The sequence below is a fragment of the Pezoporus flaviventris genome, unplaced genomic scaffold (assembly GCF_033815535.1).
Source record: "Pezoporus flaviventris isolate CSIRO_AGI_PZ_B2104156 unplaced genomic scaffold, CSIRO_AGI_Pfla_v1 ptg000083l, whole genome shotgun sequence".
NCBI classification, from domain to species: domain Eukaryota; kingdom Metazoa; phylum Chordata; class Aves; order Psittaciformes; family Psittacidae; genus Pezoporus; species Pezoporus flaviventris.
Window position 1 is genome coordinate 9,179,335 of NW_026892631.1, and position 109,588 is coordinate 9,288,922.

The 109,588-nt window shown below is 47.2% G+C and overlaps 2 protein-coding genes across 13 annotated transcripts; one reads left to right on the forward strand and one right to left on the reverse strand.

Annotated features, from left to right (window-relative positions):
* Positions 1-2,062: 2,062 nt before the first annotated feature.
* ACSS1 (acyl-CoA synthetase short chain family member 1) lies at positions 2,063-25,103 on the reverse strand. Its single transcript, XM_061475159.1, has 15 exons — positions 24,791-25,103; positions 23,201-23,297; positions 19,003-19,202; positions 17,031-17,206; positions 14,519-14,671; positions 12,651-12,798; positions 12,225-12,362; positions 11,151-11,243; positions 9,234-9,346; positions 8,262-8,388; positions 7,466-7,593; positions 5,931-5,994; positions 4,768-4,886; positions 4,102-4,328; positions 2,063-4,060 (listed from the first exon to the last, which is right to left on the reverse strand). The coding sequence occupies exons 1-14, from the start codon at positions 25,101-25,103 to the stop codon at positions 4,155-4,157; spliced, it is 2,043 nt and encodes a 680-aa protein (XP_061331143.1). The 3' UTR covers positions 2,063-4,060; positions 4,102-4,154.
* A 2,877-nt stretch (positions 25,104-27,980) lies between these two features.
* Positions 27,981-105,086, forward strand: TTBK1 (tau tubulin kinase 1). Of its 12 annotated transcripts, none has more exons than XM_061475137.1 (18): positions 28,515-28,950; positions 32,557-32,828; positions 33,392-33,485; positions 34,302-34,446; positions 38,687-38,845; positions 45,898-46,045; positions 54,861-54,934; positions 55,432-55,572; positions 56,776-56,880; positions 66,389-66,454; positions 67,847-67,939; positions 68,356-68,481; positions 69,427-69,581; positions 70,529-70,748; positions 74,244-74,419; positions 76,891-77,449; positions 99,796-101,390; positions 102,441-105,086. In XM_061475137.1, the coding sequence occupies exons 4-18, from the start codon at positions 34,381-34,383 to the stop codon at positions 102,868-102,870; spliced, it is 4,113 nt and encodes a 1,370-aa protein (XP_061331121.1). In that variant the 5' UTR covers positions 28,515-28,950; positions 32,557-32,828; positions 33,392-33,485; positions 34,302-34,380; the 3' UTR covers positions 102,871-105,086. The 12 variants fall into 12 exon arrangements, with proteins under 12 accessions (XP_061331133.1, XP_061331130.1, XP_061331121.1 ...); XM_061475138.1 differs by lacking the exon at positions 33,392-33,485 and adding an exon at positions 33,553-33,654 and having other exon boundaries at positions 28,515-28,892; XM_061475145.1 differs by lacking the exon at positions 34,302-34,446.
* Positions 105,087-109,588: the final 4,502 nt, after the last annotated feature.

A 109,588-nucleotide genomic window follows, 5' to 3' on the forward strand; every position in this document is an offset into this window, starting at 1 on the left:
TCCCTGAGTGCCCGTGCCAAGATCAGCCCCGGGGCTTTGGGAACACTGCAGAACGCTTCCAGCACGTGAAACTCGAGTGCAGCTCAAGAGACAAGGGCTGGAACAGGGACTGGCCCAGCTGCCAAGGACTGGGAAAGGTTATTTGGCATCATGCCTAGGAAAAAAAACAACACGTGGGTTTTCCAGAGAAGAGCTGTGGCTGGGACGGGTGGGAACGGCTTTGCTCTCTGCTGGGTTGAATTCAGGCAACAGCAGCTGCAGGAGAGCTTAGCAGCGCTGTTCCTGCACACCCATCCCGCCCCAGGCCCTGGCAGTAGTATTCCACATGAGGCTGCTGTCGTTACTAGGGGTGCAGAGGCTGAGGCACACGGGAGTAAATTGGCATCCCAAAGGTCTAATAGGTAGAAAAAGAAATGCAGTTGAGTCTTCCTGCATGCCCGGTGCAGGATGAGCACTGACAAGCACCGCGTTTCCATTTAACAGCCACAGGGATACACACCAGAGGAACAGAAGCAAGGGCATGAAAGCTGCTGTGGTACATCACTCACCCCCAATGGTTGTAGGCTGGTAATTTGGCACAACTGTCACCATTTCTACCCCAGATGATGGTTACATCCCCAAATCCTTCCATCCACAACAAAGCAAGGCTAGGCTGTCTGCCATGAAATTTCATGCAGCCAGAAGGCAGGTCCCTGTCCAGAATTGTCTGTTCCAAGCTCAAAAAATTAAATAAATCTTTTCCTGCTTAGTTTAAAACCAGAAACCCATTGCTGGAATCAGTGTCTGTAGCTTTAACTGGACACAGACAGCTGCTAAATATAATTGTGTTAGGCTGCAAAACAGCTTCCATTTTACAAGTAAATTCTCAATTAATGAGGGCAGCTGCAGTAACAAACACAAAGTGAGGATATGGGCACCTGCCTTTCTCTCCAGGCTTTTCCATGACTTGTCAGACACTCTCCAGGAGCGGCATTGGAAGCTTTCCAGAAGCTTTAGCCAGAGGTAACAGGAGAAATGGCTAATGAGGGTGTTCAGTGTCCATCCCTGCGTTACAAGCAGGGTGCTGCTCACTTGGCACACAATCTTCCTCACTGCTTCATTGACAAGGCACACTGCAGAGGATGTGTTCCTGGCGCTTCAAGTGATCCATGGCACCTGGAAACAAATTTCCTCTCATCCGCTCAGCTACAGAACAGCTAGATGCTCACTTTCTACACCATGCTGTCTCTGGTGTTCCCCACACACATCCCATTTTCACTCCTTTTCTACCAGTACCTGCTCTGTATAAGACAAGGAGATATATAGCTGAACCACCCATATTATAGGTTGGAAAAGACTGTGAAGCTCATCAAGTCCAACCATTCCCAGCACTGCCAAGGCCACCACTAACCCATGGCACTGAGGGCCTCATCTACATGGTGTGTGAACACTTCCAGGGACAGTGATTCCAGCACTGCCCTGGGCAGCCTGTTCCAATGCCTGACTGCCCTTTGGGGAAGGAATTGTTCCCGATATCCAGCCTAAACCTCCCCTGGTGCAGCTTGAGGCTGTTTCCTCTTGTCCTATCCCTTGTGCCTTGGGAGCAGAGGCCAGCCCCCTCCTGGCTCCATCCTCCTTTCAGGCAGTTGTCGAGAGCAGTAAGGTCCCCCTTGAGCCTTCTCTTCTCCAGACTAACCCCCCCCCCCCCCCCCCAGTTCCCTCAGCCATTCCTGATCAGACTTATCAGCTAACAGTAATTAATTGTTCCCACTAATTGTTCCCCCTTTGCATCAGAGGAAAATTAGTGAAGAGCAGTGGGACCTCAGAGACATGCAGCTTATTGATATGCAAACACTACTTCAACTTTGAGCTGCTACGCAGCGGAAGTTTTCTGGTAGTAGCTCACTTCCTGTGAGCTACTGTTCAGAGCAAAGCAAAACAACAGTCTGGTCCACAAGATGACTCATCCTGACCTCAGTCTCCTTTGGCAGACTAAAATAATCAGGCAAAAGCAAGACCAAAGAACTGAGAAAGTGCCAGACCCTTTGAGGCATGGAAGGCCAGACACCTACAAGACAAAGCCAACCCATCACACAAAGAAAGGTGTTTCCTTTAATGAAAATACAAATACAGAGATCATTGAAGAAACTGGTTTTGGTCAAGGACAATAAATGTGTTTAAAGCATGATTACAAATTAATCAAATTAAAGGCTTAACTTTAGATCGTGCAACACACCCCTCATCTCTAGAAAGATGGACTTCCCCCTTCTAAAACCTCACCACCCCTCTCCCCATCCTACCAGATCACCTAGCTATTTCCTTCCTGCCTCCAGTTAGGTGTACAGATTGTCTTTCCAGTACACAGTCCCCCTGGAAAAGGCAGTGCTGCTCCACTTAAACCCAGCAATAAGTTGACCCTGGAAAAATAGGGCAAAACCTGGCAATTCTAACTATTACTATGAGGTCAAAACACAGCTCCATGAAGCTAAGCAGACTGTCACCTGAGAAAGACAGAGGCAGGACTGCAAAGTTTGGAGTGACCCCAGCCACAGTGTGGCATGCTCCATGGCCCCCTCCAGCCACTCCAAACCCCTCAGCCAGCTTAAATCATATTAAGCAGTGGCAGAAGTCTCAAAGATATCCATCATCTACAGGCTTCTCCATGACCTCCAGTAGCTTACTAGAGGACAGGAGACCTACTAGCAAATTCTTCTGAACAGCTCAAATATAAGGAGTACTTCAATCAAAATGTGTCCATCATAAAATGAATCCAGAAATAAACCACTTAATATATTAGCTGCAATTTTGAAAGTATATGAAAGGCAAAGGTTATTGTTCCCTGCTATTCTGAGGTTGCTGGTCTGGAATGCTATCGCTTTCTAAGGCATCTAAGAGGCACTTCTTTCTTGTGGATTGTGCAGTTTGTGGCTTCCCACAAGGCACTTGATTCTTTGGAAGATCAGCATGGCAGCATGCTGATTACTGAAACAATAAGCATTAACTCATAACTTCTGAGAGGAGAACCAGCCTACCTCCAAACTGGGTTCTTGTCTTTGTTGAAGCAGAAATCACACAGCCTGACAAGTCACAGTGAACTCTCCAGCACACCTTGCGGCGTCAAATCTCTCTCAAGCACTTCAGTACTTGTTTCCCAATGCTTCAAAGCAAACATTGTCCCTTTTCACAGTGACTTAAAGAAACAAAGGCACCTACACCAACTGGCAACAAAGATCTCCCAGTTGCAGACCACCAATCCTTATATGCAGAAGTGAACCACAGTGGACAACATCAATCCAGTTGTCATCACCAATGAGGAAGAGTCACTTTAAAAGCCAAGTTAGTGATCTCAGTTTCTCAAAGCAGAATAAAACCATGTGGAACTAGAACCTTCCTGTGCAACTGGTAATGCACTGAGGACATTTAGGGAGTCCAGCAGCAGACTTAGTGGCTCAGTTTTGCAGCAGGAAGTGCTAGTGCTGGGTTGGCTAGGTGGGACATAAAAGGACACAGGCTCACCGTCTCTGGCCTGTCCCAAGACATAGAGTGGTAGGAACGAATTCTTACGAGCAAAGCAGGATGAGGTATTCGAACAACTGGGTAAATACAAGAAAGAATGATCAGACTAGCCAGGTCCTTCTCATTTCCCTAACAGCACAGGTGAAACATCTACTAGAATACCCAGCATTGCTGAAAAGGCACCACAGCTGCAGTGAGATACAGCTACTTGGACTCAGGTGTCACAGCTGAAAGAAAAGCTGAAGTAGTGCATTTCAGGGCTTCTTTTAAACCAGCAAAAGTATTGTATAAAAACATTTCACTGTAAAGTAACTTTAAAATGAGAAACATGAACGTCTGCATCTTGCTTCAGCTAGTATTAAATCAGTTCATAGCTAATGGAAACCACCAGTGGCTGCTCTGTGGCAGCCCTAAAAGCAATGAGGGGGAGGTCAACCACAGAGTGCTCCTAGCTCTGTGCATCTCAGCATCCATTTTGGGGGGAGTGGAAAATCCTGTTCCCCTGGGAGGAATGGGGTTTATAAAAAAATAAAAATAGAAAACAAGAGAGAACTATGTCATTTGCCTTGTGTCGTGGTTTAAACCCAGTCAGGTAACCCAGGACACCTTGTCATCTGAAACCTTCCACGTTTCCAGAGGAGAGATTCCAGAGCTGCCTGTTACAAGGAGTTCTTCTCTTTGTATTTCTGGTAAGCATCCAGTATCTCCTTTATAACAGTTGGATCATCAAGTGTGGTGACATCTCCTATGTTGCTTGACTGCTCAGTGACTACTTTCCTCAGCAGCCTTCTCATGATCTTCCCTGATCGGGTTTTAGGAAGACGTTTCACCACCTGCAGAGAAGGGAAAGAACCTGGGTCCTGCTGGAAATCACAAGAAAGATTGCCTGAACTGTCCTAAGCCTGTGCCAGAGTTCTTGCCAAGCACAGTGCTTTCAACACTATCCGTACATGCTATTTAAAGAGTTGTTTAGCACAAATGGAACAGTCTCATGGTAGCCCTAAAGCAGGCTCTTGTAACAGCCCCACCAAAAAGCAGCTGTAATATTCCAGCCACCCTCTGGGTCACTGCTGATGCTCAGGCATGGAGGAAGAGCACATGCAGACCACTGCATCTGCCCTACCCTGCCTAGGGATCCCTCCAGCTACTTCTGGTTTTCTGCTTCTTCTTCTCACCAGAGAGAGACCACAGCAGCATTGCAGGCAGGAAGGTGAGGCTTGCTCAGTACAACCGTTCCTGCTCCTGGTACCAGAGTTACAGTCTCCCACTTACCAGAATGTGGTCAGGCACAGCATATTTTGCTATCTTAGAAGCCACTATGGTTTTGAGCTCTTCTTTGATGCGGTCTGTATTGTCTGTCTGTTCCTTTAGCACTATGAAAGCAAAGGCACCTGGAAGACAAACAAGCAGAAGCCACATAGCTCATATTAGATCCTGGCTGGTAAGACCAGGGATGCTCATTTGAATGCCAAGGCAGGTTTCAAATCACCTCTATGCACAATCTAGGGACTGCCAAGAAAACCACAGATCCTGTTTAGAAAAGGGAGTCAGTCTCCAGTCTTCAAATGATTTCCCAGCCTTGTCTTGGCATCTGTGACAGAGACAACTCAACATAAATGACTGAAGTGTCATTGTGATCAAAAGCTGGCCAACACCAATCACTAAGGGACATCTCTGAGCACGATCCTTTTAAAGGAAGCTCTATCACATACATAAGCAGCATGTGTGAAAACAGTTTAGGGAGTAATCGTAGAATAGTTAGGGTTGGAAAGGACCTTAAGATCATCTCGTTCCAACCCCCCTGCCATGGGCAGGGACACCTCACACTAAACCATTTCACCCAAGGCTCTGTCCAACCTGGCCTTGAACACCACCAGGGATGGAGCATTCACAACTTCCTTGGGCAACCCATTCCAGTGCCTCACCACCCTTACAGTAAAGGACTTCCTCCTTATATCCAATCTAAACTTCCCCTGTTTAAGTTTGAACCCATTACCCCTTGTCCTACCACAACAGTACCTAATGAAGAGTCCCTCCCCAGCATCCCTACAGGCCCAATTCAGATACTGGAAGGCTGCTATGAGATCTCCACACAGCCTTCTCTTCTCCAGGCTGAACAGCCCCAACTTTCTCAGCCTGTCTTCATACAGGAGGTGCTCCTTTGGGCTTGTTCCAACAGTTCCATGTCCTTTTTATATTAAGGACACTACAACTGTACACAATACAGTTGAGGTCTCACGAGAGAGACATAAGTCCACCTTAGGAACATGCAGTTAGTTTCACTGCTGGCTTTGCCTCTTGTGGCTGCAATGCTAGGCAACCTAAGGATAACTGCCCTCCCATTCCCTAGGCACCTCTTTAACACACAGCTCAGGTTAGAAACTAAGGAAAGTAGTATCCATAGGTGTCACATCAGGACACTGCTTTTCACATACCTTCACCCTTGATCTTGTGTGGATACCCAATCACAGCTGTCTCAGGGACCTCAGGGTGATCAGCCTTCACAAGAAGGGAAACAAAAATACACAGAGCATAACAACTGCTTCAAGCCTTGCAGAGTTTGCTCTAGGAGCAGAGCACCTTGCCCTGTCTCACCCTCCCCTCAGCAGATCCTGCTGGAAGCACAACAGGAAACCTGCACGCTACCTTCCTGCTCTGTGGTCAGCTGGTGGCCACAGCCGTGGCCACATCTCCAGGATGTCCCTGCTTTTAAACGTACAAATATGCACTTCTACACACACTGCTAAGCCCGCTGCACACCAACCTGAACCTGCACCAGCTGAAAACCGGCTTTCTCTTCCTCTGCCTATGCTCTTGTGTGTGCATGGCCTTGGTCCCAGGTGGTGACTGACTAAGGCTAAATCACAAGCAAAACCAGTTCTGCATTGCTCTGTGCCACAGGGAGCTGTTGCCAACAGAGCAGAAGCAAAGCTGCCAACATCACAGTCCACATTTGGCCAATGTTTGTAAGTGCCCAATGCACACCAGGAGGCAGAAACAGGCTTCCTCACCTCCCCACAAGGGAGAAGGGTTGTTTTGCCAAATGCACATTTTTATTATTATGCTACACAAGAGTGATTTATTCTGTCACACTTCAGAGTTTAATTTCATATTCTCTGCAGCAAGGAGGCAGTTTGGGTGTACAGACTGGAAGAAATCACAAATCTGAATCCCACACCAAAGACTGGATTATGCTATCCTAAATTAAATATGAAAGAAAACATCATAGAGCAATCTAAGCATATAAATGTATTTGTACATACACATACACAAACATAAATAGAGTGGGAGATGGATCCTACACCTCCAGTCAGAAACCCACAGAGACACAAAATGACAGAGAAAGGATACTGTGTAACATGCAAACAGAGCTTGGGCTTTATCGGGTGTTACATTTAAGTGCCATTTGCAGGCAAGGCACATAATACAGGAATAAATATTCAGGTCAAGCTTTGAAGATAAATGCTCTGAGGACTTTTTGTTTTCAATCCCCTGAGCTAATATTATTTTCTCTCGAAATGACAGGCTGGCTTTGCAGCTGACATGAACTGAGGTTACTTCATACACTGCTGAGTTCTCAGCCATTACTCAGCTAGTTCAAACAAGCAAGAATCACAGATATGGGAACGAGAGGCTGGTTGTTAGCAGAGGGGAAGGAACAAACAGGAGAGACAAGCCCTTACAGAGACTCCACCAGCATCCAAAATGACAGCTGCAACAGGAGATCACTGAGAGGAAGCACAACCCTGACAGTCTGACTGCAATGACTGCCAATGGCGTAACTCCACTCTAACTTCCCCAGTCGCTGTTGCCTTTTGCTATTCATGATGCATCAAGCTATGTGTATGCAGGGGTAAAGGTCAGAAGGCAAGAGACCCTGTGCTTGTTTCAATTCATCAGCTTCTTTGAAAGGACCACCTTGCCCCACAGATATGTCCTGTGAAGATACCTCTACCTGCTTGGAACTTACCATTGCATCTTCTATCTCAGCCGTCCCGAGCCTGTGTCCACTGATGTTGATGACATCATCCATGCGCCCTGTTATCTGGTAATAGCCTTTCTCGGTCCTATAAGCACCATCCCCTGTGAAGTAGTAACCTACAGCAAAGACACAGTGCTGCTCAGCAGCAGGAAGTGTGCCAGCCTGGTACTTTGGGCTCCAGGACACAGAACAGGCTGTGCTCTAGGATGGCCAGTGGCTTAGGTGGACCAGGCAGCTCGTGGGGCCTCCTAAGCTACACACACCGTTTCCCACCTCCCCAGCCTTTATCTGCTCTGCCTGGCCTGCGCTGGTTCCTAATAAGCACGTGAGCAGCATGAGCTCAGATCTCTGCCAAGATGGATGAAATCAAATGGGGCAGCTCTGCTCTGGAGACAGGCTGAGAGAGCTGGGCTTGTTCAGCCTGGAGAAGTCTCTGTGAAGAACTTAGAGCAGCTTCCAGTGCCTGAAGGGGCCAACAAGAAAGCTGGAGAGGGGCTTTTGACAAGGGCCTAATATTGGCAAATCTGGGGACAGAAGTGGCCTCAAAGAAAAGGTATTTGGATTAAAAATTAAATTTACATTTTCTAAGAAAGAAAAAAAAAAATCCCTTTAGACAGCTGGAAAGGTCAACACTAGCTCAGACCATCAGTGCAGGCTTGGAGCATGGGACACACAGCCCCAAGGAGCCCAGATCTGACTGGTGCACAAACATCAAGTGCTGCTGCAAACATTCAGTGTGCTTATAACTGGAGTGCAAACTGCCTTCCCCTGGCACTCCCCTTACCTGGGTAGGCTTTGAAATAGGCATCAACAAACCGCTGATGATCTCCATAGATTGTTCTTGCCATGCCAGGCCACGGATGGGCAATGCAGAGCGCACCGGACACGTCATTGCCCTCAATAACCTTTCCCTGCAGGTTCAAGCACAGGAAAGATGATCAGGTAAAGCAAACAGGAATAGTGAGGGCTTCTGTGTCATCAATCTTGCAAGAGCCACCCTGCTGCTCACAGAGCCACAGTCGAGAATATTAATCCACCCATGGAGCTACTATGGCACTGTCTGTATCATGCCTTCCTCACCCCTTGAGGCCAGCAGTGCAGCAGATCAGACTAAAAGAGAAGCGAGTCCTGTGATTCTCTGGAGGGCAATACCAGCAAAGATGTGCCAAGCAGCCAGAAGATGCCTGGACCCCTGCTTTCCACTTCTGTTAACTGCGACATTCCCTTACCAAAATGTATATGAGGGAGATTATATGTCTTGATGTTTAAGAGAGCACTGGAATGCAGATGGAGCTTTACAGACCAGCACCAGGTTTGTCACAGACTGCAGGGCCTCATGCCTTGCAGTTTCCTTGGAAAACTCCACCAGTCCTGCTGGCTGCTCCAGTCTTGCCATGCCACTGGGTATTGCACACACTGGTGCAACTGTTCAGCTCCCTAGTTCCCAGGAGCTGTGTGTCTTCTGACCTTTCTCATACATGAAAGCAGCAGCAGTTAATCAGGAGCAGTATAAGACCAAAAAGTGGTACTGAAAATGCAAATACTCCTCCAGAGATTTGCAGACAGTTTGCAGAGCCCTGTTGGCAATCCACATGGACATCTGAGATATGCTCAATACATAAATTGTTCATCCATTCTACCATTTTAATGGAGGAGCAAACATCCTCCTGGATGCTGTTCCTCTGCCATCAGAAAGGTGATTGAGGCAGAAGCCCACAGCAGCTTCTTTTGGGCACCCAGCACAACCTCAACTCACATTCTCATCCATCAGCACGGGTACAATCCCAAAGAAAGGTCTCATGGCCATAGCTGGAACGATCTCAGCTTGCTCTTCTGAAGGCCGTGGGGCAATGCAGATGCCACCAGTTTCTGGAAGAATAATGAAAAACAAAGTATGTGGGGCCCATCTAGTGCTGGATGAAAGCAAATGACAACTCTTCTTAGTTAAAGAATAGATTAGTAAAGCCACCTCAGCAGAAGAAGCCACTGGGAAGGAATTACACAACACCAAGTAGCACAGCCATCTAAAAGCACCATGGAACTGCTAAACTAAGAGCTCTTCATGAGCTGGGACAGCACTCACCAGACTGCTTTCCTATCCCAGATGTGATTTTACAGGGAAACTATAAGCATGACAGGCTGAGAGAGCTGGGCTTATTCAGCCTCAGAAGAGAAGCTCCAGGGAGACCTTAGAGCAGCTCCCAGTGCCTAAAGGGGCCAACAAGAAAGCTGGAGAGGTGCTTTTGACATGGGCCTGTAGGGACAGGACAAGGGGGAATGGCTTTAACCCGACAGAGGGGAGATTGAGATGAAACATTAGTAAGAAATTCTTCCCTGTGAGGGTGGTGAGGCCCTGGCACAGGGTGCCCAGAGAAGCTGTGGCTGCCCCATCCCTGGCAGTGTTCAGGGCCAGGTTGGATGTGGCTTGGAGCAACCTGCTCTAGTGGAAGGTGTCCCTGCCTGTGGCAGGGGGTTGGAATTGGATGAGCTTTAATGTCCCTTCCAACCCAAACCGGTCTGGGATTCTATGGTTCATGTCAAGGGATTTATCTCCCAGTGCTGTTTTTACAGCTATCTCAGGTTACAACGCATTCAGGAGTCTAAATTACTTTTATTACAGAAGATGAGATTAACCAACGGCTAACAGGCAGGGAGAGCTTATCTTCTATTTAAAACTGAACCATTTAATTATCCTTTTTCCATTCCTGCTGGGATGAACATTAAATCAGATTCCAACCTTAATAAGATCTTTTCTATTCTAAACTAATTCACAAACACAAGACAGAAACAAAAACATAGGTGCATTAGGCTTTTAAAAATATGGCTCCATAAATCACAGTCATAGAATCACAGACTGGTTTGGCTTGGAAGCACGTAAGGAGGTGAAGTCACAATCCAGAGGGAGCTGCAGGGTGGCAAGAGGGATTTAAAGATTATTTGCAAGGTAAAGACCAATTGTAAACTGGGCCAGCTGGGAGAAGCATATTACCAAAACAGAAACACACTCTTTTTGGGGGGCATCAAAGCTCCAAGGCCCAAGCAGCTACAGCACAGTACTTCACTCCTGGGAAAAGCTGCTCCCAGGCAGCCCTGCTGGTTGACAACCCCTGTCCCCTACCCCCTGATGCAGAGCCAACAAAGCCTCCCCTCACTCCTTCCCAACCCATTAGAGCCATTGCATCAGGTCCCTTTGACTACACAGCTTAGTTTTCCACCCTCCCCTGACCATTCCCAAGCTGGGAAACAAAGCACACCTAAGTGGGGATTGGGGCTTCATGGTGCTGCAAGTGCATTTGCATGATAAGACCACATCAACGTCAGTACGTCTGGAGAAATAATTGAAAACAAGGTTTCCAATTCAAGCTGCCCACTCGCAGCTTTGCTCAGAAATTCAGTCTCTGCCTCCTGTTTCTAGAACCCATTGAGATCTCCCAGCATTCAACATATCAAAGAGCATTTACAGGGGAGAAGAAAAAAATCATTACTATTGCTTTCGTATGTTTCTACATTGCTATTATGTGCTGAAACTTCCCAGAGACCTTCAAAAGCTGATCAAAAAGCTGGTAGAGTTTTGACAGACTTGTTGGATCAAACTGAAATGTATTAATCCTTCTGCACCCACCAGCAAACTGCAAGAGGTCGGGACCTTCCATGTCCCAAGGATGCCATTTACCTGTCTGCCACCACGTGTCCACGAGGGTGCAGCGTCCTTCTCCCACCACATGGTAGAACCAGTGCCAAGCTTCGTTGTTGATGGGCTCTCCCACTAGATCAAAATGAGTAAGGAAGCAGCCTGAGGCTTCAGCTTGCACACCACATTCTCCCCTGTGGTGTGCAAGCTGATCATGATCTTTAAGAACAATGCTTAAAGAAGCTTAAAGAAGATGCTCTGAGAGCCGAAGCACCTCTGTTATGGAGGCAGGCTGGAGAGCTGGGCTTGTTCAGTCTGGAGAAGGCTCCAGGGACACCATGGAGCAGCTCCCAGTGCCTAAAGGGGCCGATAAGAAAGCTGGAGAGGGGCTTTTGACAAGGGCCTGTAGGGACAGGACAAGGGGGAATGGCTTTAACCTGACAGAGGGGAGACTGAAATGAGACATTAGGAAGAAATTCTTCCCTGTGAGGGTGGTGAGGCCCTGGCACAGGGTGCCCAGAGAAGCTGTGGCTGCCCCATCACTGTGGATGGGCATCCTGTTGGAGTAACCTCCTGCAGTGGAAGGTGTCCCTGCCCATGGCAGGGGGTTAGAACTGGATGAGCTTTAAGGTCCCTTCCAACACAAACCAGTTTTACAGCTTTTGTCTGGGATGGCACAGGATTGCAGTGGGCTCATGTAATTGAGGTCTGATTTTTTCCAAAATGGAACCAACAAATACCTCTGAAAGTAACTGATCAATGCAGGTCATGTATAAGAACCTCTAGAATCCTCGATAATGCAGGAAAATTCTGCTTGGGTCACCTATGCCAGTTAAATGCAGTGACATTATTTCCCCCTGGATAAATCATTTTAGCAAAGAGTGCTAAAGAGAGATCCTGCAAACTAAGCTAGGAAACAGGCAATCACAGTAAGGTTGAACAGCTCCAACTTCAGCTTGTTCTCCTTCTGCTGAGAAGATACCTGAAAAGTCAGACAGTGAGCCTTCTTTATCTTCTGTTTCAAATCACATCCCATGTGGTCAGCTGAGCATCTCTGGTACCTTCATTTAAGCAGCTAGAACCACTTGTCTTTTGTAGATGAAGCATGCCCCCTACCTGATCCCAAGGTCTTCAAGGACGATCTGTCATATTTCTTCACCCACTCTTCTCCATAATTCAGCAGCAAACGAATAGCCGTGGGTGCCCCATAAAACTGATTAATTTTCAGTCTTTCCACCATTTCCCAGTAACGACCTGCAAAAAACACAAACAGGCTTTTTATGTGTCTAGCACTGCAACTGCCCAGCAGGAAGGTTAATAGCCAAAGCTAAAGCTGTGACTACTGTGAGTCCAGAGCAAAACCAATGGCAACTTGTCTTTTTTCTTTTCACCTGGATGCAAAGATGTTCCTCAATGTCTTAGACACGTGTTCCAAGGAAATGGAGCTTACCTCCCCTACACAGGCAGGTCACACTGGGCAGGTTTCTAGATCTCTGTCACACCGCCATGTCTAGCCAAGCCTTTACCCCCCCACTTCCTCACCTGGGTCAGGGTACACTGGAGTGCTTTCAAACAGGACAGAGGTGGCTCCATTGCAGAGTGGTCCATATACAACATAGCTATGTCCTGTGATCCAGCCAATGTCAGCCACACAGCCAAAAACATCGCCTTGCTGGTAGTCAAATACATACTGCAAAGATAAATGTAAGGCCAGCTGACTTCCTGTTGGCAGGCACAAAGAGTTTAAAGGTGCTGGACTGGACATCCAAGTGGGAGCAAGCGAGCACACAGGGCAAGTGGAGCCAGGCACGTAGGACACAGCAGCACAAGGGCTAGCCCGAGGTGAGGAAGCAAGTCAGAGGGACAAGTACCAGGGCTTCCAGGCTCCTGATTGCTTTTGCAAACATAAAGGGAGCACAGCTGTACCAGCAGCTCCTCAGATTGGAGCAACAAAATGGCAACCAAAGCCTAGAGCCCTGGATACCAAAGGTTGCCTACTCCAAGCGGTACACATGGGAGAGCTGACTCTGAACTGCAGGGAAGCTGCAGGCCTTGGAGGCTCAAACCCCTCACCAATATCAAGAGCTTGGTGGAGAGGTGGAGAAACTTGCATGAGAAAGCTGGAGGAACTGAGAGGAACCTGTGAAATGTTTTCTGAGAAATGTTCTTAGCTGCTCAACTTCTCTATCAGTGTTTTGCTTTCCACATGCTGCCTGCTACCCTGCTCATCAAAATCAGGATAACTATCTTGGAGAACACATTATCTTGTCTTTGTTATGGAAAATGCTTCCCATAAATCTAACTCCTCTCCCTTATGGCAAAGAGGCCCTGACTCATAAGGCAGAGTCAGCTTTAGGTTTTAAATGAAAGAAAGTGGATCAGAACCAAAAGAAAACCCAATGAGTGTGTAAAGACCCATAGGCCATGCAAATCGCCTGATCCCTCTACCTAGGAGAGACAGTTCTCACTTTACTTTGGCAAGTGCCTTTCCCTCTCAGGCTCTGAAGCCCCTGTAAAGGGACTGAGCTGCACACAGTGCCTCCCTGCACCTCTGCACTGGGTTCACATCTACCTTCAGGACTAAGAAAGAAAGATGCCTTGGAGATTAGTCTGTCACTTAGCAAAGCTGACATAACAAATAGCCCTCAGGCAGAGAAGGCTGACACTTGCACATTCAGATCTAAAAACTCCATTCTGTCAGTCTAAAGAAAGCAAACCTCTGCCTGAGGCGTGGGTGATGACAAACAGGGTGATACCACCACAGCCAGATGGAAATCTTTCTGTTCTCTCCACCTTTCACTGTTACCTTTTCACACACAGAGCTCAGAACAGGAGCTTCAAGAAGCAGTGCCTTGACTTTTTCTTTTCTATGAGAAAGGGGGTTAAAACATTTAGCCTGCATCACACAGAAAAGCAGTGCAAAGGCACAGCCACAGAGCATGAACGTAACTGTTGATCTTCAGACAACAAGTGCTAAACAAAGAGGTTGGTTTGAGTCCAGATCCTTTCTGAACTAAAAAAAGCCAGCACCCCACTGCAAAATACTACAGTACTATCCACAGTACCAATGCCAGTAAGATACATATCTGCATCTCCTCACCTGCATCACTTTAATGTCTGCTGGCTGGCGACACTAGCACACTTTAAATGCAAAAGTAGCAGCACTGTGGTTTCCTTCCTTTCATAACTCAAGCTCTTATTTGCAGAGCATGACATTCCCCAGGAACAAATCCTGAAGATTAATTACACCTTTTCAGCCATTTTTCAGTTTGTTGAGACCCAATAAGCCAGCTGGGCAGCGAATACAAAATACAGCCAACCTCAGCAGTCCAATGCCCTCTCGTTAGTACTGTCAGAAGACAAATGGAAGTAAGCAAATCCACCTTTCCCAGAGGGTGCAGCTGACTTACCTTGTGCGTGAGAGCAGCATAGAGCAGGTATCCAGCCTGGGAGTGAACAATTCCTTTGGGTTTCCCAGTGCTGCCTGAGGTATACAGCATGAAAAGCATGTCTTCACTGTCCATGCTCTCTGGAGCACATACAGAAGCTGCCTTGGCCATCTCCTAAGGGAAAAAAAAGGTGGCAATAACAGAAAGACTTTGCTTAAATGTGTCCAGAGGAGGCCACAGGGCAGGAGCACCTTTGCTATGTGGAAAGGCTGCGAGAGCTGGGCTTATTCAGCCTAGAGAAGAGAAGGCTCTGGGGAAACCTTAGGGCAGCTCTCAGTGCCTAAAGAAGCTGACATGAAAGCTGGAGAGGGGCTTTGGCTTTGAGCAACCTGGTCTAACAGAAGATGTCCCATGCTTACAGCTGAAGTATTGATTAGCACCATCCAGACTCATAGAATCCCAGACTGGTTTGGGTTGGAAGGGACCTTAAAGCTCACCCAGTTCCAACCCCCTGCCACAGGCAGGGACACCTTCCACTGGACAAGGTTTCTCCAAGCCCTATTCAACCTGGCCTTGAACACTGCCAGGGATGGGGCAGCCACAGCTTCTCTGGGCACCCTGTGCCAGGGCCTCAGCACCCTCACAGGGAAGAATTTCTTCCTAATGTCTCATCTCAATCTCCCCTCTGTCAGGTTAAAGCCATTCCCCCTTGTCCTGTCCCTACAGGCCCTTGTCAGAAGCCCCTCTCCAGATTTCTTGTTGGCCCATTTAGGCACTGTAAGCTGCCCTAAGGTCTCCCCGGAGCCTTCTCTAAGAACAACCCAGCTTCAATTCTCCAACCTCAGTGAGATTGAACAATATTCTTATCCACATACAAACTTGGAATTATCACTTTGTGTTCCAGATGCTCAACACATGACTGTAATACAAACCCAGCTGGCTTTCTTCTCTCAGCTCTGTCCTGTCCTAGATGAATTCCTGCAAGGGTTACAAGGTGGCTCTTTGAAGGAATTTCTAGGTAGTGCCTTATTACAAGTATACACTGTAAACATGCCTCACTTACAAGTGAAGACTACCAATAGCAGGTCCAGTTGTTTAAAAGTGCCTGACAAATAAAGCTTAATGAAAAATGAAGAGCTGACAGGGTCAGATGCAATTCTTAGTCTCTGAATTATAGCACTCCTGCCCATTTCAGGTATTACATTGTGACATTTCAGCAGGGCTAGTTTGGGCTGACTTGCCAGTTTTTGAAACTAAGATGGAGTTCTCTTATTGCTCAATTACAACATAAGCTTCAATTTTGCAATAAGCCATTGCACAAGAACTGAAAGCACCACTGCTCTAAAGATCAGGAACATCAGAAATAATAGCATTAATGGTTTCATTCTTGTGATGTTTCAGGCCCTACAACTAACAGTGGGCTCAGCTCAGCTCCTGGATCACCAAAGCACCTCAGACTGCTTGCAGCCCAAGGAAAATCATTGGAATATGCTTTGTGGAGTAAGAAGCAACACAAATTCTGAATAAAACCTGCCTTCTCTAGTGTTTAACTTACCCTAGTAGCTGCTCCTGTCTCATGTGACCAGCACATGGACTCCTGAGTACGCATCATGCAAGCAGATGAGTGATTTCCAGGCATCATTACAGTGGTTTCTGTTTACTGCTGCCAGCAAACTGATAAAACTACTTCTGCCTTAGGCTGCAGTCCCGTGTGTACCAGCTAAACACATTACAATGATTGCTGTTTTCTCCCCCAGGAAGCACAGGTTCTAAATATTCCCCAGCCATGACTGTCCTTCCATCACGGGGTAACCACCACACATCCACAGGCTATCTTAAGCCTCTCCAGGAGCCTGATTATTTCTGCACTGCCTTCAACAGTGCATATGACAAACCCTTACAGAGCGTCCAAACACAATATAACAGCAGCAGCAATTGTATCAGTGCACTGTGGGTCTCAGGAAACACTCCTTCCTTAAATCTCAGCACTCTTTGCAAGATTACCCAAATGGAGCAGCACACCCCATCCCCATGGTAAGATGAATCAGGCATAGACTGAGCTGCTTCAAATCACAATCCTAGAAGGCAGTAGGTACAGGCAATCTGTTAGAGGATGGAGATCCAGATGCCATAAAGGGGCATCTCCTTTTCATCTGCACAACACTGGTCCAAAAGGCACAGACGGAGAGAAAAATGACCTAGCCAACACTCAGACCTAAAAGGAGTTATCCAGAGTGCCAGTGGGTGTCTGCAGAGCAAGGTGACTGCAGGGATGTGCAGATGCCGTCACTGCGACACACCTGTATCCATTAGCCCATCAGGGTACTGTGGCAGCGTGGGAAGAGCACCACAAACTGAAAACCTGCTCCAGAGGCAGCATAAGGGCCAGTCATCACTGGCAGGTCTGGTGTGGATACACCAGCTGGTCCCTACTATTATTAGTGCATCATATTTCTCTCCCCCAACACAGTAAACAACACACACTTCAAGAAACACCAGGAGAAACAGGCAAGGTTTACCAACACCAACATACCTCATCAAGTGGAATATCATGGTCACCCATCTGGACTTTGTTATCTGTCCTCTGAGCCACAAAGACATGTTTGATGTTTGGACAGTTCTTCACAGCTTCATCCACAGTCATCTTCAGCTCTATGATCCGTCCTCCCCTGATGCCCTGGTTGTAGGTGATAACTGCTTTGCATCCAGCTAAAGAGAGAGAAAGAATTAGCAGACACACCAGCCTGCCTACCAGGCTCATATGTGCACCCAGCTCTCATTATTTTTGGGGATGATGTATAGGACAACATGTGCGACAAGCACCTGGAAATTCTACCTGTTAAAACCAGTCAGTCACTGACAAAAAACACTTTAAAACTTGAGACCTGGGTCTGCTCCAGCTGTAACACTTTTGACAGCTGCTAGTCCAATCTTCCTAAACACTTCAATGGTAACTGTTATACGCTGTCCTCACCAGTCCACTCCAGTGCAGACATGCAGAGCAGTTTCTTCCCAATTACTTCTTATAGTGAATACTGACTGTTGCTTTAGCCTAACAGCTCACACACTGAAACCAGGGCAAGACTTCCTATGACCTTAGTGAACAAGCACCTTTGCCCCTTGTTCATCCTCTCTCTGGGGCTCCAGAGACCTGCTGGAGTGAGTCCAGAGGAGGCCACAGAGATGCTCCAAGGGCTGGAGCAGTTCTGCTCTGCAGACAGGCTGAGAGAGCTGAGCTGGTTCAGCTGTGAAAAGAGAAGGCTCCTTAATGGGAGATGTTAGAGCAGCTTACAGTGCCTAAAGGGGCTACAAGAAAGCTGGAGAGGGGCTTTTGACAAGGGCCTGTAGGGACAGGACAAGGGGAATGGCTTTAACCTGACAGAGGGGAGATTGAGATGAGACATTAGGAAGAAATTCTTCCCTGTGAGGGTGCTGAGGCGCTGGCACAGGGTGCCCAGAGAAGCTGTGGCTGCCCCATCCCTGGCAGTGTTCAAGGCCAGGTTGGATCTGGCTTGGAGTAACTTGCTCTAGTGGAAGGTGTCCCTGCCTGTGGCAGGGGGTTGGAACTGGATGAGCTTTAAGGGCCCTTCCAACCCAAACCAGTCTGGGATTCTATGATAAATGTCCATTGCAAACTGAAGAGCACCAAACTCAGCGGCCTCTCAGAGGCATTTCCCTGCTCAGAGGCACCTGTAGCCTTCTAAAAGTCATACGGATCTTGAGGGGAAACCTTCTGGAAGTCAGAGCACACAGCAGCGCTCTTGCAGAGCGCTTCCTATTGAGTCACACTACATTACTGCAAGAACTGTGGCTGCAGAGAAAGAGCTCTTTAGCCCATTGCCTCCAAACAAGAGGCCTAAAGTGAGGGAGAACTAAAACATGTACTTGCTTTCTATACCTTACTTCTACCAAAACAGGGAAAGAAAGCATGAAAATTGCTGTAAGACTCATTAAGTCGCACTACCCATAAAGAAACTGATGCGACTGCTAGAACATGAGCTACTTGCTATTTTGTTCTTCTGCTGGTATATTTAGTATTGCTTTTTAGCTAATCACCCTGCAAGTGCTTTGGGCTAAGAACAGCTCTGCCTGTAGATACAAAAGCTAACAGAGCAGGGGGCAGGCTGCCAACACTCCCAGTGCTACACATAAATCGCAGTGCCAGTCGAGGCTGCGCAATTTGCACTGTGCAGGAATATCAAAGGAATACTGCAATTTCACTGTGAAAGAACAAATTAGGCCCCATTCCTAAGATCTGTTTTTCCCTCCAACTTCGCTCCTGTCTGGCAGTAACCCAGCACAGACTGAATGTTAAGCAACTTATAAAGTATTTTAAGGCCAGAAGATGCTGCCACTGCCACTAAGGAAAAGGCTTTGCAAGGGAGGACATACTGTCCCACCAGCTGAGAATGAACCTCTTCTCTTTCTGCTAAGAAAACATGGAACTGGGGTATGTTCTGGAGCACTGTCCAGTGGGGTTTGCTCCCAGGTCTGCATCTACTTACAGTCCATGATCCTCCCGGCCAGGGAATCCGCGCTGAATCCAGCGAAGACCACGGTGTGGACGGCACCAATCCTGGCACAAGCCAGCATGGCTGCCACTGCCAAGGGGGACACAGACATATAGATGGCCACTCTGTCCCCTTTCTGTATCCCATATTTCTTCAGGGTGTTCGCAAGACGGCAGGTCAGGTCCAGGAGTTCCCTGTGGCATGGAAGCAATGCTGTCATGTTAATGCACAACCTGATTCACGCCAGGGAGCAAAAAAAGGATGAACTTGAACTGAGTGCGGGTCACGAGGCCCTCTGGATCCTGTCATCTCAGCTTTGGCATCTTAAAGAAGCTGCTTCTGCCATCAGGGAGAGAAGAAAAGTGGTGCAGAGAGCCACGCTGGCTGCAGAAGGGTAAGTCAGGCTCTGGTGTAGGTAAAGCAGCCAGCAAGTCAGTGGCTGTCCTGCTGCCTCCAGGAGTCAATTTAGTCCATTTAGCCATCCTTGCTGACTTTTTCACCTACAAGGATCAGTCAAAAGCTACTGGAAACTCCTGTGGGATAAACATGAGATGAAATGGAAGCACTGTCCCACAGCTCGCAGCACTTTTTATGTTGGGGAACTGTTGGAAGTGTTTTACAACCAGTAGCTTCTTTTTAAAGCACAAGGGTAACAAACACATTTCACAGACTGGTTTGGGTTGGAAGGGACCTTAAAGCTCACCCAGTTCCAGCCCCCTGCCATGGGCAGGGACACCTTCCACTAGACCAGGTTGCTCCAAGCTCCATCCAACCTGGCATTGAACACTGCCAGGGATGAGGCAGCCACAGGTTCTCTGGGCACCCTGTGCCAGGGCATCAGCACATCCCTCTTGTGTTGTTGACCCAGAGCTGGACACAGAACTGAAGGGGGGGGTCTCACCAGCACAAAGTAGAGGGGGAGAATCCCCTCCCTTGACCTGCTGGTCACGCTCTGGGGATGCAGCCCAGGACATGGATTGGAACAGCAACTGTAAACCCCATCATCAACACACAGCGTTTCTCTGATGTGCGTCAGGGATGCCTGGCAGGAACATTGTCCCTAGAAGCCTGATGCTAATCTTTTCCCGCAGCAAGACAGCCTGCAGCTTTCTAAACACAGGAAGCCAGCTCCTTGTACATCAAAAAACATCAGAAAGCAGCCTATTGCAAAGTGTTTCTAGACTTTTTCCTAATACCTTCAATGCTATATATGAGCTCTGGCAGCGCCTGCTTAGGAGGCTCAGCACAAGCCAAGGTCTCTGATGTCTCTGCTGGATTGAGTATTTCTGGCAGCGACCAGTTTATTTCCTGGAACCATCATTTGGATGAGGCTGAAATGATTTGAAAATTCAGGTCAAATGTCCCAAACAGGTTAGTGGAGGAAAAAACAACACAACAGAAAAAAAAAAAACAAACCAAACAGATTTGGGCCTCTCTCAGGCCAACACCCTCCCATCTCACCTCCTAGCTGTTGCTCTACATGAATCACTGTGAGTAGCAGAGTTCAAAGGCTGCCTCTGCACCTTGTGGTCACAGAGTTATGGGCGCTGCCTTTGAAACGTCTGATTGAGAATAGCTGAAAAATATAAAGCTCACCATGAGGGTTTTTGGTTGAAGATCATCCAGCCTTCCTGCTGACATCCTAATCCCGATACAAGGAAAACCCTCTGTGCTCTTTTTCAGGGGAGAAGGTGAAGAGTCCTTGAGCTGCCTTGGATGGGGGAAAGCTGAAAGCCTGGGCAAGATTTAGGTGCAACTTCAGCTTAGGAAGCAAACACTGGGAAGAGGAAAAAGAGTTTGCTGCCAATGAGAAACACCTTCCGCATTGCACAGCCTGGTAAGAACCCGCATGGCTCCTGGCTGAGGTCTTCACTGTGATCTCTAACACAGTTTCAATGACTTCCTCTCAGGCTGAGGAACTACCACCCCTTGGCTTGTCAAAGGCATAGCTGCGATGTGGTTAACGAAGATGTCCAACTGCTTCTCTCCCACCCACCTAGGAGCCCTGTGGAAAGCTACTGAGGAGCCTAATTTCTGGCCCTTCAGCTTCTGTTTTCCTCCTTGTGTTTTGCATTTTGAACATTCCCTCTGCCTGCAACATTTCTGGCACCGGAGGGAGATCCTTCATAAATTAAAGCCCTTCCACTGAGACCCAGCCTGCAACCCTTTCCAAAAGGGGTTAGCTAACGTGTTCTGCTGCCCACTTCACACAGCTCCCTTTGGCAGTATCCATAGGATCTTGCAGTGCTCGGAAACACTGCCTCACAGGTAGCTAACTTGTAGAGACCATGCTAAACAAGGGAACACCAGAGAGAATAAACAGCCCCATGTCAGACAGGGGGAGGTCTGGCATAGCTTGAGCTGCTGTCTAACATTCCTTGTTGCTGAGTTTACAGAGGCTGCAACCCAGCACATCCAGCCACCAACCCCTCCTGCTTACACAAGGCACTCGGTAATAGAGTTCCCTTTAAACCCAGGCTCAGCAAGGCTTCGGGGGATTCCTCTGGAAGATTTCAAAGCTCCTGGGCCCTGACAACACGCACAAAGCAAGACAAAGCACTCCCAGCTGAGTTGGATCCTTCTGCCAGTAAATCCAGCTGGCTGTTCACTGCAGCACACTCCTGGGGCTTAACTGCTGCTTCACCACTGCCTACCAATGACTTCATGGTGGTTTGGCCTCTGGAGAGCCAGACCTCTTGATAACAGATTGGCATGATCTGTCCCCACTTGCTGACTGCAGCCACTAAGTCCCAGGAGAGCTGCAAGCCCTGTTTTCACAGAAGCAGTAAAAAACTCGTCTCCTGCGTTCCCATGCAAAAGTGGATGTAATTGGAAGCTTAGCTGCATTTCTACTTGATACAAACAAAACCCAGAGGCAGAGTAAACACAAACGGAGCTTTTTTCCCCCGAAGGCTGAGCTGCATCAGCTGGAGAGACAGGAGGAAACTCAGCAGTGAAAAAGATGATCACGACTGAGCTTGTGATGCAGCAATTGCCACTCAAGCAAAACTGAAATGTTTCACTCCTGGCTTCGTGTACCCTTGCCAATAAGAAGATGTTCAGAATTCTCTCCTAGAACAGAGCACTTGAACCCAGCTGCATTAACACAACCCACCTTGCAGACAAGCAGGTATAGGGATGTAGGCTGACCAGTAGCACAGCCCCACCAGCCCTTCACCCACTGTGAGCAGGCAGTTAGTGTGGAGCAGCAGAGGCAAATGGGGGTTCTTATTTCCCCCATGGATGAGCAAGCTGGGACAGCACTTTCCAATGGCACTGTCTTGCCAGTGCATAGATGAGGTCCCACTGACTGAAGCTTTCTCCTTCCTCAGGGAGGAGGATGCCTGTTCCAGCCCTTTTCCTGCACAGCCACCCGCTTCCTCTGCGGTGATGGGAATGGGGCCAGCACTCAGCTGTTTTCTCCCCAGAGGAGAAGGGGGAGTGCCCATGCCAGCAGCCAGGTCCTTCCTCGTGCCACCCGGGCCTTATCTATAGGGACAAACAGCTCACAGCAGCAAGCTTTGCAAAGGAGATAATGCAAACCAACAGTCCCTTGTACCTCTCTGAACATAAGCCCTGGACACCTCCCAGCCCAGGTCCATAAGGCAGTGGCCAAAAGAAAGTCTTTACCTTCTTAGCACTTGACTTTAAAGCTGTTGTCCCATTAACAGCACATACAGATCCTAAGGAAGGAGCACATCTGTGGCAGATACCAGAGTCTGGGTCCTCTACAGAGCTAGATACCAAGACTTCCTGTGTCTCCTCTGCTTTCTAATCCAGCAGATCAAACATTTGGCTCCCTAAAACACACACTGAGGAACGTACAAGTCTGGGAAACCTTTGACTAGAGAAACAGATGATGTAAATCGCATTTTGGCAGGCATGGCTGTCTCCTGAGGGAGGGCACATAGCAGGAAGAAGATAAATATCCTTGAAAGCTGCCATATTCTAACAAATCCTACAACCTATAGCAGCAATTACAAGTCAGCATCATGCAGAGCAGCCTCAAGGTTACTCTAAACTGCACTGAGGATGGGAAAGAGAAACAAGATGATGCCAGATCTCAATCAGAGCCACAGCACTGGGGCTGCATGTCCAATGCTGTATCCTGCAAGAAAGCGGAGTTTGACACAGGTCTCTTCTCCCCACCCCACCACCAAGCATCATGAAGCCCCATAAGAAGGTGCCATACCTGTAGGTGACATACACTGCAGTGCCAGGCTCATCTCTCTCCCAGATCAAAGCTACTCTGTTGGGGGACTTTTCGACATGCTGATCCAAGCAATTTACTGTAAGAAAACAGAGGTTTAAACAAAGCCTGGTCATATGCAATGTGCTCTGTAAACTTAGCTTGGTCAAGCCTAACAGCAAGCTACCCTAAGATGAAACATAACCTGTTAGCTAGCTAACTACACACTCAAGTTATGGAAGTGATAACATTTGGAGCACTGGTAAAACTCTCCTTTGCCATACCTGTAGTATGCCAATACTACAAATACTAAACTGGTGTTCAGCTGCCTTAGGGATGGCCTCCTGATGAGGGGCCTCAGCTGATTCAGCTCAGCTTAGTTCCACCACTTAAGCTGAAACCAGCCCAAACCTCTCCACTGCTCTCAGCAGCACAAAGACAAGACACTCTTGATGGTTTGTGCTCCCCAGAGCAGCTCTGCACTCCATCAATCCGACAGGCTCTCCTCTTCAGCTCATCTCATTGGAATTTTCTTATTAAAGCTCAGGTGAAACATTCTAATTCCAGGGTATAACAGAAGAGCTGAAAATACCGAAACTTTTAGGATCTAGGGTAAGCTCACAGACGTCTACACGTTACCAGGCACTTGGGAAAAGTGAACATGGCTCCAGCTGTGTCCTACACCCCCTAAAACTTCAAGGTATAAAATTACATTCCGAGGGTAAGAGAAGCCCGAATGGACTTAGGGAGAGAGAGCAAAAACCTGCCTGCATGTCCAGTAGCAGCTTGCCTGAAGGTTAGAGGTTAAAGTCTTAACTCCAAGCCCAAACCATGCTCACTCCTTATGTTCTTCCAAGTTACCCTGTTTCAATAGGCAACTATTGAAAACCAGTCATGCATGTGGCTGCATAACTCAAAGAAAAAGCCCCTAACAACAAGTGCTGAGTTTCAGATTGTGTTTCCTGGAAATGTAATACTGCAGGGGAAGGATTTTGTTGTTTTTACCCAGATAAATAAAGTGCAATAAAACCCTGCGTGAGTTTAAGTAACCTGCAGCTTGGGAGTCAGCTGAGGCTGGTCTGTGGTCACAGCTGATTTATGTAACCACACAAAGAGTGTGAATGAGCAGTCCCTCAGAATTCAACATATTTCATTACAAGAACAACTGTCAAACTCAACAATGTGAAAAGCTCCCTTCAGCTGATGAAAGTCTTCATTTTTTCAGCAGCAATACTATAAAAATAAAGGAGATAAAGACATTTCTGAGGCCATGTTAATACAAAGCTCATCCAGTTCCAACCCCCTGCTACGGGCTAGGACACTTACGGGACATTAACAATCAGACCAGGTTGCTCCAAGCCCCTGCGTCCAACCTGGCCTTGAGCACTGCCAGGGATGGGGCAGCCACAGCTTCTGTGGGCACCCTGAGCCAGCGCCTCGCACGCTGCCGGGTCATGAGGAGCTTCTCACTGACCAACACCCCAAGCGCTTCTCAGGGCTGCTCCATCCATTCCCCACCCAGCCCGCGTTCGTGCTGGGACTGCCCCGTCCCCGGCTCCGCGGACCCCCCGGAGCCCCCCGCCGGGGCCTTACCGGAGACGTTGAGGCGGCCGCCGAGGAACCAGCGCACGGCAGCGGGCGGTCCGGCACCGCGGGCTGTGTGGAACGGGCGGTCCCAGCGCAGCGCGTCCCGCGCCACCTCTGCCCAGAACGCGGTGGGGTCCCGGGCCGCCCGCTCCTGCCAGACCCGGTACCCGCCTGGCGCCAGCGCCCCGGCACCGCCGCTGTCACCGCTACAGCAGCGCCGGGCAGCGACCGCGGCAGGGACATGAACGGAGACCCGTCCCGGTAGGACCGGGCGGCGAAGAGCGCGCAGCACCCGCACTCCGGCCGCCGCCAGCGCCATGGGCACGGCCCTGACCGCGGCCCCGGCACCGCCCCGGCACGGACCGCCTGCAGGGAGGGGCTGCACCGGCGGGGCGGCTCCGGGAGCTCCCACCCATCCACGGACCCGAGACAGCACCGAACCAGCACGGGAGCAGAAGAGACAGCCCCGGGCGCATCCCGCACCCCTGGGCGCATCCCGCACCAAGAGGCAGCCCCGGGAGCATCCCGCACCCCTGGGCGCATCCCGCACCAAGAGACAGCCCCGGGCGCATCCCGCACCAAGAGACAGCCCCGGGAGCATCCCGCACCCCTGGGCGCATCCCGCACCAAAAGACAGCCCCGGGAGCATCCCGCACCCCTGGGCACATCCCGCACCAAGAGACAGCCCCGGGAGCATCCCGCACCCCTGGGCGCATCCCGCACCAAGAGACAGCCCCGGGCGCATCCCGCACCAAGAGACAGCCCCGGGAGCATCCCGCACCCCTGGGCGCATCCCGCACCAAGAGGCAGCCCCGGGAGCATCCCGCACCCCTGGGCGCATCCCGCACCAAAAGACAGCCCCGGGAGCATCCCGCACCCCTGGGCGCATCCCGCACCAAGAGACAGCCCCGGGAGCATCCCGCACCCCTGGGCGCATCCCGCACCAAGAGACAGCCCTGGGAAGACCCTGTACTCAGAGACAACCCTGAACATATGTGGAACATTCCATACGCAGGGACACCCCTGCATTGACAGGGTCCCAGGAGCACCCTGCATCCCAAGAGAGATGCCTGCGCCTTCACAGGCCATGCGCTGCTGCAGCACTCACACGGGTACATTCCAACCCCAGAGACACCTACCCAAAGGCAGCCAGCCCTGTGTACACACAGCCCTGGACATGCGCTAGGATACTAACAACACAGTCAGCACAGCAGTAGCACGGGCCTCAAACATGCCCAACCCTCGTGCACAGATAGTGGTTGTGCACCTGGGTATATGCCAAGCATATTGTGCCCCCATGCACTGCCACATCATACCCCTGTACCCGCTCTGCTCCAAACGGGGCAAGTCTCTCTAAGTGGACACACATACACGTTTTGCTTGGCAGCCCTGCGAGCATCCTCATTACCACAACGTGGAGCTCCTGGCTTTGGTATCACAGAATCACAGGGATGTGGAGCTGTTGGAGTGAGTCCAGAGTCCACTGAGATGCTCCGAGGGCTGGAGCAGCTCTGCTCTGGAGACAGGCTGAGAGAGCTTCCAGTGCCTAAGGGGGTGACAAGAAATCTGGAGAGGGGCTTTTGACAAGGGTCTGTGGGGACAGGACAAGGAGGAATGGGTTTAACCTGACAGAGGGGAGAGTGAGATGAGACATTAGGAAGAAATTCTTCCCTGTGAGGGTGCTGAGGCCCTGGCACAGGGTGCCCAGAGAAGCTGTGGCTGCCCCATCCCTGGCAGTGTTCAAGGCCAGGTTGGACACAGGGGCTTCAAGCAACCTGGTCTAGTGGAAGGTGTCCCTGCCTGTGGCAGGGGCTGCAACTGGATGAGCTTTAAGGTCCCTTCCAGCCCAAACCGGTCTGTGACTCTTATGATTCTACAACTCACTTGCATGAGACATTTCTGCATGTGGTGCAGTTTTGGTAGTGCCGGTGCAGTGCCCAGCTGTGGCTGCTGTGCCTGTTCCCAACCCTGGCAGGGTAGGATGGAGACTGTGCTGGTCTTGTCAGTGCAGTGTCCGGCCCAGTGCTGCTGGTCCCAGTGCAACGTCCAGGTCAGACTATGCTGGTGCTGGCACTTACAGTGCAGTGTAGGGCACTAGACCCTTGCTGGCAGTGCCGGAGCTGGTCCTGGTCCCAGAGCACTAGAACACAAAACCGCAGACCAGTAGTTCTGGGGGTACCTCTGCTGCCAGTCCCAGTGCCATGCAATGCCCAGCCCCAGGCTCATGTGCTGACTCTGGCGCTGGTCCCATCAGTGCAGTGCCCAGCTCCACACTGTGACAGTCCCAGGCTCTGTGGAACAGTCCTGGTGAGGCAGTCCCAGGACAAGGAGTGCTGCTCCCAGTCAAAAGCACTGGTCCCAATCCTCAGACCGTGCTGTGCCCAGCTGCAAACTGGTGATGCCAGTGCAGGTCCCGACCGCTCAGAGATGAGCCTTGCACCAGTCCCCGTACTGGCAGTGCCAGTGGTCATGCTGCCAGTGCCGGTTCCAGTCCCGGTGCCAGGGAGGTGCTCAGCATCCCGTGTCCCGGCAGCTGCAGCGCCCAGCCCCGTGTGCGGTGCCCGGTGGCGGCTGCCGGTGGCTGCGGGGCGGTCCCGGGGCGGTCCCGTTGGGCGGGGGCGGCCCGCGGGTGATGTCAGGCTGATGCTGTCGGTGCGGCGCGCGGTGCATTGTGGGCAAATCCCGCCGCCCGCCGCGGCTCCAAGGGGGAGGATGCGCCCGGGGTCGTCCCGCCCCACAGCCGCAGCCGCAGCGCGCCGGGCCGGCGGCACCGAGCCCGGCGAGCCGCACTGAGGGGCGCGGGGCATGCGCTGCCCACGCCGGCCGCAGCGGGAGGCGCCGGCGGCGGCGGCGGGGCCAGGTGAGCCGGGGCCGCGGAGGCCGCTGCGATCATTGCCGCCGGGGGGGGGGGGGGGGGCAGTCCCGGTGGCGGCTTGAGAGCTGCGGGGGCCACGGGCCGCACCGGGCCGGGCCGGGCCGAGCCTCTGCAGGTCTGCGCGCGGGGCACTGTGGGAGATGTAGTTCGTCGCCCCTCCCGCTGCCGGCTACGTAAGGGGAAGTGTCCGGAGCGCAGGACTCGGGTTCCCAGCATGCCCGCGGGGCTGGGCGGGCTCGGAGCGGAGTGACGAGCGAGCTCCGCCAATAAGAAAGCGGGACGGGGTAGGGCGAACCATCTGCCGAGAGGGGCGGCGGGGGGGCGGCGTGCCGGCAGCTGCAGTGCAGGGGCGGACGCGGCCACCTCCTCGGCGGGGGGAGGCGGGGCGGCCGGAGGTGAGGGGCAGGGTGCCGGGGGACCCGGGGTGGCGGCGGCGGCGGCTTCTCTCCCCTTCCTCTCCTTCCTCCCCGTGACCTCCGCCTCCTGCCCGGGGTTGCTGCGGGCCAGCGGCTGCCGCGGCTCAGGGCGAGGCGCGGGGGGTGCCCGCCGGGGGCGGGGCGGGGCGGGCGGTGTCCTCGCAGGGGTGCAGGCGGCGGCATTGCCGTGTGTTGCCGCGGGCCGCCTGAGCGGTGGCGTCCAGGTCCTTCACACCTTGAGAGTCCCCACCGAGGTGGGAATGGCCCCGCCGGGTGGTTCCCCGGTGCCAGGGTGCGGGCTGAGGTGCGAAGGCGGCCGGCGGCCCTGCTGCCGGCAGGGGCCTGCGGGTACAGGTGAGGTGAACGCCTGGAGGGTGAGGGTCGGGGTGATGGGTCGAGCATCCCTCCGGGTGTCACCGAGTTAACTGAATACTGCAAAACTTCACGGGGCTTTTGGGGTGGGAACGTTTCCATTGTGTTATTTTGGGACCACTCCTCAGTGCTCATGATTTAAGGGGCTGGGAGTTTCTCCTTGTTGAGCTTTCGCGGGTGGGTGGTTTTACTCTGGCGCGTGTTGAGGAGGCTGCTTCAGGTCTCCTGCCATTGTGTCTTTATTGCTCACGGTGTCCTAAGTTTGCGCTGGGGAATGTGACTGTAGTCGTTCTGCTTTCCCTGCACACCAGGAGAGGAGGTATCCAGTAACCTGGGTCTGACCCACTGAGAGCTTTCAAGATGAACACGGTGACCTTGAAGTGCATCTTGTATTTACCGAGGAACCAGTGCGCTGTGTGAAGCGGTGGAGTGACATTGCCACTCTGTCAGTGTTGCTGAACTCCTTGCATGCCAAGTTCAAGACTCCCTGTGTGTGTTTTGAGGTGTGGAGATTTCAGTGGCTGTTTGTATCATGTTTCTGAGCGGTCCAGCCCAGCTGTATAGTAAAATCTGTCTTTTATGTTGTTGAATTTCCTTAGGCTTGCAAGGAGGAAATGTAGACAGTTTGATAGAAGGACAGGCTTCCTAACTTACCAGTGCACATGGATTTCTTTATATTCCTGTACTGCCACTGAAAATGCTGCCTGTTAGCAGCAAACTTCTCAGTGAGTCACAATAGATGTGTTCAACCTCAGAACTTCTTTGTAGGAGGGAAATTTCACCCCATGTGAAATTGTATGTGAGGCAGGGTGTGCAAATGCTTCCCCACACTAATGCGTACAGGTGCTGTATTCAGGGGCTCTGATTGATGCAGTGTGTGTCAGTACTGCCTCACCTGTAGCTGCTCACCACATTTCAGTGTATCTCTCAGTGTAAGAGGGGTAGGTGAGGAATTTGGTGTTACTTTGGGGGCTTTTTTCCCTTTGTGTGCCAGTGATCATCCAGCTCACGACATTCTTATGGCAATCTATGTGTGATCAGAAGCTTGAGCTATGATGCTCAGGAGTGATGTATGTGGTGTCCGCTGCTGTGACTTTTGTGTTCTGTGTGATTTGGCATGCTCTAGCCTAACCTCCTTCTTCCAGGAACGAGCAGAATTATTCTTCTCCAGCTGGCAAAGAAAAACACTGTAATTACCATTCCCTTGTAGGCCTCTGGCGTTAGGAAATCTGTTTCACCTTCTCCCCAGGGTTGATGCTAATGAAGTGACATTCACATGTGGATATCCTTCTCCTTACCTCTCCATCTCAACCCCAGCATTTGGTGGCAAATGCAAGTGTATCTCTACAGTGCAACACGCAGCATGGGTCTCTGCTCTGGTGAAGTTGATGCTCTTTTTCCAAAGCAGAAGTGAGTCAGGAAGTCCTGAGTGACATGCAGGACCACCACCACAGTGCCCACACGCAGCCTGTGTCTAACACTGTTGAGACCCATGACAGTTATCCCCCAAAATACAGGAAACAATTCAGCAATAGCAGTATGACTTGGAGCTCAGTGTTTCAAGTGGCTTTTACTCACATTGACTTTTCTGTTTCTTGGAGACCGGCAGATACATTAGTGTATTAGACCTGATGGGGGGGGGGGGGGGAGAAAAAAATGCCACAGTAGCTTTATTCATCACTCAAAATCCCTTTTGGTCATACCCACCTCCACACTCTTTTCCATTAAGTCTTCTTTACTACTCAAGAGCTGTTCACATGGGAAATGGTCTTTTTTAGTAATTGAGAAGGAAGATGTTGACAGCGTGATGGACTGTAGAGGTAATGAGATACGATGTACTTGGAAAACCTTTCCTTTGGGTGTCAAACCATGTCATCTTTAATTTGGTGAACAATATGAAAGGGACAGACTGCAGCTTTTGGGCTGGCTCCAGCTGTAGAGGCACAATGGGAAGCAAAGATAATGCCAGTGGGTGCTGATTGCCTCTTCTGTGAAGAAATGGGGCAGTCCAGCCTCAAGAAAGAGATCCAGTGTCAGCTGTGGCAGATGGAAGCAGATTCCTTGCTGCCTGTGTGACAGTAAATGTTGGGAGGCTCATGGTCATCCTGGAGGCTGTATTGTAGAAAATGTGGTGGGTTACCAGTTGGTTATGAAAAGATTGCAAAAGGGATAAGGAGACATTGATGTCTAGTGAAAAAGGTTTGATGATAGGATTATAAACCAAACTGCTCAGGCCTAAGCCCTGTATTGCTCTGGTCCTTTTCTCCCAGTGACCAAGAGATGATGCTTAAGGAAAGGCTCAGAGGACACGTACAACATGCTTGCTCTAGTTATACCTTTTGTGGTGTTGCAGTCTGCGGTTTGTCAGTCTCTTTATTTGTTATCCTGAATAATCTTGTATGTACATAAGGTGTGTTACCCCACTGGTAATAGCGCTCTGTTGTGAAACGTAGCTGTGCATTTGTGTGTGTTTTCCTCTCTTGTAGCCAGTTATTAGTTTTAGGGAATCACAGAATCATCTATGTTGGAAAGGACTTTCAAGCTCATCCAGTCCAACTGTTCCCCAGCACTGCCAAGGCCACCACTAACCCATGGCACTGAAGGCCTCATCTACACAGTTTGTGAACACTTCCAGGGACAGTGATTCCAGCACTGCCCCAGGTGGCCTGCTCCAATGCCTGACTGCCCTTTGGGGAAGGAATTGTTCCCAATATCCAGCCTGAACCTCCCCTGGTGCAGCTTGAGGCCGTTTCCTCTTGTCCCATCCCTTGTTCCTTGGCAGCAGAGACCAGCCCCCTCCTGGCTCCATCCCCCTTTCAGGCAGTAGCAGAGAGTGATAAGGTCCCCCGGGAGCCTTCTCTTCTCCCACCCCAGGTCCCTCAGCTGTTCCTCATCACACTTGTGCCCAGACCCTTCACCAGCTCCATTGCTTCTCTTGTAGTGAGAGGCCCAGAACTGACCACAGGATTTGAAGTGCAGCCTCACCAGTGTCTAGTACAGGGGGATGATCACGGCCGTAGCCCTACTGGCCACGCTGGTGCTGAAACAGGCCAGGATGCTCTTGGCGTTCTTGGCTACCAGGGCACAATATGGCTTATGTTCAGTTGGCCTGCACGTGAGCCAACAGCTGAAATGGATCTGAAGTACTGCTCCTTCACTGTCCTGGCACTTGTGTTTGACTGACCCTATGATGAACCAATTGAAGGGGCTCTAAGCCAAGGAAATAACCTTATTTATTAGGAAGAGGAATGGTTTTTCCACTGGTAAAGTCACTGAACTGCCTTGTGGTGGAATCCTGCCTGCAGAAGCTCAGGGTTTGCAGGAGAGAGGGGAACTGTTGCTCTTCATTGAAGGTAGTGTTTTATGTTGGCTAACCAGGCACCTGAAGCTGTGGATTGAGGGTCAACTTTATGTAGGCTTTATAGAGGAGGGGATGTAGGTAATGTGATGTAATGCTTCCACTGATTCTCGGCTTCAGTTCATTAGCATCCAGTCACCCAAAAATGTGACTTTTGGGTTTGGGTTTTTTGTCATTGTTTGCCATAATGTTTGCCTGTTAACTTAGTAGAGGTCAAGCTGGACATGACATTAGGGGGATATCCTGGTGCTGAATTTTGTGCTTGGATCAAAACTTGGAGCAATTCAATCAGGGAGACTGATGGAAGGTAATAGACTTTGCTGTCAGTCTCTCCTCCCTGTTTCCTTAGCTTTATTGCTGAGATGTAGTTGGAGAGGATTAGGATCACACGAACTGTCAGGAGTGATGAAATTGTGTTTGGGGGGGTTGGCTTGTTTTGTTTAAGTCCTGTGCTGTTACTTGTATGTCACTGTGCAGGCATTCAGTTGGCTGTGCAACCAGATAGCCGTAATAGCTCTTTCAGAGTGCATCTGTTACCGTATTTAATATATTTTGTGGATGTTCTGTGTTAGCAGAGAATCTGGACCTGTCTGTCTGGCTTGCAGCTTTTATTGAGGGTGTTTGGTTGGTTTGGTTTGGTTGTTCTTCCCAGTCATGGCTACGTCACTCTTTAATGGTCACAAACCTTTCAAAGGTGAGAACCAGTCCCTGTACCTTGCAACCTCACCTTTAGATGTTTTGTTTTTTACAGAAATGAAAGGCTGTGAATAGCAAATCCAGAATTTCTAAGGCTGATGATTCCCTTGCATGCCTATGAGAAGAATATCTCCTAGAGGAGACTTTAAGCTGCAGCTGCTAGGAGCTGAGCCTGCTCCCTAAGCAGGGCTGGCTACAGCAGAGGCAGGCAATGAAGGAGGAGATGTGTCTTCAAGGAACGATTCAGAACCTTGCAAGCTCCTGCTGTCAGACCTGCCCTAACACTCTATGACTTGTTTTTCATTGCTGTTTCAAGTTCAGCAGGAGGTATGGTGTATTCCAGGGCTGAGGGGCTGGTTTAGTCCATTGCACTGTATTTTTTTCTAACCAACTTGTTTTCTGTACTGTCATATGCATTTTTACCCTAATAACAGAATGCTAATGCATGGTACAACTTCTTTATACAAAGATTTAAGGGGTGTTTTTTGATTCTTTTAATGGGAGAGATTTCATTTTCGTAATTGGTGTTGTGTGTTGGAAGCAAATGACATTTGTAAAACAGCGAGGGATGCCGAGTGTGTGCAGTTAATGCTGCCATTAGCTGAACCCCAGTTCTGCTGATGTTCGGTTGCACTTGAAAACTCCACTGGTTTTCTTTCTTCCTTTGAAGCACTCTCAATCCTACTTGCTATAGTCTCCTCTTATACCCCACCCCATCTATTTCATTTTGCCTAAATGTCAGAAAAGTTCATGTTGGGAACAGCTAAGTTACGCTTAAATTCTATTTACAAGTGGTTTTTTGTTTGTTCCTCCCATGCATGTATTGGGCAGGGGGATTGATCTCATTTTTAGACTGCACTTTACTGGGGCTACTTCTTTTGTATTTGCAGATGTCCAGCTTTGTAGTTTACATCAGCTTTCTAAAACACCACTGGGATCTGCTGTTAAGGTGGATCCTGTGTTCATGGAGGGGAATTTGATCAGGTAAAGAGAATCATGGGCTACAGCAGTCTAAATAAACTTCACTTGTTCTAATTGTTCTAATTTGTAGGCTTCCAGAGGTGAGGATGTGTCCTGAAATAAAGTGGGATATTGCAGTTCCTCCACAGTGAGATTAAGACACTTAAGATAATCCAGGACCTTTAGTAAGATGGTGAGACAGACCTTCATAGCCTTGTTCTGTTGTTTAATAACCATCCTGCCTCTTGAGTTTTCAACTTGATGTTTGTTTGGCTGTCTTTTGAGCGCTGCCACTGCCGTCTGTTGGGGCTGAAGTAAGCTAACATAGGAAAGATCTCATATAGATGTTAGGAATTTCCACAGGGAATGCTCCATTTTTTTCCAAGTTTCATTTGAAGAGTGCTATGATCCTGTTAAATTAGGAAATAATTTTTTTTCCAATAAAGCTGTTTAAAATGTTGCTTGCATGAAGGAGAACATCATAACGTAGGGAACTGGGTTGTGTATGTGAGACTTCTTGATTGATTGTTTTTTGATCTCTGACCTCCTTGAAGGGGTAAAAGAGACATATCTATTATATACACACAGTCCTCTGAAAGTAACTGATAAAAACGCAAGTCTGGCAATATTGAATCATATCACAGGTCCATCTAGGCCAGTATCCTGTCCTAAGCTGGCCAAGAGTGGGTATCTAGGGTAGAGAATAAGAGTAGGGAAAGCACATAAAATGACTCTGCAGAATGCTTTTGCCACCTTCAGTTATTTGTGAATTGAAGCTTCCTAAGCTAAACATGGAATATTTGTATGTATGTTAATGGATTTTTCTATTATTATTTTTAGTGAATTTGTGAAGTCACTTTTTGAATCTATGTAAGCTTTTAGCATCTGCAGTGAAGAATTCTTCAGCTTAACAACTTGTATGAAGTTACTTTTGCTTGGTCTGGTTTGTCTCCTGATGAACACACGTGTGAACAAGCCATTTGATGTAAGAATCTGCCACACTAACTGCAACCTCAGGCCTTGCACTGAAATTCCTGCAGGCTTTCCTCTTAAGTTTGTTACGGTTGCCTATCCAGGTCATGCTTCTCTGCCCGGCCTTGATTTTCATATTGGCTAAATCATAGAATCCCAGACTGGTTTGGGTTGGAAGGGACCTTAAAGCTCATCCAGTTCCAACCCCTGCCACAGGCAGGGACGTCTTCCACTAGACGAGGTTGCTCCAAGCTCCTGTGTCCAACCTGGCCTTGAACACTGCCAGGGATGGGGCAGCCACAGCTTCTCTGGGCACCCTGTGCCGGCGCCTCCGCATCCTCACAGGGAAGAATTTCTTCCTAATGTCTCATCTCAATCTCCCCTCTGTCAGGTTAAAGCTATTCCCCCTTGTCCTGTCCCTACAGGCCCTTGTCAAAAGCCCTTTTTGAGGTTTCTTCTAGGCTCCTGTAGGTATTAGAAGACTGTTATATGGTCTCCCCAGAGCCTTCTCCAGGCTATAGTGCATCAGGTTTTTGTAAGGTGCCTTAAAAATAAGGAGACCATTTACCTGTGGGTGCTATTGACTGAAACTACCTTGATGCGACACAGAAGGAGGAGCTAGTAGGCCAACGTGTCAGAGTTCATAGTGGAGATTATTAACCTGTTTAAGCATGGGGGGGTTTAGATTTCTTTTCTTTTTCAAGGTCAAAACTAAATATATAAAACTCTAAAGATTCTCCAGTATGGGCTGGAAGAGATGGCAGTATGCAGGAGCTCATTTCACACTTCTTCATGCTGAGGTTGGCCAAGAGATGGGATTTGGTCCTGTTGTCACTGTTTCTTTCTCACAGCTGCTTTCATTTCTGCTTCAATTCCTATTCCTAGGAAGTCAGTTTTAGTCTCTTAGGATTGCTCAGCTCTTGCCTGTTTTCATGGTACAGTCATTTCTTGACATCCTGTACATTTCCTACAGGAGAGGACAGCCTGAAAGTTCTTCTCTTCTTGGTCACTATCTTCAAAATGATGCATCTTTACATGTTTATGGTCTGTACATTTTAAAGCCAAGAGTGATGCAGATACGTCGAAGCTCATAAGCTTGGTCAGCCTTTGAATTGGGAGCAGCTTTACTGACTCCTTCCATCTCTTCTCCAGTTAACTTTAACATCAGTTAATATTTAACATGCATAAATTATGGTCTTTGCTGTGTGTTGGAGAGGAGGTGATAGTGCTTCACCTTTCCCGCACTGACCATTCTTCCCCACCTTCCTTCTGTAGCTACATTAGCCAATCCAGCTCTAGCAGGGGACTAGCTGCAGGCTTTGATGTTAGTCAGATGATATTGACACTGTATTTTATTGATTTAGAAAGTATTACAGTAATGCATAAGTTAAAAGCATAATTTAAACGTGCTGTTTATTCTGCACAAAGTAATTTCATCCTTTTTGCCCTCAGGAAAAAACTTTTGATATGTTAACACTGCTTTGTGCTGCTACTGTGATCTAAAGCAGCTTGAAATATGTCTCAAGCTGTAATTCAATTGCCTATTGGCAATTGGCTGGTTTGTTTTCACTCTGGCTATACCAGCGCATATCCATAAGCTTATGCATGTAATTCCCTATTGCCAAATGGCTGCAGTTAATGGGAGTGCCAAGGAGGATTTTGATCTGTTCCAAAGGCAGTGAAAATGTGACTCCTTTAAATAACAAACCCATTCTGTACTTTGTACACATGTATTGTAACACTGATAAAGGAACATGGAATAGTGCATCAGGGAAAGCAGCTCTAGCTTGGATAGTGCTCACAGACTTTCATGGTGTGTTTCTCCTCTGAAGTGACTCCTTAGGATTACTGTGCACCAGCAGTCACTAGACTGAAGTCATAGAATCAAAATAGTTAGAGTTGGAAAGGACCTAAGATCATCCAGTTCCAACCTGCATCCATGGGCAGGGTCACCTCCCACTAAACCATGTCACCGAAGGCTCTGTTCAACCTGGCCTTGAACACTGCCAGGGGTGGAGCATTTACCACTTCTCTGGGCAGCCTGTGCCAGTGCCTCACCACACTCACACTTGAGAACTTCTTCCTTATATCTAACCTGAACTTCCCCTGTTTAAGTTTAAACGCATTGCCCCTTGTCCTATTGCTAGTGTCCCTGATGAAGAGAATCACTAATGTGTACCTTGTGCATCATACATACTTCTGGGTGTTCTGCTTCAAAATGGAAAAATCATGGCAGATTTCTTCTGGAAAACTCCTAGACTTCTTTATATCTGTTTGCTGCTACTACCACTCCACATCCTGGATCTCAAGCTGCCTTTGTATCCCTTGCAGTCCAGAGCCTGCGTTGAGCTGTACTTGTCTTCATGAAGTGATGCCAAAAGACTTGGAAGAATAGGGATGCGATACATGCCTCTGTATCAGTGTGTTAACACTGAGGGCTTGGGACAGGCTGTAAATGACTTTTCTTTAAGTAATGGGAAAAAAAGCTATCCTTAAAAGACATTTCGACAGGGGTTCTCTCTCCTGTGCAGTCTGCAGGGAGCTGCACAGCATATGCAAAACTCACTGGTAGCTTAGGGATGCTCAGTTCAGGCATTCTGGTGAGCATAAAGTAGCCTGGGCATGACATTAGGCTTGCTCCTTAGGAGGAAGAAGCACCAACATTGTTGCCAGACACAGCAGGTACTTTCTCATTGGAGAGCTTTGCAGTTTCTTCCTTCAGTACCTGGAGACTGAAAGGGTTGCTACAGGTGCAGAACTCTTTCTATGAGAATTGAGAGTGCTTTGCAGCACTTTTCTTCTGGATTTCTGTACTATTTATTTTCTTCTTCTTTCTCTTCTATCATTTTGATTGTCCTTTAGCAGATGTCAGATTATTTGAGCATTTCTCAGCAGCCCTCTTACTGCATTCGTCTGCTACTCCTTTATTCCATGTAGTTACCTTCTATATCTAGAATGAAATCATCTTTTGTGAACATCTTTTGAGAAGATCTCTCTGAGACAACGTTTGATCATCCTCCGTCTTGCGCTTCTGATGTACTTCTGTCTGCTGCTTCCTTGTGCACGCTACGTGCTGGTCACTTTCTATCCTTCTTTCTCAGCCCTTTTATTGCTAGGGAATGAGCACTTGCTTTGAGCTCCTAATTCACTGGTGAATTGTTCCTTTTTTCGGGGCCTGAAGAAGTGTAGTAGTTGAATGACCAGCTCTAATCTTCTTTTTTGTCTAAGTTGGCATTTATGCTGTGAATCTGATTTAAGTCTGCAGTCAGTGCTACAGTAATATGCATTTTTATGAAGGAAAATATTTCATACTGGAGGGGGGGGAGGACAGGACAACAGAACTGCCAGGAAAGCTTAATAAAGGGTCCGTTCTTAAAAGATCTGGCCTACTTCTAAAGTCAGAAGAATACCTTACAGGAAGAGATGAAATGCATTGGGAAGATCTTATTAGTCCTGTTTCAATTCGGTCTCTTCCAGGAAAGTGGAGCTAGCGTGTAGCTGAAAGTCATTTTTGTAGAAGAATTATAACCAAAAAACCCTCAAAACAAAATTAATTTGCAGCATAAGCTGCCTGGAGCTCCCTCTCAAAGCAGGGAAAAGGGGTGAGAGGTAGAACACAAACCCATAGGAACAAGATATAGCTCTGTATTTTAACTTGATCCATTTTAGCATTGTGTGTATGCTCTGAGGAAGACTAATTCATAATGGCTGAAGCCCTTTCTAACCATCCCTGTCTTCTTTGCTTGGCTCTTCATCACAGTGAGACTGTCTGTAATCCTTGCTCTGTAAAGGCCCTTCTATCCTGTTCAGATGCTTTTAGGCTTATTGAATGTAATACCTGGCAAACCTTTCTGATTTGTGTTGGATGTCGTCCAGTGGAAACCATAAAAAGTGCCTATGCAGCAGCTGCTCTGTGAAGCAAGACCTTTTTGCCTGGTAACAATAACAGCTCTTGCAGCATTTGGCATTAGATTCTCTCTGACTTGTTGGCTGTGAGGCCCAAGAGCACTGGAGTCCTGCATGGTATGGTCGGTAATTGTCACCCTTTTAGTTTGTGCTGCTGACTTGAAGCATGGTTGTGTCTGCCCAGTTTATGCATGGAGTGAGCTCAGGTGTTTGCAAGGTGAGTTTGCCTTCTTTCCCTAAGAGGCTGGATCTGATCATGTGCAAAACATGTGGAAGTGTAGTATGTGCTTCTGCAGTGACCTGTACTAATGTTATCATTCATTCCCTCTGCCCCTTTCTTCCCCCAGATAAATGGCTCATTTAAATTGGGAGCTACTAAAATACTCTCTGGCTGGCAAATGCAGTGCCTAGCAGCAGTCATCAAGGACGAACCAAACATGAGTGGAGGAGGGGAACAGGTCGACATTCTTCCGGCCAATTACGTGGTCAAAGATCGCTGGAAAGTGGTGAGTAGCTCCAGCTTCATGCTTCCTTTGGTGGCCCAAACAGATCTTCTCTGACTGTAGTAGGGTAGAAGCTCGTCTAGTTAATGCTGGTCTTCGGGAAGTGACGGAGGAGGGGTATGGTGGTCAAGAAGATGGTTAATAGTGCTCTAGTGGTTTTTTAGGCTGTCTGAGAAGTCTAAACCTGCTGAGGGTTTTTAGGTGGGATTGAGCTCTTGCAGCAGGCTGAGTCATCTTTGATTAAGAAACTTGGATTTTGAGTTACTGTGGCAAAGACGACTACAGGCATGCCTATAAGTAAGTTGCATTACAATAAAATAATCGAAAAGCAAATGTTTAAGGTTGGAATGTCACCTACTTCAGAAGTCAGGGACAATTTCTGCGTCAGTTTATTAGGCCACTTTTTGGAAGATCATCACCACATGTTGAGAGTCTTAGTTCTTCAATGGGAGAGTTGTTTCATCTGTTGTGCAAGCTGGATGGGGTACACTGAATTGGCAGCCATTTCATCTTTTATGTATTCATTGTATGGCTCCAGATCTCACAATCCACTTAAATTCATTATGTGAGTTTGCCATTTAAACTCAATTCTGTTTCTTACTGCTGTAGTATGTGTCGGATATATGTATATTAGGGGGGTTTATTCATGCTTTTACCAGGTGACACAAGAGAGAACTATTAGCTTGCTTTTACAGCTAGGATTTTAAATTGAGTTAGGTCTTGATTTTTGTTATTTCTTACAGACTGCTTAATATTTATGACCAGAGCACAACCACACTAGACATCATAAGCATCTAAGCGTCATGCTCATTACTCCTATAGATTGGACCTGCCTGTCTTGCCTTAGGCACCAAGCAGATGAGTATGTGATTAATGATGGCTTGTGAGCAGAGGCTTGAGCAGCTTGACCAGAGTCATGCAAGAATGCTGTGGAAGAGACATGGGGAAAATCTCATCCTCTGGGCATGTTTCATTGCGACCAAATTTGTTTAGAGGATGAAGTGCCTCTTATGCATAAGGCTTTCTCTTTAGTCCTAAAGTGAGGTCTTGTGGGATGGAAGGGAAGTAGCATTACATTATCACCTCAGTTAAAGAAACTGGAATATCACACGTGAAAGGATCATTTACCTTTATACTTCTTTACATTCTGCATGTGTTTTGTGAATTTTTTTGTCTTCTGGCTTTAAAAGCTTTGCTTTTAAAAAGCTGAAAACACTGTAAATCCCGTGTGTGCCATCGTGTCCATATTTAGCTTGGGTTACCAGCAGTGTCTGAATCATTAAACTCCCAGCAGACATCTTGCTAGTTTGGACTAAGTGATTTGTAGTAGTAGCACTAAGACATTTCTTTGTGCTAACTAGCTGTGGTGCAGCTCTGCAGTGAGCTGTGAAGAGCAGAGGACTAGAGAGACTCAGGCCTTTGAACTCGCTTCACTTCCAGGCTGCGGGTGTTATTTTCAACAGCCCACTTCAGACAACTTATTATCTTTTTGTTAGACTCGCCTTGAGTCTGTATCTCTTTGGTGCCCTGGACAGTTCCACCCAGCTCTGTTCTTGTTACTCCCCCATTGCCTCCCTCTCTTCTTTGTTTCTTAGAAACCGCCGAACTCTTGGAAGCACCAAAACCTCAAAATAAAGCCAAAAATAGGCTCAGTTATGGTCATAGGGGAACATTTCAAACTACTTTTGTTTGGTAGAGGCACTAACTGGGGGATTTGGTGACTTCTCTGCTGCATGAATCTGTGACTGGGGAATGGTAGAAGCTGTATGCACTGATTCTGCCTTAGAAAATACAGAAGTGTGCAGATGTATTGTCAAAACCAGCTACCTCTAACTGGAGAAATCCCCTCAAAGGGAAGAATTTCCTCCTAATGTCTAATCTCAATCTCCCCTCTGTCAGGTTAAAGCTATCCCTCCTTGTCCTTTCCCTACAGGCCCTTGTCAAAAGCCCCTCTCTAGATTTCTTGTCACCCCTTTAGGCACTGGAAACTGCTCTGAAGTGTCCCCGAAGCCTTCTCTTCTCCAGGCTGAACCAGCCCAGCTCTCTCAGCCTGACTCCAGAGCAGAGGTGCTGCAGCCCTCAGAGGATCTCTGTGGCCTCCTCTGAACTCACTCCAACAGCTCCATGTCCCTCTTATGTTGTTGCCCTACAGCTGGACACAGAACTGCAGGGTGGGGGGGTGTCACCAGAGCAGAGGGGGAGAATCCCCTCCCTTGACCTGCTGGTCACACTCTGGGGATGCAGCCCAGCACATGGTTGATTTCTGCTGTAAGCACACAGAATTTGTCAAAGGGCACTTGCACTTTATCATAGACCTTTCTGAATCTAATCCATAGCATGCAAGCTGGACAGTACAAGCTTTGCTGTGAGTGATGGCTCCTGATCAAGCAGGTGTGTGGCAGTTACGTGATGCTGGGGTTCAGCTGCCAGCAGGTTTCTTGTGTAATTTGTCTTCCCATTGTGACTGTCTCTGGCTGGGCATCTGCTTGGACCTTGTAGTTCTTAGTGCTGGCATGCTTCCAGTATTGAGCCAATTTCTAATGTCAGATTGATGTAATGTATTCCTTGAATTCCTTTCCTCCTCTTCTCCTAGATGCTGCCTGACAAAGCTTTGACAAATGAAGATGGTAGTTCTCTGCAGTTAGCCTGTTTGTAGTTCATTTTCCTGCCACTCCAAGTCAGTAAAGTTTGGCTGTCTGACAGCAATGATGTTTTTGTCCTTGCTTTTGGAAAAAAACATGAACAGGAAATGCTTATTCTTTTATTGGACCTGACGTATTCTTTTGAATCATCATTCTTTACTTGCAAATATGTTTGGTGCTTTGATTGGATGAAATTTGGGGAGTCCTGGAACCATGTGGCTTTTGTTGAGACTTTAGAAGGTGAATTGATCCACCCATGCTCTGAATGATGTAAACTGCTTTGTTCAGGAGAGGGAACAAAGTCAAACTTCTCTTGTGCTTGCTTTGAACTAGGTATAGATGCCAAGGCTGAATGCATGTATCTCCATTTTTCACCTAAATGCTTTGCACTGGGGACTCATAACTAAGATTTATTAGTAAGAGAGTCGGCAGCTCCTGCTCTGAGCTTTGAAATCCAACTGGTGACCCTTGTACACATGTATGCTCTGTTGTCAGGTGCCAAACTATGCTTTGGTTTCTTCCAGGTTGCTGAGGTTCTTCAGCTAAATGTTTAGCTACCCTTCTCCTTCTGTTTGCTTTAAAAACCTTTCTAGAAGCCCCACAAACTTTTTTGGACTCTTCACCTTACCTTGGTCACAAAGACCACTTATGGTTCCAAGAGGGAACTTGTGACAAGGAAGGTGCTTGGTCAGTCTTGGGGCCTGGTTTGGTCTCACTCTGTGAAGAACTGCTTTAAGTGGTCTTTGGCAGGTCTTCAGATGATTTAGAATGTGGCTGATTGACTTCTCAGTTCATGCCTGTTGTATGCAAGTTAGCTTTCCCTTGAGATCAGTGTGACTCCAGTCCTCCTAAGCAAGCTGGGTGGACTGTGGAGAGTTTGGTGGTGAATGTAGGTCCATTCTTCTTCACCTCTTGTTAAGTGAGGTGAGGCCTTGATCAAGTTTCCTATGATTTCTGGATCAAGTAACTCATTGAGGTGGGCTGTGGGAATTGCAGTGACTATACAAGTGCTCCCAAAAGGCCACTGTTTGACCTGATCAGTGTTTGAAGTTTGTGGTGCTAGCCCTGACCCTGGCTCAGTTCACCACAGGCCACTGGCTCTGTGTCCTGGAGTGTTTTCCTGGAAAGGTTTAGCATTAATATTCCTGGAAGGCAGACTTTGGCTAGAGCAGTGGTGTCTTACATGCTTGTTGAGTAAAAGATTAAATTTGGAATTCAGTTCTATTTTTGGTTGCTTGAAGTGGGGGGTGTTGCCTTGGTTTTCTGAACTGTCCCTCTGAGATAACTGATTTCTGTTCAGTGGGAAGGCTGCGTGTTAGGGTTTTGTTGGTTTGGGTTTTAATACACTCTGGAGGATCAGGCTGCAAAGTCTTTTGAGGATAAATCCAAAATATTTCAGGATACTTACAGGAGAATTAGAAAGGAGCCATCTGTGTCCTCTGTAGCTACTGATGCATCCAGGGGGGCTTTGGGGAATGGCTTCCCTCATCAGGACATGGCTGGGTTTGTATCAGTAGTCCCAAGAGACAGTCCAGTGTGTTGGGTTCCTGGAAGCCCCTAGTTGGAGACTGCCACACTGAGGGGTCGAGTAGAATGGCTTTTCTGTAACAGTTTACTCCAACATGGCATGAAACCTCTTAACATACGGGAGAAGCACTGCAAGGAGCTGTGTGGTCGTGTGGCTGTTAGTGGGATGCTGAAAGAACTCTCATGTCTGAGATGCAAGTTACTTACTTTTAGTTGTCTATGTGCAGGCCCTGTGTTTTATCAGATGAATGTTTCACTTGACTCCACAGGCTGTGATGGAAACCTGGACACTCAGCTGATGTGCAGGCTTATGCAGTTAAGTAGAATGAATCCTGCTGGTGTTGTCAGCCTGTATCCCAGTCTTAACAGTAAATTAACTGGTGGAAGGTAGGAAGCCGTGTGAGAAGAGAATTTTCCTAGAGGAGTGAGGCTACTGGCTCATTATTATGAGTTAGATGATTCTTGTTAGATGTTTCCTTCTCTTTCTTGACTTTGTGTTTAAGGGTTTCATTACTCATTTACTTTCTTGGGTGGTATATGCCCATCTCTCCTTTGTGTCCAGCAGAAGGCTGTGCTGAGTTCACCTTAGACAGTGAACTCCCAGAGTACATGAGCAATGAGTGGTAAGCCCCTGACTTCAGCCAAGACCTGGACTTGCAAGGTATCTTGCTGTGCAACAAAGAAAGGGCTTTTGATGTTGCTGAAAATTCAAGGAGAACGGCAATGCTGGTGGTAATGATGAATAGGACCATCTGGTGTGCTGGGAAAAGTATGCCAGAGAGTAATTTCCATAAGAGGGTGTGAAAGGATGTGAGGAAGGAGAGGCAGCTGGAGGGCTCTTGGGCAGTGAGGTGCATCCGTTGGCTGGAATGTGTGTATTCAGCAGAAGCTCTGATCTTGCTCTCATTAGCAACCCAGCAAGATGTTTTGGTCGCCTCTTTCTTTTCCATCCCTGCTCTGCTGTGTTACATTTATTACTATTGACTTCTCCTTGATCTGTTACCATTTTCCCACTGAGACTTTTTTTAAGTCTTCCTCAAAGTTCTTCTAGATCCCAACTATTCTGCCTTCTGCAGCTTTTTGTGTCCTTTTCCTTTTCCCTTCTGTGTCACTCATACCTCTGGCAACAGAAGATCTTGTGTGCTGAGTGCTGAGGTATTAGCTGGCATGTTGTTGCTATGCTGAATGCAGCATTGTTTTGCTAGGGAGATTTGTGATAGCCATTTCAGTGTAAATTTCCAAGTAGAAGTAGGGCTGCACTGTAATGACTTACGAATAATATGTGGTGACCCAGTTATTGGACTGTTTACTGCATGAATATTCCTGTTTAGCCTACTGCAAGGTTGTGAGGAAACATACCGAGCTAAAGGAGAAGGATGACCCTGCACAGCGCCTTTTAAAGGGTTATTGAGAAATAGCTTTAGAGATGATAGGTTGTTCATGCCTGCGTCGTGCAGAGCTGATCTTCTTGACCTGGGAGCCTGAAAAGCAAATGGCTTTGGTCACCTTAAGAAGAAGAAAACCCTGCCCTTGAAAGGCAGGGCCTTTTGTTCAGCAAACAGGGGAGATGCACACGGCAAGCCTTCTGTGGTACCGAAAACACTAAAATGTCATTTAAACCTCATTAAATGTTGTCAAAGATACATGTTTGACTATCTGCCTGATTTAAACTTCTTTTCTTCTTCAGGTGTTAGTGCTGTTTTGCAAAGGGGCAGTGCTGAGCAGTTGTTAACAGAGGGAACACAACATGCTGAAAGGAAGGGGTGCAGCTATGTTCAGTGACAAAGTGCTAATCAGATCAAAGGAGCCCTGATCTAGCTCTGCTGTAAACCTGAATTTGTTCCCGAGCAGCATAGTATGCTTTAAATATATCTAAGAGAAACAAATATAAAATGCTTTTCCTGGTGTAGACGTTGACACTTGCAGCGTGTTGGGAGTCTGCCGTATACATGCATATGTGGAACTATATGTGCATGTGCTGTCAAGTCTCTGCAAAAAGAGAATCAAGGAATCACCTTCCAGGAAAGGCAGAGAATCCCAGCTTGCTCTCTGGAGGGGTGGCTGCTCTAGAACAGGCAGAGGACCTACCTCTAGTAGGTGCCTATCAAATATGCTGGGACTTAGACATCTTTAGCTTTGAGTTAGTTTGTCAATTGAAATGGTTTTGATTTCTGTGTAGTGAGACCCTTCCATTGTGAAACAGTCTTTAAATCAGCTCAGAGACATAAAGGGCATTATTTGCTGCAGTTTAAGGTTTTTAAAAAGAGAATGAGAAACAATGGAGATGTATTTGTGGCTTATACATGACTTGAGGTAGTGCATTGGGTGGTTTGTAGTTCTCTGGAATGTGGCAATGCAATACTCTCAATAACAGAGCAGGTCAAGCATCTTGTCAGATATTCCAGTGGATGTTTGGTTCTATATTTAAAATCCTGTGAATGAGATGTAAACTGCATTTAACTTACTTCTTGAAAGCATTAGTTCCAACACCATGGTTGTGTTCTACTGCAGAGATGTGTTTGCTGAGAGGGAATGACAGTTTTTATCTGCCAAGGTCTGAATAGGGGTGCTACCATCTCCTTTAAGGGTCTTGCCTTGAATTTTGGCAAGAGCATTATTGGGGTGTTATCATTTGCTTGTAAATGTATCACATGTCATCACTTGCTAGGCTTATTCTTTGTTGTTACAGCAAAGAATTTATACATAGCACAGTCAAGTGGGTAGCTGGAATTTTGCCTAGGTTTGCGGTGAAGGGATTCAGGCACAGCACAGACTGGGATCTGAGTTTGTTCTCCCCGTGCAGTAACGGAGCTAGTGACTGGCTCTGTGAGAGCCAGTTTGATGTCTCTCATGTGCATCATAGCGAACCTCTTTGTCCTTTTCTAGTTGAAGAAGATTGGTGGCGGTGGCTTTGGGGAGATCTACGAGGCGATGGATCTGCTGACCCGTGAGAATGTGGCCTTGAAGGTGGAATCAGCCCAGCAGCCCAAGCAAGTTCTCAAGATGGAAGTGGCCGTCCTGAAAAAGCTGCAAGGTAAAGCAGAAAACTCCTCAGAAGTGCTAAAGGTCACTGTGCATGTTGACAATTAGAATCAGAAGTCGCAGATGTTAATGATTTTTCTCTTCGGCTTCCACCTATATGTTGTGCTACATTAAGTCCTTCAGCTCAGAAAGTTATTACATTCTGCAGAACATCCAGCTGCTCTCTGTAGTGAGATCCAACTACGGGGAGTATTTTTGTCTGCCAGGCTATAGGAACAATGGGGAGACTCAAACTGCACTTGTGGAACGCTGGTCTGTGCAGTCTAGTGATGCTGATGAGGTGGTAAGGACTAGAGCAAGCAACGTGTGATGGAAAAATGAGAGTAACTGATTACCTCCCAGGGCACCAGGACAGTGTTTGTGGCTGTAGCACTGGGAGAATGACAGAGTATCCAAGTGGAATGGTTGACTGCCTAGTAGAGGGGTGCAAGTGGATAACATGAAGTACAGGGAAGCTGGCATTTAGTTGATTTTTTTTGTCTACCTGACTTCTGAAGGAGGATGTGAAGTAATTTTAGGTCTTTTAGTTTTTGTGGGGGGGGTTGAATTATGTGAATTTAAATTATATGACTGTTCTTAAGTTTCCCTAACACAGCCTTCTATCAGTTTGGATGTGGAAGTCAGCCCTGGGAGCATCAGTTTCTGTAGCTGAACCTGGCAAAGCTTATAAGCAGGTTTCAAACTGACTGGGAAGCAGCAAAATGAGAGTCTGCCTTGACTTGTGTCCAACCCTGCTTCCACTTAGCAATCACACTGAAGGGAGACTTGCTTTATGCCAGATGCTGTTTGCTTGGATGAAACCATAAATAAGGCTAAAAGTTGAAACTTCCTATGCAGACCTTTAAAGTCTTCACACAGTTACTCTCAGCGAGCTGGTAGAACAGTGTGAAGGAAGCCAGCCACTATCCTTAAGGCATTTGCAATGCTCATGAGCTACAGTTTAACGCCAAAGGGTACAGCAGGTCTTGCTGCAGTTGTTCCTGGCTGAAGGAACGTTGAGGGGGCTTTTACTAAAAACTGATCACTAGAGGAGGATGTAAACCAGGAATTCCCAAATCCATCTTTGAGGAACAGAGAACTGATCTTTGCTAAAGCGCATTTTGCATGGATTTCCTTGTGATGGCAAGGGCAGCTCTTGACAGGTATAGTTACATATTCTAGTATATGCCTTTGAAGGGATGTTCCTTTTTTGCAGGCTTCCTGTTTTGGATGAGGAAACACCTTCCCATGCATTATTATCCTTATCACCAGGGCTTATCCTTTAGAGATAGTGCTGTGGACCTGTGTCCGTTTCTATACTTCTGCCCTTGTATGAAACCCCCAGGGATCTGGTTGAATTAGAGGGTGAGATTGTTTCAGGTCTTGTGAAACGGGTTACTCAATGGTTGTGGCAGATTGCCTCTAGCTAAGAGTCAGTGAATTATTCTTGAAGGTCAGATGACTTCCCACAGTTCAGCCCTGCTAAGAGGAGGACTGGTAAGGCCTTTCTGAATACACTGGATTGTAATAAATGCAGCTGAGCTGGTAAAGAGAATTGAAACAAAGGAGAAATCAACCCATATCATTAGGAGGCAGCTTGATCTGTGACAGGCCTGGAGACACAGAGCTCTCAGAACAGCAGAGAAGGTGGCAAGGCAGAGATTTTGACTTTTGAGTTTGGTTGTGCACTTGGAAATGCTCTGAATTGAGTGAGGGTGTGACTGGGTAAAACAGCAGATCATTAGAACACCAAGAGTCAATGCTGCCATGCTGGCTGGTGTCACTGTGTGGTACACCTGCAGCAGGCAATGCTTGAACAGCATGTCACCAAATCAGAGCTGTGATGCCCCATCCTTGGCAGTGTTCAAGGCCAGGCTGGATGGGGCTTGGAGCAAGCTGGTCTAGTGGAAGGTGTCCCTGCCTGTGGCAGGGGGTTGGAACTGGATGAGCTTCAGAGTCCCTTCTAACCTAAACCAGTCTGGGATTCTATGAACTAGCATCAGAAAATGCATGATGAGTTGACTAATACGCATGTTTTGCCATCAGTGTTTATGTCTGAAAAACTGAGAATATCAAATGCTTCAGAAAACACCCACCAGTGTACACTGTGTGATCCTGGGCACTGGGGAGAGGGAGCAGTGGCGTGTGGCAATAGTGAAGTCCCTTGGCAAAGCAGTTAGCAAATATTAAGGGACAGGAAAGACAGAAGCAGCAGAATTGGCTCTGCATCAACTATACTGCATCTGAGAACAACAGATTACTTCAGCCATGTTTTTACAAATCAAGCTGTTCTGCGAAGAATTCAGCTTTTTTGGTTCAAGGTTAATCCCCAAATGCCTTCCTGAAATAAACGCTGGAGTTAAAATAAGAAATTGGGTTAAGAGAGTTGGGAATCATGTATTGTGTATGTTTTCACAGTGAGCTGATGCAAAGAGGTAAAAAACATTCCAGAAAGGGAGAGACTGACTTTACAAACAGCTGGATGGAGGAGGTTGGTGTTACCATAGGTTATGTGTTTGGTTCATGTTTTCCGGGTGAAAAACAATGGAACAGTGTTGTCTAAAATTCCTCTCTACTTTTATGTTTGAATTGAACATTGCAGTCCTCTTAAATAGTACAGCTGCATTGTTTTCTATTTAGATGCCACACCAACATTAAAGGACTCACGAGCTACTGCTTCTCAGAGCTTGTGATCAGGATCTTGCAAGTTGCTAGAGCTTCACAGAGTTTGAGATAAAGCAGGCTGACCATTAGCCCATATTGCAGACCTGCATCAGGACCTGATTTGGGTGCAGCCTGATCTCTCAGTGCAGTAGTTCTTTATTGGTTTGGACTGCAGGCTGTTGCCAACAGTGAGACTTTCTAGGACACTTCCTGGAATAGTCACATAATGAACACAGCCGCAGGTCTCTCACAGTGTCCTTTCTGAGCTGGCCGTCACAGAATCATAGAGTACCAGATTGAATCATAGTCCATGCAGAACAACTGGGGAACTAATCAGTTAATGATTCTTCTAGAGATTCTCTGTACCTTCTAATAACCACTGTGTGGAGTTTTCCACTGTGAGGGTGGTCCAGCGCTGGCACAAGTTGCTGAGAGAGGTTGGGTAGTCTCCATCCTTGGAGATCTTCAAAACCCAACTGGATGCTGACCTGGAAAACCCTCTGTGCTGTCTGTGCTTGAAGTGGGGGTGTGTGGACTAGATGATCTAAAGAGGTCCCTTCCAACATCAATGGTTCTGTGATATTTGTGCTTGGTGTGTGCAAGATCACTGCCACTTCAGTGTCCCTCAGCTGCCCTGCAGAGCTGTTCTGTTCTGCTCTTACTTGGTTTGATTGTTTTAGCTGCATAGTGCTTTTTCTTTGTTTGGATATTAATGCCTTTGCCAAAGGCAGAGTTCTTTCTGACTTGTATAGTTACTTCAAAGGATCGTAGATCATCTTCTGACCAACCTTCCAAACCTTTATACTGTCTTGGGGCTGGGAAACACCAGCAATGGTGCCCTTTTAGGCTTTGGGTGAAACGTGATGGAGAAGTCAGCTTAGAGTTTCTTGTTCAAGAAGGTGACAAGCTGAAGCTCTCGGTCTGCCTGTTGTTACACATTTACCCAAAAAGTTTCTACCAGATTTCTGTCCTTTTTTTGCCTTCTGTGGACTATTTTAGTCCTTGGCACTGTTGAACCAAAGCCATTTTCTCAGTGTGCGTTGGTTATCTTGCTTGGGGAACAGTGAAATCGCATTCTCTTTTTGGTACCATTAGGAATGTTGACCTTAGTATCACATTGTGTGTTATTGTCTTTGATGGTCAGGAGGCCTGCAGCCTCAACAGTGCCTGGTTTTACCCATGTCATCATTGTAGATGGCATCCTTCATGATGCATGGGGTCCTTCGTGATGCATAAGGTCTCTTGCATGAGGAGTCACCATTTGAAAGCAAGTCTGTATTTCTAGATCCCCACCCTTTGATGCACGCAGGCAACCCCACCTTGTAGAACCAGTGGCCACTATAGATTATGACCTTAGAACTCTTTTTACTTCAGATACACCATAGGTTTCCCTACTGTCTGCTGTAGGTGAAGTTCTCTGCTGTTTATCAATACCAGCCTGAGCAGCTCTTTTGTCCTGACTACTGGAGTTGCTCACCACTTCTTTCAGGCTTGCTTATCTCTGGCTTATCTGTCCCTTCCATGGATGAAGGAGTAAGCAGGACTAACCTTACCTGTAGGGTCAGGAACTTTCCCTTCCTTGAAGAAGGCTGCTGTGCAGTCTGAGCTGCTGGGTGTCATGGAGAGTCCAAGGAACCACATCAGAGAGTAGACTCTGCTGCAGTAATATATAGTAATATATATTTATCTCTAAAATTTTCCATAAGTAACAAGTAATATGGAAATGATGAATGAAAAATTCATAGCATACAGGGAGAAGAAATGTGTGTATGTGGTTGGCAAGTATAAGGGTAATAAATCTAAGTAACGCTATAAAAAAAGATGGTAAGAAACATTACCATGTAGACAGCTAATAGAGAATTACCCTACTAGGGACAAATAACAAATTCAGAAAGCATTTCAGGGATAGTTTGGCACATCTGCCCAGGGAAATTCTGCATGAATACAGCTCCTCTGTCAGAAGAATACTATTTTAGTGCCAAGCCCTCACTTTATTACCTTAATCACTACTGTAAAATTATCTTGAAGTGAGATAATTGTGTATGATTGTACCATTTGCACATCATCTTAACCTACTGGGCTTTTCTACTTTGCAGTCAGGCATTTTGAAACCAAGCTAAGCTGCATTGGCAGAATACTTGCAGATACAGCAGGGATCCAGCAGAGAAGGTGGCTGCTTTAGTTGTATCTGCAAGTGTTTTGCTGTGTAGACAAGCCTTTTGGCCACATGTGTTAAAGAGCAAGTGGAAATAAGATCTGCATGGCTGAGTGAATTAGCAGTTTATCCAGAGAGCAAGAAGGGCCTTTGCAAGGTTTTATCTGCTTGACCCTTTTAAGCTCTGTCTACATTAGTGAGCAGTGTAGTACCAGCAGATAAGTGGATAGAAGCACTTGCTCAGACCACTGCATCTCTAGCATATATAGCTTGGGGATTTTACTCTATAAACAACATGTGTTTGGGGGGATTTTGCTTTGGGTTAGCTTTAATCTGGTTTCTCTTGTCTAAGGGGCCAGTTGTTAATTTGGACTGTCTCCTTTAGGGTTTGGGGACTCTTTGGTGTGTATGTGGAGCTGAGCTCCTGGGTCTGTTTGCTGAGGAAAGTTAACATGACCCAAAGGCACTCGGTGAACAGCACATGGTAATTGCAGTGATGTACAGCAGTATGGAGGCTTGCTTTAAAAACTTACTGCCATTATAAACCAGGAGTCTGGGTCTCCCATTCTTTGGAATCATGGGGAGAAAAGAATGGGATGGTTTGCTGTCACTGAACACATGGAAGAGTCCTGTCACCTCTAGAAGCACAGATGTTTTCTTTATCTTCAATACTTGTCTAACCCTTTGGAATACAGACAGATGGAAACCTGCCTGCTTTCTATGTGACTTTTTGTCCCCCACCTTGGATTTGCTGTGGAGGAGCATTCAGGAGGCAGAGGAGCATCTGTGAAATACTGTCCGGACTCTGTTTCCCACTTCCGAGGTCTTTGAGTTTAATCAAAACACAATGGCTCTGTTAGAACAGCTCTGCCACAGCTTTTGAGGTCCTTGGCATGGGCTCTCTCAGCATCAGTTTGCCTTTCCAGTGGCAGCCTTAGTTGTACAAATAGTAATCCAGTATCCCTGATTAAATCCGGTGGGTTATTTGCTCCACCTTTGCTCCACCTTTATGGGCTGCTGCAGAGAGGGATGTGGAAACCATCTGCACATGTGAAACCAGGTACTGTGTCTGCTCTAGGTGCTCACCTGGGGCTGTGTGATGCCCAGCAGCAAATGCTTGAATTCAGAAATATTTTCCCTGTCCTTGAGGGTTCTCTCTCAGAGCACTCTGAAGGCTTATGAGACCTGGATAGTGCAAAAAGCTCTCATATGAGTCGTACAGTCCAGATGCCTTCTGGTCCGCAGGCTCCCCAGAATACAGATGTGGCCGCAGCATTCAGTTTCCTTGGCTGGGATTCTCCTTGGAACAGTCAGATGAAAAGGGCAGGTTAGTTTGGTGCTGGGCACTGCTCTGTGTCACTGTGGTGGCAGTTTTGCCCTGGTGTGAGGCCCCGTGTGCCTGCCTTTGACCTCACTCACAGCCGGACGCTCCTTGGCTCTCCGTAGCGTGTCACTCGCTCTGTCAAGGCGGCTTTTCAGCGGAACCAATCTCATTGCGTAGGACTCTGATTAATTTTATTCTGCAGTGCAGAGATCTTCTGCATATTGAGTAGCTGTGCAAGATGCAGCCTGGTCACAGGCACTGTTGGGGTTTGAGTACCTGACTTTATTACAGCAGATAGGGAGGTAGGGCTGTGTTGCTTGGTCTCCTTTACTGCCGGGGGTTGGAAAGGGAAGGATTTCCTGCCAAAATAAGGGAAGAAAAGGGATCTTGCTTGGTTTTTTTTTTCTCATTTGCCAGTCCTAGTCTCTTCTTTTTGCTTATGTGAGTTTTTCACGTTCAAGTGGTGCCTTAACTCTCTATGGTTCAATTTGTTACTTTTGTAGACGTGTTTTATGTGTCTCTTGTATTTTGCTGCTTGATGTAACTATCTGGAAAGCAGGGTCATTTACCCTTGGCAGGTTTTTAGGCTGTCACAGAATGGCAGATTCAGACACTTGATGCAGCTCTGCCTAGCTCTGCATTTTTCCATGTGGAAGAATCAAATGAACTGTCATTTTGGGCCACATGTTTTCTGCGTCAGCTGTGATGTCAAGGGAAAGGTGAGGATTTAAAACACACTTTTCTTCGAGGTTGGGTTGAATTTTTGCTCCTTCAGTATTCTGCCTTGCCCTGTGTGGGATCTATTATCAGCTGCTCATCTTAAATATTTTAGTGGGCTTGGGAAAGGAGATGAGGAACCATGCCATGCAAGGCCAGGCAGCTTTACCTTTTACTGTTTGATTAGAAGGTGACAACCAGTCTTTTGTTGTTATGCCCATTAGATCATTAATTTATTTAGTCCATTCATTTACTACAGAAGCACTAGCACAGTTGATTAAATACTAGTTAACTACAGTCAGATAATGTCGTTATTTAAGCCTTTACTTCCAGCACAGAATTTGTTTTCTTTCATGTTCAAAACTCCTTGTCTCCAGCTGGGTTGACAAGTCCCTGAAGTCAGCTAGTTTGTCTGGCCAGAGGTAAAACTAACTGCAAAGGAAAGAAAACTGTATGCAGGTCAGCTTTGCCAAGCTACAGACACTGTTTCCAAGCAAGTTGGATAATGATAACTCTCATCTCATTTTCTAGTCCTGATGGATCATCTATTTCTTTAGACTGTTTGTAAAGAAGTGAGTCCAGTATCTGTGATAAGCTGATAAACCTGATTCTGATGTGGACAGGCAAGAGGATAGCTGTATAATGTACATTGCATCTCTAATGTAGGAGTATGAAAAATAGACACAGCTTCCCAAATGCTGGTGAAAGCAGTAGTGTAGCTGGTTGTCCACAACTGTGCATATTACAGAGACCCTGGCAGTGCCAAGTGCTCACTATGGACTTGGGCTTTTCCTCTGCAGCTTTCTTCAGGGTTGAGCTGCTGGGCGGCTGTGCCATGGTGGTTATTTTTGACCACCAGTATTCTGTTGGGTTTGGTACTTCCTGTATTAACTGAATAAAAAGAACTTTGACTGATTCTAGAAATAAGCTGAGTTTGTGATTAGAGGGGTCAGAGGCTACTGCTGACGTGAGAGGCAGGCCTTGAAGAAAATGAGTGCCTGACATGGATAGATCGAGGGGATGATTTGGGCTGGGAGTGGCAGCTCTGGATGTCTCTAGTACAACCTCCTGCTCCAAGGAATAGATCAGACTCTTATAGGCAGTGCCGTTACTGTATATCTTTGTGTTCCTCCTTTTTTAATTGTAAAACTGGGAAGTATCAAACAATAAGCTTTGGTTGGAAAACTAATTAAAATCACCATTGCTCAAGTGCTGCAAAGACATACAGGGCAAAGTTCTGCAATGATACTCGCCCCCTTTCCTGCTTAGAAACCCCACCAGGAACCGCAGTCAGGATCTGAAACCCCAGCCTCTGCTCCCCCTGCATTTTGTAACACAGAGAATGACCATGGAGCACTACCTGAGTGTTGTGGGGTGGCTGATTGGTTTTGATTTTGCCCGACTAGATGTAATTCATAGCTCTAGCACCATGCCAGAACTCAACATGCAACTGCCCAGGTTTATTTCCTCCTTTTATTATGAAATTGCTTTAATGGGTCCATGGAGGTTTTTTCCATAAGCATATTTCTTTTCCATATGCTTCTGACTATTAAAATCGGGGTTTGTCCATGCTGATGTAGGCTTAGTTTAGTTGTTGCAGGGTATGCAGTACTGGCAGGCAAATGTAGTAGTGCTACCACACAGGGATGGTGGTGGCTGTGGCGGTGTTGCCTGCATGCAGTGGTGGTATAAACTGCACTTCGTCACACTCTCACTTGTGCCCTCTGTCAGTTTGAGGATTTGAGAATCCCTGACACAGATTTCCGCTCATGGCTATTTCACAGACGGTTTTCTTGATCAGTGGTGTTACTTTCCTGAGCTACGAGACTGGGAAGTAGAAATAAAATCAGTCTGTTCTGCAGAAATCCCTGCCTGATGCCTCTTGCAGTTACAAGCCCTTGATCAGAAACCACCTTTCCAACAATCATGACCACATCTTCCATTCTGTGTGTTTCTGTTTCCTTTCAGGGAAAGATCATGTTTGCAGATTTATTGGCTGTGGAAGGAATGAAAAATTTAATTACGTGGTCATGCAGCTTCAGGTGAGTTCTGGGCTTCCCCTCAGCCCCCATCCTATGGAGATGGCATCACAGTGAAGGATTCACAGTGACAGCAGACAGCCAAGCACTGGTGTAGAGACTTCGTTGTACAGAGAAAGTGGGTGGAATGGGAGACAGTGAGACTGGGGCGGGGGGGGGGGGGGGGTGGTGTTGCTGTGATACCCTCCCTTGGGATAGCTCCACTTGTCAGGATGTGCTAAGATATTTCACAATACACAGTTTGAGGCAGTGCTGTCCATGCCATGCCTGTTTCCCAAACAGTATGTCAGCTGATTTCCCAGTGTAATGGTCTGGTATCTTTTTATGAGTCAACACAGCAGTTGAAAGTTAAAATGAAGCATTGGAAGATCTTGTACAGGAAATAAAGCAGACATAAAGTGTCTGAGGAGCGTTTCTGCTTTTTGGGGGGGATGCACGTTAGAACTTGGAGCTGTGAAATGCTGTGTGTGATGGTTTAAGTGTCTTATTGATTGTTTCAGGGCCGGAATCTGGCAGATCTCAGGAGGAGTCAGCCTCGAGGGACTTTCACACTGAGCACCACGCTGCGATTAGGCAAACAGATTCTGGAATCAATAGAAGCCATTCACTCTGTGGGATTCCTGCATCGAGACATCAAGCCTGTATGTTGGTTTGGAAATTTGGGGTTTGCTTGTGTCTGTCTGTTCTGCTTGAGCCAAAGGCAGTCTGAGTATGGGCAGATCTCAGTGGAGGCACTTAGTTCTTACACACTCACACTGTCTGACACATTGGCTGTTTTCTGCAAGTACAGACTAGTAATATAGTATTGTCATTCCTTTAAGTGCATAGAAAACTAGTTAGTATGGGCAGAGGCTGCTCCGTGGTGGCTTAGTAGCTGTCAGTCATACTTGTACCAGTTAAGATCACATAACGAAGCAATCTAATTCCAAACAATCATTTGGAGTCCAACCATTTATTCCTATAAAAGGGGTTCAGAAACGATGTCTTGCTCTGTGACCCATCACTTGAATAAATGCTGTTTCATGTATTTGACTGAGCTAAATAATCCTCTTAATCTTTTCTGAGCAATTGCCAAAAAAACTGGAGCAGAGGTTCCAGTGTCAGAAACACAGCCACGATGGTGGGCATCTGCCTTGGTGAGGCACAGTAATTCCAACTCACATTGTAGGAGCCAGTCTTCTTCCAGCTCTTCACTATTTGACTTCAACACTTGTTGTTCCCTAAGACCACCCTCCTTCCAGCAAAATCATTTGCTGCTTTTAAAATCAGATGGGTTTGGCTGGTCAGATTCAGGTGAAAGTCAGTCATTAATGTAACTGCCCACAAATCCTTTATGGTAAAAGATATGTTTAAGATGGGGAGTTAAAAAAGAGCTGCTCTATTTGCTTCTTAGTTTATTTACTAAGAACCAAACCAAGTGATTTTTAGTTGTCTGAACATTTAGATCAGTTGAGGTAATGCAGTATAGTGGATGGAGATTCTGGGGGTTATGGCAGCATAAAGCATGCTGGCAGCTGAATGATCAGAAGTATTTGTCTGCAGTAACTCCAGCCTGGTATTCATGCGATGGAGCTCTCACTTTTTCTTGTAGCAGCTGAAATTTAGTTAAGCTAATGTGAAATTTAGTTACTTTGAAACTCCACAGTCATTTGTTTGCAAAGTTAACCTCTTAACATGGCAGCGATTGGCTAATCAGGAGTTTAAGATGCATCTTGAAATTCTTCTCTTTGACTTGTGTTTCCACCAGAGGCATGTGGGGCTATGTGACAAAGTTTTGTTATTAAATGGTCACTCTTACTCGGATTTCTGGTATTAAACTGATTTGGTTTTCTTTCTTTATCTAGTCCAATTTTGCCATGGGCCGCTTGCCTTCAACGTACAGGAAGTGCTACATGTTAGACTTTGGTCTGGCCCGTCAGTATACCAACACCACTGGTGAAGTCCGGCCAGTAAGTATATTTGAAGTAATTTTTTTCCACTTCTGCAGCTGCTTAGGCGTGGAAAGCTTTGGGATTGTGTTTGGTTTGTGGTGGTTCTGCTCAGTCATTCTATTTGACTGCATTTTCTGCAAGGTGAGATGCAGCACATACCTTCAGCTGAGTTGAGAATCTAAGAAGGGGATGCTTGGTGTTGTCTTACAAGGCATTTGGCTTTGTTTTTTTCTTTTCAAATAAGATAATAATGTTTTCCACAGGCTTGCAATACTTCTTGAGTACATAATGGCCAAGCAAAGAGGGTGAGCCCAGTGCTGGCCGTGTAACTTTTGTATTGCCAGAGGACTGCTCTAGTTGAGTCCTTTGTGATCTGGGGAACAAGGTTGGTGTGTTCTTAAAGCTTTTTATGACAAAATAAAAATGCTGGAAGTTAGAGGCTGACTTGGTCTCTGAGGCTGAGCTCACTGTGAACTGCAACCTGTAATGCTTTTCCAGCCTTCCCTGGCTTTGGTTTTGTGTACATTGCTCCCTGACAAGATTTCTTAGCAGGCGGATTTCAGTGTGCCTGCTTGGAGGGGAGGTAAGGGCAGAGGGCATAATTGCAGCACATGACATGTGGTGTTATCTTTATCAGCACTGTGTTATGTGGGGTCACCCATAAGGATACATTAAGCTTCAGGTGCTCTAGGTATCATTTAGAGCATTCCTAGATTGATTTTGGAACGCAGCTCAAGCAGGGAGGGCTAAAAGCAATCTCTGTGTTTATCATCCTAAGCCTGTACCTTTGGGGTCTGCGCATCTTTTCCATCTGCAAGATAACTGTTGTTCTGGAAAACATGGACAATGTGAGAGCTAAATTCAGAGATTCTGTAGCACAGGATATGACTGGGGAGGGGGAAGAAAGCAAAGATCAGTGAACAGGTTCTGTGTCTTTTTTTCTTTTTATCTCCCCCCCCCCCCATCTTTTCAGTTGGACATTAAAAGCCTTTTCTTTTTAGCTGTAGATGGGAGCAGCTCCAAAGCTTGTGTTTACATCTTAAGGAGAAACACACCATGTACTACCGGTCTTCCTTGTTCATGCTGTTGAGTTTAAGGATAACCCTCCTCCACACTGCCCTTTGCAAAATGCAGCCCCACTCCTTTCCTCTTTCTGCAGTTAGAATTCTAGCCCACTATGGGTTGAAACAGTGTTTCTGCAAAATTTCTACATTGCTTCAGTGAAGCAATGAGTACATGTGTATTTCAAGTCCTGTTGTTTGATCAGTGTTTTGTCTTGACAATGAAAGAAGCCAGTTGTTATAGATGTCTCTTCTTTTGGATCCTCTTTTTTTTCTTCTTTTCTCCCAGTAAAATTACTTTGCTTTTATTTTGCTACATCCTTAGACAATACTCCCAGGCCCTGGTTTTGGAAAAGCACTCCATCCAGCCTTGATGTATTTCAGGGCAAAAGACTTCTGTGTATCTTGCAGGCTGTGTCCTGCCTGGGTTGGTGTGGGTGAGGTGGGGTTTGGTTAGGATGCAGGGCTCTGAGAAGGTTGGTCTTAATGCTGGTTGCTTGCTTGCCACAGATGAGTCTTGTGGAAGAACTAGTAACACATAATCTTGTCTTGAAAAAAGACAAAAGGATCCCCAGAGGGGTGGGAGCAATAATAAAAAAATAACAAAAAATACTGAATTCAGTTCCTTTGTTTCATTTTTTTAATTATTATTATTTAAGGAACTTTATCATTTATTTCACCAAAGAGTATTTCAAGCCAGTAGGCAGTCTTATGTCTCCATTCTCTTTCAGTTTCTTTATCCATGAAGAGCCATAGAATCCCAGACTGGTTTGGGTTGGAAGGGACTTTAAAGCTCATCCAGTTCCAATCCCCTGCTATGGGCAGGAACACCTGGACCATGGTAATGTAGGGCAGGTTTGGGACCATAACTCCTTGATCATTACCGGTCTTTATTCAGGCCTGCCAGTTGTGTCCTGAACATGCAGTACAGACAGCTTTATTCTTTCCCTCTGCCTGCGACACCCTGCTTTCAGAGACATGTTCCCTGTGGCTCCACAAATAGCAATTGAAAATGGTCCAGCATTTAGCAGCTTGGTCTTGATTATTTATTTGGAAACAGAGGCGAAGCCATGTTTTTCCTGGAGCCTCTCTCCTGTTGCAGGAGCTGACACTGGGCTGTTCTGCTCAGCCAGCATCTTTTTCGCTTAGTCAGCTGCAGCCCATTGATCAGCTCTTGATCTCCTCGTGGCTCCAACTGCAGTGCAGCACTTTGCAGCGCTGTGCTGAAGGCACCGCTCAGCTGTGAGGGCGGCTCTGTGAGTCAGGGAGCAGAAGGAAGATGCTGTAGGCAGGACAGGGCATAGCCTGTTCAGACGAGCGTGATGAAGGCTGCAGAAATGTGTCAGCTAACTGAGAAAAAGGTATTTCTTTTCCACAATATATGCCTTGTGTTAAAAATAAACCTTGCTGCAGTGAACAAGGTATTAGAAGAGGAGAGTGTGATATGTGATACGTTTCTCTACGAAGTAGTTTTCCCCCCAGTGGAAAACGAGCTGTAAAATAACATAAAGGATATGAACTCCTGTATCGTAAGAACCCAAATGTTCAAACATAGAAGCCCAGAAGCTTTTACACTTGCTTAGTACTTGAAATATATGTAAAGCTGTAAAGTTATGTTGGAGATGATCATTTTGCAGTCATATAAATGGATCTGTGGAGCTATAGTACTCTGCTTAAGAAGAGATCATTTTTGTCCTGGGCTTCATATAGTTAAAAGGTAATTGAAGAAAAGGCTGAAAACACAGCAGTCACATAGGTTTAGCAGAGATGGGGAAAGGGAACAAAATGGACCTTTGTCTTTAAAAATATCTCACATTTAATATATTTACAGAAATGCCATTTCTGTGGGAATGGGTCAGTTATAAAACAGATTGTGGAAATTACATAAAGGTTCTTGCTGTTACTTTTATTGTTGGTGCAGCAAATTTGGACTTGAGAAGGGAGTTCATGTTCCAGTTTAAAACACCGCAACTACAGAAAGGCAGTGCAGTTGACATTAAATGTATGTAAAGCAGGCTAGCTGATGGGTTTTGAAATCTCTTAGCAAGCAGGGACTCTTGTATCTTGTTACAACTAGTTGTTTCTCTACTTTTCCTCCCCTGGTTCAGTGAGGGTGACCTCCGATCATCCACATCAGGTTGTTGGTGGTTTGATTTTATGTAGCAGGTCTCTGATTAGAGCTCTTGTGCTGTAGGGGTGAGGGAAACAGAAGGAAATCTCAGGCTCAAATCCCATATATACCTGCAGGGAACTGTGAACGCATTTTCCATTTCCAAGTGCTTTTGCTGCCAAGCTGCAGGGGGGATCTATCTGGATGTATCATTCCTTCTGGTCAGTGCTGTTGCACTTGAAGCGTTGATTATTTTTCCCATGGGACTGCAGACAAAGGAACAGGAAACTATTATTATGTCTGGTGGTAAGGGAACAGGGACTTCACCCGCTGGGCAAGTGAATGTTGAATTGGATTGCAGGTTAGGTCTCCCCTCAGTCAGGTAAGTGTATTTGCTGCCAGGTTGCAGAGTGCCTATGTTTCTCTCTCTTTTGAATAAATACTCAATTATTCTGTGCAAAAGGGGTCCGTGCCAGCAGGGATGCTCTTAGACTTGCATCTCAAAGCACCTTGTGGTGTAGGGGTGAGGTTGTGCTCTAGAAGGAGGGTGGTGTGGTTTTCATTTCTGTGCGAGGGGTGGAGAGATTTGAACTTAGCTCTGCTGCATCCTGGTGGTTGCCACAACTCTCTCTTGTCTTGCTGTTACTAGAAAAGGGTCATCTTCTTCACCTGACTCCGGGAAAGCATTATGAGCTGTAAATCCCCAAAGAAATGTGATTAACACTTTACAACAGTCCAAAATACTTCAATTTCAGTGGTCCCTCAGCTCTGTGATACAGCTCATGAGGAACTTCTCTTCCTTATTCAGCATTCGCCATGCTTTCCGTAGAGACATTCAGTACTGTATGTTCCCCAGTGGGACCATGCCTGTAAGAAACAAGTGCAGCTCTGCGGCCAAAATGCTCTTGTTAAAAATTGGATAATAATTGAATAATAGGGTTACAGCTGGAATAAGCCTTTTAGTAAGGAAAAATGCTCATTATTAGCCATGTTTCTAATGTGAGAAAGGCATCCTCATCTCCAGTGCAGGTTCTGGAGCAGGCATTGCATGATGAGGTGGTTCGTGTTTGCTGTCTGGAAACACAAAATTATTACCCTGGTCTCTTCTGATGATAAAATCCATTGGTAATTTTGATTCTCCTGAAGTAAAGAAGGGAAGGTGTCATTTTAACTCATCTCCTTCAGGTCTTTTGCTTTGAAAAGAATAGTAGGAGACTGTCTCAGAACTGAAGTCAGTGCAAAATCTACAGAGTTCCTGGAACTTGCTCATTTTTAGGGAAGAGGAATAGTAAGACTCAGAAGAAACACCACTGAGCTGATTGCTCCAGATTGGTTGGTTTCTGTTGGTATCTGTGTCTCCCAGCTGAGATCTTTCCTCAGTTTACTGAATTGAGTTTTAAGGCTGTATAATACATAATACTAGCTCTTGCCTCTGATCAGTGTGGCCCTCATGTTTTCACACTGTGCAGTTTACATCTTAAGATACAGTGACTGCTCATGTGGCCTAAAAGCGGCACTGACTTTCATTCTGCTCTCTTTCAAACTGCCATATAATCATAGAATCAGATTGGTTTGGGTTGGAAGGGACCTTAAAGTTCATCCAGTTCCAACCCCCTGCCACCAGCAGGGACACCTTCCACTAGAGCAGGTTGCTCCAAGCCCTGTCCAATGTGGCCTTGAACGCTGCCAGGGATGGGGCAGCCACAGCTTCTCTGGGCACCCTGTGCCAGGGCCTCAGCACCCTCACAGGGAAGAATTTCTCCCTAATGTCTCATCTCAATCTCCCCTCTGTCAGGTTAAAGCCATTCCCCCTTGTCCTGTCCCTACAGGCCCTTGTCAGAAGCCCGTCTCCAGATTTCTTGTTGCCCCCAGATAACTTTAGGAAGGGAAATCACAGTAGGATCATACAACTGGTGTGTGGTTAGGATGTATGCATCTCCTCTCAGCTTGGGGTTTTTATACTGTTAGGTGTGATCTGTGAGCAGGGGGAAATCGTCTCTAGAGGGACCCCTTTCACCACTTGACAACACTCACACACCACAGGCTCACCCAAAGCCTGGGATCTAGATGAAGCTAAATTCAGCATGGACCAACAGCCCTGGGGAGGATGCTGGGAGATGGCAACAGCTACACAGGAGACCCAGGTTTCTGGAGGGATACAATATTGAATCGTTTTTTAATTCATTTCTGTTTAATTTTTTTCTCATTTTGTTGTTTTTTATCATGTTTTTCTTTGGGTTTCTCTCTGTTTTACAGTTCTTTTGGGCTCTTCTTTTGAGGCTGTGTTTGATGCGTTGGCTTCCCATCCGCTGCTCGTAACCATCTCTGCTATGAGTTGTGAGTGAGCCATCACCATGCTTCTGGGTTTTCATTTTGTTTTGTGCTTTTGTTATATACCAAAGTCCGAATGACACCTGGTTTTCTTTTTTCCCCTCATGATATGTTTGTCTTTCAGCAGGATCGTGACAGCCACCTAAATGTGCTGCAGAGGCATAGAACACTTGGGATGCTGCCTGAGGGGCTGGCAGGCATTTGGGTGGTGCCCAGGGACTGTGGTTTTGTCACTTCTGTTGTTGCAGAGGCCAGGGGAGGGGAGTTCTGTCCTCTTACAGTTTTGGCTCCAGCTTCCTCTAAGTCCTTTCTGACTCCCCGTTGGGATAAAACACTAAAAGTGCTGCTGTTTAAATTAGTGTAAAACGCATTTAAGAGGTGCAGAATTTGCCTTCACAGAAGAGGTGGAAATGCATATCCCTGCGTCTCCTCCATGAGCCTGGTGGAAGCAGAAGATTGCTAGAAGTCACAGAGATAACTTTCTCTTAGTGCAGTTAAAGCTTCCTTTCACTTTTCCTTCTTATCACAATTTTTCCAATGGGTCATTTCAATCCAAGATGTATCTCCAAACGCTCACCATGATCTGTGGCATTTCCTCTCTCCCGTTACCACCTTCTCTTCGATCTGCGCTCTCTTCTCATTTTCTTACTGCTGGAAATCCTTTCCCTGTTTCCTGGAGAGGTGGGTCAGTAACCTTAGATGACAGCAGGCCTGCCAGTGGCAAAGGTGGTGGATCTCATGGGGTGTTTGTACCTCAGGCTTCCAGACGTTGGGGGAGAACCAGCAGATACATTCCATGAGGATAAATACCACAGGCATAAGAAACAGCAGGAGGAAAATACTGACATCCAAGCATAAGTTTTTAAGCTGGAAACTGGGACATCCAAAATACCAATCTAGGAAACACTGAGAGATGAGGAAAGATTCAGATTAATGAGGAAATATGAGCACTCCTGGCATAAAGGGAGCATATCTTGGAAAGACATTTCCCATGAATCGTAAGGGTTGACACTTAAAATACAGATGATCATGAGTGGAGAATGATGAAAAGCTGATGAGTGCCAAAGGGCACAGTTTGGAACAATGCATCTACTTCCTATAGGATTTTATTACCTAATTCTGCCTTTGTCTGTGAGGTAGCGTTTATTGCTAATGTACTAAAAGAAACGCAGAGTGTAATTCTTGCTCTGTGGTAGTGATCTAACACATTCTCCCAAGCTAAAACTCATTTTAAACCAAGCTTCTAACAGTGCAATATACTTCATATCTTGATCATCTTCCTAACAGCACTGTATAATAAATTACTTTAGCTTTGTGCTGCACACAATCTGAATGCAGGATTAGATGCACTTTACCCCAAGTACCGGTTTTGATGGCAGTACTGATGTGGAAAAATGAAAGAAAAATCCTGTATGGTTTTAAGTTGTATTTCAGTTTATTACTTTCTTACAATCTGAGGGATTCAAATAGGTTGGGTTAAATATTATTCCATACTCTGAAGTTCCTAACTTCTGCACTTTCAGTTCTGTGTCAAATGTGGACTGATCTGGACAGCAAGGATGCTTTATCTAGGCTCTTTTTCCATTGCTGGACAATGCAGTGGTGGCATGAAATTTATTAACTGGAAGAAATGAAGCATGTAAAGAAATCATCTGGAAAATTAATGTTGATGAGTTCAGAAAAGAAGTCAATAACAGTTGGGTAGGCATCATGTCCTACAATAGAAGCTCAGACAGGAGCTGTTTGTTTGGATGGAAAACAAAGTATCTCCATAGCCATGGAAATATTTGATTGCCATGATCAGTGACACAGTCAGCAAGCATGACTGACTGCCTTGTGACTGCCTGGGCAGTCAGATATGGTTAAAAGAGGTGAAACCTTTATGAGAAGATGCTGTTCACACAGCATCTGCCTGGTTTATTGAAAGCTCTAAACGTCCTGTCAGATAAATTGCATAGTCTTGCTCAGCTGCAGTGAGGTACCCTACGAGAGAAGACTGGGGAGAGCCCCTTATCCTCAGCTGCAGGACTGGCTTGGTGAAGTGTCCTGTGTTGGCTGTGGGACATGCTCAGTTAAAAGATGGCTGGGCTTCTGGCTTGCTTCTAAAAGAGGAGGGGAATACATTTGCAAGCTGCTTAGAGTTGGTTTCAGAATAGATCTAATTAAAGACTGTAGAGATAGCCTGTCTGCCAGAAATAGTGAGTATTGATCTAAAAAGGTTTTCAGAGACATTGCCAACCGTGCTGAAACCAGCACATGTGGTACTGGCCTCAGGATATACACAGCTGATAACCGAAGACCCTGAAATAGGGAAAGAACATGAAAGGCAAACTCCCATGGACTGCAAACACTGAACAATGTTTGTTCTGAAAGCGTCAGGGGTTACATATTAGAATTGCTCATAATACACTCGTGGCCCATGGAAAGTATCCAAACACACTGTCTTCTGCTTGTAATGGGAAAGAGGAATGTCCTCTTGCTTTTGAATATGTAGAGGACATTTACAGTGATGCCGACTCTAACAGATGTACTCCACTGGCCAGCATTCTGCTTTTCAGGAGCTCACATCAGTGAAATCACAGTCATTTGTCAGTAGGAATCCTAAATATGTGCTCCAGGAGGGATGAGGTTCATGGATCATGAATAGAATATCTTGACTATTACCTGCTGCTGAATAAGTAGCTTATAGTTCAAGCTGGAGTACTGCAAGATTAAAGGCTGCATTAAGTGCATGGGGTATGCATATGGGTTCTCCTCATGGAGTGTTTGGTTAGCATAAAGGAGCTGTAAAACAGATGTAATTCTTTTTTGCTTGGAGTCACTACAGAGAGCTGCATTATGCGCCATTCAGGAGTGTGCTAGTAGCATGGTATGGTGAACTTGCTTAAAAACCATTTTCTTTTTTCTGAGAGTACTGAAAGAGCAACTTGCCTGTATGCAGCTGAAGTGACTGAATTGTATGTATTTAAACTGATAGAAGGGTGCCTTAGAATAAAACTGCAGAGCTTTAGGCTTAGTTCTGGAAGCATAGGCACAGATAAAAGAACAGACATGGACCAACTGACCCAAGTGGGACAAGTTACCTAGTTAGGGTAGTTACTAATGTGCTCAGATTCTTGCTAGAGTAGGATCTTTATTATGAGTCCCTTTAGTTCTTTGCCCATGCTTAGCCCAGTGGTGGCTGGGCCTGACCCCAGTTTTGCCACATGAATTTTGAAAGCACTGCTGTTAACGCTGGTGCTTCTTAGCTAAGATGGAAGGATTTTGTGGATGTCTTTATTTAAAAAGCATATTTTTTTTCAGAACAATGACATCTTCAGTAAAGGAACTCATATGGTATGATGTTCTTGTGGAAGCAGCAATGGAAAGAGTTGGAAGTGTTACTCAGCCCCCAGAACAGAGAAAGCCTCCAGCACAGAGGAACAGTCGCAGAAGCACTGCCTTCTTCCCAAGGCTGCTATATCAAGCTGAGAATGGAAGGAACAGGAGAGTCAGACAAAGCAAAAATAGATACCTGGTTTAGAATATACAGGGAAGAACTCTGAAAGTTGGAGGTTCTTGATTTGAGTCTCACAGAGGATCTTGACAGCAGTGCCATCAAATGCCTATGGCTCTGTGTCAGAGTAGGGATCCTTGTTCCTGTCCCAACCAGGCTGCCCTCAGACTTTGCTCAGCTCATGTTATTCCCAACTCCGTTTTGCACTTGCACTTCTTTTATCCGCTTTTCCCTTAATCTGGAATTTAAAAAGGAAAATACAATCTCAGATCATGTTCTTAGCTCTGTGCCTAGGCTCTTACTGTTCTAATCTATCACTGTCACCACCTTGCCCTCTCTGTAAAATCAGCCTTTCTAGAAACGCACAATTGGAGAATGCTGGCTGCTAGAGCAGATGGAGGCAAGTAGGAGCTTTTTATTCCTTGGGTGCATATGAAATAGCAGTATAGAGGAGGAGTTCTCAGGAATTAGCTGCACAGGGGGGTTAGTAATCTGCTCTGTCCCTGAGATGTTTCTCGTCTCCTTCAGCCCCGCAACGTCGCTGGTTTTCGAGGAACGGTCCGCTACGCCTCGGTGAACGCACACAAAAACCGAGTGAGTATTTGGGGTTATAAGGAGCTAACAGCAAAGCTGTTTCTCCTCAGAAACCTGTTTTCAGGAGCAGAGGAGTAAGAGGTGCGAGTTCTGGTTTGTTCCTTTTACAGAATTTAGTATATCGGATGATTTCCATGAGGTGGTCAAGGCTGTTGGCTGTAAAATCAACGTTACGATTCAGTTATTGGATCCTCTCTAGATAGCAGCCTGAATAATTGCATTATCAGACACTTCAAGGGGAAAAAAAAACAAACCGCACTAAAGCAGAAGCCAGGTTAAGTGCCCGGCTGCTTTCTGCTAGTTTCTAGCAGAACTTGGCTGTGAATTACCAGGTGCCAGGTCCCCAGATCCGTTCTCCACCTGGAATACGTAACATTAACATCATGCCATCAGGTGAAGGGCCACATAGTGAAAGCTAGATTTATATTTCCCTGAAAATATCCACTATTTACCCAGTGTCTGGCCTGTTTAATTCTAAACACTTCCAGAAGTCTCATTCAACATTCTTCTCAAAACACTTACTCATCCTGTTTGTTCAGTTTATATTTCTGTGTAGACAATAAACAGGAAGTTCTCTGGTTCTGTAGCTAAGTGCTTGCAAGATGGAAACTCGGCCTTCCTGACTTACCTCAGGTTTCCAGCCTCATTTGGGATGACTCTATAGGATGACCTGTGATACAGGAGAAGGTTTCAAGTTTTTTTAGGGAAAGAAGTTCTTGGCTGCAGAACATAGAAAGTGTGATGTGTGGAGGGCAGTTGAACGCCATCATGAATTCATTTTGTTTCCTGAGAGACAGTGAGAAACTTGAGGTACCATTTTTGGAAGAGCTGAATAGTGGCAGCTGTAGCTGGCATCAGCTGAAGGTATATTTAGACACAAAAATGGCTGTATAATGCATGCTATTCTGAGAAATCACATTCTAGACATAGGATGTTGCGCACCAAAAATCACTTCATGTACTTTGACGATTTCAGCCTTAATCCCTGTGTTTCAATTTCCCATTTGCTGAAGACTTTCTACACAGTTTGGGGTTTTGTTGGTTTGGGGTTTGTTTTCCTTAATCTGGGTTATTTCACATCCCATTAATAAATATTCCCTGTTGTACACTCAGTGAGGGAGAGTCCTGTGGAAAACTTGGGCTTTGCTGCATAGATAAAAAACTTTTCACAACAAACAAATGAGGTTATTCAGGTGATTTTATTGACATTGCCAAGTTTAATAAATGCTTGGGTTTGCATCTTTAGTCTTTAATCTGGCTTTTTTAATCACTGAATGGGAAGTATGACTTCTCTTCCTGCTTTTTAAAATGAGGTAGCTCATCTGGCGAGCACAACCGGACTCCTGAGCAGCAGGGAACTTTGCTCCTCAGTCTTCATCTCTCTCTTCTCCAGGAGATGGGTAGACATGATGATCTGTGGTCCCTCTTTTACATGTTGGTGGAGTTCGCAGTTGGTCAGCTTCCATGGAGGAAGATCAAAGATAAGGTAGGAAACCTCACCTCTGTGCTTATGATAGGCTGCTACATGTTTATTATCATGACTCTTTATCATTCCTCTTGCAGCTAAGTGCAGCTTTTTGCTAAAGGAAAGCCAGAGCCTGCTTTTCATCAGATACCACTGCAGGATGCTAACCTGCTTTTGTGTGTTCTGATGCACAGTGTAGAGCTTGTCTTACTTGGAGTAGCTAAGTACTTTCTTACACATGTTGTTAATCCCATTTGGTCAGGTAACTTTGACTGTTCTCAAAAAGCAAACGATAAAAGTGGAAAGGCTGACAAATAACAGGAGAGATGTGTAGACACAGTGCTCAGTCTAAGAACAGGCAGTGTTCCAGGAATGATAAGACTGTATGAATATGAAGCAATAGAAGAGATTTTGACTCTGAGATATCTTTTTTCCAGGAGCAGGTTGGCATGATAAAAGAAAAGTATGAACACCGAATGCTGCTAAAACACATGCCTTCAGAGTTCCACCTTTTTCTGGATCATATTGCAAGCCTAGACTACTTCACCAAGCCAGACTATCAGGTAGGAACTTTCGTTTGTTACCACTGTGATATGTGGCACTGTGGATTGGCATTTGGATTTTCTAACGTTTCCATGCACGTGTTTATATCTGTCTGAGGAATATCTTTCCTAGGACCAGGAGCAAAAGATTGGACAGTATAGTTCCTCAACAGCTCAAAAGTTTTTTTCTTCTCTTTCCACCAGCCTGTCCAGAATAATCCCATACTCCAGACCAGAAAGCACCAGAGTACTTTTGACTTTCATTAAAACACAAAAGTCTTGAGATACTCTAAATGTAACAGAATTTTAGCACAGCTTGCCAAATGCAAAGAGCCTATGCGACCAGCTCAACGGTCATAGAATCAATAAATCCCAGACTGGTTTGTGTTGGAAGGGACCTTAAAACTCACCCAGTTTCAACCCCCTGCCACAGGCAGGGACGCCTTCCACTAGAGCAGGTTGCTCCATGCCCAGTCCAACCTGGCCTTGAACACTGCCGGGGATGGCGCAGCCACAGCTTCTCTGGGCACCCTGTGCCAGGGCCTCACCACCCTCACAGGGAAGAATTTCTTCCTAATGTCTCATCTCAATCTCCCCTCTGTCAGGTTAAAGTCATTCCCCCTTGTCCTGTCCCTACAGGCCCTTGTCAGAAACCCCTCTCCAGATTTCTTGTTGGCCCCTTTAGGCACTGGAAGCTGCTCTAAGGTGTTCCTGGAGCCTTCTCTTCTGCAGGCTGAACCAGCCCAGCTCTCTCAGCCTGTCTCCAGAGCAGAAGTGCTCCAGCCCTCAGAGCATCTTCATGGCCCTCCACTCATCTTTATGACATTTGCTTTCATTTCTTGGTACCTTCCATAGGCAAGATGGAGATTATAAGCTGTACCTGGTCCTTATGCTCATACTTCAGATTTTTTGAGAGCCACCCTCAACTGCTTCACATAAATTGTCTGTTTTGTAAATTTATTCCAGCTAATCATGTCCGTTTTCGAGAACAGCATGAAAGAAAGAGGTATCACTGAAAATGAAGCCTTTGACTGGGAGAAGGCTGGTACAGATGTCTTGTTGTCCACTAGCACCTCTACTCCACCGCAGCAAAACACCAGGCAAACAGCAGCCATGTTTGGGTGAGTGTTGCAGTTGCACAAGTCAGACTATTGACATCCTCAATGATAAGCTCAGTATCAGCTTGGTTTTTGAAATGTTTCAAGGCCTCTATGATCCTGGGAAGTTTGAGCTGCGTGGCAGCCACTAGTTGTTTTGACTTCATGTATACTGACATGTATGTGGTAGAACCCAGTTTCAGACCCTTGCTGTCCTGAAAACAGGTTTCCTACTGGGGTTGAGGGTATTGGTTGGAGTCACATTAAGGGATGTCTGAAGGTCTTTGGCCAGACATATGCTTGTATATTTTGCATGTTATATGGCATACATGGCTGGAGCTTCTGGGAGAGTGCTCCCTGTGAGGCAATTGTTGCCTTGCTGTGGGGTGGGTTTATGGTTGATAGTGAGCTGAATCCAGCAGAATGCATGCACTCATCACACCTTGACACAGCTCATCGACCTCTACAGAGTGTTTCATGTGCTGCTGCAAAGGTACACAGAGCTTGGTGCTCAGAGATGGAGATGAGTCCAAACAAAAGTTGATAAGGCTTAGTTCACTGATCTGTCTTGGTGCTTTTGAGGGGGCTGACATTAAGGAATAATGATAATCCTTAGTAGTATTATAGAAGATAAAAGCTTAATATTTTAGAAAATAAAAGCTATAAGGCCTTTTAAGCCTCATTTACTCATGCAAAGAGGGGAAGTTTCTTCTAAGCTAAATCCTGTGTAATTGGCATATATGAAGTTTTTAGCCTGCATATAAAGGGTCTCAAGATGCTTTCACTGATCCATCCCACTTGTGGCTGTATGTTAGGTGGAATCCTCCTGTTCTGTTTCAGGTTGTCTTTTCTGTGATGATGCTGGCCTGCGTGTTATTTCCACCCTAAAAGCTGCTGAGGAATTTCTTTGGGCAGAGTGGTGGGCCTCCTTCATTAAGTACAAATAATCTTACTTCTTGTCTCTACCACAGGGTGGTTAATGTCACTCCGGTGCCTGGGGACTTGCTACGTGAGAACACTGAGGATGTCCTGCAGGGTGAACATCTGAGTGATCAAGAGAATGCTCCTCCCATCCTGTCAGGCCGGCCAGCAGAAGGTCTTGGTCAGGCTCCAAACACTGCGTTCAATGAGGGGGAAGTTTGGGAAGAGACAGATGTGAATCGCAACAAACTCAGGATCAGCATTAGCAAAGTAAAGAACATCTCTTTACCTCCGGTGGCTGTTGGATTTAGGGATAGACTGCTAGAAGCTGCTTGGATCCACTGCATCCAGTGTGGTGCAGCCCAAAAAGCACTGTAGAATTTCCTTGAGGAAACTGGAAATTACAAACAATTTTTCCACGAAGCCATTGGGATTAATTTGGATCGTCATGCAAATTACATTTGGGGAGCCAGTAATAATGGAGCCAATCGTTTGTACAATCATTATGTCAATAGCTAGGATCTTGCTAACTCAAGCGGCGGAATTCTAGTCCTTGCATAGCTGATACAATATCAGAAACGTCCCAGGTTTGGAAATTATAAACCAAGATTTTATTGTGTCCTGAGCTCTTGGTTAAATACCTTTCATCAGAGATGTCTTCATAAGCCATGTTTTTCTCCATCATGAATCATTACTAATTTTTCTCTTCTGATTTTTAACTTTCTATTCTAACGTTAGCCCAATTTATAAAGAGCATCTGATGGTGTTTTCACCCCTGTGAAGAGCCAGAGAAACTATCGCTTAATATTTTCCTCATTCCAAGATCATATTAGACTTTTTAGCTTGCAGGAAGTATATATACTTCAGTTGGGTTTCCTCACAATCCCTACGCTGTTTCTCAGTCGTTTCTTGTAAGCGTTACCCAATTTCCTGGAGGCATCCCCACTGAGTTATGATTTCTTACTAAATGTTATGTACATGAATCTGCCAGTTAGTTTATTTATGAGATCATTCTACATATTGCAAGCAAATTAGTATTTGTTGTGTTAATCCTAATTCTGATTTAAAAATCAGCATGTCACATGGCATGATGCGAGGTAGAAACAGAGTCTGTTAACAGAGAAACCTCACCAAACAGACTTAACATATTATCAGGGTGTATCAGATGCACCTCACAAACCTGTCTTTAATGGGCTAGCATGTTAAATCTACCAGACTTCTGTATCTGACAAGAATTTACTTCGGTCTCCGCTGGCACAAAGTTACTCCTTTCAGCCCTTTAGGTATCTCGCTATCCTTAGTCTTATTAGGAAACATTATTCTTGGACAAGAAATAATCTCATCTAACTTGCTTAAAATTCTCCAATGCAAATTACTTGGATCAAGATGTTATCTGTATGGAACATTACCAGTGACATCCCCCCAGTTCTTCATCTCTATCAGGGGAACTGTGTGCGTTCCCAGAAGTTCTCATTCGAAGGCACATATAATAAGAACAGGCTGGCAGAATGGAACAGTTCTGTTTCCCCAACATACCCCCCTAAAAATTAGTATTACAGAGAAGTCCTAGTAACCCCTATGTGTTTTCCTGTTCTTTTGAACTGCCAGCTGCCTTGATGCCCTTCAGTCCAAGTGAGGTGTTGACAAGGGAGTCCCAAATGTCCTTTCTGCGTGCTAGTTGTACATTATGGCTTAGGTACCAGGTGCTGTCATTCACAAGCCCTGTCGTAACAACAGCTAGAGACAAGAGAGGTTTCTACAACATCCACAGCATGACCAGGTGATTCTTCTGCCGAGAGATATGCTATTTCTTGTCAGTGTACTGGCAAAGAAGCTTAGGGAGTTAGTCAGTGTGGCAATGAGCACTTCAATTCTGACAACTTCTGTAGCCACGCAGCAGTCTGTGAAATAGAGCCCAGGGCATCATGCTCTCCAAAGCTGAAGAAGTCTGTCCTTTCTCTCTGTGAGGGTTATCTTTAGTGTGACTGTTCTCTGAGAGAGAATCAGGTTTTACTTTTTATTCACAGTCACCACATAGAGAAGAAGAAGGAGGCTGCAGATTTGATCTGTAAGGGCAGAGCCCCACCTCTGCTTGTGATCTCAGGCATCCCTTGTGTCTTTCAGGACTGCAAAGGCAGCTGGTGTGTAAAGCACCCTTCTGCTATTTACAGCTTAATCATCCTTCATCTTCCAGTCTTGTAGCACTAGAAGTAACTCTGGCTCTCCCTGTCTTGCTCTTTGTATTTAGGTGAGGAGTGGATCTTGCTATGATTTTTCTCCCCACTACCTCTCCAAGGTCTTCCTTATTTCTCTGTTCACACAGTTCAAATGTCCTCCTATCCCGCTTCTCCCATTTCTGTGCTAAGGACAGTTTTTCCTTGCTTACTGTCACTGACTTAAGTCTTCCTTCTGGTTCTCCTTCCTCCAGTGGATCAAAGTTCTCATTCTGTGTTTCTCAGAAGCCTCTTCTTTCCCTCCCACACCCTCCCCCAGTTCTCTGCTCTTGGGTATTACCAAGTTGCTTGTTACCCTACAGTTACATCAGCACTTTGCTCCTCTCACTAATACATTTGACCGTCATTAACCTTCTCCTGGCCTGGATGGGTTACAGATTAAATCATTGGCATCTATTCTGCTTTTCCTACAATGCCTGAAAATCCTTCACCTTCCTTACCTGCAAAGGCTTTTTAGTTATACATTCCAAACCCAGCCTGGATGGTTTTGATCTGCTTGTTCATGGACAGTGACTGACTTGCCATATACACAGTACATGTACAAAGGCAACTTGTCTTATCAGCAGCATTTTGCTGGGAAGCCTGCTTACATACAGAGCTTCTGGCATTAATAGAAGACAAGTGAATGTAGGGCATGCTGCAGAGAAGGGTAAACACTCTCCACACTAGGAACTTGCACTGGCACCTCAATACACATCCCCACGCAGAGGCAGCATGTGGCTGTCGTGTTCAAGCAGCACAGCAGGGTTGAATGTAAATCCTAGACTGCTGCTGCAGCCCATGGACCATTCTGCCTCTATGCTTTTGCTTAAGCAGGCCTTCTCTTCTAAGGGGAAGCAGCACAGTGGAAGGCAGAAGGCAGCTGTGTTAAGTCATCTACTTTTGCTCCTTAACCTATCAAGTTCCCTAAGGCCATATGAAAACAGAAAATATGTACTAGTAAAGTATGAACACACAATGCTCACAAGTGACCTCGAGCATGTTCAGGTTTCTGCATGACCTTGGGTCTGTGGAAAACTCTTGCACACCATATGGATGAGTGTATGTCCTGGAGGACTTTGTTTAGAGGACCAAGATTAAAACAAGAAACAAAACCACAAAAATCCCAAACCACCCTGGGAATTAAGAGATGCCCAAGTCATATCAAGTTCATCAAAAGTGAAACTATGTGCATTGCATTATAATGCATAGAGAAATATTGATGAACCTGGGCTCTTAGGCATCTGGGATAACCAGGGTTTGCGTGTGAAGTAGGTAAGCCCACGAGAACGCTTTGGATTGACTATTCAGCGTAACTGCAATGCAAAGGCTACTCTATAAAGATGTTTAAATATTTGAATGGATTTAAAATCCATACCTTGTTTAATACTGGATAATTGCCAGGGCCTATGGGCCCTTGCATTCCTTCAGTGTAGATCATGAAAATGCAGCTGGAACTGTGTCCTAGAAGAAAGCACAGAGCAACAGTGAAGGATGGGAGGTAAATGTCCTTGGTCAGAGTTTGAGGTTGTCCTGTGTTTACCCCCTACAGACTCAGTGCATGGTGGAAGAGGAGCAGAGAAACGGTGTCTGCCCCAGCTCCCCTGTCCGAGTGCCTCCAGAGTCCCCCACCGCCCAAGCACGCTCCCTGCGGTACCGCCGTGTGAACAGCCCGGAGTCGGAACGCCTCTCCACTGCTGATGGCAAAGCAGATCCACATGAAAGAAGGTTTGCTCACCCTCTGTAGCCTCATGGCTTTTAGCAGTGTTGTGAGGAATGACTGTTGAGACCGACGCAACTACTAGATCCAGGCACTGGAAGTTCTTTTCTTGTGGGAGGTGTTCATGAGCTTTCATGATCTTTCTGATGAAACACTCGTGTCTCTTAATAAGGAGAGGTAGTGGGAATGATTCTTAATCTGTCCCTGGATGGGAAGAACTCCAGAGATGGAGGGGGCGACATTTGTCAAAGGGAAGGCAAAGCATCAGATCAGAGATAATGGGAATAGTCACAGAGCTTTTGGGTGGCCTGAGATGGGAGCAAAAACCGGATCTTAGGGTACGTACAGGGACGCATGTATTCTGGGAGCTAGCTGGCAGATCCTGATCTGGTGGGTTTCATTATTTCATTATTTTCCAGTAATAGTGCTAATAGTATTCATTCTTCAGCATATAGCATTGTACTTATTTGCATGTGAGAAATACACATCACACCCAGGTTTTCAGGGTCATGGGAGTACCTTGTCTCAGATCCACAGCAAAGAAACAAAAAAGCAAGCTTAGGCAAAGCAGCTTTTAAAGTATTGTGTGTTGGAGAAGATGTGTTACAAGATGAAAGCACTTGGTGCTGGTAACTCCCTTCACACCCTTTGTTACTCTGTCTTCCTCCTCCCATTGGAAGTCAGGGCATGGGCTGTGGTTGCAGGGTGTACTGGTAAATTGGCCCCTGTAGAAGAGATAGAGGAGAGACAGGTCTTCTTCTTGGAGACAAACTGTCACACTTCAGCCAAGAGGAAGAGTCCCAAGGAGACAGTAGCTGGAAGTGAAGGAGGATCAAAAAGAACTAGAGAGAAGATGTGCCTCTTAGCATTACCCCTGTCTGTTAGGTAGTGGTTTATCCTGGGTGGCTGTGGGAAGCTGCAATGCTTCTCTGTAATTCAGGAAAGATTGATTGTGTTGCTATTAATAATTTAGGGTTTAAATAATAAATCTTGGGTCTTGCTACCTCTTCCTTTTCTTGCTCAGAAGAAAGGCCATTTAAAATAGGAAGGGAAAAGAGCCATTTATAACAGTCAGTGACGCTAGTCCTGTATATTCACTGAATATATATATATATGAATAGCTCTTAAGTCCTTCCTTTATTTCTCCCACTCTTCCTTGTCTACTCAGCATCATGCTAGTTCAATATAGAAAATGTGTGTTCTCCAAAACACGTCCCTTTCTCCTGTGTTCTTCCTTTAGCTCCTGTTTTTCAAATCAAAATACTTTTTCATCTTCCAAGTAGCCTGCACCAAGCATGGTGCAAATACAGCCTCACTCTGCCACACAGTCTTCCCTTTATCCTGGTTTTGTCTTTTCACAACACAGACCTGAATCCCAGCACAGGGAAATGCTTCCACTCCAGGAGCCTCTCCTCTGCTGCAGAACAGATGAAGACATTGGCTGAATCCAGAGTTTATTCATTTCTTTTAGCAACAGCTCTTTAAAATCCAGTTCCTCACACACACAGTATAGGTCATTTTTCATTCTTTGCATATTTAGTGTTCCGTACTTACAATGATATATTTGTAAGACTTTAACAAATGCAGCCCTGCTTCTTTCAGATCCATCAGATGGCTTTGTTTTTACTTACAGCTTCCTCTGTATCACCCTTTGGTTCACCTCCTTGTCTAATTCCTCTTTCTTTATAACAAATATTTCATTTGCTTGTAATTCTTTCCATCTCGGCTCTGGCCTTCCGCTTTGTTAAAGATGCCAGTTTTGCTTAGCAACCCTCACTCAGTGGTCCCTCACTTCCCTGTTGCCCCTCATGCTTTCTCACACACAGAAGAGTGTGCAAGGCTCTTGCATGGTCCTTGTTGAAATCCTTTCATAAAGCACACTGCAGCTGTCTTTTGCTGGGCAGCAGACGCTGGTTTGTGCGGCAAGCTGCTAGCCTCTGGGATAGGGAAGTAAAGCGAGTGCAGGCCAAATGAGAAGCATGGATCATGACACAGAGCAGAAAGACAAGTGCCTCAGTGGCCACTACAGAGACAACACAGTGCAGTTGAAGAGGTCATAGGAGGTCAGCAGAGACACTGTTAAGCCAGACAGTGGATTTAGTATTTAGAATCGTAGAATGGTTTGGGTTGGAAGGGACCTTAAAGCTCATCCAGTTCCAACCCCTGCCACACACAGGGACACCTTCCACTAGACCAGGTTGCTCCAAGCCCTGTGCAGCCTGGCCTTAAACACTGCCAGGGATGGGGCAGCCACAGCTTCTGTTATCTACAAGGAAGGGAGATGCCAAACTGGCTGCCCCACTGAAGCACTTTAGGGCAAATACCCTTATGCCTCATAGGTTCTAAAGAAATACTTTTGCTTAAGCTTGTAATTCTGAAGCATACCAAGAAACGTGTGGGAAGGACTATACAGCTCTTACGATCCCTAACTTTAACACAAACCCGATGTATTTTTAATGGCTTCGTGTTCTGTCTTTAGATCTCGAATGGATTTACCTGGTTCTCCATCACGGCTCGTGTGCTCCTCCCAGCCAGCCCAGATGCTGTCCATTGATACTGGCCAGGCTGACCGGCAGGCAAGTGGTCGGATGGATGTGTCTGCTTCGGTGGAACATGAAGCCCTCAGCAATGCTTTCCGCTCAGTGCCACTTGCAGAGGAGGAGGACTTTGACAGCAAGGAGTGGGTTATCATAGATAAGGAGACAGAGCTGAAGGACTTCCACCCAGGTGCTGAGCCAAGCACCTCTGGGACCACAGATGAGGAGCCTGAGGAGCTAAGACCGATTGAAGATGGTGAGGAGAGAAGGCGCCTGGGGGCAGATGCTGCTGTCAGGCCGAAGACGCACGATGGGCGAAGTCGGGGCATGCAGCCTGTGACTGAGGAGGACAGTTCCCACAGACATGAAGGACCTTCTCAAACAGTATCTGACAGTAAACACGAACAGCAGACAGGAAGTCCAGCCCACTCCCCCCTACATTCAGCACCAGCTATCCGACAAAGGAGACGAGAATCTGAACCTACTGGTCCTCAGAGACAGGTAAGATCCCTGGGTCTGTGTCTTGTTGCCTAGCATATCATCATCTTAGGAGACCTCAGCTGTGCTGGAGAAGTCTGTGATTCCAAGCATGGATGCTCTTGTGAAACTCTTTCTGGCAGTGCTTGCAAATGTTGTGAGCACCTTAGAAGTGCTCCCTATAGCTAGTACCATTGTCCCCTACTGAGGACATGCTGTTATCAAGATCTTTAAGCCATTTTGGCACAGGCACAAGAGGAGAGCACTGTTGTAGTTGTGGATATCCTCAATCAGTTCTCTTATTGCTCTCCCACAGTGTTAATAACTGCTTAGTTCTATGAAGGTGTTGCTAGTAAATCTTCTCCACATAGTTTCTCATCAGCAACAGCAGTGTGTGGCAAGAGAATGCCCTCTAATCTAATTGTCCATCAGCACTGGGCAGGCCTGCAGCAGTGCAGATAACAAAAGAACTCCCTGAAATGAAACTTTCTTCTAAATACATAATAAAGCTCCGAGTAACCGGCACACACATCCCATCAACCTTGCTTCAGTGACTGGCATTGCCGTTACCAGGTATTTACTCACTTGACCTACTGTCTTTTTTCCAGATAGTTGTAGAGGGTTTTTTTTCTTCCTGCTTTGCCTTTTATTTTTCTCTTGTGGTCATCTGTGATATAAAGAAGTTCAGTTTTTAGTGGGAGGTAGTTTATGAGATTACCTGAAAAAACATGGTATACTTTTAGGTTCAAAGTTCCTCTATCATATCTAATCGTCACTTCTCAGACATTCAAAAGAAGGCTGTCACAGAGTGTCCACTGCAAGAGACAATAAAATTGCTCTCCTGAGGGCTTATTGTATTTGTATGTTAACGAAGATCTCTCATCCACATGGGATCCACAAGTGCAGCAAGGAGCGGGCGAGTCTCAGATCATGTACAGGGTGATACCCATCTGCAGTAGGCCTTTGTGCAGTCTGGAAGATAGGTAACTCCATCTCCCATTCCCTGTTGTGCTTGCTAATGTGTATGAGGCTGCAGCATTTACAGGAAGGATAGAAATACTGACAGCAGCACTAGTGGGACTGGCCTGCTAAGCATGAAATCCTAGCAGTACGTTCTTCTCATGGGGACTGCATCCAGTGGCAAGGTTCCTAGGTGGAGGCGTTTGCTGTATAAAGTCAATATGTTGGATAACCCAGTTATCTAGGGGTTGCATAGGCAAGATCAGAGATTTGGGAGGGTCTGTGTATGAATTTGCTCTGGACACTTACAATGCTGGTCAGTGCAAGATGAGCTGCAAGATGCAGTGAACGTGGCAAGAACCAGCTGTAAGAATCAGCAGAGACACTTCACTGACATATTTAGTGTAGCTGAAGTAGGCTGGAGCTACCTTCTTGGCTATGGCACCTAACACTGCTGTGTGAACTGACTGGGGGAGTTGGGTATGATGCAGTAGGGAGGCTGCTTATCACTGCACAGGGATGTTTGCAAATCAAGCAGAAAAAGGGGAATGAGTGGGATCGTGGGGTTCACTGCTAATACATTAGACAGCCTTGGTTCTCCTGTAGATGTGCATTTTGTAACTGCTGTGTTCTGAAATACCCTCTAGTTTCTCCTTTGTAGCTCTGTACGTATGGACCAGCAGTGGCCTTTTTTTGGCTGGCCGGGATTTAGTTGTGCTTCTGTTGCCTGTCGGGATCCTTCAGGTGCCTCTGTGTACACAGCTTTGCAGTGACATTCGTGGTTTTCCATTTGCTGCCACATAACTGGTCTCTGACTCTCAAAGAAAAAGTGACTTGGTGCCTACAGGAAAAGCAGAAGTCTTGGGTACAGCAGAGGTGGAGGGACAGTTGACTGGGACATGAATAAGCTCATAGAATCATAGAGTGGTTAGGGTTGGAAAGGACCTTAAGATCATCCAGTTCCAGCCCTTCTGCTTCTCTGGGCAACCTGTGCCAGGGCCTCACCTCCCTCGTAGTAAAGAATTCCTTCCTAAGATCTCATCTAAATCTCCCCTCTTCAGTTTAAACCGTTCCCCCTTAAACCCTTCCTGTCCCTACAGGCCCTTGTCAAAAGCCCCTCTCCAGATTTTCTGTTGGCTCCTTCAGGCACTGGAAGCTGCTCTAAGGTGTCCCCAGAGCTTTCTCTTCTCCAGGCTGAACAAGCCCAGCTCTCTCAGCCTGACTCTGTAGACATGTCTTCATATTTCCATGCTAACTGCTTTCAGTCACCTTCTCCTTCATGTGTTTGGAAACAGCTTCCAAGAGGATTTGCTCTGTGGCCTTTCCAGCCTGCACAACCTGTAGTTGCCCAGGTTACCCTCATGTAGAGCTCACATGTTTGTTCAACTGAATGAACCTGTTGGAAGAAAGATATTGTAGTGCGTGTGTGAGGGATGGTCGTGTCCTCTTGAAACTGTGGGTGTAAGAGGGAGCACAGTAGGATCAAATGCTGCTGTGGGCAAGTGAAGCGCAGAGGAGGCTTTGAATAGCCTGGGGACATTTCTGACCCAAAGATTCTTACATCTTAGTTGTCTCCCAGTTTCAGCTGACAAGAAGGCAGCTCCACTGGAGCGCAGACTCCAGGGGAAGCCGTGATATAGGAGAATAGATCTGTCATGAAACTATATCCTGTTCAAGCCCTTCTGTCTGTGCAGCGCTGAGCACCCAGCAAGCTGTTCAGAAAGCTCTTGGAGTTTGCTTTGATGTGTGTGTGTCAGGAATGTACTAATAAATCTCTGCTTGCTTTTATGCACTGATGTGCAGATAGAGCTATAGAAATAGCTAAAACTGAGGGGAAAAAGCAATTGAGCCTGCACTTCTGTTTACATATTCATCATGACATAGGATTGCTGTTATTGATGGAAGTAATTTATAGCAATATCATTTAAGTCATGTTCTTAAAGACATTGAGTAAATTCACTGACACTTGGCAGGAATGGCAACTTGCTGCTGTGTTCTCTGTTGGAAAGAAATATAAATCATCATACATTGATGAATTTTAGCAATTACTCCTGACGGTAGGTCTGTGCTCATAGGTATTTCTTGACTCGGGATCTCCCTTGCTGCTACCGTAGTTGGCACTGTACAAAAGGGTTTGAGGCTTGCCTGCCTAAAGCATGCCTGACCACAATAAAAAACACAAGTGATAGTGGAAGATGATATTAACTCTTCCTTACCTATTCTTGGATATATTCTGCACAGTTCAGAGCATTTTACTGGACGCTCTGTCTTAGTCCTGTCTACCAAGAATTCATCTTTTAAAAGAGGTCCCAGTGTGAAGAGGCACCGGTGTATTTCCTTACCAACTTAGCTGGGTAGTTAGAATCACTCTATAAAATCTCCCTTGGTGCTACATTAGCCTGTTTTCCCTCACAGCCAGGGAATGCCACAAACGGACTCGCTGTTCTAATTTTCCATGTCTTGACCCTGAGATGGAGGCAGGTGGAACCCACCCCACCATGGGTGTTTTTGCTGAGAGATCACACAAGGATGCTCAGTGGGAAGACCTGTGCTGGTAAATACCCCCTGTGGGTAAGACAAGAGGCAGGCAGCAGCACATTGCACAGGCTGCCTGGGTGAGCTTCACCTGGGAGCCAGCTTTGCCCAGAATCACTGGTTTCTGTGGAAAACTGTGCTTAGACCCTCACTGAGCCAAGAAAACATTCCCTGTTCTGGTGCTGAGCCCATGGGTGCCCCTGTGCTCTGAACCTCATTATTGTCTCATCTGAGGGATGCTACAGTCATGATGATGCCTGCTACCCTTGGGAGCAGTACAGCTCAACTAAATTCAGTCATTTCTAAAGCTCAAATTTAGATTCAGGTCAGGGAATGACAACTTCAGAGACCCCCCTATGCTGTTCTCTTCCTCCTGTGATTTGAGTTGGTGATGTTTATCCCTTTGGAAGGGACACAAGAGAGGACTGCCCCACGACAAGGAAAGGGCTGTAGCGCTCTGTGCGTGATCTGTACTGCCTCTCTGATTCATGTGGAGCAGACACCTGGGTTGCCCTGGGTCTGTTACCTTCAAGAACTAAGTGTGATTTGGACCGAGGACTGAAGGCTGAGCAGGGCTTGGTCTAGGTTATAGTTTGGACCCTGGAGTAGTGATGAGGGAATCCTTGTCAGTGCCGGAGTGCCTATAGACAGCAAGTGGGTAGGACAGAAACTACATTTTCTCTGGCTCCGAGGCAGAAGGAAGGAAGGCTATGCTGAAATCATCAAGCAGTGGGTAGAAGCAAAGCACAGAAGGCTCTCAGATTTATAACCCCAGGATTATAAACCTGAGAGAAGAGGTGGGCTGGGAAAGGAAGGCAGCAGGAAAGATGAGGTATGAAAAGGTGCTGTGTGTCTTGGTTTCCTTTCCCTCCTACAGCATCGTCTGTGAGCTGCTCTGAGGGACCATTTCTCCGTGGGCATTTCCATTTGCAGAAGAGGGGCAGGCTCATTGCCCCTCACTGGGTGTAATTCCCATTGAGCTCCACATGGTGCCTGTTGTAGATTGTGTTTCTTTGACATACAGCTCCTCTGGCTTCCCTCCATGTGAGAAGAGCTTACCAGATGATGGAGAAAGGTGTATGTAGAGTGGCCTCTCTGCCTTATGGTCTTCAGATTCAAAGTCCCTATCCATCCATGTGTTGGGGAAAAAAGGATCAGCAAAAAGGTGCTATTTTAAAAGTATCATCAGGTCTGCTCATTTTATATGTTTATGAATAACACATAGGTCATAACTATCAAAACCTTAAGCTCAGTAGAAATCCCTAATTACATTTTATAACTTTCAAATGTATTGAGCTTTATCAACATCACATTTTTCTGGGACTTCACGTGAGAGGTGTCCTGTCCAAACAGAACAGAATAGGCCTGATGGAAGGTGGTCCAGCCTGATTGCTGCCAATGGCATGGGAATAAAGGGGCAGAATCTCCAGCACTGACTCTGTCATTTAAGCATTAGGGCATCAGTGAAGATAAATGATACGTCTGTAACCTCAGCTTTAGCCAGGAGGCAGCAATACCAGAGTCTGCTTGCTGCTGGGGTGCAATGTGCTTGGTCGTGTGCTGTAAAGGAGGTTCATCTGGGTAGCTGGAGTGATCTTTTTTGATCTGAGAAATCTCTACCATGTAGGAATGATGTATTCATCGGAAACCATACAACATGCTGAGCCCAAACATGGAGGAAAAAGTAATAATATGAATTCCAGTACACTTAGCTGAGCAGCCTCCAACCAGTACACCCAGGACTGAAAGTCTGCACCATCTACACAAAGAAGAGATGGTTGTCTTTATGAGAAATCAGAGCTGCTGACTAGAATCTCTTTTTCTCTCTCAAATACTCTGTGTGACAGCATTATATTATTATTATCTGAAAGTCTGATCCATGCAGTGACACGCAGCACATTTAGGACTGTGAATAATTCCTTTTCACATTTAATGCCCACCACAAGCTAAGTAGTTCTCAGATGCTTATGAAGATAAGGTGCCTTCCTCAAAGCACTGCAGAGATATTGAAGGTGACAGGAAGGAGATGAGACTGGAAGAAGTTTAGCTCTTTTTCTTGTATCATTTGCAAGGGCAGCATCTCTAGTAAGGTAAGGAGAGCAGTGCTGGCATAAGAAAATACAATACTGCCTTTTCACATCTGCCAATTACATTGTGAAACCTGCAGAGACTTCCTGAGAAGGAATGCAGTACAAGGAAGGGAGTGGATTTGAAAGGGAAAATATAATTCCAGGAAAAATGACCTGGTTTTGGAAGCTGAGGTTGCTGGCAGCTGCGAAAGCCCTCGTTTCACAGCAGAGGTAGAAAGCCGAGGAAGGGCTTAGTGTTTTCAGGGTGAAGAATCTGAAGTCGTTCCTGTAATGCCTCTCTCTTCCATTCAGTGTGTAAAGGGAAGGTAGGGACTACGATCTCATCCTGGCACAAGGTGTCCTCTGTAAGTATACTTTCCTCCCTCTCCTGGCCATCCCAGGATCACAGAAGCTGAGAAGGGGCCTAAGAGCGCATCTTCTCCTCATTTCCTCCTGTGGTTTGAATTTCTCACTGCAAGGAGAATTGTGCCTGCCTTTCCAGCCGCTGCCTGTCCTCCAGACTGGAAGCATTAACACTCCCCCTGCAGGGACTCGATAGAAAAGTGTATCGGGAGGCCAGCAGCGTGAGAAAAGGAAAGTCCACTAGCAAACAGCCCCCAGAGTTGCCTTTACGAATCCCTGGAGTGAGTTTTAGTAAGAGCCATTGAAAGAGCCCCTGAGAATCCCTCACTTTTAAATAGATAGAATCATATTAGCCCGGGTGTTTCACCTTTTCTCGTACACGTGGTTTCCAAGTGGGTTTGCTGCCTGTATGCAAGGGGTATGAGTAGCCTAATGAGGAGCTGAGTGATGCCAGAGGAGCAGAGAGGTGAGGCCAGAGGAGGGGACTGACTTAGCAGAGGCTGACGCTGCTGGTGTCACTTGCGTCTGCGCATGGCTGGGGAGACCAAGGCAGGCCCCTCGTAGGGGCAGATCCCTGGGAAGGTGTAGGCACAGAGCAGTAAGTAGAGCCCCACGTAGGGCAGAAAGGCATTTTTCATCCGCCGGCGAAGATGTCCGCAGCATGCGCATCACAAACCAGGGGCGAGTCAAGTCTTTGCCTGACACCTTTTCCTCCACTCTTCTTGGTCTTTTTCAGTTGGAGGAGGACAGGCCTTCTCAGCACTCCCTCCCGAGGTACAGCCCCCTGAGAAGACTGGCGTCCTCCGTTTTCTCCTCCTCAACCCTGGAGACAGAACACTACCCTCACGTTGGTGGCACTTTCATACAGCGCAGCCGTTCGGCGGAGAGCAGCCCCGTGCGCATGCCCCACCGCAGGCACATGCCCCTCACGGCAGGAAACCACAGACTCATGCCTTCCGTCCTCCGCATTTCCAGGTCCCAGCTCCAGCAGGTGTGGGCCCGCTTCACACACAAAACATAGCCTGGTCAGGGAAGCAGCAGCCTCCATAATGCAATAATAGATCCCACCTGCCCACAATGTGTCACCACTTAATGCAATATTGAATCCCAGACAACACTGGACTGAGGTACCTGTAACTTCCAAAGCCCCTGCAACCAGACCCCACCGAGACTGAAAACATCTGCCTTTCTAAACCTCCCAGCACCCTGGGCGAGGGGCGGCAGCATGGCCGAAGAGGAGAACGCAGAAGGGGAACGTGTGATGTGTGAAAGAGGCGGATGCCAGGGCTCATCTCAGAGACTCCCTCGCGCGTCCTGCAGCCTTGGGGTAGGAAGTGCAGGGCTGCCTCACTGAACACGGGCAATCAATGCCTAATTGTGACTGGAGGGGAGAGACTGTGGAGGTATCGGCAAGCGTTGTCTTCCCCGGGGCGAGTTGGTTCAAGCATCTTTGTTGGTGTCTTACACTAGGACAAACCTATAGGTGGTTTTACTCCATTTAGATACAGGCAGACTCCCACTGGAAGCTCATCTGAGGCAGGACCTCAGGATCTGCCCCTCTTGTGGAGTTAGGGTTACGTAGCTCTTTGTTTCTTTGCTTTTGTTGCAGTTTGGTTTCCACACAGCGACCATCTATTTCCACCCCTTTGACTTTGCTTCTGTTCCATGACAGTGGACCTGTTTGTCTGCTCTCCACTCCTAAGCTGCTCCAAATCTACCTGCCTTCCCCCAGAGGCGCTGACTGTCAAGAGGCGGACAGCAAGGATTTTCCTGCTGATCCAGCTGCATATTCCACTTTTTCTAAATCCCGAAACTTTCAGGCACCTGCAGCTTTTCAGTGGCAGAGCAGCCCTGCCTCTTGGCCTTGCTTTGAAAAGTCTGTGGAACAGATCTCACTTGAGAAACAAACCGGCCTCAGCACTTGTTATGCAGAGTCCCTGAAAGCCTTTGTCCAAACCTGACTTGAACCTCGAAAGAATGGGGGGGGTCAAAGTTACATTGTCGTAAGTATCCTTATTTCCGGAGTTTGCAGGGATATATTGCCCTTTCAGTATAGCTGCAGTGCGGAACACCAGACTGCACAAAGCCGTTCTGTGAAGTGAGTGTGGTAACTGTCTTCTATTGAAATGAGCCTTGGGTCTGGTCCTCTGGGAGAAGAGGCAGCATGGATGTTAAGGTTAATGATGAAAGGGTCATTGCTGGTGCTCAGTGCTTTAGGAAAGTGGAGGTCTGAAGTAATATACTCTGCAGAATGTATATAAACACAGGATACTGACAAGGAAAGCATATGGAGAGCTCAGACAGATGTGGGTTTAACCTGACAGGAGAGATTTAGGTGAGACATTAGGAAGAAATTCTTCCCTGTGAGGGTGCTGAGGCCCTGGCACAGGATGCCCAGAGAAGCTGTGGCTGCCCCATCCCTGGCAGTGTTCAAGGCCAGGTTGGATGGGGCTTGGAGCAACAGGCCCTAGTTGAAGGTGTCCGTGTCTGTGGCAGGGGTTGGAACTCGATGAGCGTTAAGGTCCCTTCCAACCCAAACCAGTCTGGGATTTTTATGTGAAAATGGGTGTTGGAAGAAAGCTGTGACACTGAGGTATTACTGCATAGGTAGGGTGTTCCCAGTGGAGTTACAATGAATGCTTCCTTCCAAATACGTATTTTTGTAGGTGTATCTGCCCTGCCTGAGGCTCTCTTAATGTCATTCACTCTTCTATAAGCCACCTATGGTCCTTCCTGAAGCTTATAGGACCTGCCCAGTGGGTCTGCATGCTGCAGGACATGCTCAGGCAGGCTGGGTGTGTGCTGCCTGCCCACAGAGCATCCTGGTGGGATGGAGGTGGAGGGGGCAGCACACTCTCCTTGCGAAAACGCAGCATGGGCATGACCAGTCTCTTCCCACAGTCCTTCTTGAATTGGTGACATCAATTTCTATTGATTTGCCCCAAGAACATCAGCAAACAGGACACTTCTCTGCCCAGCCAAAATGTGTATCTGCAAGTTTTTGATCAGTTTTATTTTTGCCAGAAATACATGGACTGAATTGGCCGGTTGCCTAATCCTGTTTCCAGTTCTTTTGTTGTCAGGCCCAGAAACCTCAGAGAGCAATGCTTTGCTTTTGCCAGAGTGACATAAGAAGGGAATGACTCCCTTTGGTAGACTGTGCTCTGGTGTTATTTTTAACATGTTCAGTAGAGACTTTACCATTGCAGAGAAAATGGAATTTGTGAAAGAAGTAGATTTAAAAATCAGTAGCTCCTGATAATTTGTAGCTGATGGTCACTTTTCAAGGTCAGCTTTAGGAATGAAAATTTCTATTGTTCTATTAAGTAATAGCATCATCTTCTCAGTGAGAAGAGGGAACAACAGGGTCTTGGCAAACTCTAACCTGCCCCTTTCAGACAAAACCAATGACTAGCTGATCAGTAGCTCCATACAGAGATTTTAAAGGGCAGTAACGTACCACCACTCATCATGGTTATATATAGATCTGTTCTTGCCAAGTAAGCTTTAAAGTTCAAGAGTGTGATTGATAAAGATGGTTGATTTATACAGACTTTTTATGAGATTTTCTTCTAGATAAAATTATTACTCAATTGAAAACCAACTAACCAAAGAAAGTATGTTTATATGCTGGTGTCTCTTACGCGAGGAGATGGTTCTCCTTAGGACTCCTGATCTCCTGCCCTTAGCTCAGCACTATGCCATGCCTTTAGTGGCTGTCCAGAAGAGAAATCACTGAGGAAGAAAGCTTGCAGTGACAGGAAGATGGGTGGCTTAATAAGATAAGTGATGTGATTGCTGCTAGGAGCACCTGTCTCAAGAGAGCAGGATGGGTTTTTTGTCTGCCAGGCAAAGATAAGGCTCTGGGTGCTGGAAGATAAAGTAACAGAGGTCAAACTAGAAGTAAGATGCTCATTCTGAAGTCATAGGTGGGTGGTAAACCTCTGAAACATGTTGTTACGAGACACTGAATTCTTTGCTGTTCTGATTCTGTAAGGTGGGATATTGATCTTTAAACCAGTCAATGTTAAACCATCAAATTTGGGCTCTATACCAGAATAACTGGACATGCTGCTGTCGCCTGGGTTTTATGGGAAGTTTTTCATGCTCAATATGTCTTTTACAGTTTAATTCTGAACAAATTAATTGGTGCTAATGGCTGGAATCCTGATGTTACAGTAGTATGCAAAGAGTATTAAAAATAGTCAATTTGCAGATTTTTTTTTTTTCTAACATCTTCATCTAATGCTGTAATTACTGTGGAATCCACACATTGTTGAGGACCAGTTGGCAAATGGAAGAAATGTGAAAATAGCTCTTTTTATATCTCTGGAAATGTAATAAATTAATATTAAAACTAGTTACAGTGCCATTTTAAAGAAAAACCTCGGTAGATTACATTTATATTGCATTTATTTCTTTTTCATTCATAATGACTGCAATTATAAATGTAAATATGTCCAAAATCAAAACAAAAAACCCCAAAACCTTCAACTAGAAAACTCAAGGGAGGTGGCAGGCAGCCATTTCCCATTGAAAGCTGCAGTTCCATAGTCAAGGTGGGGAAGCAGTTCTCTAAGAGGTACCCTCTACTCCCACCCCATCCCAGCCATCCCTTTGAGCCTTCCCCCTGTGCCAGTGCCCGTGTTCATGGGGCTCACGGACCTGCAGAAGGAAAGTTGTTCATTGGTTCATTTCCTGCTTTGCTTCACTGTCCATTTGCACAGCTGACAGCACTGGCAAGCCAGGGTCAGTGGGGAAAAGAACAACTGATGGAGGGCTGTCAGTCCTCATGGGGTGATGATGGAGTTAATGGGCTGAAAAGTTAGGTGCCCTAGTTATGTGTCCTTTTATGTTTGATAAAGCTACTTAAATTCTTCAGCTGGGGTCACTCAGTGCAAATCAATCTCAGTGCAATAAAAATCCCTTTCAGCATCAGACTCTTAGGCAAATTGTGTCCATCAGAAGGGTCCAAGAGCAGGCTTTGCATCTTGAAAGAGATGTTCTTGCTTCCCATTGTACATAGCACTTGTTCTCCTCAGATCCAAAATGAGGATTGAAATGAGCATTTGCTACTCCTTTATGATAGAGTCCATTAGCGTCGGAAGGACAGGTAGCTGCTGCTAGGATCTCATGCTCTACTTCAGTGAGCAAATGCACATCAATTGTATATACATACAAAAGCCATCTTTTTATATCTTGGTTCCTTGCACTTTCTTTCTATGCAGAATGGGAAATGTTTCTAACTGATAACTCTCTTCCCACCCTCCTTCCCACAGGAGACAGGATTCCTGTGAAGATGTTACTGTAAATGCTTGGGTTAAGCTGGCATGAGTTGGGTAAATGCAGTTATGCAGCACACATTACTTTCAGTGGAGAAGGCTGTAGTGGGAGGGGGTTGGCTCCAAGTAAGTGAAGGGCAGGTAAGTGGCAGAGTTATGTTGCATCACCTCTTTCACTGTTTAAAGTCTCTCTTGTTGCAGTGAATACAGAATGTAAGATAGAAATGCCCTGTAAAACAGCCATATGGTGATATAATCCCATCCCTATGCTACCTCTTCATGATGAAAAGCATCTCTTGCTCTTCCACTCTTTCTCTATGTTGTGGGTCTGAGCCTGGACATTGTGGTGGTCAAGCCTGTTGCTCTGAAAGGGACAGACTGGTTCAAAAGTTGTATTTGTTGGGCCAAGTGTCTTTGTGGTTCCTAGAGACTTCCAACCTGCACTAATGCTTTCCTTTCCATGTGACAGATATTGACTTGAAGACCTTTCCTTCAGCCCTTTTCTTTAGTTCAGGTAGGAACACTTTAAGGGTCCTCAAGGACAGACACAGATCAGCCCACCTCTGCAATCCTGTGTCCAAGTGACTTCTGAGGAGTTTGTAGGAAGGAAGGTGCTCTAGCTGCCTTTCTGTTACGAGGTACTCAGAGTTTGAGCGTACCTTCTTCATTTCAGTGCTGGGAGGCAGCTGGCACCACCTGAGATGTGCAGGATGGTGGCAGCTGACACCTCTCAAGCCCAGGATGAATAAACTGTACTTGGACAGCTGGCCTCCAGACTGGATTGAGAGAAGGCAGCTGACTCACCTGCTAACATTCTCCTCTGGAGTCTCCTGGATTGCTCTATAAGCAGAGATACTGCTTCTTAGCTGTCACCCAATTAGTTTATGTTTAAATCTGAATTTCAATGCAAGAACAGCAGGGAGCTGCAGCCCTGGGCTGTTAGTAGGCTTCGCGTACCTTCACCTCACTGCTTGAGAAGCTCTCTTAGATCTAGCTGCCTCTTTGTTCCCCTTTGCCTATTGTGTATTTTCCCTGTATGACAAAACTCTTACTCCAGCCTGGTTGCCAGTGCGTGTTCCAATCCACATCCACCTGCTCCATTGTTGACTTACGTTGGCATTTATGGTATCTCATCCCTTGCATCCTTATTGTGTCCCTGGATACCTGCACTACCTGCTGCCTTTGCTGTTCCCAAGAATATGGGAACCTTGCCTCCTGCACCAGTTTCCTACATATTGCGTATCCCATGTTGTACCGTATAGTCCCAGTAGCACTTTGATCAACCTCTTGCCTTCCCTCCCTTCCTTTCCTTGGAGGAAACAGAGAAAAATGACACATTTGGCACTTGGAGCAATCTCGGCTCTTCATGGAGTCTGTGTGAGGAATAGTGATCATGTTGTTTAAAGGCTGTTTGATTTCAAAGATGATAATGGAAGATACCTTCCATTTTCAGGAGAGGTTCACAAGTTTCAAATCCTGGAATCCTCAGGGCTTAGAAACTCCCCAGAATGACTGTGTACATGAGGAGCTAAATTTAGAGAGCTGGCAATGCTTTTTCCCTGAAGGCACAGCTGCCATCTGATTGCAACCCATGTAAATGCCCGGTTAAACACCATTTCTGTTGTTGGGAGCTTGTCTCTTCAGTTCCATTTAAATTGGTGCCTGGTCTCTGCAAGTGAGAAAATGCCTCAACTCCAGCTGCAAATTGTACAAGTTCTTCAGCTTCTGGATGTCTTCTGGGCTGGCCAAAGTGTCTGTGCCCGTTCTGCAGCCTGGGAGTTGGGGAGGAGTTCCAGATAAAACCAGAAATAAGCAGAGTATTTCAATCAGCCAGGACAGGGCAATTTTAAGTGCAACAGAGCTGACACTTTGGTCACGTATTCTAAACTTTAACTCGCTGATGTTCCCTCTCATTGCCTGTCCTATCTGGAGGTATCACAGAGTGGTGGATGTTTTTCCTTGAGGATGGGTATTCTTCACTTGGGCACATACCATGCCGGTTCTTCCCTTACCTAACCTGTGCCACTGCTATTAGGCTGTCAAAGGATCTCGTTGCTTTAAAGCATCTCTGTGTTTCTTATGCCATCCTGGTTTTCACCGTATCTCCCAAGCCGTTTCGGTGGTGTTACATGAGAAGGCAGCGCGTCTTTGAGAATCAGTCACAAATCTTTTTTGCCTTTTTGAGGTGAAAAAAAAACATCAACTTTTGATCTATTTTTTGCATACAGGACCTCTGCCAAAAGGCCTGTTGTTTCAAACTGATCAGTTAATAAGGAAACGTGTCCTCAGCAGCTTCTCCTGCCCACTCATGAGGCAGAGAGGACTGAGTGACTCTTCAGTCATTGGGTTTTCTTCTCCAAAGGTGACTCCATAGCCAGTTAGCATCCACCTTCTTTTCTGTCTCCTCTAGGCTGTGAGCCTTTCAAGATGAGAAACAACACAAGTGTTGTTTGGGACATTTCTCTGCTCCCTGCATCAAACATTTCTTCCAAAGGGTTTCCTTTCAGAGCAACTCCAAAAGGCTTTGGAGTGTTGAACTACCTCATTTGTCTTTTACTTCAGTAGCATCCCCAGGCTTTGATACCATCTTTATCACTCGCGACACTGCCCCAAGTTTTATGGCCTCTTCTGAGAGACTTAGAAGTTGTTTTATAGTAGAAGCCTTCTGCAGTCGGATGGGAATCCTCATCTCAATTTAGCCTTTCCAGAGTTTATTCAGAAACAGTACTGATAGTCACAGCCCTCATATCTTCCTATGGCCTCTTAATCCAAAAGATTCCCAAGTGCTTTATTTTTCCTGTGAGTCACTTCCCTGCTGTTTGAGGAAGCCAGCAGCAAATAAAGCCATTTCAGAACATGTCAGGCTGAAGCCAGATGTGAGAGTTTGATTGCACAAAGCGAATTCAGGAGGCAGAATGCCATTTCATGATCTGGAGAGCGGGCGGGACCTATATACCAAATATAACCTAATAGCATTGAGGTATTTCCTTGACTGCGAATCACAGGAGCTTCACTCGCTCTCTCCTGTGGAAGTGCACTGTTTGACACTGGTGCTGTGATCCTATGTAAATAAAATTAAGGCAAGGAAATATAACCCCTGCTGCTTTAGTCCTGTATTGTAAAATAGCTCAACGATAGGATGCGCTGTGAGACTGAAGATCGGAAAGCATGGAAAAATGTGTTCAGTCCTTTCCCTGTTTTCTAATGCCCTTCCCTCTCACACCTCCATCTGCCGTGATGTGTATATGTGGAACCTCAAAGTGTTGGGCAGTGGCACAAGATTGTTCTTGAAAACAGAGAGAGATTTTTCTGCTGCTCATCTGGAGGGATTGCTGATGCCCACTGCGTTTGTTCAGGGGATCTAGAATCTTTTCCTTGAGCTACACAGAATCTCTGTGCTATCCAGTCGCATAATACTGCATCAATGACCTTCGTTATTCTTACTGTAATTGTAAAGGGTTGGGTTACATGAATGATGCGTTTTATTAATGGTTGGTTGTCAGTGGAGATTTATTCGCGCCGCTCTCAGAACTCAACCTGGAGCTGAGATCGGTTTCACATTGAAGAAGAAAGGGCTCTTTTATCCCAGTCTGTTCAAAAGGGAAGCTTTCATTTTTGTTTTTCCTTTTCTGTTTTTCCCAAATGGGAAAGAACTGTTTGGAGATAGCTGCAGTGTATTTATGGAGCTCTGTTGGCAGTAACAGATGGGCTTCAAGGGGCAAGATATAAAAAAACTACATTACCTAGCAAACAAGGTCTGAAGCCTTGAAAATCATGGATGATTTGCAAATCCCTAAACTCCTGTTAGTGACTGTAGTGAATAAACTGCCCCAGGTGTTTGTCGGCTGGAGCACTTTGGGTGCTTTCTTCTTGACCTGCTTCCCCTCTAGTTGACAGAGTGAGAGGTTCTGGAGAGGTTGACCAAAGTAAGCCAGATGTGCTTCCTGAGTTCACTTTTGTCCCCAGGGTGGTGTTGGGATGCTTTTTGCTGGAGCTTCCATTTCTGATTGTATGTATGTTTCTATGTGTTCATGACCCACACGTGGCGTGTGAATAGCCATATGTGGTCATGCCTTACAAAAGCGTTCCCATGCCGGTCATGGGCCACTTTGCACACATCCAAGTGCTCAAAAGGCTGTTGCAGAGGATGGATCTCGGTCAGTATCCCCGTGGTGTCTGGTTCAGGTGGCACACTGGCCTCCTTTGCTTGTGGCAGAGCTGATTTTGGCAACCTGGCCCAGCGCGGTTTCTTAATGCAGTGTCCTGTAGCACACATACCCCTCCATTCGCCATCAGCTGGTGGCAGGTGCTGCCACTCAGGATGTAATGTACTGGTATGCAAACACCTATTTTGGGTAACGTTAAACCTTTAAATGCATAAAGGCTGATCCCTGCGGTACTAACTTCCTTTTGATTGCGTTGTTATACCGTGAGGTTTGTGTTTGGGCGGCTGGAACACGCAGACCTGCTCTTGCAGTTCCATGGGCCAGCAACAAGATTAACTTCTGGGAAATGTCTCTAAGGATTATTTGATGTATTGCAACTCCTTTGTCTTAAACCTGCTGTTGGGAGAACGGTGTCACAATGAATGTACGTTTTAAACAAGCTGCTAACCGTGTAAGCCGGGGGTCGGGAGCGATCCCCACTTTACGTTCACCTGCATGTCTCTCGGTGTTTGAACAGGGAATTGCTTTGTGGTTGGAGGTTTTCTTTTTCCGTATGCAAAGGGTTTCAAGTTGGTTACCTCACCTCGTGCACTTGCGCCATAAGGATCCCCAGGGCTTCCTCCGACACGTTGCTCTGCTTCATTCTGAGTGCAATTAATTCATCTGGCAACGTGAAACTTCCTCCGAACAAGTCTGATAAGGAGGATTTCCACGGGACTCCTCCCCCTCCAGCTTGGTCCTTCCTAAGATAAAAAAAAGCCAGATCAGGTTCTTCCTCAGCATTGCTAACTTCTGGTTATTTTTATGGCTAAGGAAGATGATTAGCTTTCAGAATTCCCTTCTTCTTCTTTCTTGCTGCTATTAAGTTGCCTTTACAATTAGGGGCTAGGACAACTTTTGGGTTATCATTTCCTTCCACTTTGCTCACCATTTCCTGAGCCTCTTACAAGTGATAAGAAAGAGGTGGGCCCCATGTCTGCTCAGACCAGGAGCTCTGCTTTGACTCTTGCTGGAGACACTGGTGGGGGCAGAGGTGGGAAGCAAAAGGGCAGGTATTCCACCTTCACGGAGCTGTTGCTTCCATCCAAGACACTAGGAAAACTGGCACAAACCTAAACATCTGAAAGCACAAATAGGGAGGAGCAGAGCATTTCTGCAGCATGGGACTGGGCTGTCCTTGGTATAAAGGAAGAGAAAGGCTGTGGAGCATTTGATGCTGGAAAGAACAACATCTCTCTTGACATTTATGGTGCTGATTCTTGGAATGCGGAGGTCCTGCAAGCAAGCATGGCAGCTCTAAGACCCCTGCTCCTTTTACCTCATCTGATGCTGGGTTGAAGAAAGAGCTGCTTCAGAAACTCAGATGCTAGGGTTTTTCCCACTCACTGTTGTCAGTCCTGCCCGATCTCCCAGTCCCAAACAAGCTTAGTCTATGTTGGCAGAGGATAATGTCACTTCCAGGATATGCTAAGGTCCTGATAATATCCAAATCAAAGCCGTTACAGGGAAGACCGGACTACGGCTCTTGCTGCCTGTGTGCCACCTGCATCTCTCAGGACTAAGGCCTCTTCCCATTCCCAATGGAACAATTACCGTCATGTTGGGAACTTGATTTCTGCTTCTCTGACTTTTCCAGCTCCCATCAAGAATCTCAGGGACCAGCATATCCTTCCTTTGCATTACCTTGTGTCACCTTGCTAGACTTCTGTTGCTGCTAAGCAGGAGAGAGTCCAAACCATATTGAACCAACTGCTATTCGAAGTAGGAGATGACTGTGGGTTTCTGTAGTACCTTCTGCTGGGAGGAGACAAAAGCTGTAGGTAACCTGCCGTGCTTCCTGGTTTGCTTGAGAACCTTCATCTGCTGGGACTTGAGTTTGCTGGAAGCAGTGGATCTCAGGGAAGTCCCCTTCGGGCAGGTCTCCGGCATTCGGAGCGCAGCAGAAGGGCTTCCTCAAGTTGCCAGAAGTCCTCATCAGTGGCCAGGGACGGGAGGTTTGGAGAAGCTGGGGAAGTTCGTCTCAGGGGGAGGGCAGCAGGGAGACGAGGGAAATGCCGGAGCTTTAAAGGCCGTACTGAGCAGGGATCCACTTGGGAGGACGTAGTTGACTAAAGGGATCCAAAGCTTGTTTTCCTTGGGTCTTTTTATTCTTCCTGTATCTAACCCCTTTAGAGCCTAAGGTCGACCCCTTTTTGTACTGCAATAACACTGTAAGATATGCTTGCACTAATTCTTCTGGCACACCGAGCATGCAAGACCAATTTAAAGCTTTTTTTCAGAAGAAAACCACTGTATTATTGTGTATATAGAAATACTGAGAGAGAATCGGAATTCTGTCTCCTGTATAAAAGCATGCATTGATTACCTGTATGTAGACCATGCTGTAAATGCTGCAGAGTACTGTAAAATCCTACACTTGAAACCACAAGGAACAGGCAATGTCATCAAAAACAAACAAAACAGAAGCTGTGCAATGGATTTTGTGCCTTTTTTAAATCCATGTATGTTAATCCAGACAATCGGAAAAGAAAGGAAAGCAAACAAAAAGCTTGTATACTACCAAAACCTTATTAAAGAATCAAAGGCAGCACCCTGGTGATGGCTGGGTTGTTTGTTTGCTTGCTGGCTTCGTTTTTCTCTTCCCGTTGTTTTCCAGCTCTGGGAGGCATTCCCTGCTCGTCCTTAGGAATGTGGGAGCACCGGGCAGGGAGATGAAGGAGCTCTGGTAGTACAGTGAGGGTTTCATTATCATTTACTGATGTGATGGCTGAAAACTTGCTGTTAAGACTGATCTGGGAATAGAAGCAAAGGTCTGGACTCCTGGAGATGTGTTCCATGTACTTTGGGAAGGCCACGCTGGGAGTGCAATATACATCAGTTTAGGCTAGTACCAGTTTGACTGACCGGAACCCAGTCACAGTGCAGCAGCATGTTACGATTAAATCCAAGTTACGTGAGTTTTTACAGCTCTGCCTTGGTGGTTGCCAGCATCCAAACTGGCTGAGTGTGAGCTGGTCCAATCCAACACCTCCAGACCCAACACAAACAGCTCACCATGTGTCTCTTGCTTTCCTGCACTGCACATCTTCCCCTGGCAGGCAGCACAGGGTGGATGGATGGCTGCCTCCCATCGGACATTCAACAAGGTGTCCAGGAACATCTGGTAAACGTCCAGCCCTTCCACCCCCAAAACCCCAGGGAGGGAATGCAAAATTGTGGCTGTCCTGAAAGTCATGTCCTGCCTGAGCCGCTCAGGGATGCGACCGTGCTCACCTGTCATCAGCACTCTGCTTTGAGAGCAGTCCCTGCTGCAGAGCAGCACGCGGCTCAACCCCAATTGCTGTTGGTCTGCCTGGGATCAGGTTGGAAGAGGAAATGCCCCATCCCTGGCAGTGTTCAAGGCCAGGTTGGACACAGGGGCTTGGAGCAACCTGGTCTAGTGGAAGGGGGTAACTGGGTGAGCTTTAAGGTCCCTTCCAAGCCAAACCAGTCTGGGATTCTATGAAATATGGTGATGGACCCTGTCTGGTTTGGTGCGAGGTGCACAATTAGTAATTCAGTGATTTTCTGCAAGTGGCTGAGAGGGAAACTGCAGACAGTAGGTGCATGCAAAGGCTCTGGTACTTGTGGAGAGGCTGGTGCAAACTTTCCCCCTTGCAGAAGATGCACAAGACCCCAGCTCCTCAAAGGCAGAGAGCAGTTTGTGCAGGCAGGTGAGCAAGGATTTGGCTGTGGTCTCTGACTTTCCAGGTTGTACAGTGTACGAGCCCCTTTTTTCCTCCTGGAAACCGTATGGAGGCTCAGGATTCTTCTCTAGCCCTGAAGATACTCAAAACTCAGCCGGACAGGGCCCAGAGCAGCCAGCTTTAAGTTGGTCTTGCTTTGAGGGGTGGTTGGAGCAGAGACCTCTAGAAATTCCTTGCACTTTTGATATTCTACAGTTTTAAGCTACAGCCTAAGCCTTTCCACTCCTGAACTCCTGTTCCTTCCATTGGTACAGCAGAGCACCAAAGTTCTCCAGCCTTTGGGGAATAGTCCTAAAGCAGCTGGGTGTGCTGTGGTACAAAAGGTACATGATGGCAGTCAAGACAGGACACAAACATCTCTAGTGAGGGCTTCCAACAGGATGCCTGCCTGCAGCTAGCTGCTGATCACAGTAACAGTGGCCACTTTGATGCCCTAGGACAGTGTTGCTTGTTAACAACTTCAGGTGATGATAGGAACGAAAGGTAAGAATTTATGTGTTAAAATAATATTTGACCCAGGAGACATTTCAACTGTGTCCTTTTTTTTTTTTTCATTGGGTTTGGAGGTAACTTCTGTGCTCCACATTTTTGGCATATTTATGCTCTTTGGATTTTCTCCACGGTGCATTTACAGTGGCAAAACAACGGCTTTAAGGAATGGTGTCTGGCAGCTCTGGGGTACTGCACGCAACAGGTTAAGCAGTCCAAGTCTCACAAAGGTAGGTGGAAGCCAAGCAATCACTGTTGTGCTTAGGGTGCAGTGTCCACGAAGGGAAATGGAAAAGACATGTGAGAAATGAAATGACAGGCAGAAAGGCAGTCCATTTGCTAAAGAACACAAAGAATTTGTACAGCCAGAGGTGGAAGTACATGAGGTTAGGAAGATATTGCAGGCTAACTGTAAGGGTGGTGAGGCACTGGAATGGGTTGCCCAGGGAAGTTGTGAATGCTCCATCCCTGGCAGTGTTCAAGGCCAGGTTGGACAGAGCCTTGGGTGACCTGGTTTAGTGTGAGGTGTCCCTGCCCATGGCAGGGGGATTGGAACTGGATGATTTTAAGGTCCTTTCCAACCCTAACTATTCTATGATCCTATGACTCAATGACAGCAAAGGGGGACCAGAGCAGCAGGAGAACCATTATTTCTATTACACAATGTCATGCTGTCCTGCTCGCTGTCATCCAGCTTAGTGCAGTCTTATCCCAGAAAAACTTGTGATGTCCTGCAAGGGAAAGAGTGGTTGCTGGAGACAGGGCTGCTGGTGGGACAGACTGCAGGGCATGGAAACCATATCTCTGGCCTATCTAGGATGTACATTGCAGGACTGGATTCAATTCTCCTTGACCAGAAAGCAGATGAGATGGCACAGGCTCCTAAGATCTGAGAGGAGATTTGAAGGTTTACACAGGCAAAGAGGAACCAGTGATCCTCCAACCGTACCATCAACCACAGCATCTAGAAGACAGGGTGAAGTAGTTAGGGACGGGGTATTCTTTCCAGGGGGAGGCTCAGGTGTTGGTGAGGGCTTCTTTATCAGGTCCTGGTCCCACTGGGGGAGCACACCTGTGTGATCAGGACTCAAGGGGTAACACTGTGTGTGTATTTTTTGGGAAAACCAAATCCAGCCAGCAGGCAGAATCCAATCGTGGGCTGCTGCATGGGCTTATTTCCAAGAAATGCCTGAGGGAGGAAGCCAGATGTGCAATTTCCTTTCCAAAGGGTGGTAAGTATCTTAGCAGTCTGAGTTCCACATCTGGCATCCTGATACAAAAGGTGGAGTGGGTCAGTGAGAGCCCAGATCCGGCTAATACAGGGCCAATTTCAGGGCTGGGCTTCAGCTTTAATTGAAGAGAAGCAGCTTTGGACTCCAGAGGCATTGCCAAAGTCAGCCTGTGTTTAAATCTATAAGATACAAAAAGAAATACTAAATAGATGACACCTTATCCCCATACCTAACAACCTGATGGTGCCCACCCATCTATTTGAAATGTCTCTCTTTATACATGAGCATACAGTGCTTACACTTTCTTAGGCATACTAATAGGGCAGTTGCTCTGCACAGGATAACGTGGAGATCCTCAGCACAATTTGAAGTCCTGTCATTGGACTGAAAAGCTGTTGAGGGCTTTTTTTACACCCCCCAGAGATAAACAGACACGTTCCCATCACCAGAGGGACGTGCTAGCTGTTGGCTGCTCTGTACCCCATGCAGTTAAATGAGTGCTTGTTTAGCCATGTAGCCTAAATGCCCCCTGACACTGTCAAATGCTGCTTGAAAATGCAGATGTTTGGTGCCCCAAATGGCTTTTTTTAAACCCATTTTGCAGAGCGGTGCTGCTGTGGTTTTTCATTTACAACCACTTGTTTATTAGGCCAAACTTCAATGGCCATTTCCTACTTGTTCTGCCTGGTTTGCTTGGTTGGCGAAGTGTGCGCACGTGTGTGTGAGCTGCTGCTTTTCTGCTCCTGTTATCTGTCATCAGTTCACAGCCCGTTCCTGGTGCCTTACAGGCAGCCTCTCCACACCAGCCTGTTGCTCGAGGAGCACTGCCTCCACCAGCTGTCCTCTCCTCCCGTTGCTCTGCATGCTTGGACACCCCAGGGTCTCATAATGGTACTTTGTGCGTCAGCCTCCATGGCTTGCTGAGCAGCTGAGTGAAAGCAGGAGCCTGTAGGAAGCAGGATTAGGAGTTGCTGGAGCGAAGGAGCACAGCAGGGAACATGGGAGCTCTGCAAAGATTCCACAGTGGTGGATGGTAACTGGAAAGTGATCAGGAAATCAGAGAGGCCCCTTGAGCAAACTGTGGCCTGGGCATAAAAGATGGTTGCTGAATGGTTGCAGTAAGGAACGAGTGAAGATGTGAATATATACATGGAACTAGATGACTTTTAAGGTCCTTTCCAACCCAAATATGCTGAATACTGAAATCAATATATAATTACTGAAGAAGATTGGGAAGTGTGAAGAAATCCTGAGGAACTGCTTATACACGGCTCTTTTAGGTCCAGGTTAAAGGCTGCAGCTTAGCAAAGAAGGCACCTGTTTTTGCCTTCGGTGGTAACTGCCTGTGAGTCTCTCTGAGGTTTGTACAAATGGAATGATCAAGCGATCACTGCTCAGGCTTGTATTCTGGAAGCTCGATGGACTTGGTGCTTTCCACTGATGCTTCCCACTGCTGTTGATCCTGATGTCGTCTGTGTCGATGTCATGTCTGAATACTGACCCTTTTGTCACGTCTCTCTTCTTGCAGGCCCTTATGCTGAAGTCCTTTGAAATGAATGGTCTGCCCAAGGCGGTGCCTTTAAGTTTGCCTTACCAAGACTTCAGAAGGGATGTGTGCAACTACTGGGAAAAGCCTAAGGTGTCCCAGCGGATAAAGAGAGTTGATTTCTCAAATATTGTCCTGACTGCTCCTTGCAAGCCTCTGGAACCTTACCTGGAAATTAATGGAAAAGAGGAGGAAGAGGAAGATGAGGAGGAAGAGGACGAGGAGGAGGAAGATGAAGAGGAGGAGGTGGAAGAGGAAGGGGATGAGATTGACATGCACAGCGGTTCCAGCAGTGACCTGAGTCAGAAAAGCACGGAGCGCAGCCAGGAGTGTGCCCCGTCCACGCTCCTGGCTGATGACCAGAAGGGATCCAGGGGTCGAGCATCCACTGCTGATGGGGACCTGGAGCTGGAGGAAGGCTCAAAGACCCTTGTGCTGTTTTCACCAGGTGATCTGAAGAAATCGCCGGTGACCACAGACTTGCCTCCAGAAGTTGATCTGGGCACTCTTGCTGCACTGACACCTCAGAGCGAGCGGCCACAGCCTATGGGGAGCCAGCTGGATGTATCTGAGCCAGGGACCCTGTCCTCAGTCCTTAAATCGGAACCAAAGCCTCCCGTGGCAGTGGCTACAGCTTCCTCCCCCTTTACCAAAGTAGAGCGCACGTTTGTTCACATCGCCGAGAAGACCCACCTAAACGTCATGTCCTCCGGCGGCCAGCTCATGAGGCATGAGGAGTACTGCCCTCCGGGCCAGTTTGAGGGGGTCATCATCGAGGAAGAGCTGGAGGACAACCTGGTGCTGGTAGAGAACGGGAGCATACATTCGGGGCTGGAAGGGGCAGAGACGGAGAGCTGCGCGCTCTCCGCTAACCCCATTGAAACCACCTCGGAGACAGTGGGGGAGCAGTTGGCCCTTCCCTGTGTAGCAAAGCCTCCCGAGGACAAGCCGGAGCTCTCTGACAAAGCGGTGCTCCCGGTGGATGTGGAAGAGCCTGGCAAGGCGGGTACAAGGGAGCCTGACCTGGAGAAGTCAGCACCGGTGGCAGAGCCCCTTAAGCGAGCTGAGAGCATCCTTGACACCCCGCAGCAGGGCCCCCGGAGACCTCTGGGCTCCCGGTACAGGAGCCGGATACCTATCTTGTTCTCGGAGGAGGACACTGGCTCAGACCTCTCAACTTCACTCTCAGCCAAAGAGAGGCTTTATAAGAGAGCAAAGCAACCGGACCTGGCTCGCCTGGTGATGGAGAAGAGGCAGAGCCGCCTCCTCCGCCTGGCCTCGGGGGCCTCCTCCTCAGCATCCTCCAGCGAGGAGCAGCGCCGAGCCTCAGAAACGCTCTCGGCCACTGGCTCCGAGGAGGACACCCATGACTCGGATGACTCCATCCCAAGGAAGGCAGGGAAGGAGAGGGCGGCCCTCCTGGGGAAAGAAGAGAGACCCACAAGCACAAAGAGCAGGATTCCTCGGCCCATCACCCCGGTGAAAGCGCTGCTGGAGGCAGCCAAGGCTGAGAGCTCCATGGCTGCCGCAACAGCGGCACTGTGCAGCTCCACGCAGGATGCGGCTGTTGCCCACAGGTAAGACCAAAACAGTGAGCAATGTGAAATGTTGGACTGGTTAAGGAGGTGCAGCCAGCGCTCTGCTCATCTCTTGCTGCTTTAGCCTTCCCTTGGCTTGAGCACATGGTCCATCCCTGCTTCCTGCAGTCATTTCAGCTCATGGTGTGTGAAATTCCCACCCCTCTGTCTTCTCCAGCTCAGTTTGGCCGAAGGGCTGAGCTCCTTTTCACTTGCCCTGGCTTTGAGGCCACCTCCTCTTCCTCACGCTCTTCCGTGTGGTCTGATCCTGCTGACAGCAGGCCCCTCCAGCACTGAGCAGGTTTGCAGCATGTTGGGTACGGCCGTGTCTCTGCAGGGAGACCTGGCCTGGCTGCTGTGATTAGAGCTACAAGGGCTGTGGGGTGGGCACTTGTGATTGCCTCAGATGATGGCCAACATGTGAAGAGCTGGGTAGGAGGTGCACAAGAGTGGGCTCTGCACAGCATGGGCCACCACCACATGCTCTGAATTCCCTACATCCCTATGCCTTGAGTTTCTTTGGAGGTACCTGCCTCTCTATCAGACAAACACAGAGCTGTAACTGGAGGCAGACCTGAATTCACCCGTGTTTGGCTTTCCTGCCTGGCCTTGGGGCTGGTGGTCCAGCCCAGGAGCACAGCTGCTGCCATGGCTCTGCCTCCGCTCTTTCAGATACATGAGGTGAAAGGAAGGAATCCCTGTGGGCTGGTTTGAGCCAGCTCATTCCCAGATTGTAGCTCCAGCCTCAGAAGAGGCTGCTGCACGCATGCTGCATGTTAAGAAGAGTCCCACATACACGCTATCAGCCAGACCATGCCCGTGCATCACCCCAGAGGGTGCCGCAGGATCAGGGCAAACACTACTTAACAGCATCAGGAGTCAGAGGGGGGTGTTCAAACCAGCGCCCATCTTCCTCACAGCACAGCTCCTGTCATCCTGGTGCCAGAGACTCCTTGTAATGGCCCAGCAAGGTTCACGTCAGATGTGCCAGGAGCCTCAGAGCCCCTTGCAGAACCACCCCTTCATCCTGCCTCTTCTCTTCCCCTGCAGGCTTCAGGCACAGAGACCCACTGGGAGCATCCCCACCGAGTGCCGAGCAGCGCAGATACAAAGCCGGCTCCCTCCTTCGCCGAGCTCCACGTCCCTTCCCGCGCGGAGCAGCTCGCGGAGGTCCAGCTGTGCATCCCCTCGGAGCCCCGTCCTTCCTTCCAGGAACCCCAGCGCTTCCCCCAGAAGCCAGCTGCCCCCTCGGAGGGAAAGCCCTTCTCCCTGCCGGCAGCATAAGCCAGGGACTGCAGCTCCTCAGCGAGTTCCTCCTTCCCCCCGACCCCAGCCCCCAGCTCAGGCCCTGGGGCCGACAGGAGATTCCCTGCCCTCTCCTGGCGTGGCCAAAAAACGACAGAGAGGAAAAACCCAGACTCAGAGTCCAGCAACCAAAGGAAAGCAGGTGTCCCTGGAAAGCAAGGCAGCTGCCAGATAATGATCTTCTGCCAGCCCAACAGACTGGGTAACTTCTGCATATAGTCTACACTTGAGATGCTGCAGCACAGCCTTCCACGCTGGACCCACGAGTGTATAGCAGTAGCTGTTCTTCAAAGCTTCACTCACTCTCACCCCACACCGTCGCGATCAGCTCCCACAGGCCTGAGAGCCTCCGAGCCACGGAGCCTTCTCCAAGGGAGACCCCAGCCCGCAGCTCACGCTTGCTAACGCACAGCACCAAGCAGTGACCCAGGCAGCCTGCCCAGTGCCTGTCCCTCCGCCCCCCCGGCAGCCCCTCTCCCTGTTAGCAATACCAGTTGCCAATGCCAGTGGCTGTAGAAAGAGGAGCAGAGGTGTGGAGAGCAAGGCCTGTTGGAGAGGAAGCTCCCATCCTGCAGGCAGCTCCCTCCTCTCTCCTTGCTGGGAAAACACCAGCCTTGGCCACCACTATCTACCTTGAGCGTTGGCTCACCTCCTGCCACCTGTGTTAGCAAGGGATGGTCACCAGCTTAGCCAGGAGGGATGGATGCATCCTCGTGTGCAGAGATCTTCCAGAGGGGGCTCTTCTCTCCTTTGCCAGAGATGCCTCTGCAGGGGGAATGGAATATAGGCAGGTCTTGCTGGATGCTCCTACCCGCTCCGGTGTGTCCCGCAGAGGAAGCTGTGTGGCACTGCTGCTCAGTGGCACTGCTGCTGTTCCAGCAGATGCCAGTGTGCTGGGTGTTTAAATGGAAGTAGGGATGTATTGGCAGCTTGCTGGGAAATCAAGAGCCCTTGCTAATTGATGTAAAGGGAGCACCCTGCAGCCACTTCTGTCTCAAGTACCAGACTGTGATCTGTGGAGACCACATCTCCCAACATGGGTGGTTCTTGTCAACCTGGATGTGGTTGGTGCCGCAGACCCACAGCCCACCAAACACAGCTCCAGCCTGAAGATGTAAAGAGTCACTGGATGCCTTTAGCTTGGGTGCCCCTTGCACCTGAATTCCTTGTGCTTTCTTGTCACGCTCTCGGTGTTTGTGAATTTTGGCACCATGGTTGAGAGTTCCCTTACGTGGCAGGGTGGGAAATGATTGTCTTGTCCTATACTCAAGAGCTGCTGCTTTGTGAGGAGAGGTTTGTCAGCACATGGGTACCTTGCACCTTTCTGCCTGAGAGTACAGAGGGTTCAGTTGCAGAGGTTCGTGTCTTTCTCGTGCTCAGCTCTTCCACACGTGTGAGAACTGACAACGTGAAGGTAAAAGCAGGGGCTGTGCTCCTCAAGTAGCAGTATCAGAGCAGAAGCTTAGCCCTCAGCTAGAACTAAATCAACCAACTTTTTAGCCCCAGACTAATCAGGAAGGCTTGAAAGTGAAGCCAGGAGGACTGATGCATGATGAGATCTTAAAGCAATCACAGAATTTCACACACCTCACAGGGGGAAATGCTCCAGACCCAAATACTTGGGGCTTCACACCGTTGTCATGCCTAAATAGGCTCTGCATGAGGCAGAACGAAAACACAGCTGCTCCATGCACCCATTCCCACATCTGCAACTAGCTGCAAGCATTCACTGTTTGCAGGCAAAAAGCTTGATAGAGGAACCTGGACAGTTATAGTCTTGGTTCATTTGAACACGAATGCAACAGTCACACTGATGGCCATTGACCATCAGTCAAATCCTGAAGTCATTCACATCTACAGGAAAGGAAAGGAGCAAGAGAGCTGTGACAGGGTGGCTGGGAGAACAAGGTACTCCTTGGACAGCTGAATAGGGAAATGTCTAGGAATGGGTGACAGGAATTACCTCTACATGACCATCTCAGTGTTGCCAATGCCAAGAATGTATTTCATCTGGCTCAGTGCTGACTGTTTCTACTGATGTTGTTCAGGTAAGAAGCACAGCTTCTGCTCTACAAACATGCCCTCACTTTTGCAGAGAAGCATGGGGAGCATTTAGTCACACAGCAGAAGCAGGGCAAGGAGAGGACAGAGGGTGACCACTTCTTCTGGTGGCACTTCATATGGATTTGACTTGGGAGGGGGTGTTGAACTGCCACCTGAATGTGCCCTGTGTGTTTAGAAACTAGAAACAGAATGAATGCAAAGACAGATTCTTCCCAGAGATATAAACTGTACTGGCACTTGCATTAGTTTGTTGGGGGACTGTTCAGTTTGGAGTGCTCAGAGGGTAAGACTTGGAGGTGAAGCCTTTACCAGGAGCTCCACCCAGGTTTAGATAGAACCATAGAATAGTTAGGGTTGGAAAGGACCTTAAGATCATCAAGTTCCAAAACCCCTGCCATGGGCAGGGACACCTCACACTAAACCATCTCACCCAAGGCTTCATCCAACCTGGCCTTGAGCACCACCAGGGATGGAGCATTCACAACCTCCCTGGGCAGCCCATTCCGGTGCCTCACCACCCTTACAGTAAAGAACTTCCTCCTTATATCCAATCTAAACTTCCCCTGTTTAAGTTTTAACCCGTTACCCCTTGTCCTATCATTGCAGTCCCCAATGAAGAGTCCCTCCCCAGCATCCCTACAGGCCCACTTCAGATACTGGAAGGCTGCTATGAGGTCTCCACGCAGCCTTCTCTTCTCCAGGCTGAACAGCCCCAACTTTCTCAGCCTGTCTTCATACAGGAGGTGCTCCAGTCCCCTGATCATCCTCATGGCCCTTCTCTGGACTTGTTCCAACAGTTCCATGTCCTTTTTATGTTGAGGATGCACATGCCGAACCTTGAAAGAGCTTGGGGAGAGGGTACAGGACTATTCACAGGGTTAGCAAAGCTGCCTTAGCACGGGAGGCCGATAAAGCACAATCAGTGTATCTGTTCAAGAGGAAGTTTAGAGTTTTCCATGGCCCAGCATCTGTTGTTGGTGTGTGGCTGCTTCCTTGCTTCGCTGCAAAGAGATCAAAGAGAAGATGTAGCTGAGCGATCAGAGGAAATGGCTAGGAAGGATAAAGAAGGTTGGAGTCACGAGGAGAAGCAGGATTCCCAGCACTTCCCCATGTTCGCAGGAACTTCTGGGAACAGCCTGACACTGCCTGGTTCCCCATCAGTGTCTGCTGCAAGGTCTGTCCTAGCAAGCTGCAGACGGTGGTTGTGCCCATGTGTGTGTTTTGAGGGGACTCCTGGAGCAGGCTGCCACCGAGCCTGCATTTGTGTGGTGGGGACAGGACTTATTCAGGAGAGCGTATGTGTGTTGGGACCATAAGTGTCTTTGGGACTGCTTGGTACCGTGAGATAAAGCAAATGCTCTGCTGAGAGCCTTTGCTTTGCTGGGGTCTGTGAAGTCCCAGCTCTTTGTTGCCTGCCAGCTGAGAAGGTGGCTGGTAAAAACGAGTCAAAGGATGCTGTATGGCCAGGAGGTGCTCGCATAGAAACAAGGATAGAGGGAAGGAGGCATGCCAAGTGGTGAATCTGACAGGTCCCAGTGCTGAGCCAGGATGACAACCGATGATCTGAGCAGAGAGAGCAGAAGGACCGATGGCACCGGTCAGACTAGTGCCATGTAGGGGCTTGAACACACGGGTGGAGATGCTTAACCCATCGGTCTGGTTGGCAGCACAAACAGTTGTGGTTGTCTTGGTGCAAAAGGGGTTTGAGCAGCAGACAGCTCTGAGTCAGTTGTGCTTGGAATCTGTGAGGGGCAGGAGACTGCCCTTCAAAGTAAAGAGTATTATAATATATATATTATTATAACAATATAATATAAGTAGTGCCCTTACTAGATAGTGGCTAAGGGTTGTAAAGGATCCTGCTACCTTCAAAGAAGTGCCCGGTTGCTACATGACCTGTGATGTGTGCAGGACTGCCTGCTGTGGGCAGTGCATGTGGATGAACAGGGTAACACTCAGCCAAAGTCCATGTGAGCCTTGAGGCTCCCCTTGCCTGGGGGCAGAACAACCCAGCTTGGAAGGTGGCCGTCAGAGCTGCAGTAGGTGCTGGGCTGCCACACATCTCCGTGTGCCATGGACCAGGGTCTGGTGGCTGCCCTTGGTTAACACAAGCATGGTTTGCTCGCTAGTGAAACTGCAATCCAAAGTAAGTTGTGTTGGGGCAAGAAAAGCTTTGAAGGTTCTCCTTCCCAGCAAGAGGTATTTGCTCAGGATAGATCCTCTCTAAGAAGATGCCTGAGGATCTGTTGACACCCTGACCAGCTCCAGTAGCAGCTCAGTGGTCCCTTAGCACTCTTCTTTCTTCTCTGTACTGACCCATGGCACGATCCCACCAGTATTCCATGTGCACCGATGCTCACCAAAGGCCTTTTCCAGCACATCAGTCAACTGTAGTTTAATCTTGAGAACACACTAAAAGTCCCATGCGGACACAATGAGTTTGGTATCAGATGAGGTTTTTTTCTGGCTTAACTGGAACGTTCCCTTTTATTTCGAAGCTGCAAATGTCTGAACAGCAAGGTTTGAAGCATGCATTGGTGCCCTTTGTGCCAAAAGGGAGCTACCACAGCAGATCCAGAGGTGGGTTCCTGGTAGGGACCAAGGTGAGAACTCCTCCTCCGCTCCCAGAGCAGAGGGCTGCAGGGGTGAGATGTCTCTCTGGCAAGGGTACTGCTGGGCTGGCATCAGCATGGGGCTGGCCAGGAGCCGCTCTGCCCTGCCCCGAGCACAGGGGGGTCTGGCACAGGGTGTCTGGAGGAAGCAAAGGCTGATGTTTGCTGCTGAGACACCAGGCAGTCTCAGCCCATCGCCTGCAGGTGATGGGTGCGATGGGCTCTGCGGGACGCGGGGCTTTAGGTGAAGTCCAGGTCCAACAGAGTGTGAAACCAGTGTCAGCAACACTGCTGTGCCAAGGGACCTGGGCTGCTGCTGCTGCTGCTGCTCCGGATGGGAATTGGAGCTGGAAACGCAGATGATTTTGTATATCTCCTTTTAGCATGTGACTCTACACTCAGACATTGTACCTGGCGCACCAACGTTGTTCTTCTTTGCCTCTGGCACGGTCTGACAAAGTCTTTTGGCCTGGAGACAGGACTTCTGCTCCTTGGAACCGCCTGCCTGGAAGCGCGACCAGGTCCCAAGGCTGAACCTCTCCACATATCCTCTTTGCATTCTTTAGGAAAGCAGCTGGAGAATGTTTACACACTGCAGACAGAATGTACGGCTCCGACCGAGGAACCACAATCCGGTTCGACTGCATGGCAAGTTCTTGGCCATCAAATCCGGCATGCATCGCAGAGGCCCCGTCTGCGGACAGCCCCACTGGCATCCGTCGTCACTTCGGATCACGTCTTGGAAACAAATAAACGATGACGCCATTTCTTGTTCATATCAGACACAGCTGTCATTAGGTTTGTTATTTCCAGGGGATTCTCGATCATGCCATTAAAAGCCTGTCTACCTTTTCATTGGTGTTTTCTCCCATTTCTTAGCGTTGCCACGCGCGAAGCAGAAATGCTCCCTGAATCGCTGGCAAGGGACCTCGGCTACAGTTGTGCTTGGGTTTCATTCCAGTTTTGTGCCAGCTGTGGCTGCAGCTGGACCGGCACATTAACATGTGCTTGGTTTCATTCCAGCTCTGTGCCAGCTGTGGCTGCAGCTGGACCGGCACATTGACATGTGCTTGGGTTTCATTCCAGCTGTGGCTGCAGCTGGACCGGCACATTGACATGTGCTTGGGTTTCATTCCAGCTGTGGCTGCAGCTGGACCGGCACATTGACATGTGCTTGGGTTTCATTCCAGCTGTGGCTGCAGCTGGACCGGCACATTGACATGTGCTTGGGTTTCATTCCAGCTGTGGCTGCAGCTGGACCGGCACATTGACATGTGCTTGGGTTTCATTTCAGCTGTGTGCCAGCTGTGGCTGCCGCTGGACCGGCACATTGACATGTGCTTGGGTTTCATTCCAGCTGTGGCTGCCGCTGGACCGGCACATTGACATGTGCTTGGGTTTCATTCCAGCTGTGGCTGCAGCTGGACCGGCACATTGACATGTGCTTGGGTTTCATTCCAGCTGTGGCTGCAGCTGGACCGGCACATTGACATGCTGGAAGTGGAGCAGAAGCAAACCCCCGGGGACAGTTTTACTTTGAATACGCTACCTGTTGGTGCCACCATAGATGGGGAGGGGGGGCAGCCACTTTCTCACTGGTGTGTTTATGCTTTGTAAATGAGGGATAACAGCTGTGGGGCAAGCAGCTCAGGGGCTGCGGGTCTTGCACAAGGAACAGAGGAGTGAAATGTTCCCATCACTCCTCTCCACCAGCTGAGGCAGCATGAAGGTCACTCCACCAGGAGCCCATCGCCCCTACCAGGGGGGGTTATAACTCATTAATCCCTTCACTATCTATCTCATAGCCCCGTCCTCCTTCCTGCACCAGAGGAGCAGCCCTCCACCCAGGTAAGGCTGATGATAGGAGCAGCCCAGCAAGAGCTGGATGGGCTGGGCATGGTGCAGGCAGCTCATGGTCCCCCCTCCTCAGCCACCCCCTCTGGAACTGCAGCGACTGCTTAAGGGGGTGTCTTGTGAGCAGGAGGGCACTGAGCTGGTGAGGGCAGGAGGAACATTCCGGAAGTTCTTAAACACTGCCAGGGATGGGGCAGCCACAGCTTCTCTGGGCACCCTGTGCCAGGGCCTCAGCACCCTCACAGGGAAGAACTGCCTAATGTCCCATCTCAGTCTCCCTTCTGTTAGGTTAAAGCCATTCCCTTTGTCCTGTCCCTACAGGCCCTTGTCAAAAGCCTCTCTCCAGGTTTCCTGTAGGCTCTC

Excerpts from the sequence above, each read along its gene's own strand:
- TTBK1 (XM_061475137.1), top strand. The coding sequence starts at position 34,381 with ATGAAGTTACTTTTGCTTGGTCTGGTTTGTCTCCTGATGAACACACGT. Across the intron at positions 74,420-76,890 it reads GCAGATCCACATGAAAGAAG|ATCTCGAATGGATTTACCTG; the intron begins GTTTGCTCACCC and ends TTCTGTCTTTAG. Across the intron at positions 101,391-102,440 it reads GATGCGGCTGTTGCCCACAG|GCTTCAGGCACAGAGACCCA; the intron begins GTAAGACCAAAA and ends CTTCCCCTGCAG.
- ACSS1 (XM_061475159.1), bottom strand. The coding sequence starts at position 25,103 with ATGGCGCTGGCGGCGGCCGGAGTGCGGGTGCTGCGCGCTCTTCGCCGC. Across the intron at positions 12,363-12,650 it reads TCCAGTGTACCCTGACCCAG|GTCGTTACTGGGAAATGGTG; the intron begins GTGAGGAAGTGG and ends TGTTTTTTGCAG. Across the intron at positions 9,347-11,150 it reads GGACACGTGGTGGCAGACAG|AAACTGGTGGCATCTGCATT; the intron begins GTAAATGGCATC and ends TTATTCTTCCAG.